Source organism: Chrysemys picta, chromosome 6 (assembly GCF_011386835.1).
Source record: "Chrysemys picta bellii isolate R12L10 chromosome 6, ASM1138683v2, whole genome shotgun sequence".
Lineage (NCBI taxonomy): Eukaryota > Metazoa > Chordata > Testudines > Emydidae > Chrysemys > Chrysemys picta.
Window position 1 is genome coordinate 21,474,070 of NC_088796.1, and position 144,179 is coordinate 21,618,248.

Below are 144,179 nucleotides of genomic sequence, written 5' to 3' on the forward strand. Positions count from 1 at the left end.
TTCATTGACGACTTAGATATTGGCATAGAAAGTACGCTTATTAAGTTTGCGGATGATACCAAACTGGGAGGGATTGCAACTGCTTTGGAGGACAGGGTCATAATTCAAAATGATCTGGACAAATTGGAGAAATGGTCTGAGGTAAACAGGATGAAGTTTAACAAAGTCAAATGCAAAGTGCTCCACTTAGGAAGGAAAAATCAGTTTCACACATACAGAATGGGAAGAGACTGTCTAGGAAGGAGTACAGCAGAAAGGGATCTAGGGGTTATAGTGAACCACAAGCTAAATATGAGTCAACAGTGTGATGCTGTTGCAAAAAAAGCAAACATGATTCTGGGATGTATTAACAGGTGTGTTGTGAGCAAGACACGAGAAGTCATTCTTCTGCTCTACTCTGCTCTGGTTAGGCCTCAGCTGAAGTATTGTGTCCAGTTCTGGGCACCGCATTTCAAGAAAGATGTGGAGAAATTGGAGAGGGTCCAGAGAAGAGCAACAAGAATGATTAAAGGTTTTGAAAACATGACCTATGAAGGAAGGCTGAAAGAATTGGGTTTGTTTAGTTTGGAAAAGAGAAGACTGAGAAGCATGGGACATGATAGCAGTTTTCAGGTATCTAAAAGGGTGTCATAAGGAGGAGGGAGAAAACTTGTTCACCTTAGCCTCTAAGGATAGAACAAGAAGCAATGGGCTTAAACTGCAGCAAGGGAGGTCTAGGTTGGACATTAGGAAAAAGTTCCTAACTGTCAGGGTGGTTAAACACTGGAATAAATTGCCTAGGGAGGTTGTGGAATCTCCATCTCTGGAGATATTTAAGAGTAGGTTAGATAAATGTCTATCAGGGATGGTCTAGACAGTATTTGGTCCTGCCATGCGGGCGGGGGACTGGACTCGATGACCTCTCGAGGTCCCTTCCAGTCCTAGAATCTATGAATCTATGATCTATGAATCTATGAATAATCAGATGCCACACAAGTTAACGAAGGCACTATCCAAGATATCTCTCAGCATGGCTCCTACAAATACCTTGGAATCCGGGAACTATCCGAGTTACAACATGAAGCGAAGAAAGAATATTGCACACAAAATAATAATTACTCTAAAGGACAAAACTCAACTCAAAGAATTGCCCATTTTCTTGTCAACAACACAAAACTGGTGATTAGATCTTTGTGTTCCATACTGATTTCTCTGCCAGGGAATTTATAAACAGTATCTGGTTCCATACTACTCTTCTGATTTTATTGCAAGTTTTATGATATTTGTTTTTGGAGGGGGTTTAAATTCCTAGCTTCTGGACTCATGTTCTTACCTGAAAAATATCAGCTTTTATTAAAAAAAAAAAAAACAGACAGACACACACACACATTTCTAGCCTTCATGATGGTGGAGGAAGCTTGAAAATGTGAATCCCAAAGCTGCAAAAATCAGAAAAAAATACCCTTTCCCCCAAATTATTTTAAAAATTCTCCTGATTTTTAAGCCAATCTTATGTTTTTCGGGTCCTGACACATGATTTTTGAATGCTTTTGGACGGCAGTACCACTACTAGCTGGCAGGTGGGGAAGCAATTGGTCTGGGTGGCCAGAGATCCAAGGAGTACATTCAGAGCAACCCAGGATTTGTGTTATTTTGTGTTCCTACAGGGCTCTATACTGTGCAGCCATTGTAGGTGAAGTACTGCTAGGCTCACCAGCAGATCTCTGGCTGGCATCTTGTTCTCCCCTTGTTTTTGCTTGGTCATATCTCTTTTTCCTAAAGCGTTAAGAGTCTGTACACACTGTCTGAGCAGAGAGGCACTGCTGAATGCAGGGGGATGATGAGACATGAACGCCTGGTGAGAAGTTTGATCTGTTTTGACTCACGTTAGCTAACACCGTGTCATACTGTCCAGTGAACAGGATGATTAGATGATCATCTCTCATCTTGCACATAAATCTACTGCCTTGCAATCTTGTGCAGTCATTTACACCTGTGCAAAATTAGTGTAACGTTGCCAGATCACAATGATAGTCACTGGGTCCCCTATTATAGGGCTGGAAGTTGAAGCTAGACAATTTCAGACTGGAAACAAGGTGCAAATTTTTAACAGTCAGGGTAAGTAACCATTAGAACAATTTACCAAGGGTTGTGGTGGATTTTCCATCACTGGTAATTTTAAAATCCTGCCTGGATGTTTTTCTAAAAGATAGGCTCTTGTCCTGGAGGGCAGGTGAACCCCCCCCCCCTTTGGGGAGGCTAGCTCCCCGTCTTCCCTTTTCCGCCCAAGGCCTCACCCCTATCCCAACCCTACCATCTTCCCTTGCTCACCAGAGCCCCAAGCCCCTCCCCCCACACTGCGGCTGGAGGAGCCCAGGCCAAACTGTCCTGGCTCTCGGGCCACCGGCTAGTCCAAGCACCTGCCCAACCCCTGAGCCGGCCTGACCCCCAGCCTGGGCCACCGGAGAGGAGGTACACAATGAGCAGCAGGAACCTCCAGAGAGGGTGTAGTGGAGGAGAGGAGGGACTCACCAGGCAGCAGTGGGGGCCTTGGGGAAGGGACAGAGCAGGGAGGGGAATAGGCAGACTCACCTAGGGTGACCAGATGTCCCGATTTTATAGGGACAGTCCCAATTTTGGGGTCTTTTTCTTATATAGATTCATATTACCCCCCACCCCATCTCAATTTTTCACATTTGCTGTCTGGTCACCCTAGACTCACCATGGCCCAGGTGTCCGACGGTGGGGCAGCGACTGAGCTAAGCGGTCCTATTATACCCACCATCCATGGCCCTTGGTCAAATAAGAATTAATTCTGTGTTATACAGAACGTCAGACTAGATTATCACAGTGGTCCCTTCTGGCCTTGGAATCTCTGACTGTAGTGACCATGAGCCCCATTTAGGCAGTGTTTTTGCATCAAGGGTTTTAATCCCTTTTCCAGCCCAGATTGCTGGAGTGGTGGCTGCAGACAGTTTGTCCCACACCCTGCCTGTAAGTTATAGGGAACAGAATCTTCCTAACCTCTACACATTCTCCACTTTACAAACCCTATTAGCTCAGGTATTGTGGTGAATGAAATTCACCCAGAGATAACAGATTACTAAACAGCTTCATTCATTTCCCAGAATCATAGAAATGTAGGGCTGGAAGGGACCTCAAGAGATCGTCGAGTCCATCCCTCCACACTGAGGCAGGATCAAGTATATCTAGACCATCCTGACAGGTATTTGTTTAACCTGTTCTTAAAAACCTCCAATGACAGAAATGCCACAAGCTCCCTAGGTAACTTGTTCCAGTGCTTCATTATCCTTATAGTTAGAAAGTTTTCCCTAATATCTAACCTAAATCCCCCTTGCCACAAATTAAACTGATTACTTCTTGTTCTACACTCGGGAGCCCAATTATCCATCATCCTCTTTATAACAACTTTTTACATTTTTTAAGACTGTTATGTCCCCCTTCAGCCTTCTTTTCTCTAGACTAAACATGTCCAATTCTTTCAAACTTTCCTCATAGGATGTATTTTCTAAACCTCTTATGTTTGTTGCTCACCTCTAGACTCTCCAATCTTTTTTAGCTTCTTTCTTATTGTATGATGCTCAAAACTGCACATGGTACTCCAGTGGAGGCCTCACTAGATCCAAGTAGAGTGGAACAATGACTCCAATTTCCTACATATGACACTTCTGTTAATACATCACAGAATGACATTTTCTTGTAATTGTGTCACATTGTTGACTCATATTCAATGTGTGTTCCATTATAACCCCCAGATCCTTTTGTGCAGTACTGCTGCCTGAACAGTTATTCCCATTTTGTATTTGTGGATTTGATTTTTCCTTCCTAACTGCAGTACTTTGCACTTGTCTTTATTGAATTTCATCTTATTGGTTTCAGATCAATTCTCCAGTTTATCAAGATCATTTTGAATTCTAATCCTGTCCTTCAAAGTGCTTTCAACTCCTCCCAGCTTGGAGTCATGTGTGCATACTCCCTATTCCATCATCCAAGTTGTTCATGAAAATTTTAAATAGTGCTGGTCCCAGGACAGACCCTACAGGACCTAAGTTCTCTCTAACCTGAGATCCTTCCAGTTGTTAATATTAATTGTGTTAAGCACCTGGTCACAGTTAACTTTCATAGTGAAGACTGAAGCAAAATAGTCATTAAACACTTCAGCCTTCTCTTTGTCATCTGTTATTTGCTCTCCTTCTTCGTTAACTAATGGACATACATTAGATTGGAAGTAAAAACAAGACAAAGAAAAGTGCATTTACAGAATATCTTCTTGCTGCCTTTTATCTCCCTTGCTAGTTGTAACATATTTTGTGCCTTAGCCTTTCTGGTATTGTCCACGATTTTTCCACATACAACTGAACAGTGATATCTTTCTAAATCATACATACGGTAGGTCTTTTTTTATCTACATAAAATGAGAAAGGCTTTTTTTTAATGTAATGCTAACATCCTCTAGGTGGATTGTCAGCAGTAGGAATCAAATCTGGGACCTTTTGAGCTTAATACATCAGCCACTGTTGCGTGAGCTAAAGGACACCTCTCATTTAACTAGTGCTGTAGCAGGCTTGTCAAGCTCTAGCTGGCCTAGCCACCACTAGAGGGGGACAGAGTGCCATACCTAGCAGGCATGAGTTACACTTCTCATATTACATCTGAGATATATTTATTAGATTAGTAGACATTGAAGATTATCAGATATTTCATAGGTAAGTCAGACATTGCCATTCTCTGGTACAGCCTGGGAAGTCAAAGTGAATAGAAAGTAAGGTGAGCTCTTCAGAAACAACTGAGTCCATCCTAATTTTGTGACACATGAACCTGAATGTAAAAAACCTGAAACTCCTTTGTCTCCTTTACTGTCCATTTTCCCTTTTTACTTGCTCCATAATTCCTTGAAATGATAGACATTTAAAAGTGACAATGCCAAATAATTTAGCCTAACACTTAGTTGCTTTGTTCCATCCATGCCTTTCTGCAGGTCAACAATAATGGCTCACTGAAACAGAGAATTTATACAGCAAATAGAGCTGTGTGGTTCCAGCGTGATGAATAACTTGAAATTATCACCTTAAATTAGGGTGACCAGATGTCCCGATTTTATAGGGACAGTCCCGATTTTTGGGTCTTTTTCTTATATAGGTGCCTATTACCCCCTACCCTCTGTCCTGATTTTTCACATTTGTTGTCTGGTCACCCTACCTTAAATATTTATTTTCAAGAGCTAGACTTATGTACCAACTCTTCTCAAAATTCATCCATCTACTAATTGTTGTAGCTATACAATGTTTTTAAAGGTACACTTTTATTATTAGTTGTATTACAGTAGAGCATAGAAGCCCTAACTGAGATCAGGGCCTCAGTGTATAAACATATAGTACAGTGGTTCTCAACCTGCGGCCCATGGGCTGCATGTGACCCAATTAGCACACAGCTGCAGCCCAGTTGTGTGCTAAAGGGCAGTGGGGTAAAGTGCTGCCACGCAGTGGGGTCTGGGTTGGGGCTGCTGGCTGGCCCCACACAACAGGGTCCGGGGTTGGGTTCAGGTCTGCTGCCCACCCCCTGCAGCAGGGTCCAGGGTCGGGGCTGCCACCCGGCCCCACACACCAAAGTCCAGAGTCGGGGCTGCTGCTTGGCCCTGCACAGCAGAGGTTGGAGTCGGGATTGGTGGTGCGGTTCAGTTAGAGCTGCCGCCCAGCCCCACACAACAGAGTCCAGCTTTGCGGTCGGGGCTGCTGCCTGGCCTAGCCCACACACAACAGGGTCTGAGATCGGGGCTGCTGCCTGGCCCCACACAGCAAGGTCTTGGGTTGGGGCTGCTGCCCGGACCCACACAGCAGGGATCAGGTTGGCGGTAGGGTTGGGTTGGGGTTGCCACCCGGCCCTGCACAACAGGGTCCGGGTCCCTGCCACCTGACCCCACCACCGGGACTCTGCTACTGGCCCAACTCTGTGGAGGGGTCTCTGGTTGGGAGGCCCTGGACATAGTGGTATGTGTGGTGTGCTGTGGTTCTCAACCTATGGCCCAGGTAACACATTGTGGGCCGCATATACGGCCCACAATGATTGATAGGCTAAGAACCACTGATATAGTAAGAGGCAATCTCTGCCCTGAACAGCTTACAAGCTAAATATACAAGTACGAGAGAATGGAAGTATTATTATCACCATTATACAGATTGGAAACTGAGGCACAGAAAGATTAAGTGACTTGTCCAAAGTTGTACAGGAAGTCGGTGACAGAGCTGGGAAATGAAATCATAGTGCCTCAGACCCAGTTTAGCATCTTAGCCACATGAATGACCTTCCTCTTAAAGGCAAACAAAAAAGACAGAAAATGGTGGGACTGTTGCAGGGGAATTTCAGCAACAAATCAACTTTATGGGGAAAAAAGCAAAGTATAATGGAAAATTCAAAGGGCACATAAACTTAATATGAAATATCACAGGCAGAGGGCTTTTTTGGCATATGTAAAGAAAAACAGTAATTTTATGTCACATCATAAAGCCCCTGCAGAATGCAACCTTAACTATGGACTCATGACCAGTACCTCCACACTATGATTTTTTTCAGTATTTTAGTATGATATGAATATGAATAGAATATATTACATACGAGTAATTTATCATTAGGGGAATACTTACTATTACTTAGTAATACTTATTCATTATATTTAGGAAAATACAAATCTAACTACAGTACCTACTATGCTATTTATCTTTGGTAGTTATCTTTCAACATGGCTTGGCCTCATCATAATAATCATATCAGACTAGATGATCATAATGGTCCCTTCTGACCTTAAAGTCTATGAGTCTATGAGTCTACATTGGTAGAAAATATGTTCAGGATGTGGGCTTCTTCTTACAAATGTTTGTTTATTATGTTTCAGGAACTACTGTTATTGTTGTGATAGCACCATCAGTGTGCATTGGCAGTTTATGGGTAAAATAAAAAAAGATAAAAGGCCTGATCTGGACCACTGACTCATAGATTCCAAGGCCAGAAGGGACCATTGTAATCATCTAGTCTGACCTCCTGTATAATACAGGCCATAGAACTTCCTCAAAGTGATTCCTACTGCAGATCTTTTAGAAAAACATCCAATCTTGATTTTAAAATTGCCAGTGATGGAGAATCCACCATGACCATTGGTAAATTGTTCCAATGGCTCATTATGCTCACTGTTAAAAATTTCTAGTCTGAATTTGTCTAGCTTCAACTTCCAGCCATTGGTTTGTGTTTGTAATGCCTTTCTCTACTAGACTGAACAACCCATTTTCAAATATTTGTTCCCCATGTAGGTACTTAGAGACTGTAATTAAATCAACTTCCATCTTCCTTTTTTAAGCTAAATAGGTTGAGCTCTTTGAGTCTATCAGTATAAGACATGTTTTCGAATCCTTTAATCATTCTCATGGCTCTTGTTTGAGCCCTCTCCAATTTATCCACATCCTTATTGAATTGTGGATACCAGAACTGGACACAGTATTCCAGCAGTGGTTGCAGCACGATTAAAGTCTCTCTTCCAAGGCTCTTCCAATCCTAAGGCCCTGATCCTAAGTGCACACTTAACTTAAGCACATTAGTTGCCCCACTGACTTCAAAGGGATGACTTGCATGTACGTGTTTGAAGGATCAGAGCCTAAATGTAGAGCAGAAGATAAAGCAGACAAGTTGAATGAAGATAGGACTGGGCTTTTAGTGCTGCTCTTTTTCTTGATGAGGTCTGGTAAGAAACCATCCTGCAAGGTACTGGGAATTGAGGGTGTTCAGTACCTTGCAGTAGGCTACAGCTCTGTGCCTGATCAGACTCTTGCAGTCAATTATTACTGCATTTTTAAAGTTACAATGAAAAAATAGAATGGATAGGACTGATGAAAGAAGTGAGTTTTAGGACAAGAATCGGATAAAGATAGAGTGGTTACAAGACCTACAATATAAGGGAAGTGTATCCAGTGATTTAGGCAGTATGGAAGAAGGTAAATTATACATGGGCAGAAGAATAAACATGCTATGTTGTTTTAGGTACACAGCACAGTTATTTTATACACAACCGAAGGTGCACATTTGCATTTCTCAAGGCCTGATCCAAACCCCATTAAAATCAATGGGAATCTTTTCATCAACTTTAATGGATCTTACATCAGGTCCTGAATCAGTTAAATGTCTCTTCTTGTGTTCTTAGAATGTGAAAATACCCAAGTGACACCAATGCATTTCTGTATATATGTTTATATTTTATAAATCCTTCCTTTGAAAAAAATTACATTTACAAAATGTATCATTTTAAGAATAGAACTTTGATTTAAATATATATGCCACAGTGCTAGAAGGCAATCTTAGCAGAAACAAAACATATGTTTCCTTATAGTGGGACAGATGCTGATTGTGCCATTCTATCAGAATGATTTATAATAAACAATAACATACAAATAACCAGCAAAATCAGCTAAGAGAAAAACCTTATTATTTATAGCCATATGATAACCTTATTTAAATTATTTTGAATTCTCCCCAGCATACTTTTCATAGCCAGGAATAAAGGACTAGGTAATTTAAATGTAAACCTGTTATTCTACTTTACATAAAGAAATATTTTTTACATAACCGCAAAAAAAAAAAAAAAAAAATTCACCCCAACCTGATTTTTGTCTCTTATCCTTCACAATGTACAAAAGTCAAGCAGAACCAATATTCCCATTTAAGGTGTCTTCCTGATTCCTTTTAGAAACATTTGAGTTGGTAGCTAATCTTTTAAAATAACTTACTTATAACTTTGTAAATTACATCAGGTTAGATCTATCAATCTATCTATCTAATCGGTGTTATATCACTTCCCATCACTGAATGGCTTATACGAAAAATTCATAGCAATAGCAAAGTTCTTACTTGATTTCATGGAATCTCTGACATGTCTCCCATTTGGGGGTTACAACTCTGCTTTTTTTTGTGGTGTTTTAAAATTAATTTCCTCCGCTTTTTTCACAAGGGTTTAGCATTAGAAGGGGCGAGGGTGTCAGTTTTCAAAGTGTCATTGTCATGGTGGAAGGCTTTGGTCTCTTCTGGTGATTTTGGTGAAAAGGTGGATGGTGCTTTTAATACACAGCTGGCCAGAAAATCACTTCCCAAAGGGAGGTTGGGGAGAGGTTATGTTATTGGGAGGCACAATCCTTCCACCTGTGTGTCTGAGGCCTGGTCTACACTACGGGTTTAGGTCGACTTTAGCGGCGTTAAACTGAATTAAGCCTGGACACGTCCACACAACGAAGCCCTTTCTTTCGACTTAAAGGGTCCTTTAAACCGGTTTCTTTACACCACCTCTGACGAGGGGATTAGCGATAAAACCGGTCTTTGCGGGTCGGAATTGGGGTAGTGTGGACGGAATTCGACGTTATTGGCCTCCGGGAGCTATCCCACAGTGCTTCATTGTGACCGCTCTGGACAGCACTCTCAACTCAGATGCACTGACCAGGTAGACAGGAAAAGACCCGCGAAGGTTTGAATTTCATTTCCTGTTTGCCCAGCGTGGAGAGCACAGGTGACCCCGCAGAGCTCATCAGCACAGGTAACCGTGATGGAGTCCTCCCAGGATCGCAAAAGAGCTCCAGCATGGACCGAACGGGAGGTACGAGATCTGCTCGCCATATGGGGAGATGAAGCAGTGATAGCTGAACTCCGTAGCAGTAAAAGAAATGGAAAAGTATTAGAAAAGATCTCCAAGGCCATGAAGGACCGAGGCCATAACAGGGACACACAGCAGTGCCGCGTGAAAATTAAGGAGCTACGGCAAGCTTACCACAAAGCCAGAGAAGCAAACGGAAGGTCCGGGGCAGAGCCGCAAACTTGCCGCTACTACGCGGAGCTGCATGCGATCCTAGGGGGTGCAGCCACCACTACCCCAACCGTGTGCTATGACTCTCTCACTGGAGAAACACACAGGGAAGACGGTTCAGGGAACGAGGAAGATGACGATGGAGGTACTGTAGGTAGCTCACAGCAGCAAGGAAGCGGAGAAACCGGTTTCCCCAACAGCCAGGATATGTTTGTGACCCTGGACCTGGAACCAGTACCCCCGAACTCACCCAAGACCCTCAGGGCACACAGGAGACCTCTGGTGAGTGTAACTTTGTAACTATTTGTAAACATTACAAAAAAAAAGCAAGCGTGTTTAATGATTACTTTGCCCTGGCAATCGCGGCCAGTACATCTACTGGAAAAGTCTGTTAACGTGTATGGGGATGGAGCGGAAATCCTCCAGGGACATCTCCAGAAAGCTCTCCTGGTTGAAATGGGGTGATTTTATTAAGGGGACATTCAGAGGCGCCCGTTCCTGCTCTTCTGACCAGAAATGTTCCCCGCTGTTAACCACGCAGTGGGGGGAGGGGTGAAGTGATCATCCCAGAGAATCGTGTGTGTGTGTGTGGGGGGGGGTTTACTTGTGTTTGTGCCGCATGTTAACCGGGAAACCGCAGCCCCCTCCTTTTACATTGAAACCCCATTTTAAATGGACAACCCAATTCATCCTTGATATGGGAAATGCGCTGCTGTTTGCAACCTTTCCCGCATGTTAAGAAGGTTAAAAAAGCCAAAACACTGTGGCCTACGATGGCTGCCTGCAAGCCGAAATATGCGACCTTGTAATGAAAGAGTGTACCCATTGTTCTCTAAAATGTGTCTTTTTTAACCACCTCTCCCTTCTCCTCCGCCAGCTGCAAATGTTTCTCCTTCGCAGAGGCTCGTGAACATTAGAAAGAGAAAACGTAGGACGAGGGACGAGATGTTCACGGAGCTCCAGATGTCCGCCCAGGCTGATAGAGCACAGCAGAATGCGTGGAGGCAGTCAATGACGGAGATGAGAAAAGCCCAATATGAACGAGAGGAGAGGTGGCGGGCTGAATCGCGGGAAGAACAGAGCAAGTGGCGGGCTGAAGACGATAGGTGGCGTCAGCTTGCAGACAGACGGCAAGAGGCAATGCTCCGTCTGCTGGAGCATCAAACTGATATGCTCGAGCGTATGGTTGAGTTGCAGGAAAGGCAGCAGGAGCAGAGACCGCCGCTACAGCCCCTGTGTAACCAACAGCCCTCCTCCCCAAGTTCCATAGCCTCCTCACCCAGACACCCAAGAACACGGTGGGGGGGCCTCCGTCCACCCAGTCACTCCACCCCAGATGATCGCCCAAGCATCAGAAGGCTGGCCTTCAATAAGAGTTAAAGTTTTAAAATGCAGTGTGTCCTTTTCCATCCCTCCTCCCCCACCCATCCCAGGCTACCTTGGCAATTATCCCCCTACCTCTGTAAGGAACTAATAAAGAATGCATGAATGTTAAAAAAAAATGACTTTATTGCCTCTGCAAGCGGGAGGGGAGGGTGGGGTGGGGTGGTTGGTTTACAGGGAAGTAGAGTGAACCGGGTCGGGGGGGGGGGTTTGGAGGGTTCATCAAGGAGAAACAAACAGAAGTTTCACACAGTAGCCTGGCCAGTCACAAAACTCGTTTTCAAAGCTTCTCTGATGCGCACCGCGCCCTGCTGTGCTCCTCTAACCGCCCTGGTGTCTGGCTGCGCGTAATCAGCGGCCAGGCGAGTTGCCTCAACCTCCCACCCCGCCATAAAGGTCTCCCCCTTACTCTCACAGATATTGTGGAGCGCACAGCAAGTAGCAATAACAATGGGGATATTCTTTTCGCTGAGGTCTGAGCGAGTCAGTAAGCTGCGCCAGCGCGCTTTTAAACTTCCAAATGCACATTCCACCACCATTCGGCACTTGCTCAGCCTGTAGTTGAACAGGTCCTGACTCCTGTCCAGGCTGCCTGTGTACGGCTTCATGAGCCATGGCATTAAGGGGTAGGCTGGGTCCCCAAGGATCACGATAGGCATTTCAACATCCCCAATGGTCACTTTCTGGTCCGGGAAGAAAGTCCCTTCCTCCAGCTTTCGAAACAGAGCAGAGTTCCTGAAGACGCGAGCATCATGTACCTTTCCCGGCCATCCCACGTTGATGTTGGTGAAACGTCCCTTGTGATCCACCAGGGCTTGCAGCAGCATTGAAAAGTACCCCTTGCGGTTTACGTAGTCGGTGGCTTGGTGCTCCGGTGACAAGATAGGGATATGGGTTCCGTCTATGGCCCCGCCACAGTTTGGGAATCCCATTTCAGCAAAACCATCCACTATTGACTGCACGTTGCCCAAAGTCACTACCCTTGCTATCACCAGGTCTTTCATTGCCCTGGCAAATTGGATCACAGCAGCCCCCACCGTAGATTTGCCCACTCCAAATTGATTCCCGACTGACCGGTAGCTGTCTGGCGTTGCAAGCTTCCACAGGGCTATCGCCACTCGCTTCTCAACTGTGAGGGCTGCTCTCATCTTGGTATCCTGGCGTTTCAGGGCAGGGGACAGCAAGTCACAAAGTTCCATGAAAGTGCCCTTACGCATGCGAAAGTTTCGCAGCCACTGGGAATCGTCCCATACCTGCAGCACGATGCGGTCCCACCAGTCTGTGCTTGTTTCCCGGGCCCAGAATCGGCGTTCCACGGCATCAACCTGCCCCAGTGACACCATGATTTCCACATTGCTGGTGCCTGTGCCTTGTGAGAGGTCTATGTCCATGTCAATTTCCTCATCACTCTCGTCGCCGCGCTGCAATCGCCTCCTCGCCTGGTCCGGGTTTCGCCTTGGCATGTCCTGGCTCTGCATATACTCCAGGACAATGCGCGTGGTGTTCATAGTGCTCATAATTGCTGCGGTGATCTGAGCGGGCTCCATGATCCCAGTGCTAGCTATGGCGCCTGGTCAGAAAAAAGGCGCGAAAGTAGTATCTGATGGACCAGGAGAAGGAGGGAGGGCGGGAGGGAGGGAGGGCCGAGTGACGACATGGCGTACAGGTACAGGAACAGGGAGAAACACAAACAACTGTCACACAGAATGGTCCCCCCAAAGATTAAAATGAAAACCCTGGGCTTAGCAGGCCATTGATTTCACGGAGGAAGGGGAAGCATATGAATACAGAACAAATCTATTTTTACATCTTAAGGTGGCAGCCGACGGTGCAGCATGAGTGACAGCCATACCCATACCAGTATGACGATGACGGATACCAATCATAAAATACCATCATCTGCCAAAAGGCAAGGGGCTGCTGCTGTGTAGCAATGCAGCCCCACGTCTGCCAGCCCCACGTCCGCCAGCACCCAGCATCGCCCTCGGCCTCTTCTGGGTGCTTAGCAGACAATACTGGGCAATTGGCAGAAAATAGTATATTACGACTGGTAGCCATCATCATCGAAACAGTAGCATGTCTGCCCAGGTGGCCATGATTGACAGCCACACCAATACGATGACGATGGGTACCAGTCATAATATACCATCACCTGGCAAGGGGCTGGTGCAATGCAGCCCTACGGCTGCCAGCCCCATGGCTATCACTCATGCTACACCGTCTACCGCCAAAAGGCAGTTAGCAGCTGCTGCTGTGTAGCAATGCAGTCCCACGTCTGCCAGCACCCAGAGGACATATGGTGACGGTGAGCTCAGCTGAGCTGAGCGGGCTCCATGCTTGCCGTGATATGTTGTCTGCACAGGTAACCCAGGTAAAAAGGCGCAAATCTATTGTCTGCGTTGCTGTGACGAGGGGGGAGGGGCCTGACAACATGTACCCAGAACCGCCCGCGACACTGTTTTGCATCATCCGGGCATTGGAATCTCAACCCAGAATTCAAAGAAAAGGCGCGAACCGCTTCTCGGCTCTCTGAGCTGTGGCGCAAACATAGTATCTGACGGACTAGGGGAAGGAGGGAGGGGGGCCGAGTGACGACATGGCGTACAGGCACAGGGAATTAAAATCAAGAACGGTGGCTGTGCATCAGGGAGAAACACAAACAACTGTCACACAGAATGTTCCCCCCAAAGATTAAACTGAAAACCCTGGGCTTAGCAGGCCGTTGATTTGACGGAGGGAGGGGGAAGCAAATGAATACAGAGCAAATCTATTTTTTACATCTTAAGACGACGGTGCAGCGTGACTGATAGCCCTCGGCATCTTTCTGGGTGCTTGGCAGCAAATACGGGGCGGCGTATGACGATGGTCTTCAGGCCTATTGCACAATCGGCTGCTCGGGGAAGACTCTGCTAACGTGCGATGACCCGACTTGTAATAGGACGGCTAATAGTCGTAATACACCATTTACTGCCAAAAGGCAAGCCCCACGGCTGCCAGCACCCAGATCGCCGATGAAGGCTACCAGTCTACTGCACCGTCTACCGCCAAAAGGCAGTTAGCAGCTGCTGCTGTGTAGCAATGCAGTCCCACGTCTGCCGACACCCAGAGGACATATGGTGACGGTGAGCTGAGCTGAGCGGGCTCCATGTTGTCTGCACAGGTAACCCAGGTAACCCAGGTAAAGAGGCGCGAATCTATTGTCTGCCGTTGCTGTGACGGGGGAGGGAGGGGCCTGACGACATGTACCCAGAACCGCCCGCGACACTGTTTTGCATCATCCGGGCATTGGGATCTCAACCCAGAATTCAAAGGGGCGGCGGAGACTGCGGGAACTGTGGGATAGCTGTGGGATAGCTACCCATAGTGCAATGCTCTGGAAGTCGACGCTAGCCTTGTACTATGGACGCGGTCCGCCGACTAGAGCACCTAGAGCATTTTATTGTGTGGACACACACAATCGGCTGTATACAACCGATTTCAATAAAACCGGCTTCTATAAATTCGAACTAATTTCGTAGTGTAGACGTACCCTGAGAGAGTGACGGAGAAAGAGAGAGAGAGGGAGAAAGATACATCTTGCTCCCCCATTGTGCCTTCTGCACTCCACTGGCTAAAACCCATGCTCAGGGGCAATATAACTGGGTGCTCCATTGTTTGCCCCTAAATTGAGAGGCTATGATTCCATCTTCTTCAACTCCCTGCATAATTCCCTTTCATTCCATCCATTTCCTCAGGTTGTGCACAGAAAACAAAATTTGGCTGTATGAAAATAGGAGGAAACTCTACAGTTTACTACTAGATCCTCGCTTGTAACAACTGAATGTTCTCCAATCAGCTGGCCATGCTTAGAGGTGTTATGCTGGGAACTGAAATAAACCTTATTGAAACATAACCACCACTCTTCATTCAGATAAATGTAAAAACAAAACAAAACAATTACGCTCCTTTATGGAATAGATAGGAGCCACCACCCAAAATACAGGTTATGCAGGGGCAGTCAGCAATGTGAGCACTGGGGGCTGGGTATTATTTAGAGTGCTGTGTGTGAGAGACAGAAGCAGAAAAATATGACAGAAGTACACAGAGCAAGCATTAAGGGAGCCCAGCAATAACCTAAGAAACATTAGTAGTGTGACTCTGAGAAAAGCTAAAAGGGAGTGCTGACTAGAAAGAGGCTTGGAACTGTGAGCAAAAAAAAAAAAAAAAAAAAGTTCCCTGCTGTTTGATTCCTAATATGTTCAGGGAAGCATGACTTTATGTACATTCTTCATAAATAGAGAAATACCTGACTCCATCATCAATTTCTACTTCTATCAGAAACAACTCACAACCCCCCAAATTTCTCTAACCACTTGGGCCAAAAGGGGTAACAAAAGATAAAATAATTTTTTTTTTTGCTGCCACCAAATTTACTCTTCTTTTTATGATTTTGACTCACTATGGCTAATGGTTGTCTCCTTAGCTATCTCTTTGAAAATCAAGTAGCATTCTTTAAGGGTGGTAACTTTAAACTACGTCTCCCCTTTATTATATTACTACAGGTGTTTAAAACTAAGCAGTCTTCACAAGGTGTGGGAACAAGAGATGTAAAGTAAACTTATTTCCAAAGATTAATGTACTCCTGAGATATAAGGTGTCAAAATGGAAGAGACAACTTGAAACCAACTCTCCTCCTCAGGTGCAGCTTTCAACAGTAGAACTGCAGGAGAAATTGATTTTTCATTTTGTAGGAAATGCCACAATTTTGAAATTTGTTCTCATTCTGAAATGGAGCAAAAGCAAAATGCTTTGAAATTCCCCACAAAACAAAATTCTGAAAAAACATTAGTTTGGGATCAATCAAAATATTTTGTTTCAATAAACTCAAAAAGTTTCATTCCGATTAGAACTTGTTTTATATAACATAATCTTATAATATATGTATAATTGAAATGCAAAGTCATTTTGAAACTGAACATTAAAAAGTTCCATTGAAAAAAGGTTGAAACAGAATGTTTTGACATTATCAAAATGCTTTCTGCTGATCAGTATTTTCCAACAGAAAAATGTTCCATTGGAAAATTTCCTACCAGCTGTACTCATCAGTACAGGAAGATTTTACCCCCAGAATGCAGTAGGGTTCCTGCATTCCTCAGAGTATCACCTTTTAAATGGTAAATAAGATCTCCCAGGCAACAAAAACTAGACTCTTGTGGGATCTGTCAGGATTGAGCACCTTCAGCTGAACCTGAGAACTAGCCAAGTCAGTCACCAGGCTGATTAATGAGCTCATCTGGGTTGGCTGAAGGGAGCCAGCAGGCCTGCTTTTAAGATTAGCGGCAGCGGTGGGTTGCTAGCTCCTTGATACTTCTGCGTGCAACTGCAGTCATCCTCTGCTTGCACTCAGACTCCTGACAGGATGCACCAAATTTTGTCCTGAATGCTGAATTCAGATAAACAGCATGAAAAATACTTTTATTAAACCAAAGATTATATGGCAGTTTGCAAAGTCTGATCTTAGATGGGTTAAATTAAAAGTTTAGATAGTTCCTGCCCCTAGGAGTTTACACTCTTATGGTTTTATGTGTGTATACTGTCTAGCACGATGGGTCCTGGCCTACAATTGGGGTCCCTAGGCACTACTGTAATACAAATACTAAACCACAATATTATCTTAATGGGATTGTGATCAAACTAAAAATCCAAGGTAGTATATTTTTAGAATGCTTAATACTCACCATACTAACATTTTATTAAGTCAATGAAATGTGTTCCAGACAGCTGTTTTTAAATCACTAACATTTCACCAAATGTTCTCCATAATCATGTTAATTTTATATATGCATAGCACTTTGCTTCCCAATAGACAATTATTCCTGTATGGTAATTAGTAATGCTTGTGGCATATAAATCATTTCCCAGCAAACCCTTCCTGCAGTGTCTATATTCAACACAATGCCTAGTACAAAGGAATCACCAGAACTAGGATTAATCGCTTAGTCGTGACAGGAATAAATGATTGTCTATGCTTTAATTAAAGAAGACTAATGTAAAGTAAGCAATCACAGCAGCGGCCCTCAATGCTGATCCTGTCTTAATCTATTTTTAAATGTTTATCAAGTAACAGTATCTGACACTCTCAACACATGCAATTTCTTGAGTCTAGTTTCATAGATATATGCTAACAAAATGATCATATTATTTTCTCAGAGTTTTCACGCAGTGAGTAGGAATAATGCAATAGGCAAAGAATGCAATATTTACTTAGAAAAGAAGTATTGAATATCTCTACCCATCTAGTATAGATAATAAGCTTTTCAGGGAATGAACCTTGTCTTTTTATGCATTTTGGAAAGCTCCTTTGTCCCACTGAAATCAAAGGGAATTTTACTTGGGTCAGGACTTTGGGAGTTGGCCCCAAATATTGGGAAAAATAAAAAATGCTAACAAAATTTAACAAGCTAAACAGAAATGATTAAACATTACCACAAGCAAACAACAAACAACAGTTCCTGTATTTAAGCAATATAAATTACTGTACAAATGGATTCCACAAAGAATAAATATGCTCCACTTTTCTGTTTTTTTTATGACCACACGCTCTATTTTAGCAACTTCAAGTAAACAACCTAATGTCTGAAACTGTAAATGCATGTACTTACACTTGGGGTTCTATTACAGGGCCAGGCTGGTGGCTTGATCCTATGGTATAAGAAAATTTGACAAATAGAGTATCTGTTTGATCCACAGTGCTGCGGGTAGTTGAAAATTTCAGTGTTGGTTGGCTGGGTCTGATCATAATGCAGTGTGACTTTTTAAGAGAGTCTATTTCATCACACTGCAGCAGGTGCCTCTTCCCAGGGTAATTTTGGAAGGAGAGTAGTGGCAAGGCAAGGAATTTCCCCATGGACTTCAGTGGAAGCAGGACTTGATCTTAAGTTTTCATACTAAGATACTGGCTTGCTTTTAGAGTCTCTTAAGCATGTCCTTAAGTGCTTTGCTAAGTATGGATGCTTAAAAGTTAAGCACATACGTAGAGGCTTTGCTGAACCATGAAAACGTCCCTAGTCTGTGATGAGTCCATAGAGGTTTTTATGTGATGTAGGTGGCACTGATGTCAAAGAGCTCACTCAGAAACTGTGGTAGATTAAATTGGAGTTGTTAGTAAATTGAGAAAACTCCAGGGACTTGCTGTTTCAAGTTACAAAGGACAAAACAGTTGCTGCAAGTGTTCACATTCATATAAAACGGAACATCTATACATTTACCCGTAACAGGTGGGCTGAAGAAAGCACAGGGGGTCTGGTGAATTTTAACAACCACAAAAAATTCAGACCCTTCAAACAAAATGATTAACTGATACATTATTTTATGAATCTGGCCCCAATCCTGCGATGAGTGCCACAAAGGCAGACCCTGTCCCTAAGAGGAGCCCAGTGGAATTTGATGAAGCTCCACATTGCCTTTGTGCTCTGCACAGAGTTGAGAGGCTTGTTTCTGTGCCCATTTTATTCTTGACTATTCTGCTGAGGCCTGGTCTACACTACGAGTTTAGGTCGACTTTAGCAGCGTTAAATCGAATTAAGCCTGGACACGTCCACACGACGAAGCCCTTTCTTTCGACTTAAAGGGCCCTTTAAACCGGGTTTCTTTACTCCACCTCCGACGAGGGGATTAGCACTAAAATCGGCCTTTGCGGGTCGGATTTGGGGCAATGTGGATGGAATTCGACGTTATTGGCCTCCAGGAGCTGTCCCACAGTGCTTCATTGTGACCGCTCTGGACAGCACTCTCAACTCAGATGCACTGACCAGGTAGACAGGAAAAGCCCCGCGAACTTCTGAATTTCATTTCCTGTTTGCCCAGCGTGGAGAGCACAGGTGACCACGCAGAGCTCATCAGCACAGGTAACCATGATGGAGTCCCAGGATCAAAAAAGAGCTCCAGCATGGACAGAACGGGAGGTACAGGATCTGCTCGCCATATGGGGAGACGAATCAGTGCTAGCTGAACTCCGTAACAGTAAACGAAATGGCAAAATATTAGAAAAGGTCTCAAAGGCCATGAAGGACAGAGGCCATAACAGGGACACACAGCAGTGCCGCGTGAAAATTAAGGAGCTAAGGCAAGCCTACCACAAAGCCAGAGAGGCAAACGGAAGGTCTGGGGCAGAGCCGCAAACATGCCGCTTCTACGCGGAGCTTCATGCCATTCTAGGGGGTGCAGCCACCACTACCCCAACCGTGTGCTTTGACTCCGTCAATGGAGAAACACGCAACAGGGAAGCGGGTTCGGGGTATGCGGAAGATGATGATGATGAAGACAATGAAGATAGCTCACAGCAAGGAAGCGGGGAAACCAGTTTCCCCAACAGCCAGGATATGTTTATCACCCTGGACCTGGAACCAGTAACCCCCGAACTCACCCAAGGCTTGCTCCCAGACCCTGAGGGCACACAAGGGACCTCTGGTGAGTGTACCTTTGTAAATATTACACATGGTTTAAAAGCAAGCGTGTTTAATGATTAATGATTAATTTGCCCTGGCAATCGAGGCCAGTACAGCTACTGGAAAAGTCTGTTAACGTGTATGGGGATGGAGCGGAAATCCTCCAGGGACATCTCCAGAAAGCTTTCCTTCATGTACTCCCAAAGCCTTTGCAAAAGGTTTCTGGGGAGGGCTGCCTTATCCCGTCCACCATGGTAGGACACTTTACCACGCCAGGCCAGTAGCACATAGTCTGGAATCATTGCATAACAAAGCATGGCAGCGTACTGTCCCGGTGTTTGCTGGCATGCAGACAACATCCATTCCTTATCTCTCTTTGTTATCCTCAGGAGAGTGATAACATTCACGGTCACCTGGTTGAAATGGGGTGATTTTATTAAGGGGACATTCAGAGGTGCCCGTTCCTGCTCGGCTGAACAGAAATGTTCCCCGCTGTTAGCCACGCAGTGGGGGGAGGGGTGACGTGATCATCCCAGAGAATTGTGTGTGTGTGTGGGGGGGGAGGGCGGAGGGTAGTTGGGTTTGTGCTGCATGTTAACCCGGAAACCCCAGCCCCTCCTTTTACATTGCAAACCCATTTTAAATGGCCAACCCAATGGGTTCTTGGTATGGGAAATGAGGGCGCTACTGTTTGAAACCATTCCCACATGTTATGAAGGTTAAAAAAGCCAAAAGACTGTGGCTTACCATGGCTGCCTGCAAGCCGAATTCTGTTGCCTGGCACTGCGTGAGTGATCTCTCACACCAAACCGGCAGGCCCTCAATATAAGAGGAAAAATGCAACCTTGTAACGAAAGCACATGTGCTGTGTAATGTGAACAGCAAAATTCAACGTGAAAGAGTGTACCCATTGTTCTCTAAAATGTGTCTTTTTTAACCATCTCTCCCTTCTCCTCCACCAGCTGCAAATGTTTCTCCTTCGCAGACGCTAGTGAAGATTAGAAGGAGAAAATGGCGGACTCGGGATGATATGTTCACGGAGCTCCAGATGTCCTCCCATGCTGAAAGAGCACAGCAGAATGCGTGGAGGCAGTCAATGTCAGAGTGCAAAAAAGCACAATTTGAACGAGAGGAGAGGTGGCGGGATGAATTGCGGGCTGAACAGAGCAAGTGGCGGGCTGAAGATGATAGCTTCTTTGATGCACCACGCCCTGCTGTACTCTTCTAACCGCCCTGGCATCAGCTTGCTGACAGAAGGCAAGAGTCAATGCTCTGCCTGCTGGAGCATCAAACTGATATGCTCGAGCGTATGGTTGAGCTGCAGGAAAGACAGCAGGAGCAGAGACCGCCGCTACAGCCCCTGTGTAACCAACACCCCTCCTCCCCAAGTTCCATTGCCTCCTCACCCAGACGCCCAAGAACACGGTGGGGGGGGGGCCTCCGGCCACCCAATCACTCCACCCCAGATGACTGCCCGAGCATCGGAAGGCTGGCCTTCAATAAGTGTTAAAGTTTTAAACTGCAGTGTGTCCTTTTCCTTCCCTCCTCCCCCACTCATCCCGTGCTACCTTGGCAATTATCCCCCTAGTTGTGTGATTAATTAATAAAGAATGCATGAATTAGAAGTAACAATGACTTTATTGCCTTTGCAAGCGGTGCTCGAAGGGGGAAGGGGAGGGTGGGGTGGTTTGTTTACAGGGAAGTAGAGTGAACCGGAGGCGGGGGGCGGAGGGTTCATCAATGAGAAACAAACAGAAGTTTCACACCGTAGCCTGGCCAGTCACAAAACTGGTTTTCAAAGCTTCTCTGATGCGCAACATACCCTGCTGTACTCTTCTAACCGCCCTGGTGTCTGGCTGCGCGTAATCAGCGGCCTGGCGATTTGCCTCAACCTCCCACCCCACCATAAATGTCTCCCCCTTACTCTCACAGATATTGTGTAGCGCACAGCAAGCAGCAATAACAATGGGGATATTGGTTTCGCTGAGGTCTATCCGAGTCAGTAAGCTGCGCCAGCGTGCTTTTAAACGTCCAAAATGCACATTCCACCACCATTCGGCACTTGCTCAGCCTATAGTTGAACAGGTCCTGACTACTGTCCAGGCTGCCTGTGTACGGCTTTATGAGCCATGGCATTAAGGGGTAGACTGGGTCCCCAAGGATAATGATAGGCATTTCAATATCCCCAATGGTTATTTTCTGGTCTGGGAAGAAAGTCCTTTCCTCCAGCTTTCGAAACAGACCAGAGTGCCTGAAGACGCAAGCATCATGTACCTTTCCCGGCCATCCCGCGTTGATGTTGGTGAAACGTCCCTTGTGATCCACCAGAGCTTCCTCATCACTCTCGTCGCCATGCTGCAATCGCCTCATCGGCTGGTCCTGGTTTTGCTTTGGCATGTCCTGGCTCTGCATATACTTCAGGACAATGCGCGTGGTGTTCATAGTGCTCATCATTGCCGCAGTGATCTGAGTGGGCTCCATGATCCCAGTGCTATGGCGTCTGGGCTGAAAAAAGGCGCGAAACTGACGGAGGAAGGGAGGGAGGGAGGGGCGACTGATGACATGGCGTACAGGTACAGGGAATTAAAATCAACAAAGGTGGCTGTGCATCAGGGAGAAACACAAACAACTATCACACAGAATGGCCCACCCCAAAGATTGAACTCAAAACCCTGGGTTTAGCAGGCCGTTGATTTCATGGAGGGAGGGGGAAGCAAATGAATACATCTATTTTTTACATCTTAAGCTGGCAGCAGACGGTGCAGCATGACTGATAGCCATCGGCATCTTCTGGGTGCTTGGCAGAAGATACTGTACTACGACTGCTAGCCATCATCGTCAAGACGGTTCAATAGGACTGCTGGCATGACTGAGTCTCCAGGAGACAAAGCATGACTGCCCAGGTGTCTCTGATTGAACTGGAATACGACGATGACGGATACCAGTCGTAATACACATCTACTGCCAAAAGGCAAGGGGCTGCTGCTGTGTAGCAATGCCGTACCACATCTGCCGGCACCAAGATGACATATGGTGATGCTGAGTGAGCTGAGTGGGCTCCATGCTTGCCATGGTATGTTGTCTGCACAGGGTAACCCAGGTAAAAAGGCGCGAATCGATTGTCTGCCGTTGCTCTGACGGAGGGGGAGGGGCCTGACGACAAGTACCCAGAACCCCCCGCAACACTGTTTTGCATCATCAAGCACTGGGATCTCAACCCAGAATTCCAATGGATGGTGGAGACTGCGGGAACTGTGGGATAGCTACCCACAGTGCAACGCTCCGGAAGTCGACGCTAGCCTCGGTACTGTGGACGCGGTCCGCCGACTTCATGCACTTAGAGTATTTTATGTGGGGACGCACACAACCGACTGTATAAAACCAATAGCTATAAAACTGGCTTCTATAAATTCAACCTAATTTCATAGTGTAGACATACCCTGAGGCTACTGCTGTGACTCTGACTACAGAGTGCTCTCTAAAGTCTTCTCTACACTACAGAGTTTTGTCAACAAAAGGCAGCTTTTGTCGACGAAACAGGGAATGTGTACACACTGCGATGCGACTTTCGTTGGCAAAAATGCCATTTCGCCAACAAAATACGAGAGACATGGGACTTTCTGTGCAAAATTGTTGTCGACAAAGTGCTAGTGTAGACACCATGCTTGATATTTATTGCTCTAACTGGCCTCCAGGAGGTGACCCACAATGCCCAATCTGACCACTCTGGACAGCAGTTTGAACTCCACTTCCCTACAGCTAGGTAAATAACCATCTGTCCCTCCCCCTTAGAAGGCCTGGGAATTTTTGAAATTCCTCAGCGTGGAGAGGTCTCATCGCATCTTTCCAGGTGACCATGACAGGTTATCGCAGCAAACGCTGTCCCACTTGGACCAGTGTGGAGTTGCTGGATCTGATGAGTATATGGAGAGAGGAGGCTGTGCAGTCTCAGCTGTGCTTGAGCCATAGGAATTTTGATACCTACAGACAGATCTCTAGGCTTGTGCGAAAAGGGCTATCATCAACAAATGCTGCAGTGCAGAGTGAAGATAAAGGAGCTAAGGCAGGCATACCATAAGGTGAGGAAGGCAAGCCGTCGCTCTGGTGCTGCACCTAAGACCTGCTGGTTCTATAAGGAGCTGGACGCTATCCTCTGTGGCTGTCCCAGTTCCACTGCCAAGAGCCCAGTGGATACTTAGGCGGGCCTGGAGATGGTGGAAAGAGGACCTTACCCAGAGGACGAAGTCATTGATGAAGAGGTGGAGTTAGACGACAATGTGGAGCTCCTGGTGGGGCAGGTAGCCAGGAACTGTTCAGCACTCTGGAAGTGTCTAGCCAGTCTCAGCAGTTGCTCTCTGCCAAGCAAGAAGCAGGAGAGGAGACATCTGGTAAGTGGCTGTGGATTGTGTAGTGCAGAAGTGGGTTCAGGGTATAGAAATGTACAAGGCTGGCTGTGTTTCTGTATGCTAGACATTTGCCCATGGAGCTAATCATTACGGTGGAACAGGGTGTTGATGCATACCAAGATCCTCCTGAGAGATCTCTAGGAAAGTTTCCTGGAAGTACTTGGCAATCCTCTGCCGAAAAATTCCTTGGCAGAGCTGCTTTGTTCCCTCACCCAATGTAGGAAACTTTCCTGCGACATTCGGCAATGACTTGTGTAGGGACCAAAGCAGCACACATGTGAGCAGCACAGGGACCAGGGTGGAAGCCACAAGTGTGTAGTAGATGTATCCTTGCTTCCTTGCTTACCCTCAGCAGTGAGATATCTGTTACAATGACATCCGCCTGTGGGATCATTGTAACAGTGCAGGAGAATTTTAGAAATTTTCCCCTAGTCGGTTGCACCGCAACTCTTGCAGAGTGCTCTTTTCCCCATGTAGAGCACCCACCCCCCATCCAACACTCAGCATGCTCTGGGTGTTGGCCGAGATGTGTGCTTGCCAAGGGTCCATGAGAAAGTGATTGTTATGTTACCAGAGGTGTATTTTACTGAAATGTTTCAATGCTATGCGTGAACTTAACAATCATGTTTCTGTGCATTGTTCCTTGTGCTTCAGCAGATGTAGCCTCCAGGAACATCCCACACACACTGGCTGAGCATTGCTGCCAGATAAGAAAGTGCCCTAGATGGAGCAAAGAAGACATGTTCCGGGAGGTGCTGCACTTCTCCAATGCAGAGAAAAGGAGTGGAGGGAAGTAGAAAGGCAGGAGTGGAGGGAAGTAGAAAGGCAGGAAAAGAAAATCAGGAGTTTGTAAAGGACACTACTGAGAAGATGATTAAAGTCATGGAGGAGCAAACGCAGATGCTGAAGTCCTTAATAATGCTACAGACTGAGCAGATGCGTGCCCGCCCTCCCTTGCAGCACATTCAGAACTCTTTTAAATGCCTGCCCCCAAATTCCACCCTCACAGTCCTTTCTGCTTTCCGGGACTTCTTCGTTTCCCCTTCAGACCACCCCCTCGGACAACTTTCAAAATGACTGCTGGACCTACACACAGCTCTGAAAGTCTGCCCTTCCCTGGTACCTCATTTCCCACCAAGCGCCTTTGTGTGTGTGTGTTTGTGTGTTGTTTCTTGTTTAATAAAAGCAAAGTTTTTGAACAGTAATTCATCTTTATTTGTTTTCTACAAATTAAGATAGCAGGCACTACCAATTCATACACAGTATAATCATTATCTTCCTGGAATGTAAGGCCCCAAATGTCACCATTGTTTCCTAGGAAAACTACATGTAATTTAACATTGCAACACCAATCAGAGATATGCATTATTAGTTCTCATTTTCAAAGCATTGCCTCAAAGCCTCCCTGATTTGAATTGACCCCCCCGCCCCGCCCCCGGGACCCTCTGATTACCCTAGTATCTGGTTACTCAAAATCAGCAGCCAAGTGGTCTGCCTCAACACTCCACCTCTGAGCAAACCTTTCACCCTTAGCTTCACAAAGATTATTCAATGTACAACATGTGGCTATGACCCTGGGAATATTATCCCCATTGAGGTCTAACATGCCATAAAGGCATTGTCAGCACTCCTTTAATCTGCCAAAGGCACATTCCACTGTCATCTGGCATTTACTCAGCCTGTTGTAGAACCACTCCTTACTGCTGTCCAGGTTTTCCGTGTAAGGTTTCATGAACCACGGCTATAAGGGATACGCCGGGTCTCCCAGGATCACTGTGGGCATTTTAACATCCCTCACTTTAATCTTCTGGTCTGGAAAGAAAGTCCCCGCTTGTAGCTTTCTATACAGGCCAGTGTCCGTGAAGATGCCTATGTCATGCACCTTCCCAGACCAGCCCACGTTGATGTCAGTGAAACACCCATGGTGTTCCATAAGCGCCTGCAACACCATAGAGGAGTACACCTTCCTATTGATGTACTCCATCGCAAGGTGGTCTGGTGCCAAAACTGGAATATGTGTGCCATCTATTGCCCCTCTATTGTTAGGGAAACCCATTTCTCAAAAGCCATCCACAACTTCATGCGCATTTCCCAGAGTCACGGTCCTTCGTAGCAAGATGTGATTAATTGCCCTGCACACTTGCATTAACACAGCCCCAATGGTCGACTTCACAACTCCAAATTGATTCATGACTGACCGGTAGCAGTCTGGAGTCACCCGCTTCCACACAGCGATTGCCAAGCGCTTCTTTACTGATAGGGTATGTCTCATTCTGGTGTCCTTGCGCCGTAGTGCTGGGGCGAGCTCCACACATAGTTTGGAAGGTGGCTTTCCGCATCCAAAAGTTCTGTAGCCACTGCTCACCATCCCAGACGTGCATGACTATATGATCCCACCATTCAGTGTGACGGTCCCTTCAACTGTTCCATGAATGCCAAAAGCAATCTAAAGTTGTTTCTATCCATGTCACACAGCATATCAGGCAATTGGGAGTCTTCTTCAGTTAGGAACTTTGTGATTAACTGCACTGCCATCCGCGATGTCTTCATGACAGTTATCAGAGCATAGGAGAGCAGTGTGAAATCCATTCCTTCTCACAAAGATGCTGGCATGCACAGCAAACAAGGGCCGTTGAAAAATGTAGCGAAAGAAAGCCAGAAGCCCATGGAGTGCTGGGACAGAAAGCAATGCATCATAGCACATTGAGCCCAGTCCTGAGATGCGCTGCAATCTGCTCCACCTTTCCACAACACCTAGCAGCAGAAGGTGTTGAGCTGGACTGTGGGATAGGTACCCACCGTGCATTTCTCACACGGTCAATGATAGTGCCCCAACTGTGGATGCACTCTGCCAACAGAGGGAGCAAGCGTGAACATGACATGCCAATTATTATTATAGCATAGGGTTACCATATTTCAACAATCAAAAAAGAGGACACGTGGGGGGAGCCCCACCCTAGCCCTGCCCCCACCCTGCCCCCATCCACTCCCTCCCACTTCCCGCCCCCTGACTGCCTCCCTCAGAATCCCCAACCCCCCCCCCCCGACTCCTTGTCCCCTGACTGCCCCCCTAGGACCTTACCCCCTACCTGTCCCCTGACTGCCCCGACCCTTATCCACACCCCCGCCCCCAGACAGACCTCCGGGACTCCCACGCCCATCCAACCACTTCCTGTGCCCTGACTGCCCTTCCCAGAACCCCCAACCCATCTACCCCCCTGCTCCCTGACTGCTCCGACCACTCTCCACATCCCTGCCCCCTGACAGTCCCCCCCAGAACCTCCAACCCATCCAACCCCCGCTACTCCCTGTCCCTTCACTCCCCCCTCCAGAACCCCCCTGCCCCTTCTCCAACCCCCTGGCTCCCTTACCATGCCTCTCCGCAGCACACTCCCGGGGGCATCTGGACACAGCCACAACTGGCTCAGAGGGCCTGGGGGTGGGGAGACTTCAGAAGACATTAATGGGGGGGACCCCCCAAGGCCTCTAACCATCATCTGTCTGGGGCTTTGTTTTTTTAAATCTTCCCCAAAATCTATTTTTAACCTAAAAAGCCAGACATGTCCGGGAGAATCCGGATGAATGGTAACCCTATTATAGCAATTTTTGAGTGTCAACATCTGTAGTGTAAACAAGGCCTAAATCAGACACTTAGGTAAGTTAGGTAGCTAAGTATGTAGCTAGTTCTGTCTCAGGATGCCTCAGCTTTGTGTAAAACCTAGGCTGGAGTCTCTGATAATCTTTCTCATGGTTGTTCCATAAGCATTGTCTAAAGGGAATGTTCACTGGAACTTACAACTGCCATCAAGGGTGTCAATAAGCATCAACTGGGGCAGTTGTTTTTGTGATCAGGTCAATCATTGCTCAATAGAAACTGGACTGAGACATATCAAACTCACTTCAAGGCCACCAAGGAGCTGTCAGGTAGTAAAGACTTTCATATGCTGCTCCTCATTAACTATATTTTACAGCATGGTGTCTGAAGATAGACAATTTAGAAAAAATAACTTTCAGTTGAAGGGGTAACACAATAAAAACTTTGAAAGTAACCTACTGCAAATATTAATCATACAGAATGTAATTAACCACAACGTATAATGAAGTCCTCCTCCTCCTAAGCAGATATTTGCATATGAATGTACCTTAATATCATGGATGAAATCCAGGCTACATTAACTTTAATAGGGTCAGGATTTCATCTCATGGTGTCTTTACTAGAAGAGGGGAAAAGGGCTCTAAAAACTGGAGGTTCTGCTAAGCTTCTTTTGCAGGGGAAGAATACTGGGGGAACAAAGGGCACAGCTGGAAGTGATAAAGCACTGAAACCAACAAAAACCTAAAGTGCTAGCATTATACATCCTATAACAGCCAGCCACAGGAATAGACACACTGCCCCTGCTTATGAAAGGTGCTCTATTATAATGCTCACCCTTTCTCAGAGTGGTCATTGCTGCACATGCTATTGCTAAAGAGAACACAAACACCATCAAATAGGAGAGAAATGCCAATATTCAGTAAAACAACATGCAGGAAAAATTCCCACAATCTTACATAAATCTGGAGGTTAACAAAGGGGGTTTTAAAGGGTCAGTTTTAATTATTTATTGGTTAAGTGTCTGCAATGATCTTGGCATGGTACAAGACACACAGATGGAGGCATTTGGATATCCAGATGATAGGGTTAGCTTGGAAATTAAAAAGAAAAATTTTAACTGAGGACACCTTATGCAAAAAATTCCCAGTGTTGGCGCCTGAAATTAGACATCCTAAGGGGAGGTTTTCAAAGGAACAAATGGCAATTAGGGCCCTATCTCCCATTGACAGTAATTGGGAGTTAGCCACTTAGTTGCCATTTGTGCCTTTGAGAATCTCTGTAGACATATATTTAGGCATCTAAGTAAAAGTGGCTTGGTTTTCAGGGGAGTAAAGGTGCTGGGTATACTCAACTGTCTCTCTTGGTTACAGCACATGACTGGGAAGGCTCCTGTGCTCTATTCCAGACTTTACCGGTAGATCATTACATGTCACCAGCAAGTCAAGCCACTTGTCATGTCTTTGCCTCAGTTTAACATGTCACATTGGTTTAAAAAGAGGTGCCATGTGGCTTATAAACCACATTGCGCTCCTGAGATAGAAAGTTATATTGAAGAATAAAGTATTGCTATTTAACAATTCAATTATCTTGCTTTCAGGTTAGTAGTGTTTCAAGGAAAACAAAATGTGAACAAATAAGAATCAGAGTACACGGCGTTGGCTAAAATCATCCAATTTGGGTGCCTACAGTTAGCGATCTAACTACACATTTAGGCACCTCATAGGTGGCCTGATTTTCATAGATGCTGAATACCCATTAAAGTCAATGGGAGCTTCAGGTGCTGCTAGGGATCTTTGAAAATCAGGCTACTTATTTAGGTGACTAACTTTAGGCACCCAAGTTTGAACACTTGGTGATTGATTGAAATAGATGGTAAAATACAGAGAATTTATTTTTAAGTGATTGAAACAAATGACAGGCAATCTGTATTGATACGAGCAACAGAGAGTCCTGTGGCACCTTTAAGACTAACAGATGTATTGGAGCATAAGCTTTCGTGGGTGAATACCCACTTCGTCAGATGCATGTAATGGAAATTTCCAGAGGCAGGTATAAATATGCAGGCAAGAATCAGTCTGAAGATAACGAGGTTAGTTCAATCAGGGAGGGTGAAGTCCTCTGCTAGCAGTTGAGGTGTGAACACCAAGGGAGGAGAAACTGCTTCTGTAGTTGGAAAGCCATTCACAGTCTCTGTTTAATCCTGATCTGATGGTGTCACATTTGCATATGAACTGAAGCTCAGCAGTTTCTCTTTGGAGTCTGGTCCTGAAGTTTTTGTGCTGTAAGATGGCTACCTTTATATCTGCTATTGTGTGGCCAGGGAGGTTGAAGTGTTCTCCTACAGGTTTTTGTATATTGCCATTCCTGATATCTGACTTGTGTCCATTTATTCTTTTATGTAGTGACTGTCCAGTTTGGCCAATATACATAGCAGAGGGGCATTGTTGGCACATGATGGCATATATAACATTGATATATATTGATACGCATCCTCTGGGCAGCCTCTGCCAGTGGGTCTCCCCTGGCATCCAGAATTCAACTTAAAGTGTGGCTAAACTCATGTTTAACTGCTAGTCACCTGTCATAAAAGTGAGGCCCAAGTAGTGTAAATGGTTTATTGTCTGAAATATAAAGCTAATTTTTGCCTGTTTTAAAGACCAGGTTGACTCTCCCCTTTCTGTTTTGTTTTTCATACCAAAGCCTTGCCCCATGTCTAGGTACCGTCAACTTCATCATGACAAAGGGCAGGGCCAGTAGCTGCTTCTATTTGCAGCAAGCCTAAGCAGAGCAGGAAGGGGGACATAGATGCATCTGTGCCTGCCTCCCACCCCCAACATTTGCTTCTAGGCTTTTGTTGTTTCCTAATGAGCATAACAAAAACCTTGATGGTTTCATTACTTCCCTTTAACTTGTTAGAACAGCTGAAGTTTTCATTTTCAGATTGAAATTACAGCCTAATGTTTCTAGAATCAAAAAACTTACAAATACATATTTATGTATGTTTCACCCAGATGTTCCCTGTTGGTAGAGTATGGGAGTTTCAAAGCTCTCCCTTGAGCTTCACCGGAGGGATGCCAGGCCTTCCCAACTATCAGTCTAATGATCCATAAGCCATCAGGGAGGGTTTCTGACTACTAATTAGCTACTACAACAATTTAGCAACTTGCTGGCCTGTGTAGTACTGAGAGGGGTTGGAATATGGAGCCGTGAGCAAGGCCCTATGGCAGGCTCAGGCTGAGGTGAAATGGACTGGTACAGGGAGTGGGGAGCCATTCTAGGGTCTGGCTGAACTGAGGCGAGTGGCTGTGAGGGAGCCATAGCAGGGTGATGCTTTAGTAAGGGACAGGCCAGGACAGGTTGAAAGAGTGGGGCAGTCATGGCATGGTTAGACTGAGGGAGGGGCTGTGGGGAGCTGGCCCAGTATATGTGGGAGGCACAGCCGGGTGAGGATCACATAAGGGGGCTTGAGGGGCTAGCACAGAGACCAGGTAGTCATGCAGGGAAAGGGAGATGAGGGCAAGTGCTGAGGCAGGGCTGGCATAGGGAGTGGAAGGAACAGCACAGTCAAGCTGAGGTGAGATGAAGGGGGACACCAGGGAGAACCATGGTAGGATCAGACTCTCATAGGGGCGGCATTGGGAAGGGCTGGCACAGACATGGGGGCGCCAAGGTCTGTGGGAGTCTGGTTAGGCTGGGGCACAGAGCCGAAGGGGGTGGGACGGAGAGAGTAAAGAGGAGCTCAGCCCGGGCAGGTTTAAGTGAGGAGAGGGGCTGGCCCAGGGAACGGGGGCGTCGCTGCGGGCGGGGACAGAGGAGACCCAGCCACTCCCTGCCCGCCCGGCGGGTTGTTGCTGGGGCGGGAATCCCCAGCTCGCTCCTTCCGGGTGCAGGCGCCGCCTCCGCTCCGTTCCCGGAGCGTGAGGCGCGGGGGAGGTTTCAAAGCGCTCCCGGGGCCGCTCGCAGGAGTCTCTGCTCCCCACTATGTCGGTCTCGCCCGCGGCCCCGCCGGGGTCGCTGCCCATTAACCGGCTCGGAGAGCCGCTGCTCCGGCGGCTCAGTGGCGTGCTGGACCGCGCAGCTCCGGGCAGGGGCTGGAGAGACTTGGCGCAGCGAGCCGGGAGCCACGGCAGAGTCAAGCTGAGGTGAGGGCAGCCCCGGGGGCAGGAGCGGTGGGGTGCCTGGCGCGGGGGAGCCCGGGCGAGTCGGGACAGTGGGTCTGGCGCCGGGCGGGGGAGAGGCACATGGGGCAGGCTCAGGTGAAACGAGCAGCGGGGGGAGCCGGGCACAGGGAGGGGGAGGGGGTCAGGTGAGGCTGTGGCTGGGGGTCATAGAATCACAGAATATCAGGGTTGGAAGGGACCTCAAGAGGTCATCTAGTCCAACCCCCTGCTCAAAGCAGGACCAATCCCCAACTAAATCATCCCAGCCAGGGCTTTGTCAAGCCTGACCTTAAAAACCTCTAAGGACGGAGATTCCACCACCTCCCTAGGTAACCCATTCCAGTGCTTCACCACCCTACTAGTGAAATAGTTTTTCCTAATATCCAACCTAAACCTCCCCCACTGCAACTTGAGACTATTACTCCTTGTTCTGTCATCTGGTACCACTGAGAACAGTTTAGATCCATACTCTTTGGAAACCCCTTTTAGGTAGTTGAAAGCAGCTATCAAATCCCCCCTCATTCTTCTCTTCTGCAGACTAAACAATCCCAGTTCCCTCAGCCTCTCCTCATAAGTCATGTGCTCCAGCCCCCTAATCATTTTTGTTGCCCTCCGCTGGACTCTTTCCAATTTTTCCACATCCTTCTTATAGTGTGGGGCCCCAAACTGGACACAGTACTTCAGATGAGGCCTCACCAGTGTCAAATAGAGGGGAACGATCACGTCCCTTGATCTGCTGGCAATGCCCCTACTTATACAGCCCAAAATGCCATTAGCCTTCTTGGCAACAAGGGCACACTGTTAACTTGTATCCAGCTTCTCGTCCACTGTAACTCCTAGGTCCTTTTCTGCAGAACTGCTTCCTAGCCATTCGGTCCCTAGTCTGTAACGGTGAATGGGATTCTTCCGTCCTAAGTGCAGGACTCTGCACAGGAAGGGGAGCGCCCACGGGGGTCAGGTGAGAGTGTGTGTCAGGGTTCCTTCCCCACTCTGAGCTCAGATGTGGGGACCCTCATGAAAGACCCCCTAAGCTTATTTTTACCAGCTTAGGTTAAAACTTCCCCAAGGCACAAATTTGCTTCCTTGTCTTAGCATCGCTGCCACCACCACCAAGTGATTTAAACAAACAGTCAGGGAGGGCCACTTGGAGCCCTACCTTCCCCAAATATCTCCCCAAGCCCCTACACCCCCTTTCCTGGGGAGGCTTGAGAATAATATCCTCACCAATTGGTACAGGTGAACACAGACCCAAACCCTTGGATCTTAAGAACAATGAAAAATCAATCAGATTCTTAAAAGAAGAATTTTAATTAAAGCAAAAGGTAAAAGAATCACCTCTGTAAAATCAGGATGGTAAGTACTTTACAGAATAACAAAAGACTCAAGAACACAGGGGATTTTCCCTCTAGGCAAAACCTTAAATTTACAAAAACAGGGATAAATCTCCCTCTTAGCACAGGGAAAATTCACAAGCTAAAACAAAAGATAATCTAACGCATTTCTTTTCTGCTATTACTTACTATTTCTGCAAGACTAGATGCTTAGTTCATATATAGTTTAGGGAGATGTATTTTTCCCTGCCCTGTTTCCTGGCTGGTTCTGAGAGAGACAGACCAAAACCTTCCCCCACAGATTTGAAAGTATCTTCTCCCCCTATTGGTCCTTTTGGTCAGGAGTCAACCAGGTTATCTGAGCTTTTTAACCCTTTACAGGTAAAAAAGGAATTAACCCTTTACAGGGTAAAGAGGGATTTTATGCTACCCTTAGCTGTATGTTTATGACAGGTGGCTGGGGGTCCTGGCACAGGCAGTGGGAGAGCCCTGGGGGGGTCAGGTGAGGGGGTGGCTGGGAGCCTGGCACAGGGAGGGGAGAGCCATGGGGGAAAGGGGTCAGGTGAGGCTGTGGCTGGGGGTCCTGGTACAGGGAGGGGAGAGCCCACGGGGGTTAGGTGAGAGTGTGGCTGGGGACCCTGGCATAAGCAGTGGGAAAGCCCTGGGGTGTCAGGTGAGGGTGTGGCTGGGGGCCCTAGCACAGGCAGTGGGAAAGCCACAGGAGGGTCAGGTGAGGGTATGGCTGGGGGCCCTGGCACAAGCAGTGGGAGAGCTGTTGCTGGGGCAATGTCACCTCAAGGAAGAGACTTTGGAGCATGTAGTGAGGAAGCCACAATATGCTCTGGTGAATGCTCAGGCAAGGAGTGCATGACATGCACACTTGGGGTGCTTTAGCAGTGACAGGTGCAGATTCTCAGTAGATTCCTAGCTGAGTGCAGGGGTGGGCACCTGCTACAGGGAACAAATTAAGGATCCATGCAAGGCTTGACACAGAGACATAAGCCACTTGGGGCAAGCGGACCACGTGAGCAACAGATTTGCTGTATGCAACATGTGGTGATGATCTGTTGTGATGGGATGCACTGTCTTATTGGTTTCATGCTTGTGGCTAAAATGCCCACTGTTCTTATTCTGTAAGGTAGATGAATTATTCTCTTGGCTGGCACCCTTTGCAGTTTGGCAAAGAAGTTTAATGATGTAACTGCTTTGCAGAATAAGTAACCTACAGTCTTAAGTTGTATATCTCCTGTTCTTACTGAGACAACAGGAAGACAAACATGAAAACTGTTGCAAGTGAAAAAATATACTGGTACAAATTGGTCTGCTTTGTATTCTTCCTGCCAGGATGTCTTCACGCTCCTCTGCTGCTGAAGTTTATTGAATCTTACATTACATTAGTGTCCTTTTTTCCCCAAGAGTATAAAAACCCTTTCCCATCACAACCTTATCAATTATTCTGTAGCAAGTACACGGTAATTAAATAAAGGGGTTCTAAACAGACCTTTCTTGTGGTGACATATGACTTCATGTATTTCCAAAACTTTGATCCTCTCCTAATTCTTCACATTTTGAGACTATCCAGAAAAGGTTAGAATACTCACTTCTGTGATTAGAAGTGGCTCTGAAAGCTTAAGACTGAAGTTTTAATGCATGGATCTCTACATCTGGAATTACAGATAGGCAATGAAGTGTAGATTCATCGAGTTTAAGAGCAGAAGGGACCTTCGTGATCATCTAGTCTGACCTTCTGCACATTGCAGGCCACAGAACCGTATTCACTCCTGAAATAGACCCCTAACCTCTGGTTGAGTGACTAAAGTCCTCAAATCATGGTTTAAAAACTTAGTTACAGAGCATTCACCATTTGCACTAGTTTAAACCTCCAAGTGACCCATGCTGCAGAGGAAGGCAAACCCTCAGACCCCCCCCCCACCCCAATGGTCTCTGCCAATCTGACCTGGGGGAAAATTCCTTCTGACCCAAATATGGTGATCAGTTAGATCCTGAGCATGTGGGCAAGACCCGCTAGGCAAGTGTCTAATATTTAATCTTTCTTAAACTAGAGCAGTAAATCAGTGATGAAAGCATCACATCTGAAATAGTGTCTTCCTGGAACCATAGTTTAAATCCTGCTATTGGTGACTCATTGTTTATTGCTTCTGAAGGAGGCATACTGTAAATGGAAAGGTTTTTGCAAAGGTATTTGGTTTTTCAGAAGAGATTGTGAAAAGAGAAGTCCTGCCTACAAGTGTAGGAGTCTACCCAGTGTATTGGGTAGAATTGCCATTCACACAAATATCCTTTGTGTGGCATTCAGTTCACCTTCATTTCAGGTAGCTTAATTAAAGTGGTGGTGTATGATTTGTATACAGTTGTCATGTGTTTAGAAATCCTTTTGACCTGAGATGCTGCATATGTGTAAGATACTTTAAATACTTCCAGGAAACAATATAATATAGAACTGGGAACATACCTCACATTAGTGGAATAATCTCTGCTAGATTCATATATGTAAATCCACCGCTTAATGGGAGTCAGAAGTGTACATTAGGAAGATCTTGTATTTGTAGTAATGAACACCAGATTCCTATCAGTAACTTCCCCTGAAAAAATTAATATTTACTTTCATATATTCAGTTTTATCAATATTTCCTTACAAGGCCATCTCATTGGGGGCAAAATTAGGTAGGAGTATAGTACAGAGATCAGGTTTCTCTTTCTCCATTTTTAATTGATCACTTGGCATGCATACAAATGCACTTAACATATTTGTTTTATTTTAATTTTTGCAGTTCTCTGGAGTTGGAACAATGTTCTCTCAAAGTACTGGAGCCAGAAGGAAGCCCCAGTTGGAGTCTCCTGAGGCTACTGGGTGAAAGGGGTTGCACTGTGGTGGAACTGATGGAATTCTTACAGGCCCTGGAACACACAGAGGCTCTTCAGTATCTCAGTCCTCCAGGTTAATTTTCATTCTTAAATTCACCATCTATATGCATTATGCTGGATACTCACTGGGGTGAAGGGTCCTATAGTGGGTAGAAGAATTTATAGGTAAAAGCTAGCAATGCTATTTAAGAATCCAGAATAGATAAAGTGTTAGGAACAGGTGGGCAGAACAGAAGAGTCTGTTGTGAAGACAATAGGTATATTTGGGAGGGAAGGTAGATTGTTTGCTTACTTAGTTATTTAAAAAGTAAGGTTTTTTTGTTTGTTGTTTTATTTTTACTACTGTAAGCCCTGCAGCCAGGACCACACAGAAGTCTGGAAGAGTGGATTCTTTTCTCTCTCGTGTATCAACAGAACTGTCACTGGTCTACATTTAAAATTTGGATCAACCTAACTGGGTTGCTCAGGGGTGTGAAAAATTCACACTCCTGAGTGCCTTAGTTAAGCCGAGTTAAGCCCCACATTGTAGACCTGGCTAGGTCAATGGAAAAATTCTTCACTCAACCAAACTGCTGCATGGGAAGGTGGATTACCTATATCAATGGAAAAACCCTTCTGTCGATGTAGGAAGCATCGATGCAATAGAGGCATAGTGCCCATACAGGTCTGCCTACGGGGGGGCAATTGCCCAGGGGCCCCCGGCCACCGCTGCTGTCGCAGTAGCAGCGGCCGGGACCCCTGGGCCCTTTTAAATCGCCTGAGCAAGCCGCAGGGCTCCTAGGCATGTCCGACCACTCCAGGCCCTGTGCTTGGGAGGCCCCGTGGGCTGGCGCGATTGGCCAGTGCAGTCTGTCCTGTAAGTGACAGGCAGTCCCAGAAGTGATGGATTTGTCACTTCCGCCCCAGGCTCTCCACCCTCTTTCCCCCCAGGATGGCCCTGGCCCTGGGGCCCGGAATTGCTGTTGGCGGGCCTGTGCCCATAGTATAGGTATGGCCTAAGACTTCTGTTGACCTAGCTATTGCCTTTCGGAGATGTGGATTAACTGCATTGTTAGAAAAAACCCTTCCGTTGATGTAGGAAGCATTTAAACTATGGCACTACAGCAGCATGGCTGCCATGCTGTAACTGTGCAGCTGAAGTGTAGACATAACCTGAGTAAACTTATTACTGAGGTTGGAGCCCTTATTATTTGCAGCTGTCCTTTATTACACAAAACAAGGCTAACAAAAAAAAGGGGGAGGGATAGCTCAGTGGTTTGAGCATTGGCCTGCTAAACCCAGGGTGGTGAGTTCAATCCTTGAGGGGGCCATTTAGGGATCTGGGGCAAAAATCTGTCTGGGGATTGGTCCTGCTTTGAGCAGGGGGGGTTGGACTAGATGACCTCCTGAGGTCCCTTCCAACCCTGATATTCTGTGATTCTATGAAAATGGGGTGCTGAGCCTTAATTTGGATTCCTAGATGCTATGCAAATGATAAATTTCAACAGAATTCTTGTGTGTTAAAATAGCAAATCTATGAGGGAGACCACAATTGAGCAGTCATCTTGCTGAATCTAGTCTTTTACTGTGTTTTGATGATATCTCGTTATGAATTCTAGATAGTAACTAATGAGATATTTCACAAACAGAAAAAGTTAATGTGTATACAAGAGCAATAGTCAGAATCATAGGTGAGTTTTGTACTCCTTGTCCCTCATTTATGAGAATAAATGTGTTTTTCATTACTACCTATAATGTATGCCAAAAACACATGGCCAAATTCTGTTTTGTTATATAAATTGGACTCCTAACATTAGCTTTTATAGTTTGAAACCTTAAATCTGTGTAGAATTCATACAGCAATTGTTGTTTTAAGAGACATTAATCTAGTTAATTAGTTATCCTGTTCTGTTTCTTAAATCGGCTATGTGGGAATAAGTGTTTTAGACTCACTGTGCCTACGTTTTTACAATTGAATTATTGCTTTTGCCAAGATCAGTATTAGAACTGCAATGTGTTGCTTTGTGTAAAAGGAGGGTAATGTGAAGAATTCAAAGGTATAATGAACTTTTGTGACAGTCTAAATGAACGTGAATCTGCGTAAACCTACTAAGGCCAGGTCGACACTCAAGACTTTTGCAAGTATAGCAATGTCCGGTACGGAAGTGATTTGGGGAGATGGGGCCACATTTCTATACTGGGAAAATTCCTAGTGTAAGTGGAGAAATGTGGGCTTGACAGAAGTACCATTAAGTGGATACATAATTGGTTAAACAACCACAAACAAAGAGTAACTATTAATGGAATGATGTCAGATTGAGAGAGGTCTCAAGTGGGGTTTCACAGGGATCTGTTTTGGGCCCGGTGTTGTTTAACACCTTTATTGGTTATCTGGATATAGGTATAGAGAGCATGCTGATCAAGTTTGCAGATGACACAAAACTGGGGGGTGATTTGCCAATAGTTTGGACGATAGAGCTAAAAATCAGAGGGATCTTGATAAATTGGAGAACTGGGCTATAGACAACAAAATGAAATTCAACAAAGACAAATGTAAAGTGCTACACTTAGGGACGAAAAACCAAATGCACAAATACAGAATGGGGGAAAACTGGCTTGGCAGCAACACTGTTGAGAAGGATCTGGGAGTTGTGGTGGATCACAACCTCAACGTGAGTCAGCAATGTAATACTGTTGCAAAATAAGCAAATGCAATTTTAGGTTGCATTAATAGACGCATAGCATGCAAGTCATGGCAGGTGATAGTACTGTACCACTCTACTCTGCACTGGTTAGGCCTCAGCTGGAGTACGGTGTCCAATGTTGGTCACCAGTGTATAGAAAGGATGTAGAGAAACTGGGAAGGATCCGGAGGCCAGCGATAAAGATGATTAAAGGGATGAAATGCAAGGCATATGAGCAAAGGCTGAAGGCTAGTTTGGAAAAGAGGAGATTAAGGGGGATATGATAGTAGTCTTCAGATACTTGAAAGGCTGCCATCAAAAAGATGGAGAAAAGTTGTTCTCTTTTGCCACAGAGGGCAGGACAAGAGGCAATGGGTTCAAACTACAGCATAGCAGATTTAGATAAAATCTCAGGAAAAACTTCCTAAGTGTAAGAACAGTAAGACAATGGAACAGACTGCCTCAGAAGGCTGTGGAAGCTGCTTCACTGGAGATTTTCAAAAGGATGTCTTGGATGGTGTAGACACAATAAATCCTGCATTTTGGCAAGGGGTTAGACTAGATGACTCTTGCAATCCCTTCTATCCCTATGATTCTAAGTGTAGTTAGACCAACATAAAGTGCTTTTGCCAGTATACCTTACTGAATCTGTAAAAGTTATATTGGCAAAATCACATTTTTGATGGTATAAGCTGCATCTACACTAGGAGGGTTTGCCAGTATAGCTATAGCAGCAAACTCTTTCTAGTGTAGACCTGGTCTGAGTAAAAGAAAGTGTAAAGTAATGAACAGGTGAAAACATGGGGGTTTTTGCTTTTGTTTTGGGTGCACAAGGAAGGAAGGAGAAATCTCATCCCCTAGGTTATGCTTGTGGGAACATAAACAATGATCTGGTCATGCTCTGCAATAACAGTAGCCAGGGAAACAATTCAGTGTGTGTGTGTGTGTGTAAGGAATAAGTATGCCTGAAGAGGAGAATGTTAAAGAAATTAAGATGGTCCATACATTCCTTTCTCTAGATTACTTACTGTACGCCCTAAAATGTGCAGTCATGTGCAGACAAGAATTGAAATCTTAATGTGCTCTATCTTGTTAGGGATATGCACTTAAGATACAATCAGGCAATTTAGTAAGCTATATGCTTGTTGGAGTTAGACCTTCTTATGGTCTAGGACCAGTACTTCCTTTGATATTGTGCCTCCTTTGAGCAGGACGCAAAGAAGCTGGGTCTGTTTGTAATGTCCAGGAGATCTGATTAGACTTGAGGTACATTTACAGTGCAATAAAAGATCCACAGCATAGCCATGGTTGGCCTAGGTCAGCTGGCTCAGGCTGCGGGGCTAAAAATTGCAGTGTTGTAGATGTTTAGGGTTGAGTTAGAGCCTGGACTCTGAAACCCCATGAAGGGGGCAGGTCTCAGAGCCTGGATTCTAGCTTGACCCCAGACATCTGCGTTGTATATTTTAGCCCCACAGTCTGGCCTCTGAGTGTTAGTGCCACAGATTTTTTTATTGCTGCGTAGATATTCTAAAAGAGTTCCTGGGAAGATAACTTCATTGATAGAAGAGCTTTATAATGGAACAGAAAGCTGCATTTGAGTCAGTTGGGTTTCCTATCCCCATAGGAGTGTGGCAAGGCTTTGTTTTGTCATCATTGTTCAATATTAGTGTTGATGGATTGATGGATAGGTTTTGAGGGGGCAGCTGGAAGTGAGCTGAATGCCAGTTTGCTTTGAGATCATGAATGACCTTGTCTTTTTGGCTCAGTTTGGTAAATTGCTGCAGTTTATGGCCAGTCTGGTCAGGCAAGAAGCAGCATGCATTGGTTTGGTTATTAATCCAGATAAAACTAAGTCCCTGGCCATTATCAGGCAGCCTCTTCCATATTACAACCAGCTCAATATTAACCTTTCTGGACAGAACATCAAGCAGGTGGCAGCTGTCTGATATTTGGGCACAGTGTCATAGATAGTGCTGGAGGATGCTTGAAAGATATAGATGCTTGTATAGCAGCAGCAGTTGCTGCTCTGTTTCGGCCCTTCAGGGGCCTCTATTGAGACATTGTGATGTCAAGCTTGCTGCAAAGCTGTGGGTCTGTAGAACCACAGTTACACCAACTCTGTTTTACGGCAATGAAATATGGGTGATGAGGAAAGCTGGAAGAACATCAGATTAATGTTTTTGATTCATGTCTTTGTCCACTGCTTTATATTGAGTGGTAGGACAAGATTAGAAATGAGGATGTTCCAAGCCAAAGCTAGCAACCACGTCTATCAGCATTGGCTTTTTTGTTAGGGACATATTAGAATGGAAGATCAACAAATTCCAAGGAGTGTGTCAAGGAATGCTGCTACACAGGTGATGATCGTAGGTGTCAAAAGCTTAGTTGGTGTGACAAGATAGCCAGTGATGGACATGAACTGAATATACAACCACACCACTTTAAATGCTTTGCCAGAGATCAATTTGGGTGGTGCTCAGTTTGCAAGAATGCCAGGTCCCTTTGGGATTTCCCCTGATGATGACTGAGATCCTTTTTTGTAGTGGATAAGATCAAGAGTCTATTCCTAGTATTGAAACAAATAAGCAATAAAGAAAAGTTGTCTTATCCTGTTCCAAAAGATGTCACACCTGGACAACTTGATAAATGACTAAAGGGGACTCTTTGGATAGGGTGACAACAGTTCCTGTTCATCAGCTTCCTTTATCACATAAAACCTTAATACAATTTATTTTAATAAAGTCATCATTAGACATTTGCAGCAATGTCATCTAGGTGATACTGATATACTGTTCTCAGCCAGCCCTGCGTTGGTCTCCGTCCGGGTATGTCTTCACTAAAGAGATAACTCAAGTTACCTACGTTAAGAGTTACAGCTCTTGAGTTAACCTAGCTTGAGTGAGAGTGGCTGCTCTGCAAAATAACACTTAAGTTGCTGTGTCCACACTAGCACTGCACATACTTGTGGGTGGCACTAAGATTTCTGGGGACATATCCAATGGATCTTAGCGCTGTAGTAATCTGAGCTGCACTATGAATTGGTCTGCAGTATAATGTGCGAGAACATCTGTCCTTTCTGGGCCAGCTGGGGGGGGGGGGGGGGAACTCATGGGAAGTCACTGGAGGACTAATGGCACTCAAGTGCTGCTAGCCTGTATCCACTCTTCAGAGTGGTCATGACAGCAGCTGAGGCGCTGTGCTCACTTGAGCTTTTGCCTGTGTCTCCTCTTGGGCGAGTCAACTCAAGTTAAATGCACCACCACATTCAGGCCATTGTCTACACCAGTGGTTCTCAACCAGGAGTACACAGAGGTCTTCCAGGGGGTACATCAACTCATTTAGATAGCTGCCTAGTTTTACAAAAGGCTACATAAAAAGTACTAGCGAAGTCAGTACAAACTAAAATTTCATACAGACAAAATGAGAAAGTAACCAATTTTTCAGCAATAGTGTGCTAACACACTTTATATGTCTGATTTTTGTAAGCAAGTAGTTTTTTAAGTGAGGTGAAACTTCGGGTACACAAGACAAATCAGACTCCTGAAAGGGGTACAGTAGTCTGGAAAGGTTGAGAACCACTGGTCCACACTACAGATCCCTTGCTGGTATGGCTGTGCCAGCATAGCAGTTCTGGCAGACCTTGCTAGTAGAGATGTGGCATAAGCTGGAAGAACTTCATCTGCTGACATAGCTACACCTTTGCCCCAATGACATTGCTGACAGAACAGTGCTTCTGACAACACAGCTATAGTTGCATCTACATTGGGGTTTTGCTGGTGTAGCTGGCTGAAGTGTGTGGGTTGTTGTCCCCTGCTACGCGCCCACCCCTTCTCTCACACCGTCCCTCACCCCCCAATGTTCCTAGCCCACATCTGTGCTGGCAAAACTTTGTAGTGTAGACCAGGCCTTAAAGCAGGGATGTTGGGTATGTACACAAGTCAAAATGGGGCAACACTCTAGTTAAGTATGCAGTGAAGACAAGCTCTCGGAATCTGGGAAGAGCAGTTACAGCTTTAGCAACCTGATCCCTGTTGCATCTCATAGCTGTAAATCACTTCCTATCAGTGGTGGCGTTGGACCTGAGTCAGACGAAGCCAGAGTGAATGTATCCCTATGTTGGTGACTCAGCAGGACACCCAAATTGGTATGACTTTCCAGGACCCACTCTCAGATCTGCTGATAGGCTAGCCTATGACAATATGTAGTTCATTCTAGAATGAGGACAGTACAATCCATCAAAAAGGTGTAACCTCATCTATCTTATTTAACTAAGGGTTATTTGGCTAGATCTGCTGGCTTAGAGTGACCCTGATAATTCAGACCCCAAGGTTGTGATAAAGACAAAGCAAATGTTAAGACTGATTCTAACAAACAGCTTTTATAAATAGTAGAATTTTCCTGGGTTTGGGTTCTGTAACTCCTGATAATTATCCAGGTTTTTACTCCTAGAAACTTGGATTGGCCCTGAACTTTAGGTCAAAATGTACTGGTAATTCGCTCAGTTTGATCTGATGATCCAAGCAAGATTGATTGCACAAATTTACTTGAATGTTGTGTATGTTTCTTTTTTTAAAATTGGTGGCTGGATCATTTTAATGTCACAATTGAGTAGCTGTCTTTGTTAATTATCATGGGTGTTGCTATAGACTTTTCTTTCTAAGCTTAGTTTCACCCTAAGCAAATTTTTCCTGAACCTACACATCAACTGAATAACCTGTTAACTATTCATGCTATAGGGTAGTCTCTTTGAAAGTGATGCACCTGTGCAATGAAGACAATGGAGTTGCACAGGTATAACTGAGGGTACAATTTTGCTGGAAGAATCTTCTTACTGGTGGTGATGCCCAAGAAAATAGACAAATTTATCCATCATCTTCACATGTGTAGAATATTGCTACGTGTGCCTCCAGCAATGGCTTACCTGCCTGCTGTCTCAGTTTTCCCCCAGCTAAACTAAAAAAAAATGAACCTTCCCCTTTTGGGATAACAAAAATCCAAACAATATCTTCCTTCCCTGTGTCATTCATTTGCCCGTTCTGTGGTAAAATCAACAAACCAAATCCAAAGAAGAAACTTCCTTCCCAATCTCCCCTTGGTTTACTGGCTCCCTATTCAGGAAGGACAAGGGCTCAACTGGCAGACTGTGTGCAATAATACTGCCCAGTCTTCTGTAACCTCAGTGAGTCATACTGGTTGAAACTCAGGCAGAGGTATTTGCTGCCTCAAGTTTTCTTCCCATGACAACGCAGGCAAGTCAATCTGAATTTGTTCAATGTTGAGGTTGAATTTATTCAGAACTGACACTTAGGGTCAAATTTTTTACTTGTAAACTATGTAGAAATCGGTGAAAGATGACAAACAGAAATCATGACACAGCAGTTTTAGCCACTTTTCATGGTAAAACCACACTTTGACTTCTGTATTTCATCTTTCAGAGGAAGTTCATGAAGCAGTAAAACCCATTTGCAATCTCCTACAAAGTAGTGCAAAAATTATGTATCTTAAATATTCTTATAGTAAGAGGTAATTGTATTATGCTAAAAATTCTGAATCAGTTTTCTCAGAACTTGCTAGTGTTACTGTAATATCTCCACAGAATTTGGTTTTCTTACATATTAAAATGTTAGTGACAACTGGAGCTAATTTAAAAGAAATTTCTGGAAATTTTTGAAAATTCAGAACTTTTTTTTTTTTAATGCTTGAGTTTGTTCCAGTTTTTCTGTAGAAGTATTGACTTTTAAAAAAAATCTTTTTCAAAAATTATGTTTGAAAAATGATTTACTTAAGTAATTATAAGGTTCCCATCACCGCTGTATCTGAGTGTCTCACAAACCTTTAATGTGTCTACCTTGTAATCACCTAGAGGATAATAGAGTTGTAAGGAATAGCCAGCATAGATTTGTAAAAAACAAATCATACCAAACAAATCTCAGTTCCTTTTTTGACAGGTTACTGGTTTACTGGATGGGAGGAAGCAGTAGATGTGATTATATCTTGATTTTAGTAAGGCTTTTGATACAGTCCCATGTAACAGCCTCAGAAGGAAACTAGGAAAATGTGGTCTAGATGAAATTACTATAAAGTGGATCATAGAATATCAGGGTTGGAAGGGACCTCAGGAGGTCATCTAGTCCAATCCCCTGCTCAAAGCAGGACCAATCCCCAACTAAATCATCCCAGCCAGGGCTTTGCCAAGCCTGACCTTAAAAACCTCTAAGGAAGGAGGTTCCACCACCTCCCGAGGTAACCCATTCCAGTGCTTCACCACCCTACTAGTGAAAAAGTTTTTCCTAATATCCAACCTAAACCTCCCCCACTGCAACTTGAGACCATTACTCCTTGTTCTGTCATCTGGTACCACTGAGAACAGTCTAGATCCATCCTCTTTGGAACCCCCTTTCAGGTAGTTGAAAGCAGCTATCAAATCCCCCCTCATTCTTCTCTTCTGCAGATTAAACAATCCCAGTTCCCTCAGCCTCTCCTCATAAGTCATGTGCTCCAGCCCACTAATCATTTTTGTTGCCCTCCACTGGACTCTTTCCAATTTTTCCACATTCTTCTTGTAGTGTGGGGCCCCAAACTGGACACAGTACTCCAGATGAGGCCTCACCAGTGTCGAATAGAGGGGAACGATCACGTCCCTAGATCTGCTGGCAATGCCCCTACTTTTACAGCCCAAAATGCCGTTAGCCTTCTTGGCAACAAGAGCACACTGTCGACTCCTATCCAGCTTCTCTTCCACTGTAACACCTAGGTCCTTTTCTACAGAACTGCTTCCTAGGCATTCGGTCCCTAGTCTGTAGCAGTGCATGGGATTCTTCCGTCCTAAGTGCAGAACTCTGCACTTGTCCTTGTTGAACCTCATCAGGTTTCTTTTGGCCCAATCCACTAATTTGTCTAGGTCCCTCTGTATCTTATCCCTACCCTCCAGCGTATCTACCACTCCTCCCAGTTTAGTGTCATCTGCAAACTTGCTGAGAGTGCAGTCCACGCCATCCTCCAGATCATTAATGAAGATATTGAACAAAATCGACCTTTGGGGCACTCCGCTTGATACCGGCTGCCAACTAGACATGGAGCCATTGATCACTACCCGTTGAGCCCGACGTTCTAGCCAGCTTTCTATTCACCTTATAGTCCATTCGTCCAGCCCATACTTCTTTAACTTGCCGGCAAGAATACTGTGGGAAACCGTATCAAAAGCTTTGCTAAAGTCAAGGAATAACACATCCACTGCTTTCCCCTCATCCACAGAGCCAGTTATCTCCTCATAGAAGAATGTGCAACTGGTTGAAAGACCATGCTTAAAGAGTAGTTATTAACTGTTTCCTGTCAAACTTGGATCCTGCAGGGGTCCATCCTTGGTCCGGTACTATTCAGCATTTTCATTAATGGCTTGGATAATGGAGTGAAGAGTGAGAGTGTGCTTATAAAATTTGCAGATGACACCAAGTTGAGAGAGGTCACAAGCACTTTGGAGAACAGGATTAGAATTCAATATGACCTTGACAAATTGGAGAATTGGTCTGAAATCAACACAAGTGCAAAGTATTTCACTTAGGAAGGACAAATCAAGTGCACAGCTACAAAATGGGGAATAACTGCTAGGTAGTAGTACTGCTGAAAAGGATCTGGGGTTATAGTGGATCACAATTTGATGCAGTTGTGAAAAGGCTAACATCATTTTGGGGTGTATTAACAAAAGTGGTGTAAGTAAAACATGGCAAGTAATAGTCCTGCTCTACTCAGCACTGGTGAGGCCTCAGCTGGAGTCCTGTGACCAATTCTGGGTGCCACACTTTTAGGAAAGATGTGGACAAATTGGAGAGAGTCCAGAGAGCAACAGAAATGATAAAAAGGTTAGAAAACCTAACCTATGAGGAAAGATTAAAATAATGGATATATTTAGTCTTTAGAAAAGACTGAGTGGGAACCTGATGTGTTTTCAAATATGTTAAGGGTTGTTGTAAAGAACAGAGGGATCAATTGTTTTTCAGATCCACTGAAGATAGATCAAGAAGTAATCAGCAGAAGGGAGATCTAGATTAAATATTAAGAAAAACTTTCTAATTATAAGGTTAATTAAGCTCTGGAATAGGTTTCCAAGGGAGGTTGTACAATACCCATCATTGGTGGTTTCTTAAAAACAGGTTAGACAAACACTTGTCAAGGATGATCTAGGTTTACTTGGTTCTGCCTCAGTGCTGGGGTTGGACTTGGTGATTTATCGAGGTCCCTTCCAGCCTGACATGTCTATGATTCTGTGATTCACAATACTCCTTTATGGTAGGAAAGTGCTATTATCCCCATTTTTACAGATGGGAAACTGAGGGACAGAGACTGAGGGCTTGTCTACATGGGGAAGCTATTTTAGGGTAAGTTAGTGTGAATTTAAAGTGTTATTGTTTTCCACAATGAGTATCCAGATGGGAAGCTTATTCCTTACTAACTATTCTGGTCAATTTCCCCATGCAGACAAGCTCTGAGTGACTTGCCCAAGATCACAGTAAGTCTGTGGTACAGCAGGAAACTGAACGCTGGTCTCCCAAATCTGAGGCTAATGCCCTAAGCACTGGACCTTCCTTCATGTCTACTTTCCTCATCTTGAAAAAATTCCCAGCATGTGACTAGACTGATCAATCAAAATAGGGGAAAAAGGCCCTCCACACACACATACACTTTCACCAAAAAGCCAACAGGTGAATGCATTTATGTACACTTAAAATTTTTGTCAAAAATGCAAAAACCATTTTGGGGGAAAAAGGTCTTCATGAAAATTCAGTTTAGAAATGTCCCTTTTTGACTAAAATAATTTTTGTTTGATAAATTCAACCATAGATGATGATGATGAGGTATCACAGTAACATATCAAGAACATAACAAAACATTTAAAGGGCCTGGTTCTCATTCATACTGAGTCCCCTACATTCCACTATGGCAGTGTATTGGGGCCCAATAGTGCGTGTAAGTGTAATTTGTGAATTCCTTTATATTTAATACATATTTTAAAAGAACTTGCCTAATGTACAAAAAGTTAAATCTTTTCTCTGGCAACAGACTCTCAACCTCAAGTTTGTTAAATTGTGGCAGTAAAAATGTTAAATAAGGTAATAATTTTTAATATTAAAAAAACCTGATTTATTCATCCATGTACCACTTACAACTAAACTTCATCACTGTATTTAAAATAAACAATTGACAATTGTAAAGTACCTGCAGTAGGTAGACTGCAAAAATACTGCAGCGCAGTTCTAATCGTACAACAATGTTTAACTTACAAAAGACAAATGGAAGCAAATTCATTGTTGTTGCAATGTCTTAACTTCTCCCTTTTTTTTTTTTTTTAAGGTATAAAGATCGTTGTACAGCCAGACCCTAAGTCAGTATTATCTGGACAAACAGTCAAGCTATGTTGTTGGGCAACCGGACATCCATTTCTGCATTATCAGTGGTTCAAAGAGGAAAAAGAGGTAATAACCAAATATAGGAAATCTCAAGGACTGGATGGAGGTATTGCATAAAAGTCAGTCTGCCGAATATAAATCCTTACAAAAAACTGGAATCCATCTTCCCTCCTCCTCCAACTGGCTCAAAGATATTTTTAAGAACATTTATGGTGAAAGTTTCCAGATTGGCAACCCTCCAATAATCAGTGGGGTCACAGAGCGGAGTTCCTCTGGCTCTGGGACTGCAGCGAGGTCACAGAGCGGAGTTCTTCCGGCCCCAGGACCACCGCGGCTGGAGGAGGTATTAGCTCCTGCTGGAGGCGCTCTGCTGTGGCACCCCCCCCACCTTTTGTTTTGTTTTGTTTTGCTATACTGAACCTCTGTCTATAATGGTCAAATGGCTTGGATCCCCAGGGGTTTGTTATAGTGAGGGTGTGCTGTCTTTCCTCATAACATCATGTGCTTAACGTGCCCTTCCAAAAGCGGTCAAATTTTAAATTCCTGCATCCGCCCCATATTCCTATAGCCTGAATAGCATTCCCCAGTTAAAAAGGAACACAACTTTTCTCCAACACCTCCCCTCCTTTTATCCAGGCATATCTTCCTGTAAGAGGAATGCCTATTGATGAACCCTTATATTAGCAATGATATTAAAGTTCATTTTTAAGATGTAATGTTAGATCACTTTTAGGCCTTAAGCAACATGTTAAATTAGTTTGATCCAGATAGAGATTGTCTCCATGTTACTGAAATGTGTATAATCAAGGCAATATTTACTGTACAGTTTTGATTCTTATCTGGTAAAGGTACATTTATTTTCATGTATAGTCTTTTGCATCCCCAAAAAAGAGTTTTAACAGTTTCCAGTTCAGAGTTGGATATGTCTGCTTATGACAATACTGATATAACATGAGTGCTGACTGGGATAATGCTTTGGGAATCCTATCCAGCTATTTGTGGAAGGATAAAGATTCAGAATTGAAGTTCCTGAAACAATGTGCACTCTAAGAAAATGTCTAATGTCTCTTTATTTAATAGCAGCAACATCAATCTGTCCTTGAATCAGTATTTTGTCTTTAAGATGTTAAAGGCTGAGGACAAGATTTGTCTCTTCTGACAGTTTGAAATAGGCTTTAAGTAGTCAGGAGTACTGTCCTTGCTAGATACAAATATTCTAATGTTTACTCCAAACCAGCACCAGTCAGTTAAGTTTTTCTGTGGCTCTTATGTAACACAGGTTCCACATGGGAATTCCCCAGAGTTGATTTTTAACCCAGTGAGTGTAAATGATTCTGGGTTTTACATCTGTCGAGTGAACAGCGATTCTTCCTTTGTATTCAGTCGGTGGGCACAACTGGACGTTTGTGATCTCCAGGGCGTGTCTTATGGTGAGTTGCAAATGCCTTTCACAATGGGTCCCCTCTGTTCGGATCTGGGGGTGGGAAAGATGAACCAGATCATAATTCAGTAGGCTTAAAGTAAATATGCATCTGACAAATTCAATCTGCTGTGAAAGTGTCTTTGAGTTGCCGTAACAACTTAATTAGCTAAAGCCCAGATTATGGTCCAGCACTCATGATTACACAAGTTAGTGAAGGGGCTGTTTTATGCCTCACTGCCTTGTGCTGGCTACCCATATCGCAGCATAAAGAGAGGGAGGGGAAGAGAGGGAGGTTCTGCAGAGCTTGCTATGAATTGTTGTCCTCCTCCCCCAATCCTCCAAGTAGGTGGGAATGGATGTAGCCTTGACTCCATCCCTCCCAATGTGCCTGCCAGGCTTCAGCATAGTGTGCTGGCACATCAGCAGCCATGTGCTGCACCAAACATAGACCCAGCACAGTCTCTACACCCTCTCCAGAGCAGTAGAGAAATTGAAAGGGAGATTAACTTGTGAACTAGTCCTAACACACAGCGCTTAGAGAATATAAACCACTATATATGTGTGGAGTGGTAAGTCAAAAAAAGTGACTTAATGTAGACAAATATTTTTTGCTTCCAGTGTTTGTCTATTTTATAAACTGAGTAAAATAAAGAGTTAGTGTTTTCCATGTGACTAAAATTCTTGTATGTTTACAACTAAACAGTTAAATAATCTAATGATAGATATCCAGGTAAGTAAAAGATATGGTTCAAGTTTACCTGTAGTAGGAAAATCATGTATAAAGTATGTAATGTTAATGTGGAAAATGAGAATGCAGGAAGAAAGGAATGAATAAAGGGGAAGAGAAAATTAAGATGTGAAGATTAAAATCTGCTCACTTGTATCCATTTAGTTGGTACCAAAGTTGGGGAGAGTGTACAGTATTTTTTATTTGTAGTCCACTTCATATTGTGCTAACACCATTCATTGCTCCCAGTTTCAGAGGCTGTGTGGTTTTGGTGGTTATTGTGGTAGGGTAATCCACGGAACTTTTGTAATGAATGTTACAGATGAACAACTAATAGCAACATTTTTACTGTTTGTTAACTGCCTTGCTTAGAAGTTTTGGCATTTCGCTGAGCTACTGATATGAGGTGAAATGTGCTAAGTTAAAAAAGAAAGTAAACCGTCTTCAATCTGTAAAGAGAACTTATTTTACTGTATTATGCAACTCATAGGTGATGCTTTGCTATAGGCTTTTTGAACTACAGTAGTGTTCTGCTTATAATGTTACTCCAGGCAAGAGAAGAATGTAGGGAACACTGATCAAACTTTCACTAATGTTGCAAGGATTAATGCTAAAACAGACACCTTTTTAACATCTGAAATTTAAAGAATTACTCAATTTGATATTATCTGAACAATTGTCTTCTCCCTCCTCACCAAAAGTGCAGCTATTTTTTAACAGTCTTAAATCATGCTGATTGTAACATTGGCTCCCGTAGTGGACTGGGTCATGGCTATTTAGTAAAACTGCAGAGAGAAACTAACCCCCCCCCCCAAAAAGTGTTTCACCTAAGTAACACAAGTTCTGATGATTAAAGGGGTGTGTGTGTGTGTGTGTGTATATATATATATATATATAACACACACCTCTACCCCGATATAACACAAATTTGGATATAACGCGGTAAAGCAGTGCTCCGGGGGGGCGGGGCTGCGCACTCCGGTGGATCAAAGCAAGTTCAATATAACGCGGTAAGATTTTTTGGCTCCCAAGGACAGCGTTAAATTGAGGTAGAGGTGTACGTCAGAGGGATAAATACCAGGGAGGGAGAGGAATTATTTAAGCTCAGTACCAATGTGGACACAAGAACAAATGGATATAAACTGGCCATCAGGAAGTTTAGACTTGAAATTAGAAGAAGGTCTCTAACCATCAGAGGAGTGAAGTTCTGGAACAGTGTGCCAAGGGGAGCAATGGAGGCAAAAGACATATCTGGCTTCAAGACTAAGCTTGATAAGTTTATGGAGGGGATGGTATGATGGGATAGCCTAATTTTAGAAATTAATTGATCTTTGACTATTAGCGGTAAATATGCCCAATGGCTTGTGATGGGATGTTAGATGGGCTGGGATCTGAGTTACTACAGAGAATTCTTTCCTGGGTGTCTTGTCTGGTGAGTCTTGCCCACATGCTTAGGGTTTAGCTGATCTCCATATTTGGGGTCGGGAAGGAATTTTCCCCCAGGGCAGATTGGCAGAGGCCCTGGGTTTTTTTGCCTTCCTCTGCAGCGTGGGGCACGGGTCACTTGCTGGAGGATTCTCTGCACCTTGAAGTCTTTAAACCATGATTTGAGGACTTCAGTGTCTCAGATATGGGTTAAGGGTTTGTTTCAGGAGTGAGTGGGTGAGATTCTGTGGCCTGCGTTATGCAGGAGGTTGGACTAGATGATCATAATGGTCCCTTCTGACCTTAAAGTCTATGATTCTATGACAGAATTCTGCAATCAGTGTCTGAAGCAACAAACTGCTGCAAGCTGATATAAAGTATTAAATTGTCAGTGTGACTTCCTCACATAGGCGTGTGTTTCTGCAGTTCAATAACACTAGCAATAGTCTTAGCAAGTGTCTGCATAGGTTTTTAAGTTGACCAGTGTTGAAAGCTGGATGTTAGGCCTGCCAACCTTTATAGTAGCTCATTTCCTTCCCCAACAACGAACTTTGCATGGGGAGATCACATTCTATTACTTTTTATGCTGAATAAGAGGAAACCAGTCATCCTCCACAGCCATTGAGAGTCCCTTAACAATGGTCCTGAATGTTATGGAGTTGTGGGGTTTTTTTGTTTTTGTTTTTTTTCTACACAAAGGGGAGATTGGCTGTGAGGTTCCATGTAGGGGTTGCTCACAACCTGTGTAATGGAGAACCCTCAGTGATAGTCACTCTGGTCTTCAAAGGTAATCTGAAAAAGAGAAACCCTACTTTGTATCTCTTTCCTTTTGGCATATAAAGAAGGCCTGAAGGTCTGTATGGCTTTTATGGGGTAAAATGATGTGATTGGAATAACAGAGACTTGGTGGGATAACTCACATGACTGGAGTACTGTCATGGATGGATATAAACTGTTCAGGAAGGACAGGCAGGGCAGAAAAGGTGGGGGAGTTGCATTGTATGTAAGAGAGGAGTATGACTGCTCAGAGCTCCGGTATGATACTGCAGAAAAACCTGAGTGTCTCTGGATAAAGTTGAGAAGTGGGAGCAACAAGGGTGATGTCGTGGTTGGAGTCTGCTATAGACCACCAGACCAGGGGGATGAGGTGGACGAGGCTTTCTTCTGGCAACTAGCAGAAGTTGCTAGATCGCAGGCCCTGGTTCTCATGGGAGACTTTAATCACCCTGATATCTGCTGGGAGAGCAATACAGCGGTGCACAGAGAATCCAGGAAATTTTTGGAAAGCGTAGGGGACAATTTCCTGGTGCAAGTGCTAGAGGAACCAACTAGGGGCAAAGCTTTTCTTGACCTGCTGCTCACAAACAGGGAAGAACTAGTAGGGGAAGCAAAAGTGGATGGGAACCTGGGAGGCAGTGACCATGAGATGGTCAAGTTCAGGATCCTGACACAAGGAAGAAAGGAGAGCAGCAGAATATGGACCCTGGACTTCAGAAAAGCAGACTTTGACTCCCTCAGGGAACAGATGGGCAGGATCCCCTGGGAGAATAACATGAAGGGCAAAGGGGTCCAGGAGAGCTGGCTGTATTTTAAAGAATCCTTATTGAGGTTGCAGGAACAAACCATCCCGATGTGTAGAAAGAATAGTAAATATGGCAGGCGACCAGCTTGGCTAAACAGTGAAATCCTTGCTGATCTTAAACGCAAAAAAGAGGCTTATAAGAAGTGGAAGATTGGACAAATGACCAGGGAGGAGTATAAAAATATTGCTCAGGCGTGCAGGAGTGAAATCAGGAAGGCCAAATCACACTTGGAGTTGCAGTTGGCAAGAGATGTTAAGAGTAACAAGAAGGGTTTCTTCAGGTATGTTAGCAACAAGAAGAAAATCAAGGAAAGTGTGGGCCCCTTACTGAATGAGGGAGGCAACCTAGTGACCGAGGATGTGGAAAAAGCTAATGTACTCAATGATTTTTTTGCCTCTGTCTTCACGCACAAGGTCAGCTCCCAGATTGCTGCACTGGGCAGTACAGCATGGGGAGAAGGTGACCAGCCCTCTGTGGAGAAAGAAGTGGTTCGGGACTATTTAGAAAAACTGGACGTGCACAAGTCCATGGGGCCGGATGCGCTGCATCCGAGGGTGCTAAAGGAGTTGGCGGGTGAGATTGCAGAGCCATTAGCCATTATTTTTGAAAACTCATGGCGATCGGGGGAGGTCCCAGATGACTGGAAAAAGGCTAATGTAGTGCCCATCTTTAAAAAAGGGAAGAAGGAGGATCCGGGGAACTACAGGCCAGTCAGCCTCACCTCAGTCCCTGGAAAAATTATGGAGCAGGTCCTCAAGGAATCAATTATGAAACATTTAGAGGAAAGGAAAGTGATCAGGAACAGTCAGCATGGATTCACGAAGGGGAAGTCGTGCCTGACTAACCTAATTGCCTTCTATGATGAGATAACTGGCTCTGTGGATGAGGGGAAAGCAGTGGATGTGTTATTTCTTGACTTTAGCAAAGCTTTTGATACTGTCTCCCACAGTATTCTTGCCACCAAGTTAAAGAAGTATGGGCTGGATGAATGGACTGTAAGGTGGATAGAAAGCTGGCTAGATCGTCGGGCTCAACGGGTAGTGATCAATGGCTCCATGTCTAGTTGGCAGCCGGTTTCAAGTGGAGTGCCCCAAGGGTCGGTCCTGGGGCCGGTTTTGTTTAATATCTTTATTAATGATCTGGAGGATGGTGTGGACTGCACTCTCAGCAAGTTTGCAGATGACACTAAACTAGGAGGCGTGGTAGATACACTAGAGGGTAGGGATCGGATACAGAGGGACCTAGACAAATTAGAGGATTGGGCAGAAAAAAACCTGATGAGGTTCAACAAGGACAAGTGCAGAGTCCTGCACTTAGGACGGAAGAATCCCATGCACTGCTACAGACTAGGGACCGAATGGCTAGGTAGCAGTTCTGCTGAAAAGGACTTAGGGGTCACAGTGGACGAGAAGCTGGATTTGAGTCAACAGTGTGCTCTTGTTGCCAAGAAGGCTAACGGCATTTTGGGCTGTATAAGTAGGGGCATTGCCAGCAGATCGAGGAACGTGATCGTTCCCCTTTATTCGACATTGGTGAGGCCTCATCTGGAATACTGTGTCCAGTTTTGGGCCCCACACTACAAGAAGGATGTGGAAAAATTGGAAAGAGTCCAGCGGAGGGCAACAAAAATGATTAGGGGTCTGGAGCATATGACTTATGAGGAGAGGCTGAGAGAACTGGGATTGTTTAGTCTCCAGAAGAGAAGAATGAGGGGGGATTTGATAGCAGCCTTCAACTACCTGAAGGGGGGTTCCAAAGAGGATGGAGCTCGGCTGTTCTCAGTGGTGGCAGATGACAGAACAAGGAGCAATGGTCTCAAGTTGCGGTGGGGGAAGTCCAGGTTGGATATCAGGAAAAACTATTTCACTAGGAGGGTGGTGAAACACTGGAATGCGTTACCTAGGGAGGTGGTGGAGTCTCCTTCCTTGGAGGTTTTTAAGACCCGGCTTGACAAAGCCCTGGCTGGGATGATTTAGCTGGGAATTGGTCCTGCTTTGAGCAGGGGGTTGGACTAGATGACCTCTTGAGGTCCCTTCCAACTCTGATATTCTATGATTCTATGATTCTATGATTGAAATGCTTGCTTTTTTTTTTTTTTTTAATCGTGTTTCAGGAATAGGTAGTCCTACCTTCCCTTTTTACTGGAGTTCTAAAAGCAATAGGGGGAGCTTTCTAAGCTGATTGTTTGTCAGGCATCTGAGGAGTTAATAAAAACAATTTGCCTAAAAATCCCTTCCTATCACAATTGTTCGAGTGTCACCTCCTTTCAGAGCTCCTCAATCTGGAATTTCTGTCCTGCAGGAAATTCTGAGGTTTTTAAACTTTGGTTTTGTCCCAAATCAGGACAAAGTCAATATTAGAATTTATTGTGGAATTAAATATTACAAAAATATTTCATTTTCACTGTATCAAAGGAAACATGTTGATCTTTTGTTTATATTATGTCAAAAGAGTAAGTTTAAAAAAAAAAAGGTTTTGATAATTTCATCAAAATTTTCACAGGAAGTTAATACATTTCTGTGGAGGTTGGGAATTCCCTGAGTCCAGACCAGATCCTGATCCAAGTTATTTATAATGCTTTCCCCCTGTTTGTACCACATGAGGTGTTCTCCAAACAAAAAGAGAGGTCCATTTCTCTCTCTCTCTCTCTTTCCCTTGCATGAGAGAGGGAAATCAGAGGAAAAGAAAGCAAAGCTTGCTTGTCTCTCTAGTCAGGCAGTCTTTCTGGGATCAGCCCTTTGGGGCTTGGCTTATTAGCTGGTCTACTGTCTTTAAGTAGGGTCTACTTCCAGCATCTCCTCTTGTGGCATCTTGCTTGAGAGCTGGTCCATGCAGTTTCAAGGGTGGCTGAGGCCTGCAAGTATCTCTCCTGGCTGATCTGTGTCTGTGGTCAGCAGTCTCTGAGGTATAGCAGCCTTCTTGCAGCAGGTTTTCTCTTTTTAAGCTCTTTCCCCCTGCACCCCCCAATACATGCAGAGCAAGCCTTACAGGTGTGCCTTGTTAAGGTTGAACTAGGCTCGTTAGTCTCCTCTCCACCAAAGCGAGTGTGCCCCTTCACAGTTCCCAGAAATGTTTTTGTCAAATTGACACTTTCTGATGGAAAACAGTTCTGTCAGTAAATTTTCAGCCAGCGCTTCCTCCTTTGTACCCAGGAAGCCATAATCTTGCTTACTCTCTAGTTATTCATCAGCTTCCTGGAAAATCAGAGTAGAGGAGATCTAACTTTCTAATACAGAATACTAGGACTTGAGCCTTTCTTTCAATCTTGTCTCTGGGATGCCCTTAAGAGATTTCAATGGAGTACTCAATCGCTAGTCCAAGAGGGCAATTTTTGTTTTCCTTTGCAGATAACCTTAAGGAAAGAAATTAGAGGTTCTGACTTAATTCCTCCAAAAATGTGAAAATTAGTTGAAGCTTCCAGTTAGTCTGTAACTCTCTTATCTCTGGCTCGAGCATATGTTAGTTGTAGGATCCCTGAACTACACTGTGCTGTACATGCTGTGTTGCTCAGACATTGTCGAATGGGACAAAGGGAGACCAAAGGGAGTCAATGCATACAATACATATTGTTATGAGCCCTTAATCCACAAGTGATTGACGGGTTAGATGCCAACATGTGTCTGCATATTCTGGACCTTTAATCTATACACATTGACATGAGTGACCACAACAGCTGAACCAAAAGCTTCATGATATATTCTTTCTGGGAAAGTCTGAACTTGCTATCGTTGTGTTTTTTTTTAAATGTTACCAGACATCCCATGCATATTTGAATTCCTCACAGTGAAGTTGCTTCTGTATGTACAGTAGAAATATATTTAATCTCAATATTTTAGCAGTTTCTATATTAATACATTTGTGAACACAGTTTTGTTTAAGAAGAAACTTTATCTAGGAGTTAGAACAAAGAGGAGGGGTGTTTATGAAGCACTTCTAGTACTATAGAACGGCCCGTTAATAGATTCACTGTCAAACTTGACTATTTGAATTAAAGAGATATTGACACACTAAACTTGGTGACAATATTGCTGTTTCATTGTAACCCCCTAACATTTTCACTACTAGCCATCTGCAGCAAAGTTAGCTGGTGGTGAGAGGAATTTAGTTCATGTATGCACATCCCTGCGGGCAGGTCATGGGGGCTGCAATGCAACTCTTCACAATCACCATTCTTAGTAGCTACTGCTGTGTAGTGAGTCCCTCTGCAGGAGTTTTGGACCATTTTGAATTTTGTATCTGGTGTAAAGGAAGTGGGCTACCTCTGTAATTTCACTGTGGGTACATAACTGATACACAAAGGGCCTTGACTGTGCTCTCTTCTGGGTTAACTTTGCTGTGTTTGTGCTTGTACACCTTAATTAAACAACTAGAAAAGGGTTGCTGGACATTTTTATGAGACACTAAGGAATTTAATTTTCATGAAAAGCTGATGCTAATGTAATATGGCAATTCTGGTGAAGTGGTAAAATGATTACCTTGAAGCGTACCGACCATTGGGTTGATTTTTGCTGCACGTGTGCAGAGCTCCCTGTAACTTGAATGGCAAGCCTACATTGAGAAGGTGAAGGGGGTATAAGTAAATAGTTCAAAAGTGTAACTTCTGTTGCTTTACAGTTAAACCTCTAATCGTGAAATCTACAGAATGCATTTCTTGTGTAGCCACAGTGTTAACCATTTAGTTTTGAAATCCCTCTCTTCAGTTTTAAATGTCTTTCAGATTATAGTTTTGTGCTAAGAAGCATCTAATATATAAATATTATGTCAAATAAGTATTGAAGGTGAAACAGGAAGACTTGGTTTTGGTTATACAAAACCATGTCAGCTAGGTTTTGGGGTCTTGTAAAAATAATCAAAGAGTTGTTTGAATCTGGATTTCATTTTATCTGAACCACAAGAATGTAGGCAAGCAGGCAAGTTGTGTCCTGGATTAGAGTTTTTTGTTTTTGTGTTTTTTAACAAGCAAAACCAAAATCCTATGTTTGGTTTATCTGTAGTCAAAATATTTTACGCTGGTAATGCTTACTCTTGTTTCATTGAAAGTCAAAACCAGCAAATAACGACAACCATAGTATACCCTTAAAGGATAATATACTCCACTGCACTGAAAATATACTTTGGGGGCACCAAAAAGGGTCAGAATCTGAACTGCAGCTGATTTCTGTAGCAAACGGTTGTAATTCTGGTTCAGTAACAGCAGCTGTCAAATTTTCAGAGTTAAGATGCTGATTCCTGCATGTTGTGGTGGCAGTACATCATGAGCATTCAATTCATAACACTGGAGGAGCTTCCTACAGAAGAGCATTCAGCCTTGAATATTCTGTGGTTTGGATTACTGTCCTATAATAAATCACAAAATGGCACTGGGGCTTATAACATTATTGGGAATAGTCAACTAACGCTATTAAATATAGTGTTATGTGTTCAGGTAAACCGAGGAACTTGTAGGAGACATTTCAGTGGTGGTACGCTTATTTTAGATGCTCAGGATAGCCTCAGAGTGAGATTTAGGTAGAAGATTTCACTAAGAATCTTTTATCAGGTCTAGCTGCAGCAGATAGAATATATACATAAAAGCATACAGAAAGTGATATGTTGGCAACATATACTACTGATCCCAATTGTGGGAGATGCAGAGCTGCATCTGCAATGTACTAAGGGCCTTAAACCTCCTAATGACTTCAACAGGAGCTAAGGGTGCTTAGAAGCTTGCAGAAATCAAGTCCTTAACAGTATTATTTCCAATATGAATTGCCAAGAAAAATCTGGATAAAAGGAGGATTGGTTTTCCAATCCTCCAGCCATGCATGCTAGTCCCTAGAGAAAAGAATGACTGTTATAAATTAAATTAAATTAATGGAGATATCCTATCTCCTAGAACTGGAAGGGACCTTGCAAGGTCATCAAGTCCAGCCCCCTGCCTTCACTAGCAGCTAGCAGGACCAAGTACTGATTTTGCCCCAGATTCCTAAGTGGCCCCCTCAAGGATTGAACTCTCAACCCTGGGTTTAGCAGGCCAATGCTCAAACCACTGAGCTATCCCTCACCCTATCTATTGTTTGTAATCTTAACTTTTCTGTCTTTTTTTTTTTCTCTATGTATGTATATATTTATTAACACAGAGAGCGTGCGAGAGAGAGAGTTCAGTTTGGACTGCTATGAATAATGGATCAGATCCTCAGCTGGTGTAAAGTGATGCAGCTTTATTGACTTTGGTGGTGATACACCAAGTGAGAATCTGGCCCATAAATTGAATAAATCAATTTTGTTACATATGGAGCTAAAATAATACTTTCCTGCCTCACTTATGAAGGAATTGATAACTGACCAAGATATATCAACCATTTTCTAGTATGAAGAGCATGATCACAATTGTATTAAATGGAACTCTGTGATGTTACCCCTCTTTTCCCATCTGGATTGTAACCTAATGATTTTGTTGCTTTTTGCTTATGTCATTCTTTCTTTGTTGGCAAAGGCAATTGGACGTATGGTGTTGAGGGTTGTTCCAACATGTTCATTTTTCTGGCAATGTTGCTAACCAGTTTGTGTAGTGATATTGTAGTTTTGCCTACTGTTGTTTAGATGAGGGGTACATCAAAAAGTGAGTGAGACAGGAAATACAGTGAAGCTGGAAAATATGTAATCACTAAGGGCCAAGACTTTAAAAACTGACTAGTAATTTTTGGGTGCCTCAATTTTGGATGCCTCCAACTTTAAATGCCTTAAAGAGGCCTGGTTTTCAAAGGGTGGAGACTTGGCACATTCTGGAAATCAGACCCTGTCAACCAAATATAAAGGGACCCAAAATCACAAGTCATTTTTTAAAACATTTGTTTAAATTGGATAGTGTATAGACTGGTAACAGTCTTCATTGGTGCTATGTAGACAGAATAGCAGTAAACCTACTATAGTGTAAGGGCCCAGTCTTTCAAGTCCTTTGTGCAAAACTCACACTAAAATCAGTGGAATTTTATTCATGAAAGGGTTGCTGCATTTGGCCCTATGTGTGACGAACAGCGAGGTATTAAAATTGGCTTTGAAAGTAAGCCTACTTGTGTGTGTTCACCTTCCACTATCTTACTGATGACTAAATTTAGGAATGTAAAACATGAAGAATTAATTTTTTGAACCATGTTTTTTCAAAGAGAAAATATTTTCAAATATGCCTTCCATGTTTACTCATTGTTGAAAATGAGGGGATCTCATTTCAGCTGAGGCTGGAGTAATATATTTGGGATATAATATAGTTAGCCAGAAAGATTTTTCAAGTTGCCTGAAGGATTGAAAGGTTAAGTCTCATTCAACCCCTATCTACTGTTACACATCTTACAAGAGTAGTGTCCAGGATGGCTTTTCATTTTAGTCCAATCTAGAGATGTTGTCCCCTTCACTAGGATGCAGCTCTCACTATTGTTATCCCCACACCTGTCACTTTAAGATTAGATTACTGCAGTGTACGTGGATTACACTTTACATCTCTTTGGAAACAGAAACTGACACAGAATACAGTGGTTCAGTGGTGCATCTTGCTGTGAGGACATGATGTTGGTGTTCTGGAAGCCTCACTGGCTGCCTTTGAGTTTTGGATGGATGTCCGAATTTTGGTTTTGACTTACCAAGCCCTAAATATCTTGAGTCCTCCCTACCTGAAAGAGGCAGTTTCTTCCCGTGCCATACTGCTGTACTAGAGGTACTACAGTCCTTGGTTTTATTAGAGTCAGCTGCTCTCAGTTGTGAGGGTCCCTAATTTGCTCTTCCTCCTTTCTCCATTCCAAAATAGTCTGAATTTGCTATTGTTTAGGTCATGCTGCAAAGCCCTTCTGTTTGAGCAGAAGTCTGGAACAGGCTGGGGGGGGGCAGCAGTATTTTTATTGTAGGTGTTTAGGATGATGTGGGAGCAGAGTTGGGGCAAGTCTGGTTGTTGCTGATCTGATTTGTATGGAGAAAGGCTAATGGTTTGTTTTTACTGTATTTTTAAGGTCCTTAGGCACTAATGTAATAAACATTATTAATAATAATAGTTTGTCATGGTTTAGAGACTAGGAGAGACACCTCCTTATGTTGAAATTGAAGTAAGTAAAATGCAAACTAATCATTCTCTATCTCTTTGTCTCCGACTCCCCCCTTATTTAAGACAGAACAGTAAAAAAGCGTGGGCTTGCTTCTCAATGAATTCTTTTTGTATGTGTGTTTTTTTTCTTTTCTTGTTTTTTAAATTTAAGGAAGCTTGGTTGGTTTGCCTGAAAACAAGATACATGTCTGCATTCAGCCCCAATCACAAAACCTGATGGTAGGGGACACATTGGTTCTAGAGTGTGGTGCTATTGGAAACCCAGTTCCTCATTACCAGTGGTTCAGAAATGGATTTCCATTGACAAATGGGAATAGAAAGGTATATATGGTAAGTTATTGAGGAGTGCTGAGTTCTGAAACTAATTTAACCACTTTTATCATAGTTATTTGCCTCAGAGACTAAATTATTAGAATCATTGAGCTGTGAGATAGCATAAAGAACACTTTCAGTTTTCTGGTGTCCCATTGCTAGTATTTCCATAGTGGTTTTGAGTCCCTTTGGAGTGCAGAGTTCTAAAATAAGTTTAATTAGGGGAACCATGTCTCTGGTGGTATTAATTGGTTGGAGGCAGTGGAAGATACTTTTGTATCCCAGGCTAGAGTGACCTCAATTTAACAGAAGGCTACAAAGAGATGTAGGATACATTTATTGATTATGTTTTGGACTAAATGTTTGCAGCACCTTTTCTCTACGCCATACCTGAGAATGTTGTATGTGGCAAATATTTTTCTAAACTCATCTGAGCTGTAGTATTCCATGCTTAATTCATCTCAAATCAGCAAGATAGATTTGTAGTAGGGTTGTCAAGCGATTAAACAATAATAGAATACCATTTATTTAAATATTTGTGGATGTTGTCTGCATTTTCAAATATATTGATTTCAATTACAACAAAGAATAGAAAGTGTACAGTGCTCACTTTATATTTGTTTTTGATTACAAGTATTTGCACTGTTAAAAAAAAAAACAAAAGAAATAATATTTTCAACTCACCGAATACAAGTACTGTAGTGCAATCTCTTTATCATGAAAGTTGAACTTACAAATGTAGAATTATGTACAAAAAATAACTGCATTCAAAAAGAAAACAATGCAACATTTTAGAGCCTGCAAGTCCACTCAGTCCTACTTCTTTTCAGTCAGTCACTCAGACAAACAAGTTTGTTTACATTTACAAGAGATAATGCTGCCCTCTTCTTATTTACAATGTCACCAGAAAGTGAGAACAGGTATTTGCATTGCACTTTTTGTAGTGATTGGCTGAACAAGAAGTAGGACTAAGTGGACTTGTAGGTGCTGAAGTTTTACATTGTTTTCTTTTTTGAGTGCAGACAGATCCCTATGCTGCAGGATCAGGGCCTTTGTATTTGAAATCGTGTGAAGGAAGTTTAGTCTTAATTTTTGACTTTTTCCTTTTTATTGGTTTAACTGAAAATGCATTTTATATATTTTAAGATGTGTGGTTCTCATGCTTATATAGGTGTCTTATGTGGACATGGAACATCAGGGGACCTATTGGTGTCGTGTGTTTAATGACCAAGACAATCAAGAAAGCAAGAAGATAGAAGTCATGATAGGTAATGCTTCTGTTAATTTGACACATAATAAAAGCTGGTAAATAAAACCTGATGACTTGGCATTAGAATTCCTATTTGAAGCTCCCAGTGCATGACCATGGACAAGTCACTTAACCTTTCTGTAACTCCAGTTTGCACAACACACAGGGATTTTTAGAAACTTAACATTTTTAAAGTGCTTAGAGATCCTCTGCTAGTATCTCTGTGCAATTTATCAAGTTTCTGAACATGCTAGTATATAGTGAAAAGTCATTCAGTTCATGTAGTTTGTGGACAAAATTGAGAGCATGAATTATACCTAGATTTTTCTCTTAAAATACAAGGAAGAAAAGCTATGGCAGTGGAATGCACTGAAGGTAAAGTAAATCTTTGGTTGTGGGTGGCTTTAAAAATAATCCTGGATGCTGGGAATTATGGAGATTGCTGGATCTATCACTACAATAGTATGTGAAGTTGAAGGCTTTAATGTGCTGTAGCATATTGATTTGCAAAATAATTTTATACTTATGCATGTGCTTCCCATTTCTCCTTTGCATCTGGTGCTATCATTTTAAACAAAATTATGAGCTACTTTCTTCATCTGTGCATCAAAAATATTTTGGTTCTGCACTGTCGCCATGTGCAAAGCTTGAAAAATTTACCAGATTCTTATGAAACATGAGGGTGCTGAGAAAGAAAGAAAGAAAGAAATATATGGAGATATCCCATCTCCTAGAACTGGAAGGGACCCTGAAAGGTCATCGAGTCCAGCCCCCTGCCTTCACTAGCAGGACCAAGTACTGATTTTGCCCCAGATCCCTAAGTGGCCCCCTCAAGAATTGAACTCACAACCCTGGGTTTAGCAGGCCAATGCTCAAACCACTGAGCTATCCCTCCTACCACCAGGTGTCTTCAGCTAGGCAAAGGGGTAACATCCTTTGGAAAAGCACAGCTCCCTAGGCACCAGTGTCTGCTGATTCAGACCTAGTGTAAGTTTGAGCAGCGGCAGTGCTCCCATAACTTACGATGGCTGGCAATCGCCTGTGCAAGCAGGGACTGCTCGAGTGTGTCTTCTGTGTTGGGGGTGGCATTGGGATGGTTCTGCCAGTTCTACACCCGCTTTATACCTACACAAGGGGTTTCTCCCAGCTGTTCTATTAGGGCAGCTTTACTTCCTCTTTGCATTGCTCCATGGTACAGAGGGGATGTTCTGAGAGCCAAGGATCAGGCCCATAATGTCTATCTCCTACCTTGACTATTTAAACTATACATTATGTATGGTATGCTTCTGTACAAAAGGAAATTTACTTAGAGATTTTAGGGAGATTTTATTTAACCTTTTCCAGTCAAACCAGGCATAGCCTTAGTTACTACATAGCATAATTTTTAAAATATGTATATCAGTTAATTGCAGTTAACTCAAGCGATTACTGCACAACAAATTAACTAGATTTTAAAAAATCATAATTAATCAGTTTTAATCATACTGTTAAACAACAACAGAATACCAATTTAAATTTATTATAAATATTTTTGGTTGGAGGCAGTGGAAGATACTTTTGTATCCCAGGCTAGAGTGACCTCAATTTAACAGAATGCTACAAAGAGATGTAGGATGCATTTATTGATTATATTTTGGACTAAATGTTTGAAGCACCTTTTCTCTACGCAATACCTAAGAATGTTGTATGTGGCAAATATTTTTCTAAACTCACCTGAGTTGTAGTATTCCATGCTTAATTCATCTCAAATCAGCAAGATAGATTTGTAGTAGGGTTGTCAAGCGATTAAACAATAATAGAATACCATTTATTTAAATATTTGTAGATGTTGTCTGCATTTTCAAATATATTGATTTCAATTACAACACAGAATACAAAGTGTGCAGTGTTCACTTTATATTTGTTTTTGATTACAAGTATTTGCACTGTTAAAAAAACAAAAGAAATAGTATTGTTAAATTCACCGAATACAAATACTGTAGTGCAATCTCTTTATCATGAATGTGCAACTTACAAGTGTAGAATTTTTTTTACGTAACTGCACTCAAACAAAACAATGTAAAACTTCAGAGCCTACAAGTCCACTCAGTCCTACTTCTTGTTCAGCCAATCGCTAAGACAAACAAGTTTGCTTACATTTACGGGAGATAATGCTGCCTGCTTCTTATTTACAGTGTCACCTGAAAGTGAGAACAGGCATTCGCATGGCACTTTTGTAGCTGGTGTTGCAAGGTATTTACGTGCCAGATATGTGAAACATTTGTATGCTCCTTCATGCTTTGACCCGCCATTCCAGAGGACATACTTCCATGCTGAATTTAAATTTAGTATGTTGTTATTGTTTAACTGCGATTAAAACTGCAATTGTGACTTTTTTTTTAAACCGTTTGACAGCCCTAACATTAACAGATACATTGGAAGAAACCGGGAAGAGCGCAATGTTAAGCTATTATGAAGCATTTTTTCACCAGTATACAGAGCTTTATATGAGGCCCAATGAACTAGCTCAGCCTCTGTGAGGGCCCAAGTACCAAAAGTAAATGGAACATGTAGGTGCCTTGCAGTATTGAGCTCTTTACACAAAATACTTTCCATGTCAGATTGGTCTTGTGTGGGCCCTCTGCTTTGGTGTGAGTTTCACCCAACTAACTAGAAGATTTTTGTCTCCTGGCACTGGAAATAAATTTTCCCTTAGCTCCCATTAAAATCCCTGAAATGAAAAATCAGAGAGTCCTGTGAATGTTTGATATTTCTGAAAATCATCCTAGAAATGTCTTTAATTTCTTTTTTTTTAAATAAATACATTCTTGTTTAGTATGTTGCCATTTTAGAATGTTCATAAAAACATATATCTTCATATGTGTGATTCCGTTTGTTTTCTCACTTGTCATTAAAGCTGCTTGAATGTCTGTGGACTAATTGGATGAAGTATATTCTATATATTTTTCCCATTAGTGCGTCTGTTGTGTCTATTCCCTGATATAGACACTATAATGAAATCTGAGTACCGTAGCTAATCATATTTCATATTTTGATGTAAATCAACTAGTAGTTTTTTGTTTTGTGTGTGTGGGGTGTGGTGGAAGCTTGCGAAGGGATAAATATACTAAACTATAAAAATACATACATATATATGTATATATTTTTAAATAATTTGTCCAGGTTTTAGAGCTTTCTTTTCTAGCCTTCAGCTTCTGTTTAATACAGAATACAATAGTTAATCCCTTTTATGACCAATGTTTATTTTCCTTCTTGTTTATCAAAACTGTAATTTCATTATTTTTATGTATTTCTCTACAGAAGAGTTTAGTAGTCTTGGAAAGCCTGGTAAGTAGCACATACTTTGAAATAAACAGCTTTAATTTCAGATTTGAAATGTACATTAAAAACTGAATAGATCAGAGCTGCAAAATTTAAGTTTCATTTGCATAGTCCAGGTGTATTAGATCTGGGGTTTTGATTCAGTCACACTGTCAAGCTGTCTGGCAGTCACTCAAGAGCATGAGTACCAACCTCTGGGCAGACTGATAAGAAGCAGGGCACAAATCCCAAATTGGTTGTGAGTTCTATAATTAATCTATAATTAAATTGGCAAAATTTAAGTATCAAGCGTAAACTCCTCAAGCATAACAACAGCCTTAACGTGAAGTCACAGACAGTCCTCTTGGACAGTGGTACTCAAAGCCGGTCCACCACTCGTTCAGGGAAAGCCCCTGGCGGGCTGGGCCGGTTTGTTTACCTGCCACGTCTGAAGGTTCAGCCGATTGCGGCTCTCACTGGCCGCGGTTCGCTGCTCCAGGCCAATGGGGGCTGCGGGAAGTGGCACAGGCCAAGGGATGTGCTGGCCGCCCTTCCTGCAGCCCCCTTTGGCCTGGAGCAGTGAACTGCGGCCAGTGGGAGCCACAATCGGCCGAACCTGCGGACGTGGCAGGTAAACAAACTGGCCCGGCCCGCCAGGGGCTTTTCCTGAACAAGCGGTGGACTGGCTTTGAGAACCACTGCTCTTGGGGACTTTGAACTATCTTTCCACCCAGGTAAGATTGCCTTTGTGATAGATGGTCCCTTACATTAGGTATCACAATAATATTTAGGTTACTCCCAGTCCCAAAGGACAAGTCACTTATCCAGGTCAGTTGCACTTTAGATCTCACACCAAAGACAACACTTGTAGCCAATCCTATAATGAACTATCTAAAGCTTTACTAACTGGTAAAAGGAAATAAGCGTTATTTACAAGTTTAAAGCAGGTAAACATAAATACCAAAATGAGTTCCTATCTTAAGTTTCAAAAGGTAATAGAAGCTTTTATAATAAGCAAGATCATTGTGTCCCTTAGGGCTAACCCAGACTAAGCAGCTGGGGATGCCTTGCTTATGCCTAGAAATCTTGCACCCCTAGAGTCCGAGCAGCAAAAAGAGAGTTTCTCCTCCATTAGGGCTTTTTTTATTCTTCCCCACCCCCCCTTCTGATTGGAGTTGCAAACTTAGCTGGTGAAAGGAATTCACTTGCACCTCTTCTTTTCATGGGGAATGGGGAGTGGGCGTGAAGGGGAGCAGAGCAATCAACAGTCCTTTGTCCTCTGATGTTCCGCAATAATTCGTATGGTGTTGGTGGACCTTCTTTGTCAGGTGGGAGATAACATGTCCTATTGGAGACTAGTTTTTCACACTAGTTAATGTTTCTCTCCTGTCTGATGACTTGCACAGTTACAGATGCTTACAATGCAAATGCTCAAATATCTTACTAATATCATCATCTGTATCCCATATTGTAAGATTAACGCATGCAGCAATTTACAAGAATTCAATAAAATCTAAACACTACTCATATTTTTATAACTCTAATACCTATTTCATCAGTACTAACACACAGGTGAACCAGACTGATTCCCGCTATATGTTTGTTAGTATCCAAGTGAGGCAGGGGACCTTGGCATAAACAGGCATCTGGTTTGCCAGCGTTACACATATATCTATTGAAAATGTTAACTGTCATGTCGAGGGCACTAAAATAAATTAGTATAATTTGAAGATAACCCAGCAAATCAGTTTATATAGTTGCAAAACTACGGCAAATCACTTAATCGTAAAAAATCTTTTTTTTTTTTTTGGTTGGCTTTCTGTATGTGATCTTTGTACTTGAGATGTTTCAACGTAATACTGTTTTTAGCAGATTATCTGCTGCTAGAATGAAGTCTTATTGAGTTAAGGTATCTGGCTGCCAAACATAAAAATGGTTGTGATGATATAGTGTCAATCAGATTGGAGATCAAACTAATCTAATTTGATTCACATTTGTTGTTTGTGTTGGAGATTCAAATATTACTCCATTAGGGATTATCCCAGACACTGGGTTCCCAAAAAGGTCACATCGTAAAGGCCATGTAATTCCTGTGCTGGACATAGAAGACATGTTTACTTTTGCCAAGAGTTAATTTACGTTCCAAGAGAATCTATTGACAGGGTTGTCATGATATATGCATGTTAACAAAAGGGGTAGGCATTTCACCCAGCTGTTGTTCAGCACTGAATGTCGTTGTTAGCTCTTCCATGCCACTGCGAATGGTGAAATAAAAATTAAAGAATTTCTAGCAACGCAAATTCTCAACCTTGCTGAATATAGAACATAGCCCAACTCATGATCTGTTTGATTCCCTGCAATACATCTGATCAGAGAGGATATACTGTACAGTATTTCAGATTATATTGAAAATACTAACGTAGTTTGTAAGATCAAAATCCACATTTTCTTGCCATCTCAGATTCAGGGTATAAAACCCCCCACCATGCATATCCTACTAGAGCAAATGTGCTGTAGGGTGGGAAATTAGGATAACAGCAAATAACTCATATTGCTAGGCATGAAGAATGAAAACTTGTGCTGCAAAGTTAGAAAGGAAATAAAGACCACGCCAAGCTATAGAAAAGAACTAGCTGCAATAGGGAGCTGTCTTAAATTAAACAAATGCACCACTTGTTTCTCTAATGTACACAACTACATTTGAAACTACTGATGATCCATGGTTTTTCCTCCTTTTTAAATAGACCTTCAAGAGCAATCAGCTGACAGGCCTTCTGGTGAGTAGTTTCATATCCATGATAAATAATGTATATCTTGAACAAGAAATGTGCATCTGAATCTAAATCAGTTATTGTGGCCTTTTTCTACCATTGCTAGGGCAATAGGTCTGCCATATACTTAAAAGCTATATTGAGAGGCATAAAAATCTCTGCAGCTTATTGGTGTTTTGGTTAGTAAACTTTAAGTATTTAAAATTAATTGGTATTGAATTGCCTTTCAGTTCTCATAATTTCTAGCTCCTTGTGTCTGTGGTCTCAACATGTATGTTGGTGAAGTATTTGAATGGCTTGACAATCTCAGATGTAGAATTAGAATTGTTTCACACAAAAGGTGGTTGTAGTTTGTCTGATAAGTGAAAACTTTTGTCTTCCACTATTTTTTTTCTTAGCATGGGACACCTGAGTTATAAATCTGTTTATGAGCACCAAATAGCTTACTGTATGAATCTCTCTTGTATTCCATCACGCCTGCCTTTGTGCTACATGATCACCTATGCCTTCAGATTAAGATGGAACAAGGTTTTTTTTAATTAAATAAAAATAAACAGCACAGTAGTAATAGGTGTTCTTCGGTCAGTACATGAACACCTTGGCTGCAACAAATGCCTTCTGCTGGAAATATGTGCACTGACTGCATGCACATAGTGTTTGAGTGTCGTGGTAAGTGTTTCAATACACTTATTAGATGAGTTTTGCCATACTTTATTAAAGGTTAGGGTTGCCAACTTTCTAATTGCACAAAACCTAACATCCCTACCTGGCCCCTGGCCCTTCTCCAATGCTTTGCCCCTGCTCACTCTATCCCTCCTCCCTCCATCGCTCACTCTCCCTGACCCTCACTCGCTTTCACCGGGCTGGGGTAGGGGGCTGGGGTGTGGGAGGGGGATGAGGGCTCTGGCTGGGGGTGCGGGCTCTGGGGTGGGCCTGGGGATGAGCGGTTTGGGGTGTGGGAGAGGGGGTGGGGCTGGGGCTGGGGCTGGAGCAGGGGGTTGGAGTGCAGTGGGGGTATGGGCTCTGGACTGGGGGTGTGGGCTCTAGGTCCCTGCTGCCCCTAGGCACATGGGCAGCCAGGGAGGTGCCACATGCTGCCCTCGCGCCTGCAGGCAATGCCCCTGTAGCTCCCATTGGTCGCGGTTCCTGGCCAGTGGGAGGTGCGGAGCCAGCACTGGGGCAGAGGTAGTCTGGGGAGCCTCCCAGGGGCCATAAGGACCTGGCAGCCTGTTCTGGGAGCTGTGCGGAGCTAGGGCAGGCACGTAGCCTGCCTTAGCCGGAGACCCCCGCTGCACCGGCAAACGGATGCCTGGCAACCCTACTAAAGATATAATATAATATGTTTCCTACCTTTATTGTGTGATTTTAATCTTGTAAGTAGAGATTGTTCTTCAAAGAAAAAATAAGTGATGGGGAGAGAGAAGGTGAAAGGGGGTCTCTACATGTTACAAGGGGCCTATCTAATTGGGACATGTCTTTTTATTAACTTGAAACCACTCTGTTAGCACATCTGAACTTCCATCTTCTTGTAAAATCTGTCTTGCTTGACCTTCTTGTGAAATATAACCATATCATTCGGCCTTATTCAGTACTCTCTCTTGTGTGTAGGTTCGTTGCATTTGGGCTGGAAATCTCTGATCAGCCAAAAAAAGGCCATGTTACCTCTTCATTGCAAACATTCTAAGTTACGTATTTTTGACAGTCTGATTGCCTTAGTAGTCTATCTTTGATTGTTATGTGTCCTGAATGGCAGATACAAAATATATGCCTATGTTCAACCTGATTCGAGCATTTGATTCTCAGAAATCATAAAGTCTATAAATAAACAATTAAAAGAACCTCATAGCTTACAGGCATAGACACATCATAGCACCTTTGGTGCCATGTTTGTTACAGTCCTAGAATTCCTAATGTCTAAGTTAAGCAACAACTTTGATGCTCAGTTTCTTTTAGACAAGGGGAATTTCTTACTCCATTGTCCATTTTATGGGATTTGGCTTTGAGGTAGCTTGAAAACGTCCAATGGAATTGGATTCTTTGGCTAAGAACCTTCCTTGTGAAAGAGAATAAACATAGACTTTAACAATAAAAGGTCAAAGCATTTTGTTGAAACAGCAAGATACAAGCTGTGTGCATAATGACAGGCTTCCATGCCATGATAAGTCACTACAGAGAGAGATTGATTGCTGTTTTTGCCTGAGCCAATTCAGTTGTGTTTATACAGAAGAATCCACACGGTAGAAATAAAATGGATCTGATACCTCTTGACATCCAGCACAAGTTGAAACTCAGTACCTCATTAAAAATGTTGTGATTTTCCCTGTTACCAGTACCTCTCCCAGTATCACAGTCAGTTATTGGGCAGAAGTTATGTGTTGAATCATGCAATTTCAGTCTCTCTCAAATCTTTATCAACAGTTTTGAATGATCACTGACTAGCGTCAATAAGCTTGCTACCAAAGTTTAACGTGGTGTGATTTCAGATATTAAATTGTGTATGATAGGATCTAATTCTGGTAGCCAGTTTACTAGCAACTAATACACAAATTCCAGGTACAACCTCCTCTTCTATTAAAATCATAGTTGAGAGTTAGTGCTTCCATGACCTTAATTAGAAGCTCTTTACATGGATTTATTCAAACATCCTTGCACTAAACCCTTTCTAGAAAAAGCACTGAGTTCATATCCAAGATATTCATGAACTCTACTGGCATAATAGACCAGTACCTTTCAATATCTTACCATGAGAATAGCAAATGGAAATTGAACTTGTGTATGTTTAAGCAATTTAATTAGACTTGATGGCATGCAAATTGTTTTATTAATTTATAGCTCCTAATTTGTAGTGTTAAGTAAGAATAGCCTATTTATGCTGACAACACTGCATTTTTTTGGACAACATTGACACAACATGGTACAAAACATCTAAATAGGTGGTTATTGAAGCCTTGAAAGTGTATAATTTTTTAAGTCTAAAATGACTTTCATTATATTGTAGCATAGCTAGTTATAGCACCTCCTATAAATGACCCGTTTATCTCTTTCACTCAAACTGTGAACAGCCCAAACAGTAAATAGACTTTGAAGCAAATTTTTTCTGCCACTTGAACAGGTATCCACGGAGCCTTGGTTGTTTTTTATTCACACATCTGAAAACTTTAAATTTGTCTTATCGCTATGCTGAACAAATGTTGTAAAATGTGGATCCAAACGAATACTTTTCTCTGTTTTGGAGGCTCCAAGGGTATCCTGCTAGGCAGATTGAGTGACTGCAAGTCTGTGGCTTTAGAATAGGTCAAGCTTATTCAAGGCCTTGGAGGCTTTTCAGCTGCAAAAAAAGTTTTAATGATAAAGATGCTATGAATCTTTTTGGGGAGGTTAAAGGGTACAGGTTAATAAGCAGTAGGCAGACAAAACCAGATAGTTGCTTCCAAAGCGGTTTTGAAGGAGTGCACTTTCCCAAGCTGCACATGCATGCACACTGAATCATTGGCCTTTAAGGTAATGGAAATTAGAGTCTGATCCTGCAAGTGACTTTTCATGCATGCTGGGGGAGTCCAGTTGACGTCAGTGTGTGTATTTGGGGGAGCGGAAGAGGGAATTTGTCATGCAATTCTCAGTGCAAGATCTGGGTCTTAATGAGAGAATCTGTTCGTGGTCAGCACAAAAATGCTTTAAACTTTTGGAAAATACATTAGTTTTGATTGAATAATCAGATAAAGGCATCAGTCCTCAATAAGTACTGTCCACTTCTACATTAAACTCTCAAACCTCAGCTATTTTTAATGTAGTTCTGGTCTAAACAATATAGCAAGTTATTAATGGGGAGGAAGGGGTTCTCTTCTCACTTAGGGCTTGTCTATACTTACGCGCTGGTTCGGCTGCAGGCAATCGAACTTCTGGGTTCGATTTATCGCGTCTTGTCTGGACGCGATAAATCGAACCCAGAAGTGGTCCCCATCGACTCTGGTAATCCTGCTCGGCGCGAGAAGTACATGGAGTTGACGGGGGAGCCTGCCTGCCGCGTCTGGACCGCGGTAAGTTCGAACTAAGGTACGTCGACTTCGACTACGTTGCGTACCTTAGTTCGAATTGGGGGGTGAGTGTAGACCAGGCCTTAGAGGCTCTCCAATGCTCTAAAAACGCTATCGCAATTCTTGCTCAGGCCTCCAAATTTCACATTTTGGGAGAGATCTAGCATGGAAGATTTATGATGGGAACGTTTTGGAAAGTTACGTGCCTATGAATATAGGGTTGCATAGGAAACTTGGGTATAGTATTTGCATACTGGCACAGGCAATATAATACTGATTCAGATACATTTCAATACTGTTATGGAGGGTGAACTACTTTCTTGCACTTCAAGAGAAATGCTAACTCGAGGCAGGCAGAGAATCATAGGTACAGTAGTGACTGACTTATTGACAGAACATCCAGTTAAGAAGCTTTGGATGCATTTGTTCACCTTCAGGACACACTGCAAGACTTATTTGGTTTCCCAGGCTTTGTCAGAGCAAGTGATTGGAAATTAATGAAATTTTAAACCAGGCACCTAGGAGAGTTCTTTGCTGGCACAGAGCCAATTTTTTTACTTTTTTTTTTTTAATGTACTAAATATTGTACATGCACTTAGATTTGAGAATAGCTCATCTTTTAAAAAAAAAAATTTGACTCAATGTATAAAAATGTTTTCATTTCTTTGCAGCAATTGACAAGGTAGCTTTGTTAATAGGAAACATGAGCTACTGGAATCACCCTCAGCTGAAAGCTCCAATGGTGGATGTCTATGAATTAACCAACTTGCTGAGACAGCTGGATTTCAAAGTTGTTTCTCTTCTGGATCTTACTGAATCTGAGATGCGGAATGCAGTGGATGAATTTTTACTTCTTTTGGACAAAGGAGTGTATGGTAAGAAAGTCACGATATGTCCAACTAATTTAGTAAAACATTTTTGAGTCGGAATACTCAGACATTAACTTACACCTCTCTGCCAGATCACTAAGTCCTACTTGATTGTAAAGCAGACTTCACTGTAAATAGCATGTATATGGGGGGAAGGAGGAAGTGAGTTAAACACCCGCCAGCACATCCTGTGGCTTTGAGTAAAAGGTATTGTTGCTTTTATTAGTGAAGAGATAAAATCTTTGAGCCTCTTTTAACCACACCTAAATGTATAGTATTCTGCTAAATACTGCTACATACTTTCACATTAAAAAGGTTTGTTATTTGCTAAAGATTGCTGCATTTGTGTGGCTTGTTTTCGTAGTGGGACATGCATAATTTTTGTGATCTAGGGAAAAAAACACGAAGCAAGAGTCAGCGCTGCGTAGTGTTTCCCAGAATGCACCAATACAGTTAGGCAGTGTAGCAGATGTAAATGCACAAACCTACTTGCAATGGCAGAAAAGAAGCTGTGAGGAAACAATGTTACTTGTAACCAGTTATCTGCCACTAACTGGTTACAAAATCACAAATGAGCCCTTTGAGTCATTGTGCTGCATGCATTTGCAACTTTACACTCACTATATTTTGTTAACTTTGTACTCCTACAACTTAAAGATGATGTGCAAATGAGGAAAAAGTTGTCTTGCTTCTTCAAGACACACAAATAAGTTCCTTTTCTGCTTGTTTGTTTACCTTGGGACTATCAGGTCCTGTCCTTCCTTTTTTTGCTGGAGGTCTCGCTGGAAAACCAGGAAACTGGAGGGGGGAAGCTTTCTCAGCCTTAAATTACATGGGTAGTAATAATAATAGTTTATTTGTATTACAATAATGTCTAGAAACCTAAACCCAACTTGAAACCCTGTTTAAGCTCAGCGCTGTACATACATAGACTAAGAAACAATCCCTGCCCTGAAGACCTTGCAATCTAAATAAACAAGATGAAGACTGGGGAAAAAAATAAATGTTATCCACATTTTTATAAATGGAGCAGTGTATTGAATCTTTAACAAAGATTTTTCCTCTCAACTTTGTCAAGCTTTTAGGTCAAATAGACGATAAAATTTTTCCCTCCCTCCCCAGTTGTGGTGGTTTTCACTTCCTTGGTACTTGTGATATTGTCCTGCTAGTTCCGCAGTAATTCTCTATGGGGGGAAGGGTAGACAAACCTGAATTTCTAATATTGAAAAACAAGCTGAGAAAGCTTTTAAAAAACGGTAACACCACTATTTTAGGCCTTCTGTATACATCGTGAAGAAACAAAAAAGACTCTAACTAAATTTGTTTGTCTTTATAGATTCATAGATTATAGGACTGGAAGGGACCTCGAGAGGTCATCGAGTCCAGTCCCCTGCCCGCATGGCAGGACCAAATACTGTCTAGACCATCCCTGATAGACATTTATCTAACCTACTCTTAAATATCTCCAGAGACGGAGATTCCACAACCTCCCTAGGCAATTTGTTCCAGTGTTTAACCACCCTGACAGTTAGGAACTTTTTCCTAATGTCCAACCTAGACCTCCCTTGCTGCAGTTTAAACCCATTGTTTCTGGTTCTATCCTTAGAGGCTAAGGTGAACAAGTTCTCTCCCTCCTCCTTATGACACCCTTTTAGATACCTGTAAACTGCTATCATGTCCCCTCTCAGTCTTCTCTTTTCCAAACTAAACAAACCCAATTCTTTCAGCCTTCCTTCATAGGTCATGTTCTCAAGACCTTTAATCATTCTTGTTGCTCTTCTTTGGACCCTTTCCAATTTCTCCACATCTTTTTTAAAATGCGGCGCCCAGAACTGGACACAATACTCCAGCTGAGGCCTAACCAGAGCAGAGTAGAGCGGAAGAATGACTTCTCGTGTCTTGCTCACAACACACCTGTTAATACATCCCAGAATCATGTTTGCTTTTTTTGCAACAGCATCACACTGTTGACTCATATTTAGCTTGTGGTCCACTATAACCCCTAGATCCCTTTCTGCCGTACTCCTACCTAGACAGTCTTTTCCCATTCTGTATGTGTGAAATTGATTTTTCCTTCCTAAGTGGAGCACTTTGCATTTGTCTTTGTTAAACTTCATCCTGTTTACCTCAGACCATTTCTCCAATTTGTCCAGATCATTTTGAATTATGACCCTGTCCTCCAAAGTAGTTGCAATCCCTCCCAGTTTGGTATCATCCGCAAACTTAATAAGCGTACTTTCTATGCCAATATCTAAGTCGTTGATGAAGATATTGAACAGAGCCGGTCCCAAAACAGACCCCTGCGGTACCCCACTCGTTACGCCTTTCCAGCAGGATTGGGAACCATTAATAACAACTCTCTGAGTACGGTTATCCAGCCAGTTATGCACCCACCTTATAGTAGCCCCATCTAAATTGTATTTGCCTAGTTTATCGATAAGAATATCATGCGAGACCATATCAAATGCCTTACTAAAGTCTAGGTATACCACATCCACCGCTTCACCCTTATCCACAAGGCTCGTTATCCTATCAAAGAAAGCTATCAGATTGGTTTGACATGATTTGTTCTTCACAAATCCATGCTGGCTGTTCCCTATCACCTTACCACCTTCCAAGTGTTTGCAGATGATTTCCTTAATTACTTGCTCCATTATCTTCCCTGGCACAGAAGTTAAACTAACTGGTCTGTAGTTTCCTGGGTTGTTTTTATTTCCCTTTTTATAGATGGGCACTATATTTGCCCTTTTCCAGTCTTCTGGAATCTCTCCCGTCTCCCATGACTTTCCAAAGATAATAGCTAGAGGCTCAGATACCTCCTCTATTAGCTCCTTGAGTATTCTAGGATGCATTTCATCAGGCCCGGGTGACTTGCAGGCATCTAACTTTTCTAAGTGATTTTTAACTTGTTCTTTTTTTATTTTATCCGCTAAACCTACCCCCTTATAAGTCTACCTTTAGTAGAGAAAGAAGCTGGGAACTCTAGTGAAAGAAATGCTATGAACTTCTGATGCTGTTGCTTGTCTGCAACGTCAAGTGGCCAAAGGTTCATCAAATAGTGTTAAATCCGAAGGTCCCTGTGATGTTGCACTCAATGTTTTATGGAAATATTCCAGTTACATCATATTCACACTCATAAGCATATCTTTATGTGAAAGGTCTCTTGTAAGGTATAGTAACAAAGGTTATAACCTACTGAATATATTCCTCCTATTTGTATGTATGTATCATTCTTGTATCTGAAGCTAGAAATATGAAGTATAACTCTGAGGTCCTATTGTAATTATGCAAAGTGTGGGCCATTAATGGTGGTTTAGAATCTTGATGGTTCCATTGACTAGGACAATTGGTTGTGGATGGTTTATTTACCTGCAAGCCTTCCTGTGTACATGTGGGCCAACCTGTGGGTAATGAAGAATGAGGTCTTACAGTGACATGTGACCATGTCACCAGGTAACGAAATCCATCTTAAATCTGGTAGTTTTCCATTTAGAAGGAGGGGTGGGGATCCAGAGAGACAAAAGATTCCTGCCTTGTGCCAAAGCTATACAAGGGAGGGGGGGGACAGAACAAATGGGACTGCCAGTCATGAGAACACCCCTGCTTTCCACCTAAGATGTCTGTTGGAACTAACAAAGACTGTACGAGGGGAAAGGATTGGGCCCAGATTAGGAAGGAGTCTAGTCTGTGAAAGAAGCTTATTGGAACATCTCTGAGGGTGAGATTTTATCTGTAATCGGTTTCTTAGGCTTAGACTTGAGTGTTTTTGCTTTATTTTGCTTTAGTGACTTACGTTGTTCTGTCTGTTACTTGAAACCACTCCAATCCTACTTTTTATACTTCTGTTTATTAATGAACCCAGAGTAAGTGATTAATACCTGGGGGAGCAAACAGCTGTGCATATCTCTCTATCAGTGTTGTAGAGGGCGGACAATTTATGAGTTTATCCTGTATCAGCTTATTCAGAGTAAAACGGATTTATTTGGGGCTTGGATCCCATTGGGAGCTGAGCGTCTGGGTGCTGGAGGCAAGTAAACTGTTGAACAGTTTTTGGTTAAAGTCTGCAGCTTTGGGGGCGTGGAGCAGACCTGGGTCTGTGTTTCAGCAGGCTAGTGTCTGCTCAACAAGGCAGGGTTCTGGAGTCCCAAGCTGGCAGGGAAGACGGGCTCAGAGGTCATTTCAGCACGTCGGGTGACAGTCTCAAGGGGTCTCTGTGACCGAACCCATCACAGTCCCAATTCTGGCAGAACTCAAACAGAACTGTTAGTGAACACCTCTGTTGGAACCTCTCCCTGAATAAATACTGCAGGATTTGCTCCTTCATATATCTTCACATATTGTGTCAGGAGCTCAATATGTGGTTAATGACAGGGAGAAATAAGTTAGAAAATGGCAACTATAAGCTATTTCAGGATTGAGATAAAAGTGTACTTTGCAACACAGGGCTAACTTTAATAAGTTTAAATTTATTATGATATCCCCTAGATATTGACAAATTTATGGATGTGCAAACTAGTTTACAGGATGAATATTGCACATCTGGTGTCACATTGAGCTTAAACTTCCCCTTTCCCCCTGGACAGGTTTATGATTTAAGTCACAAATTAACTGTATGCTAGTTTCTGGTGGAGTTTTTTGTCATTAAAAACTTGCCTTACAAGTGAGTCATTGCTCAGTACTGTGATTGAGCTATATTGGCAAAATGTATCAACAATTTTCTCAAGAGAGTGTGCCATGGAAAATGGATCTGTCTTTCCTAAGTCTCATCTTGAAGGGGGAAGTTGAGTCACTGTCTCTGCTATCTTGGAAGTGGAATAGATCAATTCAGACAAAACTTTACTGCTTTATTAGGGAGCAGGCCACCCTGAATTATCTGATGCAGAGTGTGAAGAGAGGTCTGTTGCTGACTAGCTAGATTTGATTTTTTTAAAAAGCTGTTTTTGTGTACATTACTTTTAAAATAAGGATTTAGGACAGAGGCTAGAATGCTAAACTTGTGTCATATACAAATGGCTCTAGAGTTCCACCCCTACCTAAATTCAGCCACGAAATTGCTTAATCTGGTATTTTACTCAAATAGGTGCCAGGCCCACATGAAGTTATTTCTTTGTGTGGCTTTTACACTCATGTGATACCTGATGCTTGATGCATGTAGGACTGGCTGACCTGACATTCAAAATATCTTTCACCATTTATATATCAGAACAAAGACTCACAATCATATGGAAATCTATTATGACTGTAAAGTTCACTAGACTTTCTGATGGTATGACTTCCATTTGCCACTTATGTTGTTTCTTGTGTGTTGGGGGGAGCTATGGACTCCTATTCTGTTTAAGGCTCTCTGTTTACCTTAGCTGTTCACATGAATTTAAAAAAATAAGTGACCAGAGGCTTTGAAGTAGTTCATACTGGCTCCATGTGAGAGCATTTGCAAAGTGCATTTATATAGTTTAACCTTTGTTTTTCCACCTAGCTGATATCTGTGAAAGCCAAGCATGGCCTCTCCCAGTAAAATTTAGCATTAAACATTCATAAATTACTTTATCATTTAAATGATCATTCTGGATAGTGACTATTAGTGTCTCAGAAGCAATATAAAATATGCTGTCAGGGTATAAATTGCTGGTGATTTATTGCATGTTAGTGGGCACAGCTCCAAACATAAGAGGCACAGCTGCTACCCCCATTTAGACCTTGTTTCAGATATTCATGATATTTACCATGACATTGTGTAATTAGTATTTGCTGCCAGGAATGTGGCATTTCAAATACTGTTCCCTAAAAATAGAACTGATAAACAAATTGGTGATGGTGGTCCTGGTACTTTAGTTCCTCAATATATTTGATATTAAATGCAATGCAGAATTATTGTGCTCATCATATATAAATGAGATGAGAGATGTAACAGCATAAATTTTAAAGATTGAAAGTAATCTGGCTGTTTTCTTAGTAAAAACTCTGGAGATCACTTAAAATGTTGATTTCTGTGCTGAACTTCACTTCTGATCCTGATGTTAGTACAATAACTGTTTGTGACCATTGCATCTTAAATACTTTTGCTGGCTGCTCATCAGATATCCTTAACCCAGTTACTTATCCCATGACAGGAAAGAAATCCAGTTACCATTTTAAAATCTGTGATCCTGTCACCCCTCCTTTAGTACTGATCGCTCCAGTTCTTGGCAGGATTAATCTACATAAAGAGCTCTGTCTTGTTCTGTGTCAGGGTTAGAATACAAGCCCATGTTAATGATGATTTGTACAATATTAATAAATGGCTGACTGCCTTTAAACAGAATAGGGCCTAAATTTGGCCCAGAAATACCAAGGACCAAGATGTTAATACTGTCTTATCAGTGGCTGTTGTAAGCACTGACTTCACTGGGATTATTTACGTGCTGAAAGTTGGGTAAATATGTTTTAATACCATATGGCATCCAGGTTATGGCTAAGTAGTACAAATTAAATGCTAACTCTTCAGTTATTTCAAACCTTTCTACCATGACTGGTAATTGATACCAGCTCTCTAATGGAGCAAAGTGAAGAAACTTCATAAACCTAGGGACTCATTCTGATCTCTTTCTCTCTGACTTCATTGACATCAGTGAAGATACTCTTCATGTACTCTGATGTAAATAAGAGCAGAATTTGGCCCCTAATCTTTTTACATTGACCCTGTGATCCTTAAAGCAGGAATATAATTGGAGACACACATGCTGCAACAAGTATCCAGGTGTTCACCTTCATTGTAAAAGCAATGTCAAGCATTCAATTTCCAGCATTTCAACTAGCGTATACGTAATAGTGATTTGTTAAAATAGGACCATTCAAAATAAACTGGCCAAGTCTATTGAGCAAACAAACATAATCAAGTGGTTTTAAGTTCTGCCTTAGAAGCCAGTTTGTAGATAATGCCTATGATTGGTGATCAGTTACTAAACTAGATAGTTTAGCAATAGGGTACCAGCCATATACAGGGAGAGCATTTGCAGAATGATATAACTAGCTAAAACAAGGAAGGCATTAATTTAGACATAAGTTTATTTGTATCCCACTCTTGAGTAAAATACTTCTGTGTATTTAAAACAATCACAAGAGAATGAATTTTACTTAAAATTACACCTACGCAACAGTTATTCTGTTGTGGTTTTGATATGTACGCATGCACAGCCACAACTGAATTATTCACTCTAGTATGTTCATTTGCATAGTTAAAAAAAAATCTTTTAAATAGCTAAGTTAGTGTGTTGCAGCAGAGATCATTTCATCGTTCTGATGTGTTAATTCAAGTGGAAGATCAAAGGTTGAATGCCAGATGTGGTCTTATACTCTCTAAGACTGATGTGGTCCATTACTCTTCAAGCTAATGAAGGCTGAAACCTCCTGTATCTTAGAATCACAGAATATCAGGGTTGGAAAGGACCTCAGGAGATCATCTAGTCCAACCCCCTGCTCAAAGCAGGACCAATTCCCAACTAAATCATCCCGGCCAGGGCTTTGTGAAGCCTGATCTTAAAAACCTCTAAGGAAGGAGATTCCACCACCTCCCTAGGTAACCCATTCCAGTGTTTCACCACCGTCCTAGTGAAAACGTTTTCCCTAATATCCAACCTAAACCTCCCCCACTGCAACTTGAGACCATTACTCCTTGTTCTGTCATCTGGTACCACTGAGAACAGTCTAGATCCATCCTCTTTGGAACCCCCTTTTAGGTAATTGAAAGTAGCTATCAACCCCCCCCTCATTCTTCTCTTCTGTAGACTAAACAATCCCAGTTCCCTCAGCCTCTCCTCATAAGTCATGTGCTCCAGCTCCCTAATGATTTTTGTTGCCCTCCGCTGGACTCTTTCCAATTTTTCCACATCCTTCTTGTAGTGTGGGGCCCAAAACTGGACACAGAACTCCAGATGAGGCCTCACCAATGTTGAATAGAGGGGAACGATCACGTCCCTCGATCTGCTGGCAATGCCCCTACTTATACAGCCCAAAATGCCGTTAGCCTTCTTGGCAACAAGGGCACACTGTTGACTTGTATCCAGCTTCTCGTCCACTGTAACCCCTAGGTCCTTTTCTGCAGAACTGCTGCTTAGCCATTCGGTCCCTAGTCTGTAGCAGTGCATGGGATTCTTCTGTCCTAAGTGCAGGACTTTGCACTTGTCCTTGTTGAACCTCATCAGGTTTCTTTTGGCCCAATCCTCTAATTTGTCTAGGTCCCTCTGTATCCGATCCCTACCCTCCAGCATATCTACCACACCTCCCAGTTTAGTGTCATCTGCAAACTTGCTGAGGGTGCAGTCCACGCCATCCTCCAGATCATTAATGAAGATTTTGAACAAAACCGACCGTTGGGGCACTCTGCTTGATACCGGCTCCCAACTAGACATGGAGCCATTGATCACTACCTATTGAGCCCGACGATCTAGCCAGCTTTTTATCCACCTTATAGTCCATTCATCCAGCCCATTCTACTTTAACTTGCTGGCAAGAATACTGTGGGAGACCGTATCAAAAGCTTTGCTAAAGCTCAGGAATAACCCATCCACTGCTTTCCCCTCATCCACAGACCCAGTTATCTCCTCATAGAAGGCAATTAGGTTAGTCAGGCATGACTTGCCCTTGGTGAATCCATGCTGACTGTTTCTGATCACTTTCCTCTAAGTGCTTCAGAATTGATTCCTTGAGGAGCTGCTCCATGATTTTTCCAGGGACTGAGGTGAGGCTGACTGGGCTGTAGTTCCCCGGATTTTTCTCCTTCCCTTTTTTAAAGATGGGCACTACATTAGCCTTTTTCCAGTCATCCGTGACCTCCCCCGATCGCCATGAGTTTTCAAAGATAATTGCCAATGGCTCTGCAATCACATCCACCAACTCCTTTAGCACCCTCCAATGCAGCGCATCCGGCCCCATGAACTTGTGCTTGTCCAGTTTTTCTAAGTAGTCCTGAACCACTTCTTTCTCCACAGAGGGCTGGTCACCTTCTCCCCATACTGTGCTGCCCAGTGCAGCAGTCTGGGAGCTGACCTTGTTTGTGAAGACAGAGGCAAAAAAAGCATCGAGTACATTAGCTTTTTCCACATCCTCTGTCACTAGGTTGCCTCCCTCATTCAGTAGGGGGCCCACACTTTCCTTGACTTTCTTCTTGTTGTTAACATACCTGAAGAAACCCTTCTTGTTACTCTTAACATCTCTTGCTAGCTGCAACTCCAAGTGTGATTTGGCTTTCCTGATTTCACTCCTGCATGCCTGAGCTATATTTTTATACTTCTCCCTGGTCATTTGTCCAATCTTCCACTTGTAAGCTTCTTTTTTGTGTTTAAGATCAGCAAGGATTTCACTGTTAAGCCAAGGTGGTTGCCTGTCATATTTACTATTCTTTCTACACATCAGGATGGTTTTTTTCCTGCAACCTCAATAAGGATTCTTTAAAATACAGCCAGCTCTCCTGGACTCCTTTCCCCCTCATGTTATTCTCCCAGGGGATCCTGCCCATCAGTTCCCTGAGGGAGTCAGAGTCCATTTTTCTGAAGTCCAGGGTCCGTATTCTATTGCTCTCCTTTCTTTCTTGTGTCAGGATCCTGAACTCAACCATCTCATGGTCACTGCCTCCCAGGTTCCCATCCACTTTTGCTTCCCCTACTAATTCTTCCCTGTTTGTGAGCAGCAGGTCTAGAAGAGCTCTGCCCCTAGTTGGTTCCTCCAGCACTTGCACCAGGAAATTGTCCCCTACACTTTCCAAAAACTTCCTGGATCTTCTCTTCCCACCTTCCATCCAGGCTCTGAATTTCTTGTGGGTTTGGTGGGGGAGGTGATAACTTTTCAGTTACCAGAGAATGTGAAATAGGCAAGTGCTCACGTTTGTAGGGATTGATGCTTGTAATCTAGCTGGTGTCCAGAAAAATCTATTAAAGATTCTTTTATATTGAATTGAACCTAGATGAGTAGATGCCAAGAATTGTGATTTATGGGCTTGGCTACACTTGCGAGTTACAGCGAATTAAAGGAGCCACGGGCGCACTAGCTCACTACCCGTCCACATTGGCAAGGCATGTGGAGTGCTCTGACTCCACGGCTACAGCGCTCCTGGTACGCCATCTCAGAGAGTAGAATAACGTTGATGCGCCCCCACTGGAGCGCCCCAGCGTCAGTGTGAACAAAGTGTTGCATTACTGCACTCTGATCAGCCTCCGGAAACGTCCCATAATCCCCTTAAGTCAAGTGGCCACTCTTGTCATTGTTTTGGATATGCCCTTTGAAATCTCCGTTTGACCGCCGGCTGCTTATCTGCTCTGAGACAAAGCAACCGTTACTGTGGAATGCTGTCTGTGAGAGAGAGGCGGGGGGAAGGGGGAGGTCTGCTGCTGTATGAACTTACAAGACAGCATGCTGACATGCTCTCAGCCCCCCCAAAACCCACTCTCTCTCCCCCCACATATACACAACACACTCCCTGTCACACTCCCACCCCACCCCACCCCCATTTGAAAAGCACATTGCAGCCACTTGCATGCTGGGATAGCTACCACAATGCACTGCTCTCTGTGGCCGTTGTAAGAGCTGCTAATGGGGCCACACCAGTGTGCTGTCAGATGTCAGTGTGGACAGACTACAGCGCTTTCCCTACTGCACTCTACGAAGGCTGGTTTAACTCAAACCTCTCCACATCTGCAAGTGTAGCCATGCCCTATATTGCACAATAGCTACTTCCATGGGTTGTTCTACAAGGAAATTTTTTCAGCTTTCCATTTGGTCTTGGGTAGGAATGGGCGGACTGTGAGAAGGTGCTTCTAAATCACTGGTAACATTGGCTAGACAAAGGAGAATAATTATGAGTTCAGGTGAGTAAACAATGTAAGGCCATGATTCAGGAAAACATCCCTATTCAGGAAAGCATCTAAGCATGTGCTTCAGTCCCAGTGAAGTCAATAGGCTAATGAATGGGGGTAAGTAAAATGTGAAGGCATCCTGAACTGGTATCTGATTAGGAAGTTGATTAGGCTCAGGAGTGTGTCTGTATGACAGTAGTAGTATTTTCAATATTGAAGTAAAATATGTCTTGACCCTGGGAGGCTATTTAGAGTTGAGGGATGAAATGCTGTATTGTTTCCATCCCCAGTTACATATGATATGCTCTTAGTGTTGTTGGGTGACTACCAAAGGTCATTACTAAAGCTGTTTTCTTCTGCTTACAGGCATGGGTTGTGTAAGCTGTGGAATGGTTTGGCCACTATAACAGTGGTACTAGATGGATACAATAGGGCAGAAAAGTCTGCGGCAACATTATTTTTAAGGGGGTTTGACTCTGAGACTGTTTGTTAGACACATGGGCTGTTTTAACTTGTATTTCAGCGGTTGTTGTTTTCTGGTTTGGGGTGAGTGGATCGCTAGGTACATTATTGCATATTTAGACCTGGATAAATAAATAGTCTTACTAATTTAGGGTCAGATCCAAAGCATTTTAAAGGATCCCTTTGAATACAGCATGCTTTGAATGAGGTACTTTAGGATCATGCCCAAATTGCCTATTAAGCAGATGCTTGGCGCACAAGTTGCTTTCTAACTTCTCAAAAGTCACCAGTCAGCTGTAACCACGGGAATCTTATCATTGTCTTACTTTTAATTTAATTTATATTGTAAATTGTTTTAACTAGATGTTATATCAACTGTAAACACTTTAGAATTGTACCTTTTTAATCAAGTGATGCTATTGTGAGTCTCTGAGCTTCTGCCAGGTTTGAATGGCATCACAATTCAAGTGGCGTTTAAACAGTTTTTAGGCTCTAAATTGGATTGTATTTGCTTTCTGTGCACTTATCTTTTCTCTGAATCTAGGTTTACAGTTTTCCATTGAGTTGTGAGCTGTGCTCATTACATATAGCAACTTTCAAGGTCTCTCTGTGGTTGTTAATGATTTGGAAGCTTATAAAGAATTGAAATTGTTGGTTTAGCTTAGAAGTGCCAGGTCAATATCATGGTATTTCTGAAACACAAAGGACTGTAGTTGAGTTGAAGTTGCTTTTCTTTTATTACAATAACTAAAATGTACATCTAGCTATCCAAATATAAAAGCTGACTTTGATATAGGTGATTTCAGTGTTTTAAATGTACTTATGCTATTTGAGCACTCAGAATGTGAAAATCTTATGGTGCTGGGTGCTTCATAATTCCATTCATTTATTTTATTTGTATAGAGCCCCAGTCATAGGGGCTTTGAGGAAGATCCATAGCTGGCATATATTGTCATAACTCTTCAATTGACTGATAATAACTTTCAGCAACTCAGGATCTGGCTTGGCAACTAGAGTGTACTGCTGACTAAAGTTCTTTTTAAAACCAGATCCTGCAATAGAGAAGTTAAGGAATACCAGGAAGAGGCAATGGGGAAATTCCGACATTATATAAGCCTGTGAGTTATATAAAGAATTAATATACCATAAAAATTTACAAGAGGCAGAAATCATATTCACAGTCATAATTTTTGTCTTTGATACTGAGATTAGATAGTTTTATTGCAAATTTGATTTAACTGGTTGTCTTATCAAGGCAAGATATCAAGTATTTGTATACATAATAGGCTAAATCTAAGGTTTGGGCTAAAGTTAACCTTTTGCAGTAAGAAAATACTTAACTGTGTAGTAAAATTTTCTGTTAAATGTTTATAGAATATTTTGAAGACTTAAAGTACTATAAGTGCATATTTATGACAGGTTTGATTCAAAAATTATTTTAAGGTGTTACCCTAACCAGTCTAGTAAGACTTTAACTTGAAAAAAAGGTTTTTTTGTTAATTATCCAGGAGAGAGAGAGAGAGAGACACCCACCCACCCACCAGTCATGGATTCTGAACCTGTAAACAAACTTAGTGACCAGATCTGTTTTAAAAAGAGTTAAAATAGTTTAATAATAGATACCTAATCCTGTGTCCTGCCAATTTTTATGATGTAACAATTGTTTAGAAAAAAACTTCAAAATATTTCTCTCTCCTTGCTGCATTTAAAAAACCTCACAAATACAAATGGAGAAGCTGGCTATATGGTGGAAACAATGAAAATGACAATACACAAAGTAATGCCAAATGCAAAGAGTAAGCAAGCTGGAAAAATAGAAATACGTCTTCTCTAATCGTTTAGTTAGAGTAATTTTGGTTACTCATGATAGTAGTGGGGGAAAGTTTTCAGACAAATGTGTCTTTTGAAGTTGACAGTATCCCTTTAACGTTAAATATGTTTGTAACTTTTAGCTATATAATTCGGTATTATCCCTTTCAGTGTAATATGAAATCTGAACTTACTCACAGATATGCAGCTGTGCATATGCAGGAGCTGATTATACAAGTTAGTACAGCTGCTCACTCACCTATGTACAATTTAACCCTTTGTATAGATCAGTGGTTCTCAAACTGTGGGTCGGGACCCCAAAGTATGTCATGACCCTGTTTTAATGGGGTCACCAGGGCTGCTGTTAGACTTGCTGGGGTCTGGGGCTGAAGTCTGAGCCCCACTGCCTGGGGCCTAAGCTGAAGCCTGAGGGCTTCAGCTCTGGGTGGCAGGGCTCAGTTAAAGGATCCCTGCTTGGGGCTGCAGCCCTTGAGCTTCAGCTTTGATACCCTCTTCCCCCATCCCAACACTCCCCTGCCCTCGGGGTGATTAGGCTCGGGTGGGCTCAGGCTTCGGTCCCTCTCCTGGGGTCATGTAGTCATTTTTGTTGTCAGAAGGAGGTCATGGTACAATGAAGTTTTGAGAACTTATGCACTATATTCTCACAACAGGCCGTAATTGTAGTTGCTAAATGGATTTTTACAAATGGTTATATTCAGACTTCAAGGGCATCTTGTTTATACTAGTCAGTAGAATGACAGAATCATAGAAGTCATCAAGTCCAGCCCTCTGCGCTGAAGCTGGACCAAGTAAACCTAAATTATCCCTAACAGATATTTGTCCAACCTGTTCTCAAAAACCTCGAATAAAGGTAATTCCATAGCCGCCTCTGGAAACCTATTCCAGACCTTAACTAACCTTATAGTTAGAAAGTTTTTCCTAATATCTAACCTAAATCTCCCTTGCTGCATATTAAGCCGAGTACTTCTCCTCCAATCTTTCATGGACGTGGAGAATAATAGATCACAGTCTTCTTTAAATAAGCCCTTGACACATTTGAAGACTATCAGGTCCCCAATTGGTTGTTTTTTCTCAAGACTTAACATGCTCCGTTTTTTAACTTTTTCGCATAGATCAGGTTTTCTAAACCTTTTGCCATTTCTGTTGCTCTTCTCTAGACTCAATTCAGTTTGTCCACATCTTTCCTAAAGTATGGCACACAGAATTGGATGCAGTACTCCAACTGAGGCACCAGTGCCTAGTGGAGTGGGACAATTACCTCCCAGATCTTATGTATGACACATCTGTTAATATGAAGCTTTTTCACAGCTGAATCATATATTGTTCACCATTCACAATTTGTGAATCACTACAACCCCAACCCCCAGATCTTTTTCACCATTACTGTGACCTAGCTAGTTATTCCCCATTTTGTAGTTGTGTATTTGATTTTTTTTTCCTTTCTACTTGTAGTAATTTACACTTGTCTTTATTGAATTTCATTTTGTTGATTTCAGAGCAGTTCTCTAATTTGTCAAGATCATTTTGAATTCTACTTCTGTCCTCCAAAATTCTTATGACCCCTCCCAGTTTGGTGTCTGCATATTTTCTAAATATATTCTCCACTCTATTGCCTAAATCATTAATGAAAATATTGAATAGTATCGGACACAGGACTGACCCCCTCTGGTACCCCACTAGATATATCCTCCCAGTTTGACATTGATAAGTACAGTAGAACCTCAGTTACAAACTGACCAATCAACCACAGGCCTCATTTGGAACTGGAAGTACACAATCAGGCAAAAGAGGCCAAAACAAAAACGAAAAACCCCACAAATAATGTATAGTACAATGCTGTGTTAAACATAAACTACTAAAAAAAAAAAAAAAAAAAAAGTGGGAAAGTGGTTGTTTTTTTTGTTTGTTTTGTTTTTTTTTAAAGATGACTTGATAAGGTAAAGAAACTGTTTCTGTGCTTGTTTCATTTAAATTTAAGATGGTTAAAAACACCATTTTTCTTCTGCAGTGAAGTTTCAAAGCTGTATTAAGCCAATGTTCTGTTGTAAACTTTTGAAAGAACAACCATAATGTTTTGTTCAGAGTTACGAACGTTTCAGAGTTAAGAACAACCTTCATCCCTAGGAGTTTGTACTAATGAGGTTCTACTGTACTCTTCGAGTATTGTTTTTAAACCAGATGTACATCCACCTTATAGTAATTTCATCTAGATCATATTTCCCTAGTACATTGTTAATCTAAAGCAATGTTATTTCATAAGTACCTACTGTCTTGTGTTAAAACAATTTTACTTACCCAAACTCTTCATGTTATGTTTGCACATAGTAGGGTTGATAATTGCCTATTTTTATTTTGGCTTTCTGCCCAATCATTGATGATAATAATTGAAAACTCTACTTGGATTAGCAAAAATGTTTAATTTCTCCCAAACACATACTGTAGATGTAATGGGTAAAATTCTGGCCCCAGTGCAGTCAGTGATGGCTTTTCAATGTGTGCGTATACCATATAATCATTTCTGCTTTTTCCTTACAGGTTTATTATATTATGCTGGCCATGGCTATGAAAACTATGGGAACAGTTTCATGGTTCCGATTGATGCCCCAAATCCCTATCGGTCTGCAAACTGTTTGTGCGTGCAGAATATACTCAAACTGATGCAGGAAAAAGAGACTGGGCTCAATGTGTTTTTACTGGATATGTGTAGAAAAAGGTAGGATTTCTAGTCTTGAAATGCTTACTGTAAATTGTAACTGTGGATTAATCAGTTTCCTTTTCGTGGGAGGGTGAAGAAGGCTAGAGTGACTACAGATCTCATTACTTTCAGACACAAAGTGTGAAACTCCTATTTTCTTTAGCTTTCGCACAGCAACAGCAAATTACTATTGGAGAAGTGGGGAGCATACTTAAAAAAACAAAAAACAAACAAAACCCAGCCAAACAAAAAAACAAACCAAAACCAAATAATCAGCTGCCTCCAGGGAATAGGGAGGAAGCTAGAACCATACGTGGAACTTCATGCTATAAATGTTTTTGTAAGTAATTAGGTGGATGGAGGTTGGAGAGAATTTCTAGCTCCAGTGGGTTCTGAGAGATCTTAGAGACTGCTCCAAAGCCTATTGAAGTCATTTGGAATCTTTCAGTTGACTTAATTGCAGTTTGGATCAGGCCCCATGTGAAAACATGAAGGTGGTAATTCAGCCTATTATGTATTTTTGCATACAAATACAACCTATCCACTCAACAGGATAAAGAGAAATGTACTAAAGCATCAAACTAGCTAGATAAAACTGATAAGAGCTTTAAGTCAGCAGAGATTTATGATGCAGCAGACCGCAGCAGACTGCTGTGGCTGGAAGATTTTGTGTTGAGTCACTTCAGTTAATATGTAGAAACCTTTGATAATATGGAACTGATGCAAAGTCCTTCATTTCAGACATTTTTGAAGACAAATAGATTTTTGTTGACTCCTTTTATGCTGGTGATACTGGATGATGCTTTCTCCTGCCACCTGAAAAATATACACCTCTACCCCGATATAACGCTGTCCTTGGGAGCCAAAAAATCTTACTGCGTTATAGGTGAAACCACGTTATATCGAACTTGCTTTGATCCGCCAGAGTGCGCAGCCGTGCCCCCCTCGCCCCCCGAGTACTGCTTTACCGCGTTATATCCGAATTCTTGTTATATTGGGCCGCATTTAAAAGTTTTAAAAAATTGAAAGGTTTAGCAGATTTATTTTAATTTAAAGAATCTTAGTTGACTTTCTCCACATCATTTCATGTATATAGTTGGGATTATGTTTTCCAATATGCATTACTGTTTATCAACATTGAATTTCATCTGCCTCTTTGCGGCCCAGTAACCCAGTTCTGTGAAACAGTGAGGTGGCAAAGTTTGTTTTGGACTTAACTGTCTTGAGTAATTTTGTATCCCCTGCAAACTTTTCCACCTCACTATTTACCCTCTTTTCCAGATCATTTATGAATATGGTGAACAGCACTAGTCCCAGTATGGATCCTTGGGGGACCCAGCCATTTACCTTTCTCCATTGTGAAAACTGACCTATTTATTCCCACCATGGGTTAAAAGATAGAAAACAAGTTACCTTTTATCCCATGACTGCATAGTTAGCTTAAGAGCCTTTGATGAGGAACCTTGTCAAAGGCTTTCAGAAAAAGTCCTACACCACAGCCACTGGATCACTCTTGTCCACATATTTTTTGACACCCTCAAAGAATTCTAATAGATCGGTGAGGCATAATTTACCTTTACAAAGGCTGTGTTGATTCTTCCCCAACATATTGGATTCATCTGTCTGTTTGATAATTCTGTTCTTTACTATATTTCAACCAATTTGCCTGGTATTGAAGTTAGGTTTACTGGCCTGTAACTGCAGGATCACCTTTGGAGCCTTTTTCAAAAATTGGTGTTACTTAGCTATCCTCCAGTCATCTGGTTACATACCACGGTTAGTAGATCTGGATTTCACATTTGAGTGCCTTCAGAACTCTTGAGTGAATATCATCTAGTCCTGGTGACTTATTACCAGAGAGATTATTCCTCATGACTGCTACAGTGTTTCCAGAGCCTGTGAACTTCATTGCTAATGTAACATTAATAACTCAATTAAACGTCACATTCCAATGGCCAAAACAAAAATGTCTAAGAAATATGGCAGATTTTCACATCTCAACCTTGCTGATGTTCCATTTTGAAAGGAAAAACCATCCAGTTTTCATTAGCCTAAAATGACTGACAGTTTCCAGTGGTTTCAAAGACTTCTTGCTAGGACAATGGCCAAATTCAACAGCTGTTAGTATGAGGTGCTCTCATCTAGTCAATGCATAATCTTAGTTTAACTATTGTTTTCATGAAAATGTTGATGCAGCTAATTTTGTTTACCATCAGTGGATTCATTCCTAATTAAAGAAAGAAAAGAGAGAGAAATTATCTGTTTTCTATGATGTACACTGTAACACTTGCATGATTGGATTGTCAGAGTCACATTCTATATTTTCGTTTCCATTTCTTATAGAAATGAGTATGATGATACCATTCTAATCTTGGATGCCCTGAAGGTTACCGCTAACATCGTTTTTGGATATGCAACGTAAGGAAACTTCCTCCAGCCCCACCTGATTTCAAGGCCAGAAGGGATCACTGTGGTCATTTAGTTGACTTTTTAAAAAAAAATAGTCCATTCAGTAGTGTAAGAGCACCAGTAACTCATCTCTAATATATGTTCCTATCCCTGGTCTATTTATATGAATTATTAAAATTGCCCTTAATTCTGTCTTGATATTTTAGAGATGTACTGGCTATAGCCAGGTCTACACTAAACAGTTAGATTGACCCAAGTGAATCGCTCAGGGGTATGAAAAATCCACACCCCTGAGTGACTGTTGTTAAGCCGACCTAACCCACGGTTAGATGTTGCTAGATCAAAGGACAGATGCTTCTGTCAACCTAGCTATTGTCTCTTGGGGAGGTGGATTAACTACAGAAATGGGAGAACCCCTCCTGTTGCTGTAGTGTGGATCTACACTGAAGTGCTATAGCAGCTCAGGTGCAGCTGTAGCGTTTTAAGTGTAGACATAGCCTGAGTGTAGACATATCAAATGTATATTTTAATAGGTTTATTTGCTGTTCCCCATTCAAATGTGAGCTACTGCCCTCAAAAGCAGTAGATGCTACAGCTCATCTCCCTAACTTGCTGAATGACTCACCTGCAATTATTTTAATAGTCAACTTCAGGGATGCTCCCGCTCATTTTTAATAAACATTAGTTTGATATTAAAAACTATGGAGAAATAAAAAATGTTATTCCATATGCCCATAATGATTGAAATATGTTTATTTGTGACAGATGGCAATTTCCTACAGTATCCTGAATATGAATTTTATTGAATTAGGTTTAATATCTGTGGAGTCATTATATTAAAAATGCGATTGTTTGAGTTGTAGGATTGTATGTAATTTTTCTAGGGACGTGACCAATTTAAATGCTAGGAACTTCAAAGAACTGTTTGGGACAACACATGAGAAGTGGGTTTTCTAGGAAGTATAGGGAGACCTTTTGGAGCCACTCCCTAGGGAGAAAAACCCACTGTCTACTGTTTCTGTTCCTGAAAACTCCAGCTCAAAGACCCCCTGAATGATATGAGGGATGGAATAAACTTTTCATGAGGGTGCTAGTTTTGAGCTAAGGCTGTTATGAACTTGTAACCACAAAAGAGACCCTTTGGGAAGGTGTAGGGGGCTTCAAGGACTCACCTTTCAGAGCCCATCTTGGGTGAGATCCAGTAACCTTATTAGCATGCATGTGGGTTCTTTTACTGTATTGAATGTTTTCTCTAAAGATTATACCTAAGAATAAAATAGGCTTGCATAGGAAGTGCTGTATGGTAACTAATAACTGTGGCAATTGCACTGTTCACCATCTCTGAGGAGAAAGACAAAGCAGATATGCTTAGGCAATCTGACTTTTTGGGGGAATTCTCAGTATAATCAGAGAGCTAGGCAACCTGGAAATAGCCTGGTCAGGAGGAATTGAGATGCATATCTCTACCCAAGAGAGGTGACAGCCAGGGGAACCTTCCTTGGAAGTTTTTAAGGCCCGGCTTGACAAAGCCCTGGCTGGGATGATTTAGTTGGGAATTGGTCCTGCTTTGAGCAGGGGGTTGGACTAGATGACCTCCTGAGGTCCCCTCCAACCCTGATATTCTATGATTCTATGAGGGCCCTTGCTGGACTATAGAGGGGGAATACAGATGCAGTTGCCCTGAACTATGACATGTCATGTCTTACCATAGCCATGTTGGTCCCAGGACATGAAAGAACAACAGAAACCCAAAGGAATTGATGGCTTTACCCATATCACTGCCACCTTACACAAAGACTACAAGTTCAGTGTCTGAGGGGACAGAGAAGTGCAGTTTAACTTTTTTTACTGAGTGTCAGAACACATTTTAAATTTATTTATATGTGTGTATGTGTTTTACAATAACAATAAATGGGTTTCGTTATCTGAGCTACAGCACTTAGAATGGTTGCAAATTCTTTTTCCTGGGGTTGCAAAGATCAAAGTTAATTCTGTAATTCCAGTATTTTGAAGTGGTTGTATAAAGTTTAGATTAACAGTTTCAGGATAGCATCCAATTATTGTGGATTTAATATGGCAAATACAAAAGCATTCAGCTGGTAAGTGGTCAAGAGTTTTACCAAACTAGGAGGTATTAATGGAATTTGTACCGGCACATTTTTCAGACACTGCTTTGGGACTGTCCTCCAAGATAATTTGTTCAAGGAGCAATAATACTTTAGGCTGATCTTGCCTCATTCCTGTGATTTGGTAGTAAATATGAACTCTTCACAAATGAATTGTTTGTAAATGTATTTTGCATTTCTGTGAAGACCAGATTAACTAGGTTCTAAATACAATTTAGTATTCATACAGCAGTTCCTTATTTCATGCAGCATTCTTTTCACATTCATACATGTCTTGTAAAATATTACTCATTTATCACTGTCAATCTCTTTTTTTGCCCTTATATTTATTATTTATTATACTTTAAAGATGCCAAGGAGCAGAAGCTTTTGAAATTCAGCACTCTGGGTTAGCCAATGGGATTTTCATGAAGTTCTTGAAGGAACGCATGTTGGAGGACAAGAAGATTACTGTGTTACTTGATGAAGTTGCGGAAGGTGAAAGCAACCTACATTTTAACTTCCCATAGCATTCAGTTTACCAAAAAAATCTTTTTTTTTTTTTAATCTAAAACGCCTCTTCTACACTGAGTGTTCTTCACTTCCTTCTCTAAATTCTTATTTCTGCACTGTGTAAACCCACCATCAAATGCAGCTACCTCTTGTGTAAAAACTGAAACATCTTAATAAAAACCCCTGTCTCTAAACTGATTTTTGCTCCTGTGGGATGCAGGGTGCTATACGTTCAAATGTACTTTGTTGTGTGATGGAATTTGTATTTCATTTGTTGCTTCAAAAGCTCGGTATTGAAGCATGTTTAAGGCTTTCCTTACAGGAAAATCTTCAAGTGCATGAAGGAAAAAGCATGTTTAATATCTAATATTTCTGAACATGGCTAGGGTTGAAAAAAGTGCTTTCATTTTCACTTACTATTTCAAGTGAGACAGAATTGGGATATATATTTGTTTATCTTTGAAGCATTTCAGAAGCATCCCTTACCATAATAGCCCTGCTGTTGATGAGCCACTATAATATGGCGTTCATACTGCTTATTCAAAGTTTTTGTGAGTATGCAACTCTCCTCAGAGTTTACAGATGATTATATGGTCACGAAAATCACTCTCCTTTGTCATGTGGTCTCTGGATGTGACTGCTAGCCCAATTGACTTGTCTGGAGACAGACTAATTAGGGTTGAATTCTGTGTGTGTCATACAGTATTAATACCACATCTGTTGGCATAACCATTATTTACTGACTAGACTACAATGCAGGAGCCTATTCATCACTTGTCACTCAGGCAAAACTCCCTGTGGTGTTGATGGGAGTATTGCCTGAGTGAAGAGTGCTGAAGAGAATGTCTTGGTTGAGAGTGAGCATTCTTTCAAAGCATAGAAAGGTAGACAAGAGCATTTACATGATCAATTATATATACAAAAACAAAAAACGGACATCTGTGCATAAGTCCACTGGCTTTTCAATAAAAATATTGTCCAGGTCTCCCACCAGCTGGAGACTTAAAATCTGTATAATGGGCCACATTCTTCTGTCAATTCCACTCAGTGAGGCTACAGGGTTGTAAGTGAAGACAGAATTTGGCTCAGTGTGCATATCTGACAAGGATTCCTAAATCAGAAATGTCCAAACCAGATATTAAATATGCAACCAAATTGGTTTGCTGTTGACAAGACAGACTGTAGAAAATGTGTAACAAAAGTTAAAACAATTCAGTTTTAACATGCCAGCGCAATCGGGAGAAAAAGGAAATGATGATGATTGTGTGACTAGCTGGAGCGTAAACACATGCAGTGCACATGTGCTGCATGATTAACAATTTTGCCACCACCAATTGAGGTATGACTTGCCCATGCCACTAGAGTGTGGATCTATAGATGATAGTCACTTTTCAGTTGCTACTTCCTTGCCTCTCTTGCATTTTTCCCCACCTGGCTTATCTTCTGTTTAACTAGATACGAAAATATGGAATGAGAGGTCATTGTTTTAATATTTTTATTAAGTTTCATGAGAAGCTTTGTACATACACAGGACTATTATAAGAAAATCTTGATTACTATTCAAGACAAACAAGAGTTTTAGCTATTAAAACTAAAAATGATCACAAACTTCAAGATTTCAGCTGATTGTGTGTGTGTGAGGGAATATGTAGGAATCTTTTCTTAATGTACAGCATTTCACAACTGACTAGGCGCTATCATAGTGTCTTTCCCTGACATCAGAAATTTTATTATTATTACTACTTTAACACTTACATAGCTGCAATGGAGAATACAGTGCACAGAATGAAGATACAGGGTCTGTTTCTCCTCTCACGCTGGTTGGAATTTTAAAATGACTATACTGAAGTTAATGGGTTCACACCCATGTAAGTGAGAAGAGAATGAGGCACATCTTTTCTCCTTGAGGATGTTAAAGTCCAGGTTATGTATGGGTCATGACCCTGTGAAGGATAGGATCAGATAGAGCTATTAATTATTGCCAGAAACCACACATTGGACTAGATGTATTGATGTACTGATCAGGTATGGCAAATGTTACATTCCAAAGGAAAATACATTGACCACTGTTCAATAGTGTATATAATGTTTAATCCCAAACTTGAATAGTCCACCTATATGAATTCACGATTTGTAAACCTTGATTTTAATTCAAATTACTCTTTAGCTATTGGTCTTAATCTTATGCACACCAAAAACAGCTGGAGGGAAAAAAAGCAGCCTTAGAGTTGTTTCATTTTAATGTATAGGCCTGCATTCAGCAAAGTACTGAAGAATGTGACTGAATAAGCTTAATGTTAGTCATGTTCTTCAGTACCCTGCTGAATCAGGGTCATACTGACTTTTTTTTTTTTTAATGTGGAGGCATGTTGAAAATAGACACCGAAAAAATTGTTCTCTTCAGACATCTTGCACGCATTCCTTTGAGTGAATTTGAATAGCCAATCACTAAACCTCCCTGAAAGTGAGGTCATCATAGAAATGCGGGCACAACCATAACACCAATGATGTAGCTGCTTTAATTATAATTTCAGGAGCTTTGATTCCTACAAAACTATTTGCATCTTATCTTTAGATATGGGTAAGTGTCACCTTACCAAAGGCAAGCAGGCTTTGGAGATTCGCAGCAGTTTATCTGAGAAAAGAGCATTAACTGATCCCATTCAGCAAACAGGATCATCTGCAGAGTCCCTGGCACGGAACTTACAGTGGGCCAAAGCTCACGGTACAGTAAACGCTCTCTTCCAAAAGATCACCCTTTCAAGATGTTAATTTCATTATTAATTCTTTATCTCACTTGATATGCATAAATAATTCAATTGAAAATATATGTGGGCATAGTGTCTACTCCTTACTGTTGCTTTTTTCACTGGCTATAATATACTGAGTAGAAATGTGCCCAAGGAACATTATCCCTGACTTTTTTTTTTTTTTAAAGCAAGAATAGTCTTATTTTTTTCCTGATAGGTTTGAATGTGGTATTGAATGGTCTATAATGTATTTGAGCAGAAGATTAGTAGTCTGATAAGCTTTTGTTTCCTCTCTAATCCCTTTGCCACTTTTACAAGTTTATAGATTGGATAGGTGTCCAGTTTTATTTGAGCACCTAACTCCTATTTGTGTTTTTACAATTTTCTCCCTTAGATATCTGTGGTTTAGGGATTTCATCCTTGGGCCTTTTTTTTAAATTACTGCACAGGATAGAGAAACGTACTGGTTCTGCTATCAGAGCCAGGGGTTTCAGGTTTTTTCATAGTCACTGTGCAGATTCCTAGTCAGGTCACTTCATTTTTTCCTTTTTATTTTTGGCCTTGTTCCATGCATAGGAAAATATCCACAAAGCCTTGTGGGCCACCAAAGAATTAGGCCTGCTCTAAACAGGCTTTTTTTTTCTCTCTCTCTCTCTCCTCTCCTCCTCCGCCCCCCTCCTCCCCCCCCCCCCCCCCCCCGGTACTGACATAAACAACCGTAACTGAAATAGTTTTTTTTTAACTGATATATAAATAAAAAAGTTTATTCCCCTTCCTGTGTGCTAAGGATGCTTATACCAGTTTAATGATAGTAATAGGAAGGGAGGAGAACGTCCTTTTAGATCGCTGAAACAATTGCAGAAGCATGTTAGGCTTTCATTAGAATATTTTAAATCGGTTTATCCAAAATATTTATTTGCAGAACTTCCAGAAAGTATGTATCTTGACTTTAAGTGCGGTGTTCAGATTCAGCTGGGATTCGCAGCAGAGTTTTCCAACGTCCTGATCATCTACACAAGGATAGTAAAGAAACCTCCTGAAATACTAGTTTGCAAAGCGTATGTTACAGACTTCCCACTTGTAAGTGTTTCCTATTTGTGTTTCATGATTGCTCTGTATTTAAGTTAGTGGTTGTCTGCTTGTGCCAGACTACAGCTTTGGGGGGGAAACATTCAAATTTGAATTCTGAACCAAGCAGAGGATGCATATATAAAACAAATCCTATGATTTTGTTGAAACACTCTTCTTCCCCTTCCCTTCACATCCTGATTTCTGTTACTTGTTAGATCTAAATTAGGCCTGATCCTGCGAGGTGCTAAATGCCTTCAGTTCCTATTGAAAGGATCCGTCACTTAGGCCACGCTCCTATGAGTCACCACATACAGGTGCACTACTACCCTTATGGATCCCCACTGAAGTCGTCATAGCTAGAGAGCAGTGAATTGCAGGATTGGAACCTTAAATTCTAAACTCCCTAGGGAAGGAGCCTTATTTTCTTATTCCTTTAAAGTGCCTAGCATGCTTTTGGTGCTGTCTAAATAGTGATTGTAAAGAGAATTATGTATTTGTGAATTAACATATTAAATAAGTGTCTTTCTCTCCTACAGTGCTATTACTATAGTACCACCATATACTATATTGTGAAGTGTTCAGACCACCTGGTATTACAAAAGTATGAAGACAAGTTTCTTGCCCCTAAATAGCTTACACTCTAAGGCCTTGATCCTGCAATAAGAAGTGCATGATTGGAGCCCCATGGAGATCAATGGCTCTGCATGGGCATTGGGCGTCTGCCTGTATAGATCCAAAGACCGATGAGGGCTTTAACAGGCAAAGTACAGAAGAAAGTGAGGGAGTGGGATGCAATTGAAAGCCAAGATTCTAAGTAATAAAGTTTAGTGTGTATCTTATTGGGTTCCACCTTTTTCGTTTTGACTTGTTTATTTCATTATGTCAATATTATTACTTCCCTGAGAGGGGCACAAGGGCACCTGGGTATCTTGGAAGAAATAGTGTTTTAATTTGAATTTATCAAAATGTACTAATTGTATAGCAGCTTTAGAACAATTGTACTCTGAAAATGACACATTTAAGAGAAACTAATCAATTGTTCTAATGCTACCTTAGTATACTCAAATCTAGAAGAGGAAAGCTCTATTTTTTTTATACTATTAGCTGTAGTAATAGGCAGCAGTCCAGATGAAAAGGGGGGGGGGGGGAATGAAACTTGCACATTTTTATTTTTTTTTAAGTTGTAAGAAATGGGCAAGGAATCCTCCTTGAGTTGCGTTTTAGGAAGGCAAGAGATAAAACACGAACAACTACTCCTACATGTGACTGATGATGAATTAGGTGACCTAGGTGACTCTCTCTAATATTAGTTGAATCTTGTATTAGGAATTTTTTTGTTAAGAAAAGGAAAACACTATTTTAATAAATTATGTCGAAATAAGTTGTAAATTGAACTCAAATCTTAAGCTACTTCACATAAAATACAAATGTTCCTTTTTATTTTCCTTTTCACATTGTTCTACTAGTTTTTTATACCTACAATTTAATTCTCACTTTTTTTTTTTTTTTTTGCAACAGGACTTGGATATAGATCCTAAAGAGGCAAATAAAGGGACTCCTGAGGAAACTGGCAGCTATTTAGTATCAAAGGATCTTCCCAAACACTGTCTCTACACTAGACTAAGTTCACTGCAGAAACTAAAGGTGGTTAATGTTATTTTTTGTCTCGCCCATTTGTTTATACAGTACAGGTTAATCATGTTGCTTCACAACTCCAGTAAAAGAGCTGGATTCTACATGTAATTGATATCATGAATACTGAATATTTTCAGTAATTGCCCAAAGCATACTCACTCATTTAAACATTTATTCTAGCTGCTTAGAGAGAGAATGGCTAAGAGCACACTTCAGTGACTTGGCTCTGTAGCTGGCAGACTGAAAATATGTTCCAAAGAGAGAGCCAAAGGATATGAAATCATATTATTCCACAAGTCCCTTTTAAACACGGCTCTGGAAAATGTGCCTTGTAGGTTGAAAAGATTGATTGACTTCTCTGGAGGAATCACAGCACCTTGTACATATCATGTTTCCATGTCTATTTGCTCACTAAGCATGATGCCTTAAAGCAGAGCCATAAGTTGAGGTCATTAGTAAAAAGTGGAAATGTTATAAATCTCTTTACAATCCAGCCTGTGCCCTTGAACCCATCGTGTTTTAAAGCACTCTCACTTTGCATAGTTAAAATGTTGCTGTTAAAGGATCAGAAGTGGACTATAGGATTTTCAGGACTTTAGCATCTCTGTTGTATATGATCTACTGTATTTGCTTTCCAACACATTATGCCAGAGGGTAGCACGAACACTTCTAGAAATTGCAAAAACTTGGAGTGTTTGTGGAGGTGGGTGGGATGAAGAGTGCCATACTGATAAGTGCCTTCTTATCCTGCTGCCAGCAGGTTTATAAATCAGGATCACCCATGAGTTAGTGTTACCCCAAAACCCCATATTCATTCAAGCAAGGTGCAAGTGGCACCTTTATACTCTTATTTCTTTTGTAGTGGAAAGATGTTGCTGAATTTGGTTACCTAAAATTCAAATGAAATTTGGAGGGGAAGAGAGAAATCATCCCATGACTATACCTGCAGTACTCCTCCCAGTGCTTTTGTAGTTGTTTCATTAACAGAATTTCACCCATGGAGTGACAGGGGAAAGTCTTTTCTGTTAAAGAAACAGCTAGTGCTCTGACACATGGTTGAGGGGAAAAGATCTGGGGACAAGAGGTCTCTGGGTGTTAAGCTTAGCTATATTTAAACACAGTATGAAGTAAGTGTGCAAAATTTTGCAGTGAGTTTACATCTTTTGCAGCCTCATTGATTCTAGTGAGAGTGTAGTGAGTATAAATCAGTGCAGAATTTGGCCCTGTGTGTGTGGTATACATTTAACTGCAAGGCTTATGGCACTTCAGCAATTATGCTATTATAGGTCTATTTGTTATTGTACTTTAAATGTGTTCACTGCTCCCTCAGACAAATAATCACTGTGTAAACATTTTGTTTTACCGTGTTTTTGAGGGAAGAAGTAATTTTATTGTCTGTCATTCACAGGAGCACTTGATCTTCACAGTTTGTCTGCATTATGAATATCCAGGAATAGATGATTCCCTGGATGAAAGGAAGGAGGTTAATGTTGGGAAGCCTCTTATTGCTAAATTAGGCATTCATCATGGATTTGAGGAAAATTGTTGCATGTCTAACAGACCTTTCCATACTCAAGCATCCACTCCTGTGGCAGCTGAATACTACCTCTCTCCTAATCACTGTCAACCAAATTCCTACCCAGGTGTTCACCATCCAAACTCTGCTCATTCAGACCATTTCAGGCAGCCAGAAGCATGCCATTGCAATGCGACTTTGAATGTGCGAACTTCAAGACAAGAAGTATGGACTTGCTCATCCCACATAAGAAAGAATAATATACCAGTAGAGACAACTGATGACACTGTTGACCTGGGATTCAGCTTCTCCAACAGCCTCAGATTATCTAAAAAGCAGTAGCTATCATCTCTGCAGAATGTACAGGAGCATCAATCCTGGGCTAAGGCACTCCAGCACTGATTGTACATTCTCTGTGGTGTGTTCATGTTTTGAGAGAAGGCAGTACTGGGAATTGTGGGTTGGGTATGGATTAGTATAATCTCTCCTTGGAAACTTCTCAGATCCAAAGAGACAAGAATGGAATATAAACTAATTCTTCACTCCTGAATTTTTTTCTGCAGTGAAAATGGGTGTGGGGTAATCATGGGAAGCAGGTGGCAGGAGAGATGGGGTGGAGAGAAGCTTGAGCTGGGTACATGGGAGCCCCACAGGAACTAACCAGCAGGCACCCTGTTGTTGGCTGCAACTGTGCCAGCCAGCAAAAGAACAGAGCATCAAGCATGTAGCATTGAGATGAAGTTGCATGTTTGTGGTGGGGAGGAGATGCACAGCAGAGGCCTTGTTCTTGTATCACAGGCTCTCTAGGAATACTGAATCCTTGATCTCCTCAGCTGTTGCTGACATGTTTCTATAATGACACATCCGTCTTAAAAGGCATGCATAATTGACCTGTTTCTAATCTTGATTTTTAGTTTACAAAGGGATCAGTTTTCCTGTGCAAAAACAAAATGGAAAAAATAGAGGAGAAGAGAGGGAGAGGGAAAGCAGTAAAAAGAATGTCCACATTAATGAAACTAAGCCATACATATACTTTATAAATGTAATTAAAATAGCATAGTAATCACTAAATGATAAATAGATTTTTAGACTTTCCTGTTCTAACCTGCACCATCAGTTGAGTTTAACATTCTAATTTTCCTTTGATTTAAAAAATGGGAACTTCCAATTTCTTTAAAAGTGATAGATTCTAGGACTGGAAGGGACTTCGAGAGGTTATAGAGTCCAGTCCCCTGCCCTTATGGCAGGACCAAAATGTTTGTGTGCAAGCAGAGCATGTCATACCATTCATAGATTCCAAGAGTAGTAGGTACCATTGTGATCTAGTCTGACCTTCTTTATAATACACGACATAGAATGTCCCCAAAATAATTCCTCTTTGAACTGGAATATGTCTTAAAAAAATAATCCATTTTTTATCTTAAATTTGTCCATGATGGAGAATCTACCTTAACCTTTGATAAATTGTTTCAGTGGTTAATTGCCCTCACTGTTTAAATTTTTGCACCTTATTTCCAGTCTGAATTTGTCTAGCTTTAACTTCCAAATGTTAGATCTTGTTATGACTACTAGGCTGAAGAGCCCATTATCAAATATCTGTTCCCCAGGTAGATACTTATAGACTGTGATGAAGTCATCCCTTAACCTTCTTTTTGCTCAACTAAACAGATTGAGCTCCTTGAGTCTATCACTGTAAGGCTCATTTTGTAATGCTTTAATCATTCTCATGTTCTTTTGTGAGCCCTCTCCAATTTATCAACATCCTTCTGTGGAACCTTGATGTCCAGTGCTTGGAAGAAATCAACAGATGACTGAAGAGCAGTGGGCTCAAGCTCAATGCAGGAAAGACAAAAGCAATGGTGGCAGGAAGGGGGAAAATGTTTTCAAGAATGGGCAACTAAAGTAATATCGCCAATTATTAAGGACACTATACCACAAATCACTGAGGTGGAATGAAGCTACAGAATCATGCTGGATGCCTCACGACAGATTGTTCGAGTGGTGAGAAACTCCTTTTTGCACCTTTTGGATCAAATATTTGGAAGCTCTTCCAAAGTGTTACAGCTTTGTTGCTAACTGACTTCTGAAGAGATGACCGTTTCCTCTCCAGTACTACCACTAGGTTTACATTTTTAAAATAAGCGTTACCCCATTTGTTGTTTTGAAATAGAGATATGAGGCTAAATTTAAGCCCTAAGTTTGTTTAGCATTAATATAAGCACACATATAACATAGAGGCCTATATTCAGTCTGGCAAGACCTCGTAAAAGCAGGAGTAATTTGTGCCTGATGTATGATGGCTGGGTGAGGATTTGAGCTAAAATATGTGAATGATGCTCCTGCACACCAGGCTCTGCTCTGGAATCATACACACGCCTGCTGTTGTGTTACAAAAATAGCCCTGCACGTTCCCCTCAAGACCAAAACTAGTTCCTTTCTTATTTTCCAAATAAAAACCTTACCCACTCCCCAGCTACCTAATGCAAACTCATCCAAGTGATATGAAGGATAAGAATCTCATCCAAGTCAGGCTGCAAAAGGTGTGAGAGACATATGCAGAGGCACTGTTGCACAAACATTCCATGTTAGGCACCAATCTTGACATTTACAGTGCACCAGCACACCTGTGTGTAGCTTTTGTTGATGTCAACAAGATTCTGTCCTGCCTCAGTGAATTATAGGATCAGGGCCATAGGTTTCATGCTCATTACTAGAACTAAAGCTGCAGGGATTTACCCTTAATTTGATGTATGGCTGGAAACTAGTTTCAAAGCAATAGGAGATATTTTGTGATATCTTTAGAAACCTATCTTGGTGCTCTGAAAGTATATTAAAAAAGCATGAGATCGCTGTTCAAGTGGATTCTTATCTGTGGTCATAAATCAGCCTCATTCCTCTCTAGTAATGTTGCTAACAGGTTGAGTAGCTGTGCATTTCATTTTTTCCTTTGTACAGTATATGCAATTATTAAATAACTTCTGTGTTAGTAAAATTTTTGCAGAACTTCACAATAAATGAAAAGGTATGAAAAAATAAAGGATGAATCATTGCTTAAGAATAAATGCTTATTGGTCTTGATAAGCTACATCAGGGGTAGGCAACCTACGGCACGCGTGCCGAAGACAGCACACAAGCTGATTTTCAGTGGCACTCACACTGCCCGGGTCCTGGCCACCGGTCCAGGGGGCTCTGCATTTTAATTTAATTTTAAATGAAGCTTCTTAAACATCTTGAAAACCTTATTTACTTACATACAACAATAGTTTAGTTATATATTATAGACTTTTAGAAAGAGACCTTCTAAAAACTTGAAAATGTATGACTGGCACGCAAAACCTTAAATTAGAGTGAATAAATGAAGACTCAGCACACCACTTCTGAAAGGTTGCCGATCCCTGAGCTACATGAAAGATTCCATTTAAAATGCTGCACAGGTTTAGGTGGAACACATCCAAGCTTTTCAGATAGGTGGTCATTGAACAAAGATATAGTTTAGAGGGGAGCAGTTAGTCTTGTAATTCTATGGTCCTATTATAAAACAAATTCTGTTATCTGATATTTTTGCTGGAAGATTGAGTAGACTCTACGTATGGTAATTCTACATAGTGATGGAAATAATGAATGTCTCTAATCCCACTTGGAAATGGTTAATAGCATTATTGTATGTAGGTGTTTAATGAAAATCTAAATTCATCTGTGTTGAAAGATGGCTATTCCCTAGTGTCAGTTACCTCTATGTTAATGTATTATTTATTTACTAAATGACAAACAACTTAACATAAATGCAAATAGACTGTAGCTTTTAGTCTTCTCTGGAAGAGTATAAAATAGTGAAACGTTTTCTGATTTTTGAAATATACCTGTGCATTTATTATTGTACAAACTGATTTTTACATGAAAATTATAGCTTGAGATACAATGTAGTACAATAGGATACTTATCTAAAAGTTTGTCATAGTTTTATTGTTCATATTACAATTTTTAATTTTTTCTACTGTTGCAATAAAATGTAATTCACAAAAAGATTTATACAGTAGCTTGTGTCCCTTTTCTCTTCCTTTCAAACTTCAGTTAAAGACAGTGCAAATCATAGAAATAGTGACTAAAAAAGCGAACTTAAAGTCAAGAATGGCACCTATATCTTCTGGTGACTGTCACAGAAATAGGAAGAGTTCTATTCCTGCATGGCACAGCTCATTGCATAGCCAATTCTGCAAAATTAGCCAGTGTTTTTGGATGCCTGGTTTTGACCAACTTTAGAGACAGGTTGAGCCTGAGTATCTGAATGAAATTCCCCTTAGCTTCAGCTGGAGTTGTATGTGATCAGTACCTCCTGAAAATCTGGCCCCTGTAGGTATCTCAAGTTGGACACCCAAAACTGGAGTCCCTGTTTGCACACTTAGAGTTTATCATCTTTGTATCTCAGTTTCCCCAGCTACAAATAGAATAGATAGTTCTTGACCACCTTTTAGGGGTGTCCAGGCTTAATTGATTGATACATGTAAAGCTTTTTGAGATATTTCAATAAAAGGTGCTAAAGAAGTTAAAATTATTATTTAATAAGACTTACGAAATTGGCGGGAGCCAGACAAGACTCTTGTGTGTGCGTGTGCGCATGCTCGTGCACACACATTTACAGGGTATGCTAGTTCATTGAACAGGAAGGGTTTCCAGAGGCAGATCTATCTGAGTGAAGTGGAACTGACCCTGGGCAAGCAGCCACAAGTGGAAGATGGGGAGTGGAAGGTCGTGATTTTAAATTTGTTCATGATGGAGTATCTACCATAACCTTTGATAAATTATTTCAATAGTTAATTACCCTCACCGTTTAAAAATTTACACCTTTTTCCAGTCTTACTTTGTCTAGCTTTAAATGTTGAACCTTGTTATACCTTATGTGAATTTTGGATTTGCTACTTCCACTTTAGAGGGTGTACCAGTTGGGGGTTAAAAGGTAGTGTGATGTTATTGACTACGTAACAATTACAACTGTGTGTACACATGGGGAAACACCCACCAGACAGTATGCAATCAGTCTGGATGGGCCATTAGGAAGGACAATAAGACTTTGAAGATACTAATCTTCCTCCTTCCTGAGAAGTTTCCTGAGATGCTGCTTTTGACACTGCAGGGTCAGGTGATCATGTCACCTGGTACTACACCCATCTTGGACTTCGTGTTTTTCCGTTAAGAGGGAGTGCGGGGCAAACTGGGAAACAAAGGATTCCCACCATATGCCAATCCTATTTAAGGCTGGGGAGTGAGTTAATCTTGGTTCTTCTCCACTGGCTCCCTACCCAGGACGGCTGAAAACACCTGGAGAAACAAAGGAACTAAGCTGGGGGAGGGCAGGGGCTGAACCCAAATGAGAAAGATCTAGCCTGTAAAAGCAATACTTTGGAGATTTCAGCTGCAAGCAGTGCAGTTTACTTTCAAGAAATTCTGCAACCTGCATAAAACAACTTTTCAGGTGAGAATTTGCTAATATTAACCAGTTAATTTAGTGTAATAAGCTTAGTTTGTGTGTTTTATTTAGTTGCTCAGTGATCTGCTCTGTTCTGTTTGCTATCCCTTATAATCACTTTAAATCTACCTTTTGTAGTTAATAAACTTTTTTTTATTCTAAAACCCAGTTTGTGCAATTCATAACTGGGGGAGGGGGCAAAAGGCTGTGCATATTTTCCTCCACATTGAGGGAGGGAGCGAATTTCATGAACTTCCGCTGTATAGATCTCTATACAGTGCAAGACAATATAATTTTGGGTTTACACTCCAGAGGGTGTGTGCACTTGAGTGATGAGCAATCCCTGAGCTGAGTCTTCTGCCACAGCTGATTGCAGACTGTGAGATTCTACAGCTGGATGTGTCCCTACCTGTGTGTGTGCGTGCCTGGCACAGCAGGACCGGGTGAGGGAGCTCAGGCTGGTGAAATGGGCGGGCTCAGTGGTACCCCAGAAGGTGGTCCAACCCGTCACTGGTAGAACTAGTAGTAAAGTTCTGGGTTCTATTCCCAGCTCTGCCTGGGCATTGTATGACTTCAGACAGGTGAGTTAACTTCCCTGAGCTTCAGTTTCACATCTGTAAAACAAGGGTAGTAACTACGGGAGGTGAACAGAAACCTGGAATTTTGACTCAATTAAAATATTGGAGGAAAATGTCAGCTTTCCATGGAAATTTGATTTTTTTCATTCAAAAAACCTGAAAGATTGTTTTTCAGGTTTTCAACAAAAAGTCTAAATTCTCCACAGGAAATGCCTCATTTTCTGACACTTAACTACATCATGGAAATGTGGTGAGTAAAAGCTGTATATTAGAGCTGGCTGGGAAACTGTATTTCACTTCTGTTTTAAAAAAAAAATCCTGTGATGTTTTGGAAAGCATTTTGTCCTAAATCAGGACAAAGAGTAAAAACCCTGGGGGGTGGGGGGGTGATATTTCAGAAGTGAGATTCTGCAATATTTTGTTTTGAAAATACTGAAATGCTCCTGCAGGGGGGATGATTTTTGTTGTTTCTGAAATGAAATCTGCTATCCCAAGCACCCTGGACGCCTCCCAAGCTTCCCTACCAGAAGGGCTGTGCTATGGGTGTTGGGGAGTGCAGTGAACAGGTGGGTGAGCTCAATGGAAACCTGCCAGGAATTCATCAGAAAGTTAATTGAATTCAAATTGTTCCCACAGAATGTTTGGGACTTCGAATGGGCATTATCTAAAGGAAAAATGTTTCATTAGGAAACCTCCGACCGGATCTAGTGTATATTACCGTTTATTACATGAGTACCCATTCAAGGACTCTGTTCAGCACTTGTTCCTCAGGCAAAACTGCTGTTGACTTAATTCAGCATTTTGCCTGAGTGAAACATACTGAGTGTCCCCTTTAATGACACTAAATTATCAGCAGTAGAATTTTTTTTTTTAAACTTAAGACTGAAACCCACCTACTAGGATTTCTGTAAGTTTGTATTTTATATGCAGAATGAGGGCAAACTTTTTTTAAGTGATGTTTTCTGTTTAGGATAATCAGCTAAGGAACAAATGAGTTTCTTACATTAATGCAGTGGTGCAATGTGACTGTAGAATGTTACGTAACGAGATGGTGGAAACGTTAAACACAAACTAAAAGTAGTCTGTAAAGAAGGAAAACTGCTCTGGTGCTGCTTGGACATACTGGTGAGGAAGGACAGTTCCCGTGTGTGAATTTCTTCTCCAGCTCTCCCACGCTGGAGTGGACTGAGACTACAGGCAAAATCGTGGCCCTATTGACACCATTGGCAAACCCCCCATTGATTTCAATTCGGCCAAGATTTCACTGTGTGTTTTAAGTGGCATGGCCTAGAGAAATGATCATGCAACAGGGTGTGATGTTATCTGATTAAAATATGACTATATAGAGCATGGTTGTAATCCCTATTCTATATTTGCAGGAAATCTTGTACAAAGGTTGTCAAGTGAGGTGTTTATGAAAAGGGTATGATTTGCTGGTTATGATTATGCTCTCTGCATATATCATTTTTGTATTGGATGTTATATAAGTATTGGCTCTATACCTGGATTTCAAGTGTTTGTTCATGGGGTCCAGCTCACAAGATAGCTAGCTAGCACATCTTGGAAGGACTATTCAAATTGAGTGACCCATCAAAAGAACATTTAACTGACAATGGACCATGGGAGACGCCCATCTACACTTGATGGAATTTCCTGCTGTAACTACGTGAAATGCATGGACATGGGACTTGTTCATATGACTCCAAACTCCATCTTGTTGCTGTAACTTTCCACAATAAGAACAATGGAATCCCATCCAAATGGCAAAAGCTATAAGAGGCCCTGGAAACACCTCCATTTTGTCTTCAGTCCTGCTTCTTACCTCTGGAGGAACTTTGCTACAAACTGAAGCTCTGAACAAAGGACTGGCAGCCAGTATCAAGCAGAGTGCCCCAGGGGTCGGTCCTGGGGCCGGTTTTGTTCAACATCTTCATTAACGATCTGAATGATGGGATGAATTGCACCCTCAGCAAGTTTGTGAATGACACTAAGCTGGGGGGGAGAGGTAGATATGCTGGAGGGTAGGGATAGGGTGCAATTTAGCCTCAGCCTTTGCTCATAATGATGGCCATGTTCCTGTCTGATGGCAGTGCTGGTGCTTAGTTCTGCCTCTGCTTTGATAGGTAAATGTTCTCCTCCTGTATATCTTAATACAGGAAAGAAATTGCCAATGGGGCCCATAACTTAGAACACAAGCAATGAATTAACCAGTCAGCTAGTCCTATATACACCGCTTTCTCTGTTACTCTGCTTAATGCTCTCTATTTCTCTAATTTAGACATGTGTTCTGGGGCAGGGGTAGGGGATGTGCCTCTTTGAAACCTCCATAGAGTGGCATCTAAGGTTATGGTACTATAGCAGGGGTGGGCAAACTTTTTGGGCCGAGGGTTACATCTGGGTGAGGAAATTGCAGGGCCGAGGTTTGGGGTGTGGGAGGGACTGTGGTGTGCAGGAAGGGGCTCGGGGCCCGGGATTGAGGCAGAGGAGGGGTGTAGGGCATACGAGGGGGATCAGGGAAGGGGGTTGGTAGGTGAGGTGCAGGAGGGGTTGAAGCTCCGGCACCACTTACCTAAAGTGGTTCCAGTGTGGCAACAGTGTTCACTGGGGTCAGGGCAGGCAGGGAGCCTGCCCTGTCCCCGGCCCCGTGCCGCTCCAGGAAGTGCTGCGGCCCCTGGGGGAGGTCGGAGGGCTCTGCGTGTGCTGCCCTTGCTGTGCCACCAGGTACTTCCCCCGAAGCTGTCATTGGCCGCAGTTCCCCATTCCCGGCCAATGGGAGCTGCAGGGGGAGGTGCCTGGAGGCAAGGGCAATGCACATGGAGCCTTCTGCCCCCGGCCCAGGGGCCGCTTCTGAGAGCAGCACCAGCCCGCGGTGCCACGGGGGGCAATCCCGCGGGCCGGATCCAAAGCCCTGAGGGGCCGGATCCAGCCCACGGGCTGTAATTTGCCCACCCCTGTACTATAGGAAGATTTAACAGGAAGGATTCTTTCTGCCATTAACAAATCTCTTCTCCCATGCTTTTAAGCATTTAACATGTGCAGTAGAGATGTCATAACAATTGTCACACTGCAAATCCATTGAATGTCCAGAATGTTTGATTGGAGCTCAAAACAAGTTGAGTCTGGTTGCAGGGACAGATTAAGGAACTGTTTTAATCTCGCCTTTGGCCTAATTCAGACCAGGAAGCTTCTTATATAAGATTTTCAGTCTCGGGCACTACATTTACCTCTAAAAGCTGGAGTGTAGGACACAGCCGCAGACCCATTGAGTATGAATTAATATTGGAGTTACTGGAATACAGAAAATAGCAACATATATTGGGACAAATTCTGTCTTCAATTAAGCCTGTGTAGCTCATTGACCTTGTAAGTTTTTAATGGCCTCAGGTGATCCGAGATCCATTTTATGTCTCATTCAAAAGATGACATTTCCAGCAGCATGGGGCATTGGTACTGCACTGAGTCAGAGGGCAGAGTACCACCTTCTGAATCATTGATACTATTTCCTGCAGCACCCAGGTGTTACCACGCAATCCAAGTGTTCTTCCTACTTAACCTGAGATCCATCTGAATCTCTGCAAAAAGTGGTTCAGCTCCATGTACGTTTCACGTTTACTCTATGCGTATTTCTGCAAGTGACACCTGCTATTAATCAGCTGCCTTCCTTTAGAGACTGCCCCAAAATAGCCTCAGACACGAGCACAATTTTGTCTTACCTTTCAGTAGGCTGTCTCCATTAAGCAATCCCTCAGTGGTTGCTTGAGCCAAGTTCCACTGTATTGATGATGCTGTTTTTGTTCATCTTGTGGCAGCCAATTAACTGTTGTAACAATTTCCCTGCATTAAGCATCAGAACTACTTTTATATTATCGTTAATTACTGAACACTATGGGCATATTGTCTTTCAATGTAAACCCAGTTTTAAATAGTACAAAGTAAAATCTTTCCAATTCCTAGAATACATTATGAAGATGTACCGGATTGAGGAGATTATAAAGGAGATTTTGGAACAAATTGATAAACTAAACAGTAATAAGTCACCATGACCAGATGGTATTCACCCAAGAGTTCTGAAGGAACTCCAATGTGAAATTGCAGAACTACTAACTGTAGTGTGTAACCTATCATTTAAATCAGCTTCTGTACCAGATGACTGGAGGATAGCTAATGTGATGTCAATTTTTAAAAAGGGCTCCAGAGGTGAACCCAGCAATTACAGCCCAGTAAGCCTGACTTCGGTACCAGGCAAACTGGTTGAAACTATAGTAAAGAACAAAATTGTCAGACACATAGATGAATATCATTTGTTGAGGAAGAGTCAACTTGATTTTATAAAGGGAAATTATGTCTCACCAATCTGCTAGAATTCTTTGAGGGGGTCAACAAGCAGGGGTGGCGAGTTGTATAGGCCTGTGGTGCCCGAACTCCAAGACTATTCAGGGCCTGGGGACCTGGTTCCACCAGTGTTCAGAGCCGGGTCTCTCCCCCGGCCCTGCCTGCTGCCCCTGCATGCCTCTCCCAGAGCGGCCCCCGCCTGCCGCCGCTGCACACCTCCCCTGGGCCCCGGAACATCCCTGTCGGAAGCAGGCGGACGGCAGCCTGCCACTCTGCGCTATGCTCCCTCGCCGCCGCTGGCCACAGCTGCTTAAGGCTACAACACAAGAGCGGTGCCGGCGGCAGGCTGAGGCGGCTGCTGCACTTGAGGAGGGGAGGAGGTGCACACATGATTGGTACCCCACCTCTCCCCTGGTACCCACTGGGAGGCGATGCTGAGGGAGCTTCCAGGAGACAGAGTCTGGACCTCACCTGAGAAGCTGCTGAGGCTTGGGCGAGTTTCCAACCCTGTGATCCGCATCCGTTTCTCCCCCCCCCTCCTGCCCCACGATGGGCAAGGGGCAGCCCCATCCCCCGTGAGGCTATGGTGAGGGGCAGCAGGCTGCAGCAGGGCCACGTGTGAGGGCAGCCCCTTCCCCTGCGGCACCACCCACCACAGGGGAGGCGAGGGGGCTTCCTGGACCTGAGCAGCTGGGGCTTGGGTGAGTGTCATGACCCTCTGTGCCGCCGCCCCCACAGTCACCGCTCCTGCGCCACGCTGGCAAGGGGCAGTCCCATCCCCCACCCCCAATGAGGCTACAGTGAGGGGCAGCAGCAGGGGAGGAGATGCACATGTGATGGCAGCCTCCCCCCCCCCCCCGGCACCCACCATAGGGGAGGCGAGGGGGCTTCCTGGATCTGAGAGGGGCTCTAGGAGCACATGCCGTGATGGTGGTGCAGGATGAGTGTGCTGCCAGGGGGGAAGAGGGCGACCCCTCCCCTGGAGCTTGCTGCTGCCAGTGGGGAGAGGGTTGGGGGGAGTCGTCCTCTTTGGCCCTAGCCCTGGGGCAGCCTGTCTGCACCCCAAACTCCTCCCCAGCCCTGCCCCACCCCAGAGCTCTCACCCCCCTGCACCCCAACTCTCAGCCCCAACCCTGAGCCCCCTCCTGCATTGTGAATCCTTCAACCCCAACCCCCCAGAGCCCTCGCCTGAGGGGAAAAGACACGCAACTTAAATTCAGTGGTCAGTTTGGGGTATGATCGTGTTTAGCACAATACTTGATTATTTTACACCCTTTAATGTATATAATTGGTTGTATAAGGGTACAACAAAATAAAATGTATTGAAGCAGGTGAGCGTTGCTTCTGACTTTCCACTTTTAATCCCTTGTAATCTTGTAGCACCGGCGCATTGCAGTTTCATTTTATCCCAGCAACAAACTCTTGATTTGTAGGACCAGTAATAATCAACAATGGATAAATTCTTAATCAAGTTACCCAGAGAAAAAGGAAGAAAAGGGTAATTCATCAAGTGACGGCCTGAGTTCGACACCCAGCTTTCAAACTGAAAGTTATAGAAAAGAAGGATGTGGCAAATCTACAAGATAAGAAAAGGAGTTTTCAGCAATCTTGGCTATCAAGATTTATGTGGTTGGAGTACAATAGCGAATTAGACAGAGCTTTTTGCTCAGTCTGCAAAAACTGTTCTAAAAAGAAGATCTTAATATTTTCTATGAAGGCCGAACCAACGTTTATTTCAAGTTTGGAGACACGCATTGCATGGTTTTACATCACATGAAAAATCCTCCTGTCACAAGGAAGCGGTAATGAAGTACGCTGCTCTGCAATCACAGGTACATGGTTCTGCACTAATGTTGGCCAGTTACAGAAAAGAATCACAATCCGCTAGGAATGCACTGCACAAAACTTTTATCAGTGTTCAGTACCTAGCTCAATAAGGAATAGCATTACATGGACATAATGAGTGATTCAAATTTGAAGCCGCTCTTGTTGCTATGCAGTACGCATTCAGAGGAACTGAGGCAGTGGCTTAGTTGCACAAAATACAAGTGGCTGTCGCATGAGGTTATTAATGAAATAATTGAAATGATGGCGTTAAGACCAATTGCGCAAAAGATAAAGGCTTCAAAGTTTTCCACCATTGTAATGGATGAGACTACTGATTTGTCAAAAGAACAAGTAAGTTTTTCTTTAAGGTTCTTCTCTAGTGAAGACTGGGAGATTTATGAGGAGTTTATTAGGTTTTACCAAACTGACGCAATAGCTGCTGCTTCTCTTTTCAAAATTGTGGAAGACACGCTTCTCAGGTGCGGTTTGCCCTTTTCTGATTGCTGGGGGCAGTGTTCCAACGGAGCCAGTAATGTGTCCGGCAAATGTACTGGGGTCCTAGCCAGAGTGGAGGATCAAGAGCCGAGAGCGGAATTTGTGGACTGTGCTGCACGTTCCCTTAACCTTGCCACACAGGATGCCCTGCATAATATTCTAGAATGTCGTGATATGTTTTCGATGGTGAAAGATCTCATCAGTGCCTTCAGGGAGTCACCAAAGTGTGTGGCGGCATTCAGAGAGTTTCAGAATGAAGGGGAGCCTTCTTTACAACATTGTGCCCAACAAGATGGACGCTAAGGATCAGTAGCATTTAATCATTGTGCCACAATTCCGAGGCCCTGATGAACTGCCTAGATGAATTTAGGTACTCTTCTGATGAATTTGGCTCAAAATGTAGTGGATTCTCGAAGCAACTTCAATCTTTTTCAACGTACTTTACGCTAACAGTTCATGGGGCCTGTAGAAGAAGCTAATGCAAAAATTCAAAGCCCAAACATGTCATTGAGAAGCGTTATGGAGAAAGTTGGCCTGTTGCAAGAGGTGTTGAGCGGGATGCGCACAGACTCGTCATACAATCACTTCTGGGAAACAACAGTAGAGAAGGCAAGAAATCTTTAGATTATCTTACACTCCCGAGAAAATGCAAGCCACCGAGATGGCTCGACCATGGAAGCCTTCCTCACACCTTCAGTGACCCCCGAAGAGTATTTTCGTCAAATATATGTCGGGATCATTGATGCTTGCAAAGTTGCCATTGAACAGAGGTTTTCAACAGAAAGCTTTACATTCGCAGCAAAATTGGAGAAGCATATAACTGATGCAGCAAATGGCTCAAAACAGGACATTGTCCCAATAAGTGAAGCATTCCATGGTGACATTAACATGGAGAGGCTCTCTTCATTTAAAAATGTTGTGATATTTGCAGATTGAGAAATTGCCAGCTTAATTCAGTGAGCGAAGTGAAGCAATTTCTGAAACAAAATGAAGGCTTGAGTGACATTGTCAGAAGTTACAATTCTCCTGAAATTATTCTATACAATTCTGACTACAACCTGCACCATAGAGTGAGCATTCAGTTGCCTGCACAGACTGAAAAATTATTTGCGAACAACAATGGGCCAAAAATGTCTAAATCACTTGGCATTTCTGCACACTCATAATAACTCAACCTCTAAATTGGACATTGCAAGTCTCCTGGATGACTTCATTTCAAGAACTGAACAACAACGGAAAGTGTTTGCTGCCTCCCGAAGAACATCACAAAAGAAGGGGCTATATTTGTTTTAATTTTAGAAAGTATTTGCTTTTGAGGGTTATTGATCCAAGAATGCTTTGTTGTGTCCGTATTCAAAGTATTAATAAAGTTAATATTCTTAATTAAATAAATGTCTTACGATAGTGATATTGTGCAATATAGGGAAACTTAAACGCTTACTGTTTTGAAACCATTTTTACAGTATTTTAAAAATATTTATTGGCTTACGAGGTGGTGGGGGACTTAAACCCATTCTGGACACCACCAAAAATTATAGAAATCTGCCGCCCCTGTCAAAAAAGCATGTGAACAAGGGGGATCCAGTGGATATAGTGTACTTAGATTTTCAGAAAGCCTTTGACAAGGTCCCTCACCAAAGGCTCTTAAGCAAAGTAAGCTGTCATCGGATAAGGTCCTCTCATGGACTGGTAACTGGTTAAAAGATAGGAAACAAAGGGTAGGAATAAATGGTCAGTTTTCGGAATGGAGAGAGGTAAATAATGGTGTCCCCCAGGGGTTTGTACTGGGACCAGTCCTATTCAACATATTCATAAATGATCTGGGAAAAGGGGTAAATAGTGAGGTGGCAAAATTTGCAGATGCTACAAAACTACTCACGATAGTTAAGTCCCAGGCAGACTGCAAAGAACTACAAAAGGATCTCTCAAAACTGGATGACTGGGCAACAAAATGGCAGATGAAATTCAATGTTGATAAATGCAAAGTAATGCACATTGGAAAACATAATCCCAACTATACATATAAAATGATGGGTTCTGAATTAGCTGTTACCACTCAAGAAAGAGATCTTGGAGTCATTGTGGATAGTTCTGCACTCAATGTGCAGGGGCAGTAAAAAACAAACAAACGAGCAAACTGAATGTTGGGCATCATTAAGTAAGGGAAAGATAATAAGACAGAAAATATCATATTGCATCTATATAAATCTATGGTACACCCACATCTTGAGTACTGCGTGCAGATGTGGCTGCCCCATCTTGAAAAAGATATATTGGACTTGAAAAAGGTTCAGAAAAGGGCAACAAAAATGATTACGGGTATGGAACAGCTTCTGTATAAGGAGAGATTAAGAAGACTTGGGACTATTCAGCTTGGAAAAGAGACAACTAAGGGGGGGGGAGATATAATTGAGGTTTATAAAATCATGACTGGTGTGGAGAAAGTAAATAAGGAAGTGTTATTTACTCCTTATAACACAAGAACGAAGGGTCACCAAATGAAATTAACGGACAGCAGGTTTAAAACAAACAAAAGGAAGTATTTCTTCACAGAATGCAGAGTCAACCTGTGGAATTCTTTGTGAAGGCCAAGACTATAACAGGGTTCAAAAAAGATGAATTCATGGAGGATAGCTCCATCAATGGCTATTAGCCAGGATGGGTAGGGATGGTGTCCCTAACCTCTGTTTGCTAGAGGCTGAGAATGGGAGACAGAGGATGGATCACCAATGATAACCTGTTCTGTTCATTCCTTCTAGGGCACCCGGCACTGGCCACTGTCGGAAGACAGGATACTGGGCTAGATGGACCTTTGGTCTGACCCAGTATGGCCGTTCTTATGTTTTTAATGGTGATAGGTTTGTTTGTTTATTTTTGGTGGTCTGTTTTTTACTTAATTTACTAGCTATTTTAGTTTTAAGTGCAGTTGACTATGGATACAGCGAGCATGTTTCTACATTAGTTGTATTAAATGGCTTTTATTTATATTGTATCACTGTTGCAGTTTATCTGTACCAGGTTTATTTTAAAAGCCATTAAAAAAACCCACAACCCTTTCCCCTCACTTCTGTTTCCATGCACACCCAACACAGGAGATGGCAATTACTGTGAGGTTTGTGTTACCACAGCAACCATTCTCCACACATATTTTTGTCACTCGGAGGAGTTACAACACGGGAGGAAATGACTATGACTTCCTCCTCTGATCTTACTTAGAAATAATTTTAATCATTGTGTTGGCAACTTTGCGATTTTCTCATCAATTGAAACAAGTATGACAAGTCACTAATCCAGTATTTAATTTACTATACTGTACATACCACATGATATTAAGCTGCCTTATAAAATGTGCTTCCAGACACTAAGTATTTAACTACTCTAAATATACTATTTAATATATGTATTAATGAAGCACCAACAATAGTGATATAGTTTTGAGATCCAGTGTCAAAACTCCTTTTGACTTCACTGTGAAAGTCACCATTGTATCTTAACTGCATGTGGTTTGTGGAAGAAGAGGCATGTTATGATCCAGTGATCATTTCTGGTACAAAGAAGAACAGGAGGACTTGTGGCACCTTAGAGACTAACAAATTTATTAGAGCATAAGCTTTCGTGGACTACAGCCCACTTCTTCGGATGCATATAGAATGGCCATTCTATATGCATCCGAAGAAGTGGGCTGTAGTCCACGAAAGCTTATGCTCTAATAAATTTGTTAGTCTCTAAGGTGCCACAAGTCCTCCTGTTCTTCTTTTTGCGGATACAGACTAACACGGCTGCTACTCTGAAACATTTCTGGTACAGCGGGTGTCAGGATTCTGGGTTCTGTCCCCAGCTATGGCACTGATTTCATTCCCAGGGGCAATTTACTTACTCCCTCTCCCACGAGTATCTGTAAATATTTCTTTCCCCCACAGGGTTGTGTGAAGTGCCTGAGATGCTCAGACAAAAGATGCTGTAATAGAGCAAATTATCATTAGTATTGCTTATTGTTATGCAGAATTATAACAGAGCTGCGCCCACTGCACTGAGGGGGAGATCCTCAGCTGGTAAAAATGCTCGTTGTTCAAATAAACAGATTTTGCTGAGTCAGTCCACTCTCGAATGGACTGATTTTGTACTTGATTCTGGGAAATGGGCCAAAACGTAAATGTAGGTGGGAAAGACATGCATGAAATGCAAAGCCAGGTGGAGTTACCTGTAAGCTCTAAACTGATCCCTGATGAGAAGTGACACCCTTTATACAAGATTGCCCTCATCCTTGTCCCTTCCTTCAAGGTCCCGAATCACAGTGGACCTTACTCTAGCCAAGCAGAACCTACATTAACTTGGAGGCCAGAAACATTTGCCAGCTTAGTTATGTTGGTTAGGGGGTGATTTTTTTGGAGACGTTTCTATACTGCCAAAAGCTCTGATGTGGATGCAGTTATAGCAGCATAAGTCTCTTTCTGGTACAGCTTATTTTGCTTGGGGAACAGGTATAAGCTATGCTCACCTAAGCACCTTATTGCCAGGGGGGAAAGTAACTTAAGGGACTTACTGGTGCACAGGGCCAGGGTCCGGTGTGTGTATGTATGGGGGGGCGTGTGTGTGTGGCTCAGGCAGAAGGGGTGGGGCCTCAGGTGGAAGGGGCAGGACCTTTACATTTCTGGGGCCTTTAAATCACCGCCACTACCCCGGGGGCTCCAGCTGTGGTAGCAGCGGCCAGGAGCCCTGGGCCCTTTAAATCACTGCCGGAGCCCCATGGTAGCAGTAGCTGCAGCGGCAGCCAGGAGCCCTGGGATTCTGGTGGTGATTTAAAAGGCCTGGGGCTCTGGCCGCTGCTGGGAGCCCAGGGCCCTTTTAAATTTCTGGCCTGGGGAAGCTGTCCCCTGCTGGTATGGTCGGCTGTGTACCGGCTCTTGCTGGTATGCCGGACTGGACTGCTTACTCGCAGCTCTGCTTTTCTCTAGCTTTTCCCCAACACAGTACAAGCATGCTTCAGTCACTCCCACCTCACAAAACCCACCATCAACCCTACCTGCCTCTTCAACTACCATCCCATATGTTTTCTCCCTTTCATCTCTAAGCTCATTGAAAGCTGTCTAGTGTGCCTCTCCTCCAGTTAATTTTAGACCCTCTCCAATACAACTTCTGCCCCTTGCTTTCCACTGAAACCATTCTCAGCAAAGTCTCTAATAACCTTTCCTAGACAAATCTCAGAACCAGTGTTCCATTCTCATCCTCCTTCAGCTAGCAGCCACCTTTGACACCATCAGCTATGCACTTAATCTTATCCTCCATTGGCTTCCAGGTCTCTGGCCTCTTCTAGTTCTCCTCCTGCCCCCCCTAACTGATCCTTCAGCGTTTCCTTCAGAGGATCCTCCTCATTTTCCACTCCCCCGGCCCGGCAGCTTTCTGTGAGGGTTCTATAGGGCACTGTCCTTAGTTCCCTTCACTTCTCCCTCTATAAATTAGCTCTAGATAATCTCATTCATAAACACAAATTTAACAGCCATCTGTCGGTCTCTCTATGGATATTATCCAAGGTGGTCAGGGATGCAAGCCCAGGCTCTGGACGTCCCTAAGCCTCTGATTGCCAGATGCTGGGATTGGACAACAAGGGATGAATCACTTGATAATTGCTCTGTTCTGTTCATTCCCTCTGAAGCATCTGGTACTGGCCACTGTCAGAAGACAGGATATTGGACCAGATGGACCATTGTTCTGACCCAGTATGGCCATTTTTATGTTCTATTTGGATTCTTCACAAATCTATCTCTCTGCTCCAAACCTTTCTTCTTCTGTCTTGCAGATGGTTTCACATAATCATTTCTAAGATATGGCCTTTCTCATCCATACACACAACTAAGACACTCCTCCATGATCTCATCTCCCATCTCAATTACTGCAACATCCTTCTCTCTAGCCCTGAAAAATGCATTTGTGCCCCACTCCTATCCATTTAGAATGCTTCTGCAAAGATCATTTTGCTAGCCTGTCTCTTTAACTATGTCACCCTCTTTGTATCTCTCCAAGGACTGCCCTCTTCTCTATCACATCACATGTAAGCTATTTGTCTTCACTTTCAAGGCCCCTCACAGCCTATCCCCCACTCTACTTATCTCTTATTCAGTACTGAAATATCAACTTCCTCAGATTGGCCTGTAACTCTCCTGTTAAATTTTCAAATAAACACCTGTAACATTGCCTGCAGTGAGTCAAGAGCACGAATACCAACCTCAGAGCAGACTGTTAGGAACCTGGGCACAAACCCCAAATTGCTTGTGAGTTCTATATTTAGATTTCACCAACCAGTTATCAAGTGTGAACTCCTCAGGTACTACAACAACCTTAACATGGAATCACAGACAGTCCCCTTGGGTACTCCAATTTATCTCACCACACAGGTGAGCATAGCTTTGTGATAGCTGGTCCCTTACACCAAGAATCACAGCAATATTCAGGTTACTTCCAGTCCCAAAGGGCCAATCACTTACCCCAGGCCAATTGCACTTTAGATCTCACACCAAAGCCAATCCTTGTAGCCAATCCTACAATGAACTATGTAATTTATTAAATAGAAAAAGGAAACAGTTATTTACAAGGTTAAAGCTGGTAAATGTTGTTACTCATTTGTGTATATTAAGTTTCAAATGAAAATAGAAGTGTCTATATCAGCAAGCTCTATATGTCCTTTAGGGTTAACCCGTGCTAAGCAGCCAGGGATCTCTTGCTCATGCCTAGAAACACCTTGCTCCCCAGGGTCCAAGCAACATAATCAGTTCCTTATTGTTAGGGGTTTTATTCCCCTCCTGCCATGTGCTCTGACCTGCAAGCTCAGTTGGTGGAAGGAGTCCACTTGCATGATTCATCTGCACAGGGAGGAGAGCAGAGCAACAGAAGTTTTTTGTCCTCTTGTTGATTGTCCATAAGGAAATTCCAGTTGCAATATCCCACAAAAATCCACCTGATATCAATGGATCTTTTCTTTTGGGCAGGGTCTAATGTCTTCTGTTGAAGATCTGTCACCTGTCTGGTGACATACATAGACACAGAGGCTCACAATATAACCACTCAAATACTATCTTTCAATATGGGATACAGATATTATAAGTGAGATTAATGCATGCAGCAACTCACAAGCATTCAGTATAGTCATATTCAGCTTTCATATAATTCTAATGCCTATTTTAACAATACTAACCCCGGTTAACCATACTGAGTCCATTTATGTATTTGTCAGTGTTCAGTTGAGATATGGGGATCATGGCATGAGCTGGAACCGGTCTGCCAGCACCACAGAACTTTTGTGGTTTCTCCCTTGCTGGCCCTCAGGCTTTGGAAGCGCTCCCCATCAACAACTGCAAAGTTACCTTGTTATCTTCCTCCAGACAACTCCTCAAGACTTTTCTTTTCTGTTCTGCCTACAAAACACTTGACGGTTGCTAGGCTGCTGTTGTGCCAGGATCACGGCTGGACATGCTAACCAGTATTGTCTCATTGTTTGCTTGTACTTCCCCATTGGTCTGTCGGTATCCGTTGTCTGTCTCGTCTTATACGTAGATTGTCGGCTCTTTGGGGCGGGGGCCCTCTTTTTGTTATGTGTTTGTACAGAGCCTAGCACAATGGGGTCTTGGTCTGTGACTAGGGCTCCTTGGTGCTATGGTAATACACACAACACTAACAACTAAAGTTGAAGTTAAAGTGCACTAAATCCCTTCTGAGGAAGGATTGAACTAAGGCCTCTTTATTTCTGAATGAAAACACCTACGTGGAGGTTTAACGCGCGTCAAATGATGCGCATTAACCTCACACCTTTAGTTAGTTCATCGTAACTTTCCAGAGTGTTCCCATGTAGACATGTCTTCGTTATCTGTTCGGTTGTAAACAAAAGGTTACTATTTTCACATGTAATATAATGTATCTGTGTAATATTAAGCCACAGTTATATAACACTTTGCAGTCTACACAAGTCCAAAGTATTAGCATTATTTCATTATCAGATTTTCTATTTGCAGGGCTTCATTCTGAGTCGTCCACTGTAGCTGCACACCCTAACCAGCAAGCCGAAGTGCTGTGAAAAAGATTACCATCACTGCCACAAGTTGTGTGCGTGCTAAGTAGTTTATTCTCCAGGTGTCAATCTCTGCTGCTCAGTAGAACGGAAGGCTGCATGGTGATAATGGCAGTGGTAAGGATGATCCAGTGGCTAGTACGTATTGAACCTGGGTCTCCCAATTCCTGCTCTGCCACAGGCTTCCTTTGTGATCTTGGAGTATGTCTACACTGGAAATGCTACAGTGACACAGCTGCAGCACTGCAGTGCAGCTGGAAGGGGTTCTCCCATCACTGTAGTAAATCCACCCCTCCGAGGCAGTAGCTAGCATTCTTCCATTGACCTAGCACTGGGGCATAACTGCAGCTCTCAAGGGTGTGAATTTGTCACACCCCTGAGTGACATAGGTAAGTCGATCTAACTTTCTAGTGTAGACCAGCCCTTAGTCAAGTCACTTCATCTCTCTGTGCCTGGGCTCCCTATCTGTAAAATGGGGATAATAGCATTTACCCACCTCAAAGGGTGGCTGTGAGTTTAATTATTAAAGATTGTGAGGCACTCAAGTACTAGGGTGACAGGGACCATATAAGTACCTAAGATACCTAGATGGACTGTGCCTTGGAGATGCAAAACTGAACATCTCCATGGAGAAATTTCTATAGGGAATGTATTCGCAAATTGTAAAGCAGACTTTCTAAGGGCTGGTCTACACTGTAAAATTAGATCGGACCAGCTATGTTGCTCTGGAGTGTGAAAAATCCACACACCTGAACAATGTAGTTATGGCAACCTAAGTCCCTGGGTAGACAGCACTAGGTTGACAGAAAAATTCTTCCATCAAACTAGCTATCGTTTCTCAGGGAGGTGGATTAACTATATCGACAAGAGAAACCCCTCCCGTTGGCATAGGTAGTGTCTCCATCTGAGAGCTATGCTGGCACAACTGCAGTATTTCAAGTTTACACAAGCCCTAAGGTACAAAGCAAGATCATCAGGCAGAATAGGCTGAAGGAAAATAATTACTTTAAAAATAAAGAACAATTAAAAAAAAATGATCTTCAAGACATTTAACTCCAGCTGAGTTCAAGATGAGGCATCTGAATGATACAATCTTCTTCTGCTTTTTTCCTTATCTATATTTGATGATTATATTGGTGTTTGAACCTAACTTCTTTATACTGTTTCCTTAGCTGAATTTTGATGAACTGCATATTATCTGCATTCACCCCTGGGGTTTGCTAATGTTTCACTAGAGTATTATTCTTGAAACAACAAATAGTTCAATATGTGGAAGGACTGCACTACTTCAATGGAGTTACCCCAGCATAAAATGGGGTAACAGAAGTGAATTAGGCCCAGTATCTCATGGTGTTGAGCACATCTTGCCCAGCTATATTTCCCAGAATCCTAATTCCTGTTTGGGGGTGGTGTGTGTAACCATGTCACTATGATATAGTTGCTTTTCTGTGCACTGCACCTTTTAATCTCCATGAGGCTGCTGTCTGCAAGTCAGCTCCCACTTTGTGTGCGATTTGGATGCAACCTCATACAGAGGAGATGTGCGTAAAGGACTCCCTCATGAGACTTTGAATTTCTCTTTTGTTATTGTTTTCCCTTAGTCTAAAATAATTTATTTAGACTGAAACTATATGGTTGCTATTTGAGTGTGTAAAATGTAACACCAGGCATACTGGGACCAGGTCCCTTGTTAACCAATGAAAGTGATATCTGAAGCAGGGCCGGGTCTGGCTTTTTTGCCGCCCCAAGCAAAAAAAACGAACAAAACAAAAAAACAAAAAAACACAACAACCCTGCAGGGTGTCCGGAGCAGCAAAGCAAAACAAAAAAAACCCAGGGTGCAAAACTGCAGTGCTACTTCCTTGGTGGCTCATGGCTGCCTCCCCTGGCCGCGCTGGCGAGCCTCTGGATGAGCGGCAACTGCACTCCTGCTAGCAGGACTCCCTGCGCTGCAGACGTGCCCCGGGCAGCGGAGTGCATGCCCCAGCTAGGGGAGGGGAGGGAGCGGGGGTAAGAGAGAGAGAAGGGGGGCTGCCAGAGCTTCCTTCAGCCAGGGCGCTCGCCACTCGACCCCTCCCACTGCGCCGTCTGCCGGGAGGGCTCCGCACTGCTCCCACCTGCAGGTGAATTGAAGGTCGGCGGGGAGGGAAGGACGTGGGCTGCCAGGCTTGCTGCAGACCTGGCACCGGCTGGGGCAGACGGAGCAAGCAGGGTGCTCCCCTCCTCTGCGCCGCCGCCCCCTACAGGGCAGCCAGAGCGGCAAACCAAAAAAAAAAAAAAAAAAAAAGGGCGTCTGTGCCACCCTAGGATTGGACGGAATGCTGCCCTTTAGAATCTGCCGCCCCAAGCACGAGCTTGCTTGGCTGGTGCCTGGAGCCGGCCCTGATCTGAAGTTATGGCGTCTTTCAAGATTGCCCTGAGATATAGTGTCTGCTTTTGAGCCCAAAGGGGAGGGAAGCCTGCCAGAGGAAGGAAGAGTCTCTTAAGCAGTATGCGCTTCTACTTGGTTTCATTGAGTAATCCAAGGAGTTCTGCACTTATTCCAGGTATGTGGTCTGTCTGTATTTAATTGGGTGCAGGGAACATCCAATAGTGTTGATTGAGTTTCAACAGACATTCTTCCTTTCCCCCGACGTAGTAAATAATGTTCTTAGCTTATGTATTATTGTTTTATTAAAATGGAACAATATATATGGCTGTGCTGCATGGCAGAACCCACGTTGCAAGCGGGGCCAGATTTAGGGGCCCGTGACCCATGCGACTGCCTGAGATGCCAGGCTTGGTGGGCGCAAGGTGCTGTTTTTGTTGTTAGTGACAAAAGGGAAAATAGAATGTTTGAAGTAAAATGTTTCAGGTATTCTGTATATGGATTCATTTTATCAATTGAAAATGCCATTGGCCAGTCTTTGGATCTCTCTGATGCTTCAGTGCGTGAAGGCAAAGGCGAGAAAAGTGATCTGTTGAACTAAAGGACTAGGCTTAACATTCTAAGGCTGTCACCTACTGTAATGCTATTTAATTCTAGTCCACCCAATGCTGGTGCACAGTTCAATTTCTTGATGTTAATACATTTGTTATTCTTAAAAATTAAAACTTTTCTATAATCTTAGAAGAAACTATTTTTATCTGCTTATATATGGCATGAATAAATACAGATGTACAGATCCTAGCATGCAAATTTATCATCCTGTATGATAGGGATAAATCGTGCATCAAAGTCGTGAAATGGGCTACAAATGCAATTAAAAATAAGATATTCAAAAGCTTAACAAATGGGGGGGGGGGCGCCAAAGACACGTCTCGCCTGGGGTGCCATTTGGTCTAGGGCCGGCCCTGATTGCAAGAGCAGTTTAAGTAATCTGTAGTATTTTTTAGAGCTTCATTTTCAAACATTAATGCTTCTGTTTCTGGAACACATTCTGCATGGACTTGAACTTCATGCAGCCCCATTGAGTTACCCAGAGTGTCACTAAGTGAAATTGGGTGCAGAATTTGGCCGCATCTCAGCATGGGTAATTTTTTAGCCTCACTCAAGTGACTGTGCCTTTACATGAGCTAAGTGTTGGAAGGTACTGTCCAGGCTCCTCTCAATGATCCAGATTAATCTCTGTTGGGAAACTCCTGACTTCAGTTGTGATGCATCAGGAACGAGTCTGGACCCAGTAACTTCAATGCCCAGGCCCACTACAATTATGGCAGAAGAAATGAAGACAAAATTATGGGTTCCTGATGACATGCAGAGTGTCTGGCAGACTCCGATAATCTTGTTATTTTAGCAACAGTTCTGAATAAAAATTCAACATGATCTGTCTGGAGCATAGACTCACTCTTCAATTAAGGAACTCTCAAATTCCGTATTTGCACCATTTGTAACGGTGATAATGCTAGTTGTCGTTTGGCTTATGTTCTTATACAATGTGTTATGTTTCCAAGGGAATAGAAGCATCTGCTTATTAGAGGCAGACCAATGTCTAGGAGAAACATCATGGGAGTTGGAGCCAGGAACTTTGTTATTGAGTTAATGAGTGACTTTGGGCAAGTCACTTAGGGCAAAATCTTCAAAAGTGGCCACAGTTTTTGGATGATCAACTTGCGACATCCAGGGCTGGATTTTCAGAAGTGCTGAACCACCTCTATTTCCAGCTGAAGTCAGTGGCAGCTGTGAGTTCTTCGCACCTCTGAAAATCAGCCCTCTAAAGTTGGCACCAAGACATCAAGGCATCCAAAATCAGAGGCCACTTGGGAAAATGTTGATCTTCGTTTTTCATGCTTTGGTTTCCTCTCTGTTAAATGTGAGAAATACCCACAATATCTACCTCACAGGGCTTAGTCCGGTACTATTTGGAGAGTGCTTTGAGATTATCAGCAAGTGCTAAATCTGTTTTATAAGGACTGTTAATTACAGCCCCTTCAACAGTACACGATAGCCTATTAAATATGGCCTTGCTGACCCTCCGAGCCTGGTGGATTTTGCTTTATACCCATCTGTGAGATATATGGAGGACCATTGTATGCTCTGCTTCAACACTGCATCTACAAAGAAAACATTTTGCTCAAAAGAGCTCTTTGATTATCAGACTTGGTCTGAGTGGAAATAATGGGATCATTTTGATTAGAAAATAGCAGTGCTTCATGCCAAGCCATTTGTCTGTGCCAGCAGGTAGAGTACAGCAGGTGACTGATCCACTGAGTTGTAATCATAGCAGTAGTTGTTGATTAAGGGGGTGGGGGCAGGGGAAAGAGACTTTTGTAACACAAAAATAAATTATAGGGCTCCTATTGTACATTAGAGAGAAACCTCTCTGCTGTGCTCAAAGGGCTGCCTTCACCACTGTGTCCTGGTTACGACATGGTGGTGCTCTGACATGTTAACACAGTCTGGTCTGATGGTGTAAACAGGTGCAAACCACATGGTAACCATGTTTCTGGATCATTAGCATTGGCTTTTAGCAAGTCTATAGCATGATTTGGGAACATGATTAAAACACGATTTGATCCCCCTCTACGCCCCAAGATAGGACTGTCTGAAATATTGTGGGGTGACGGCAAGGTAAATGTATCCGTCAGGATGGTGTTAGTTTCAGCATAATTATGTCCAGACATACTGCGTGATTGCTGCTATAGAATCCTAAGTGCAGATGGGATCTTAGTTATTACAGCATATAGGGTGGGGTAAGAGGAAGAATATAACCTATCATAAGACACCCATCATGTATTCAGTGAGTCTCAACCAAAATACAGTGAGTGCTCCAGAGCATGCTGAGGAATGGGAAACCTTTAAGTTGAGTTGTGTTATAGTGCCCCTATTGGTCTAAGAGCAAATTGTTGTATATGCTACACTTGCTATTGTTAAAGCACATTCTTCCTCTGCTTTACAAGAGAAAGCCCAAGAGATAGCAATGTTGGCCTCTTATTTTCAAGGACACTGTGCTGCCCTAATGAGTGTGACATTGGCTTTGCCAGTGAACGGTAGAGGATAGAGAGTTGTCAGAACTTCCAGGAGTGCAAATCTAAAAAGATCTTTCAAATTAAGGTTATTTGCTGCTCTCTGAGCTATTGCTTGCCCTGACATTCCAGCATTTGAAGTTGCATCAAATATATATGTTGGAGTGTCAACTAAAAACCATCCCAAGATTTCTTCTGAAAATGTGTTGCTGAACTTCCTATATTGGAATGAGCTAGGCAGTGTGTATGGATGGAATCGGCACTGCTAATCTGTGTCTTATAGTCCCCACACTGCTAATGGGAGATTCTCCTTTAGCTAGTCGTAAGGGCCTGTGTTCTTAGAACAGGAGGACGTAAGTTCCAGCCTCACTGCTGCTGTGCGTTCCCTGGTGTGCAGCAGTAAGCCAAGGATGAAGTTCTAGGTAGCCACACATTTATTACAATATTATATGCTATTGCTTAGGATCTTTGGAAGCGTGCGAGTTCATTTAGAAGTGAATGTAAATGAGCCACCTGTAAGCATTTAAAAAAATTAAGATGTGATGCATTCATGAGGTTGACAGAAATTAATAAGAGGAAAAGCATGCAGCAGTAATGTGCAGAGTGTATGTGCCCAGCAACTTGTTCTGTCAAAGGATGTGTCATGGTCTGAGGTTAACACTATGTGTTTAAAATTATATTTCAAACTCAACAGGAACAACTGCCAGCTAACTAGTCTTGATCCAGGATCACAACTGCTGGAGGATGTCAACAACATGGTATTCAATTACACGGGCAGGACATTTTAACCTTTTATATCCTGGCTACAATCCTATGTTTGCAATGAATACGTCCTTTAACTTCCATCACTTCTGTGTTTGTTCTTAGTGTGCTTCATTTCTGAACTGCCAGGAGGCCAATAGTTTCTTACCTCCAAGGGATCTGCTGTAGATTAAATTAATCCCTTTGTTCTCTATGTAACAGAGATGTTGGCAGTCCATTTTCTTTCCTCAGTGGATAATAATGGAAGGGAACTTAAATCCTTAACAACATGAAGTATCAATATTCCCCCTCTGCTCGATTAAATTTGTTGACTAATTCATATAATTATATATGCTGTTTGTCCTTTATTTGATGAGCAGTTGTTTCTTGTGTGTTCAGGTAAGTTACAGGTGATAGTCACCTCTTGAGCACCTCTTGCTGCTGCATGCAGTTCTGCAGGCCTCTTCCAGCTCCTGGCGCCCCCTTTAAGTTGTCAGCCTTGCTTGGCAGGCCTTCAGTGATTCAGCCCTCCAGCTAGGTTACTCAACCAAAAAGAACTCCTTCTGGGATAGCAAAGAGTCCTACAAAACTGTCTGTCTGCCCCCACCAGGATCTATATCTCCAGCTCTGGGCCTTTAAATTCAGCCCTTGGCTTAGGCCTCCAAACTAGCCTTGTCCCCATCTTGAGTTTTACACCACTTTGCTGAGGGGGAGACCCAGGCCTGCCTGCTTCTCCAGGTTCCAACCCAGGAACCCTATACCCAGCAGCCATGTACCACTCACTCAAATTCATTGCTACGAATTCTCTGGACTTCTTCCTACCTTGCCCTTATATCTTCATCCCTTACCTTAGGGTTAAAGTTCTCAGGTACTCTATCTCCCAGCTTCAGCAAATGCAGCCAGAACCAATCTCGTGTTGTCTCTCAAGTCCCTTTGGCCAGACAGGCACACCATTCCTCACTCCTCTGGTCCCAGACAGAAACTGACCTATCATAGCCCTGCAGCTCCTTTTATCTGAGCCTACTGGACTCTTCTGTGCAGCCTCTCTAGGCAGGCCTGGAGGACTCATCTTTACTGATCCTTTCCTGAAGCAGAATGTAGTTTGACTGTGGGGCCTCCAGCAGGGGGCCACAAAGGGCCTCGTACACCCTGTTACAAGGTAGCTCAGTGATGAGGTCAACATAGGTATTTTTTTAAATGCAATTGAAATGTTTATTAAAATTCACTAAGAATACTCAAAATAATCCATTGCAATAGAGGGATTTATATCCTCCAATGTATAAGAGAGAGAGGGAGAGGAATCTACATCTCTGTAGTGCTCCAGAAGTAATGGAAATGGATGGGATGGGATGGAGAGAGAGCTCAGCATATAAAACCCTGATAAATTCCAAGCATAAAGCCGATGGCCATGGAGCGGACTTAAGAAAACCCAGTGGTGCTTATCAAAGCTCTGCCCACATGAACTGCACTGGATTGGACACTCAAAAGATTATGCAGATATCAAAAATAGGATCATACCTATTCTGTTGGGCTCTTTGGGATTGGCTTCCACTCAGTTGGACTTAGATATGCACCCTAGGCTCCAGTAGTCAACTGGGGCTCTGCTCCCTCATGGTGAGCCTTTACTGCTTCCCTGGCTTGGCTGGGCTCTTTGAGTTTGATTATCCAATAGTGAGTTTAGATGGCCTCCAAGGGGGTCTATTCCTCTCTGACTTGCTGCCTCCATTGGACAGTTTGGAGGGTGGGAGGGCAGGAGGTTGTGGTGCTCTCACAAGGGCTCTATTCATAACACAAGCTCCACCCACTTGTGGCACCAAGTGAGATACAGTGCTCAGTAAATTAGGCAGATCTTCATAATATGATCTTTCCTCTTGTTTCTTGTGCTTCAGTCAGCACTGAAATAGTTAACAATGTTGCAGTTTAAATGACTTTTATTGGCCTTTACTGGGACCCTAATGAGATGACGCTACAAGTTGTTACTACATCAGTTACACGCAGCGCAAGTTTGTTTGCAACTCTATAGACTGAAGGCTTAGGGCCGGATTTTCCAGTCTGCTACAGGCGCTTGCATAGTACAGACAGTGCTAAGTAGTATTGTGGCCAGCAGAGAATTCTCCTTGTGGAGGAAACTCTCAGCTGGAGTAAAACCAGCGGAGGACCCACCATCCGCTTCCTGCACCAGCTGCATTTCCCCTATGTCTGGCGTAGGGGAACTCCACAGTGCCTCGTCCAATGACTGCTCTGACTTACCGCTGGGCCAGCCAATGCAGGATCGGTGAGCCACAACTAGCTCCTTGCAGTCCCCTTGTGCTCCAGCTTGGGCATGGTGGAGAACCTAGTACTTAACATTTGCCCTCCTCCCCAATGAATGCTGAGATTCTGGAGAACAAGTTGGCAGCTTCCCAAAAAAGTACTGGCTCCCCAAGCTACAGAGAGGCAGCCTGTGATTGCTGAAGAAAAACACATGTAATGATTCTATCAATCTGACATACAAAGGTGCATAGGTAATATAGCAACTTGGGTAAAACATACACTGTCCTAGTGCACTAAGCTATTTAGGCTGTAAATGCTTTAGGGCAAGGATCATGTCTTCCTGAGTGTCTGTACAGCCTAATGCATAATGAGGCATTGATGCTGATGGGGGCTTGTGAGCATACTGCACTGTAAGGAATAGAAAGAACATGAGAACTACCATACCTGAATCCTCTACATTTTCTGAGGACTGGCACTGGTGCATATACACAGAGCTTTTGGCCTCTAGTTCATGTTGTTAGCCATCAGAAGTTATTATCTAACAGCTCTAATGGTGGGTTGTTTGAAATGTCAGTGACCTCTCTTCAGTTGAGTGGCTTCTACATCACATAAGTATTGGAGCATAAACTTTCATGGGTGACCACAAAAGCTTGTGCTCCAATACATCTGTTAGTCTATAAGGTGGCACAGGACTCTTTGTCGCTTTTTACAGAACCAGACTAACACGGCTACCCCTCTGATACTTCTACATCGCAGAATTCACAATTGGTACTCCAGAAAAGAGAAAAGAATTGAATGGAAGTGGAGACCAAGTCCATTCAGGTCAGAGTTCAGGGCAAATCAGCATGGGGGAGCTCATGCTGCTCTCTAATCTGCAGAGAGTTTAAACGGAGCACCTTCTTTTCCTTCTGCCAATCTGACACACTTCACGAGCACTAAAAAACTCCCTATAAAGGATTTGTTTTGTTCCATATTGTCTAATGTATAATTTAACAGCCCATCCTCTTCTTTGGCATTTGCCATCTTAAAAAACCTAATTTTCACCTACTGCTATTGCTTTTAATGTCAGTGAAAGCTGCATATTTTATATGCATATATGCAAATTAAAAGGAAATTAGATGCAAATAGTGTAGATATTATACACAGCAAATTTAGATACATATTGACTTTAGATTTTGCTATTCCACCTCAGTGTGTTGCAAGCCACCAAAGCATAATTTTGGCACAACACTGCCTCCCATTGTGATTTGCCCAATTATTCCAATATCAAGATTATACATTAAAAGCTAGGCTTTTCTAGCCTCATTGTTTGAAGCAGATCTTCAGCAAAAGAACTCTATGATGTCCAATATTAAATTTGAGAATTTAAACACCCAGGCCAAGACTAGGAAAAGAATAATCATGCAGTTAAAACATAGAGCTGGGAGTCAAGTGGCCTGAATTTGGTTCTTATTTCTAACAGATTTCCTGTATAACCTTGGAAAAATCTGTAAACACCCTGTAAAATAATAGCCACTTTTGGTTTGTGTGTGTAGGACAGAGACTAAAACAGGTTTGTGCATTCATGCTCCCTCTAGTGTCTAAACAGAAGCAGTTTTACTAACAAAGGGCCTGATCCTGTAAGGAGCCCCTATGAAGATGTCAGCGCTGGTTGATGAGGGCATTCAGCATCTCACAAGAGGCGCTTGATACTTTGCAGAGTTGGGCTATGACCTAGACTGGACTATTGACATCACTGATGATTCCAAGCTTCCAAGGAGGAGGAGGAGGTACTGATAGAAAATCTCTGAATGGAAACTGGGAAAATGATAAAAGTGATAGTAAGTCTGCCTTCACCTACCCCATAGAACTCAATAGTTACATCGGTGTGAGCACACAGCTAGGTGCTCTACCTCCTGAAAAACAATGGCAAGAAAACAGCAGTATTCAAAGCTGTCTTAAAAAGCACAGTAGGTGGATATTCACTCCAGCAGCACATGCATTTTGACACCACAGGCTGAGTTGGCAACTTGCCAGAGCTGAGGGTTGTCTAATTTTCACATAAATTTACATATACTTTGGGACCAATTCAGTGGCATATAAATGAAACACTGGTTTGCGCCTGACTCTTCCTTGACAGATGAATAAGAATTACCTCAAAATCCCTGCAGTTCATGAGTTTTCTTCTTTCTTTGATAGTTAAAGGCATGATAACCAAAGGCTAATCAGTGGGAGTAGCCCAGGCTTCTAGGTTGACCCTCTGAGATCTACAGAGGTTCTCAAAGGTCCCTCACCCACCATTAATTATTGAAAGAAATGTGCTTCACTATCCATTTTATAAATTCTATTGAAACTATTACACAAGCAAAGATAAAATCAAGAAAAACACATCACGAAAGCTAAGCTACTATTAATAATATTAAACTAAACTAAGAATAAAGCAATACAACTATCAAATCAGAATCAAATCAATAAATCAGCAAGTTTGTTTCAGCACTGGATTGGAATTAAATAATCAAATTAGTTACATCTTCAGATTAATTTAAAAACAAACAATCCTTAGAATTTAAAAGAAGGGAATCTAAGGAAGTGGTTGTCCGTTGGGCTATAAATCCCTATTAAAGAATTTTAGTAAGGCAATCAAGCCTATAAAATGGAAGTGATTAAAATACTGAAGCCAAATTATTGTCTACTGTCTGAATCATAGCCTCAGAGCCAATAATAAGCTTCCTCTTTAGTTTTCAATTCTTTTCTGGTAGGTAACCCTCTCCCCTCCTCCCAGAACAGAGATGTTCAAATCCAGACTTCAACAAAATGCATTTAATAAGCAGAAGTCTGACAACTTTTGTGAATTTTAAACATAGGACACCGAACATGCTTTAATGACTATCTTGATGAGGCAATGTTTGGGGCTAGTTAAAAGTGGGGAACTTTCTTTCTGACACCTTCCCTGTGTGGACTTTATGGGTGCTCCTACACACATGGATAGACACAGCCACAATTTCACACCCTAAATTTAAAGAATATAAAAAGGCTGGGACATCTCTCAGCTAATGAAAACAAAAGACAAAAAAAGGGAAAACAAGATACTTAAGAATGATGAGGTGAGGTGGGGCTTTCAAACTCTTCAGCTCTCTCAGTCTTCTGAACTTGTAGAGCAGGAGCAGGGATCATAGTTAGGAAGACAGATGATGATCTGCTGGCACAGCTCTTCTCACTAGTGGGCCTCCTTCAGGTACAGGGAGACTGGTCAAAGGTAGGTGTAGCCTGTTTTTTGATGTCTTGACTTTCCCTCCTCAAGGCCCACCTGGCCTTGGAGATTCTGGAACATCATTCTTCCCTCAGGTAACTTGTTTACCCACAAGGTGAGGTCTTCAAACAAATGAGGTGTGAGGCCTAGCGTGCAGCCCTGCAACTTGGTCCAGTCAGGTTTGAATGGGATCATCCTTAGCTCGCATTAACTTGGAAAAGTCCCCCTTAAGCCTGCAATTTTTAAAATATGTGCTGTGAATATCACAGAGACTAAATTCGTGACCCTCCCCTCCTACTAGGATTGCCAAGTTTGGTTGAATGTGTTCCTGGAGGTTTCATCACGACATAATCTTTAATTAAAGATTAATCTTTAATTCCTGGAGACTCCAGGGCAATCCTGGAGGGATGGCAACCCTACCTCTTATCCCTCCCCTCATAATAACTAACTAAATAAATAAATCCAGTGCCAGAGACCATTTCTGAGGAAGCTGTCATGGTCCTATCTGGCTGTAAAGTTTGTGAGATGACATTATGTCACCAGTTTCTGGAGAGTTTCCCACACAAATCCTATAAAAATAGCTGATTGCTATGGTTCTTTTCAACAACTAGTCACTCAACACTCATCAATCAGCAGCATTAAAAATCATTTGGATAATTTATGACGAGTGTTATTTTCACAAACAAGACAATTTACAATAATCTTTCTAATCTGAAACCGGGCTGTAAATCAAACAGCTTATTTTTGGTAATCTTCACATTGATAGAGAAAAGTTACTCTTAAGATTAAAGCCATTTAAGAAAAAAAAAATAAAAGTTTATATAAGGTCTGTATTCCCATATATACTATTTTTCTCATGCAGGGCTGCTGAGGGAAGATTTGAGATAAGATTTTAAAAGCTGGATGCCTAAAGTTAGGCTCCTAAATAAGTGGTCTGATTTTTCAAAAGTACTGAGTATACAAGTTCCCATTCAATTCAAAGAACATTTGAAAATCAGACCAGGTATCTGAATATAGACTAAGGAACCTAGCTTTATATATTCACTGGTGCAACCAGTTTTAGTGGTTAGAAGAATGAATTTCCTTTTCTCAAAACCAAAGGAACAAAATAACAACCCATGTAGACAATGTGGTCTAATGTTTAGAGCACAGGACTGGGAGACAGAAGATTTGGGTTCTATTTCTTGGCTCTGCCACTGAGTTGCTGCATGTCCTCAATCAGTGTTTGATCCATGCCTCGTTATGAAAGGACTGTTGTAGAGAAGGCTATAAAATCCACTTTGAGTATTAAAGAGAATCTTTTTTTCTTTCAAAACTTTTTGCTAAAACTTAGAATTTTAAACTTGTAACTTCTTTAAAGTATTTGATATATTTTGTCACCCCACATACCTAAGGGAAGACTGGTGTTCCAGAATCTTCAGGGCCAGCTGGGCCTTGAAGAGGGAAAGTCAAGCAAATATCCAGTACTTTATTTAATGCTGCAGACTATTTTTGGATACAGCGTGTACGGAAGATGCTCCACAAAACATAATTGTTGAATTGTATTTCCTAGTTGTTCACAAGAGGGCAGTGCATTCATATAATTTGTTTAGCTGGGCTGAGAACCTCTTTCAGTGTGTCTCTGTAAAGTCTGTATGTCCTCTAAAAACCAGAGCTATCATACAAGTGTTATATTTTTGCATGCCACTTGGCTGATTGCAATTTAGTGTTACAACTGTAGTTAGTGTCAAATATTAAGCAGCTTCCGCCTGAAATGTGTTGAAGAAGATGATTATTGTTAACTAAGAGGATTCCTGAGAAAGAAGATTGCTCTAAACTCATAAGCCCCAATTGTCTACTACATCTGTGCTGTGCTCGGATGGATGGAGTGGAGAGTGGCGACCCCAGAGAGTCAGTGGCAGCTCATTGATCCTCTTTGAGCTCTTTATAGAATCTCAGTGACAACAGCCTTGGAAAGTTCTCCTTGGAAGACATGCACCTATTTTTTATTTATTATAGAGAGAGCTGGGTAGGAAATGGGTTTTCCCTCCTGTGAAAGTTTTGAAAGAGAGACTCCCCTCTTTCACCCCGGCCAAACATAGCCTGGTGGTTAGGCACTCACCTGGGATGTAGGAGAGCCAGGTTCACATCCCTGTATTTCCCACATCCTAGGTGAATACCCTAAGCTCTGGGCCATGAAGTCAGTTTCTCTCTCACCCACTGAATATTTAATACTCACACAAGTGGAACACTGACAGCATTAGAGATGGGGGGTATGTCCATACAGCCCATGGCAGCGAGCCTTCCAGCCAGTGTCGACAGACCCAGGCTAGGAGGGCTCGCTAGTGCTCTAAGAATAGCTGTGTAGGCAGTGCCTTGACATTCTACTTGGGCTCTAAAGCCTGGGACTTCAAAGCTTGAGCCCCAGCCCAAGTTGTAATGTCAGAGCACTGTCTACGCAGCTCATTTTAGAGTGCTAGTGCAAGCCCCACTAGCCCGAGCTGTTGACTTGGGCTGGGAGGCTCATTTCCATGGGCTGCATAGACATACCCTGAGAGAGACCCCCATTTCCACCCTAGAATAGCCAATAGCCTCCTGGTTAGGACAGTCACTTGGGCTGTGGGGAGACCCAGGTTCAAGTTCTTGGTCCAAATCAGGCATCTCCCACATCCACCAGGTTATTCTGGGTGTGGGTCTCTCCCTCTCTCTTTCAGTTTTGGCCACTTGGCATTTTCTGATGGAAAAATTCCTGACCAGCTCTAATTCCACGCAACTTGCACCGTTTGTTTTTCCGGCCACAATCTCTTCTTTAAAAACTAAAATGCTCTTCTCTTGCACCACAGTTAGTGTGGAAAGCAACAAGGCTGACTTCTGAGACTGGGGGAAAATGCATTTTGAATCTGAATGGCAAGTTTGTGCCCTGCAGTGTTTGATAAATATCACCCGGTTAATCCCTGGAAATGTCATTTGTGTTCGTTTAACTTCCCTGGGTCATTGCCCCAGGGACAGCTCACTTTTGCATGGGATATGACACTCACTTTGTTATTTTCCACCGGGCTGGAGATTTATCAGCCCATGCTCACAGGAAATAAACAGCCATTAGTTCCGTTCAATGACGGCCCTCTTCATTTGCTGTATGTATCATCACTCGATGACTACCATAGAATATGGAACCCATGGTTGCAGTCTCTGGCTATTGATTCATCTTCACTGCTTTTTAATGTGCCCTGTATCATTTCTTGTATTGTTTGTTTGTTCTCGTAATATAAATGTTGTGCAAACACTTTTTAATGAACTTGATCATTTGCACAAGGACATGCCATTTAAATTCACAGATTAAAACATTGACTTTTAAACCCACTATTCCAGTGGATACAGATCTAACATATAGCAAGCACTCTTACTCATGTCCAGACGAATAGCAGAATGCAAGAACCTGTCACTACCAGGGTTAGTGAATCTGTCCACGGCTTTCAATAATTAAAAGGCACATTTATCATTATGGGGACTGAAACCAAACCAACATTAGCTGACACAATCTACATTCTAGCCTGGTTTTCCATTGAACAATTTATCTTTCCTGCTTTTTAACCATTTGCAAGTGTACCCACATAGAGATAAAATGGAGGAGTATCAGTGACGTAACACAACAAATATTAAAATTAAAATTTCCGGTGAAAAATAATTGCTATTTTTCAACTAGTGATAGTTAAAATGTGTTTTATTTTAAAAACTGTTAGATGCAAATGTTTTAAACACTTACTATCTTCTTGATGATCATTTGATTCCAGTACTTATACAAAGATATATTAAGAATATTTGTCAATAGTATTTTTACCTATCTAAATGATACTGAGGCATCAATGAGTTATTCCTCACATTAGCAGATGGTGGCTCAGTAAGAAGATATGTTTTCATACCCTCACAATTTATTCCCAGACTAAACAAAGCCACTTAGATAATAGGGCTAATTTATTTTAATCTATGTTAATATATTTCTTATCAAACTCCATCAGCCTACTACATCTGAAGATGTCTAGACTTTGGATAAGAGTCTTCTTTATCATATATGAAAAGCGTCATTAGAATTTCAATACAACACAGCAATTTTTGTGTTAATTATGTAAGACCATTTAAAGTGCTAAAGTAATATTAAGCAGTTGTAGCAAGAAGCACCATAAAAATATGGTGATCAGAAATGTGGCACAGGGCAATTATAAAGACACACAATTCTTTTGTTACAGACATTATTGCTTGCACACAGGTGAGATAAGAGGGGCTGTAAAATTTGCATTATCTGAAACCAAGCTCTTTCTTGTATTCTGTGTCTTTCTCATAATTTTTATTGCCTGTTTTGAAAGGTGTTAGAGGAAGTTGATTTTATAAGGGGTCAATCCAATTTTTCTGCCAGCAAAAGCTTATATTATGGCATTTAAATGTGTTTCTGCAGGTATGATAAGCTAAATAGGATTTACGCCAATCCTCTGCATTTTATCATATTATTATAGCTGAATAACTCACTAATTCAATAATTCACCTATGTTTAATGGACAAAAATGCTAAAAATAAGGTGGTTGTTTTTAATAAATAAATATAAAGTTTCTAAACTTGGATTCATGCTTTTTAAATGTAATTGACATTTTTAAATGTTGGCAAACAAATGCTGTCTGTACCAAACAACAAGGTAATCGCTCTCCCATTACACCGTGCCAGTTCTGCACAGCTCCTTCCAGATTTTTTTTATACGACTTTACTATGAATCCTTAAATATTACATGTCAATAAGCAATTTGACCTTTAGGGGTGAATTTGACAGTTCATTTTATATTATATATTTATATATTCAAATAAAACTGATTAATATGAATTTAGAGAGACCAAGTGGGTGAGGTAATATATTTTATTGGACCAACTTCTGTTGGTGGGAAGTGCAAGTTTTTGAACTTTACAGGTTTTACATGATTTTAGTAAATCACATTTTCTCGCCTTTATTTTTAATCCAAAAAATGTAATCTGACATTAACAAAAACAAAGAATAAAAACACATATCAAAGTAAAACTATAGTGTAGGACCTTTTATTGTATTCTGTATCCCCTGCGTTTAGCCGCTGTATTTCTGGTAGCAAATGATATGCAGAGATGAGCTGGACTGCAAAGATCTCTGTCTTTTCAGAAGGACAGTGTGTTCTAGTGGATAAGCTATGGGTCTAGAATCTAGGAGATATTGTATTTCTGGCTCTGCCTCTGACCTGCTGTGTGATGTTGGAAAGCCACCCCAACACTTTCTTTTGTTTGTTTTTATATACAGTAGCACGCTGTCACCTGGGAGTGTATTGTTTCCTCTTCAGACTTCTTTCCTATCAGTGTGGGTACACTATGGACAAATTTATTAAAGGAAAACAGGAAGTTCAAAAAGGGTAAGAGGGACTCTTCACCAGGAAGAAATTCTGAAGTAACATTTTCAAAGGCAATTAGATCAGAGCTGGAGGGGCGGACACTTCAGGCCTGCGCCTTTGATGTCAGTGTGAGTTTTGTCTGCGAGAAACTGTATCTCCAACACTCCTCAAAGTATGTGTGTGCGCACACACAGCTAATGCTTAGACGTTCTAATTTTACAGGTTTTGTGCCAGTGACTATGTTCTTTAGATGCCATATCCTGAAATCCTTACCCAAGACTAAGTCAAGTAAAACTTCCTATGAAATGCAACCTGAGTCAGTCAGGAGCACAGCACTTGACCCTTTATGATTATTAGAAACTTCGGATTTTTTCTATCACCATCCAGTACTATTTTTAAGATGTCCAAAATCATCACATGTACAATGAGCGTAACTGGCCACTAGGTGTCACTGTTCTTCTGTAGAGATACAGGGGCAAGGTGTTCATGTAAAACTGTATAAAGCAATTTTGGATAACTGATATTTTTCTTTTCCTACACCTATATGGGTAGAAATTGAAGTTCTCCAATAGTCCAACGTTATGAGCTGTAGAGGTGTGTTGGTGGAGATTTCAAATCCACTCAAAAATTGAGGCTTCAATCAAGGGTGCTGGAACAATTTGGATAGTGGGGGTGCTGAGAGGCATTGAACCAAACTGTAAACTCTGTATATGATGGAGACCACTTCAAGCCAGGGGGTGCGGCAGTAACTCCAGCATCTATGGCTTCAACGTTTTCTAATGGAATCAAACTCTTGGAGGGCTAATTTGTGCTTAATAGTGTGGAGAAACAGAGAGAGATGGTGGCATTTGCCTGTCTGTTCCCTTGTTGCCTCAGCCAGGTAATAAAATTGTAGGGGGTCCTGCAAGTGAAAAATCAGGAGCAAGAGGGAAAGTAGTGGGATTTTTTAGGATCCAATGAAAACCAGGTAACTGAGCAGTGAAGTCTATTGAGGAGGTTGGGTAGTCAGGAAGCAATGGTTGAGAAGGGGAAAGAGCTTCTGATACAGAGGTTCTTGGGAGTAGAAAGGGGCAAGGCGACAAGAGACCTGTTGTGAGGAACAGGGGACTAGCTACCAACATGAAGTGTGTACATGTGCTGAAGGAACCAATCTCCACAGTATGCCAAAAGTTTCCCCAAGGCAGCCTGACATTATACACAATCTAATCACTAACACAGCAGACCTTCAGCTACAAATTTTGTCTTCACTGACGATAACGGTGTGCTTTTACCACAGGATAACTAATGCACATTAGCTATCCCTTTGTAAAAACACAGTGGAGGTAAGGCACGGTAGTTTTACTGTGAGGTAAACTAGTGAGATCAATCAAGGGTGGGGTGTATAGTGCTGACCTTGCCTACCTACCTCATGGTAAATGCTACCAGTACCTTGTCTCCACTAGGATTTTATAGCAAGGTAACTAGCCCATATTTGTTATCTCCTTGTAAAAAAAAAACCCAACACCTTTGTATCAGTGAAGACAAAAAGCCACAGAGTTCTAACACTGGCTGATAAAGCGCTAAAAGAACTGTAAGAAATGTTGTCTCTGGAAATTTTAAATTGTTCTAGGCTTGATTCTCCACTGGACCCCAGCATGCCCTCTTACTCACATTCCCTGCCCTTTCTGGTTTATTCCCCCCATCTCTGACACACCTTCTCCCTCCTCTCATGCTGACTGTGAGAGAAGAGGTGCAAGAGACGGAGTAGCTGGTGTAAGAGGTGGAGTAGCCACCTCACACCCATGGAAAGTCCCACTACATACGAGGAATTCTCAAATGCAAATCTTCAGCTGCTTTAGGCTTTCATTGTGTGATATAAGCAGCATAAAGTGAACGTGGCAAACTGGGGAATCCAATCGATTACATTGTGTATGTAGAACAGACCTGGCTATAGTGATGGCATAAAGAGAGAGTAGATGGTGGAAATGACCAGTATACATTTTCTTCATATGTATTCATATGGGATTGGAAAATTTAGGCACATTTTTGGTACAGAGTGATTCCCTTCCTTCCCATCACGCCAATATTGGCAAAGTTACTGACATCGCTTAGAACACGATTGAGCTTTTAGTAGCTCACTTTAAACTCCTTTCCAGACAAGGGAAGGCTTGTATCAAAAGCAGTAATGGTAGGGCTAACCAATAACCGTATTGAAATAAATATCTGAGAGGGGAACAGGCAGAGGGAGTTAAAAACCAATGCTCAGTAATGATGTGGGCTTATCGGGGAGGAGAGTAGATGCAGTTGAATTTGATGGGCCATTTATAGAAGCCAGTTGAAACTTTGTCTTTAAGACAGAGGCTCAGTGATACATAAATTCAATGAGACTTCCTTTGCTTTCCTCTACTAAATAGCCAAGCTGTGTAGGTAGCTGAATGACAGCCTCAGGTGGTTGCTCTTATCCAAAGAATTTATGGTGAGATTTTCAAAAGCATGTAAAATTAGGTGCCCAGCTCCCATTTATGTTCCGTGGATGTTGGGCATCAAACTCCCTTAAGCACTTTTGAAACTCCCACTTTGAATGTGTTTTGGAAGGATATAGAAATTGCTGACTGGGTTAGACACATAGATAAGCTACTCCAGTGTCATGTCTCCAATGGTGATCAACACCAGAGGCTTCAGAGAACGAGATGAAAAACTCCACAGCAGGCAGATAATCTTATCCTCTCCCCGAAAGAGTTAGAGATTGGTTTAAAACATGGTTATATTTCCCTTCCAAAAATTTTTATTTGGCATTTACCCTTATAAATCTGGCAATTCTTGTTATCCATATAAAAGTCCAGTCCTTCTTTGAATCTTGCTAGGAATTAAATTACAGCTGGCAGAGTATTTCTGTTACTGTACTAAGAATCTGATGGGGACCTTGAACGCAGCTGCTTGTTGGAGTGCAGCCAGTGTTGTGCTAAATCTAACACCTCTGCACAATATTGGGTCTCTCTTGCACCTTTCAGCAACTGTCAGTCCTGCTTCAAAAGGCATACTGGCTTCTTTAGCTGGTGCCCCCCTACGTGATATTACAGAAAAGTTGCAAGACTGACTATCTTTTTTGTAATTTGTACAGTGGCTCTGTGGATGATGTTGGCACAGCTATGGAGCTAAAACCACCAGTTTGGTGGGCAGTCTGATCGAGATGAATGTCAGCTGTTTATACCCCTAACTGTTAACTTGCTCATCTCTTTCAGAGCCATGGCAACACACCAAATATTAATGGAGTGATTATGCATCCACATGGGAAATTCAAAAACACTCTAATCAGTCTAAAATCAGTTTGAAAAAAAATTGGATTCGTTTGGTCAGGGAAAATAACCCACTTCCTCCCCTGACGAACCAAGGGGCGCACCCCACCCACGTACCTATTCGCTACAACAACACTGACTTAGACTCTAAATACATTCTCTGGGTGGCATACCCAAGGTCACTTATTCACTGACGCTTTAAAAATTCCCGCACCCCAATCGGGGTCTGTGCTGGTTATGAGCTATGTATGTATCTTGTGAACCTTGAAACCAATATTTATAACTTCTCATAACTCAAGCCTGACCCCAGATGTACAGTACCTTCCCTCTTGACTTGTGTAAACTTGATTTTAAATATTAGCTTTAATAAAAAAATTAAATTTGTTTTAGAGATTTTTGTTTTGTTTTGCTTAGTTCTCTTTTGAAATGTAATTCTATGTGTTGCTGTGGCACCAGCAGAGAGAGTACAACCCATTGCATGCTGGATTCTGCCCCTGGCTCCAGCCACTGTACACTGCTCTGGTGGTGTATAGAGGCTGTAAGGGAACCTCAGTGAGAGAATTCCCCTACCACAGGAAACAGCATAGGGCCCATGTAACCAGTCCAATCCTGCTCACCCTCACAGGACCTGTTGAGCTGGGAGGCATGGGCAGGTGCAGGTGGGTGAATCAGGGGTAGAAGGGAGCGTGCATGTAGCACTCATTGCTATAGGGAGTCTGGGCTGTCCATCAGCCTAGGTACCATAAACTGAGTGTAAAATTCATCTCCTTTGGCCACCTGATATAAGACATACCCCATTTTGAGCTCAAGGGCAATCTGCCCAACCAAGTTGAATTACTTCACTCGCTGAGGGATATTCCTTCTTTGTACACCCTACAGAGGAAGGCCTCACTTTGTTGCTCCACACTCAGAGGGACCCAGCAATTTATCTACATCTATGGGATCCTGTTCCCCACTTATCAATACAGTCGGGATGTCCAGGTGGGGTCAGGTCAGGTTGTCTTCCATCTATGTTGGACTAGCACTTTCTCCCACCCAAGAGCCAGTGTTTGCCCACTGCTGGTTCCTGTCTTCATGCCTGGTGACTCTTCTTTCCCACTTGGCTTTATGGGATTTTGTCTGAGCTATGAACAAGTCTTCATTTGTAAATGTAGAATGTTCTCCCAGGGTCTTCTCCACCTGGGTGGGAGTTTCCCTGATTTCTTCCATCAGTATTTGTACCAGGTGTCAGAAATCCAGCCAGTCTCGACCTGTCAGACCAAAATATGGTCCTTCTTGGCTATTGAACATAAGAACACAAGAATGTCCATACTGGGCCACACCAATGGTCCATCGAGCCCAGTATCCTGTCTTCCAACAGTGACAAATGCCAGATGCTTCCAAAGGAATGAACAAAACAGGGCAATCACTGAGCTATCCATCCCCTGTCATCCAGTCCCAGCATC

At 42.4% G+C, this 144,179-nt stretch overlaps 2 protein-coding genes across 3 annotated transcripts; both read left to right on the plus strand.

Annotated features, from left to right (window-relative positions):
• The first annotated feature begins 9,217 nt into the window (after positions 1-9,217).
• Positions 9,218-11,334, plus strand: LOC135984216 (myb/SANT-like DNA-binding domain-containing protein 2). Its single transcript, XM_065598820.1, has 2 exons — positions 9,218-10,114; positions 10,710-11,334. Exons 1-2 carry the CDS (start codon positions 9,575-9,577, stop codon positions 10,740-10,742), a joined length of 573 nt encoding a protein of 190 aa, XP_065454892.1. The 5' UTR covers positions 9,218-9,574; the 3' UTR covers positions 10,743-11,334.
• Positions 11,335-31,441: 20,107 nt separating this feature from the next.
• Positions 31,442-105,698, plus strand: MALT1 (MALT1 paracaspase). Of its 2 annotated transcripts, XM_005303875.5 has the most exons (17): positions 31,492-31,784; positions 35,926-36,092; positions 48,031-48,152; positions 49,366-49,516; positions 61,467-61,645; positions 62,799-62,895; positions 63,219-63,251; positions 66,177-66,203; positions 68,921-68,953; positions 73,653-73,856; positions 89,504-89,681; positions 92,007-92,081; positions 94,548-94,675; positions 97,266-97,415; positions 98,363-98,520; positions 100,030-100,155; positions 101,555-105,698. In XM_005303875.5, exons 1-17 carry the CDS (start codon positions 31,624-31,626, stop codon positions 102,002-102,004), a joined length of 2,439 nt encoding a protein of 812 aa, XP_005303932.2. In that variant the 5' UTR covers positions 31,492-31,623; the 3' UTR covers positions 102,005-105,698. The 2 variants fall into 2 exon arrangements, with proteins under 2 accessions (XP_023957090.2, XP_005303932.2); XM_024101322.3 differs by lacking the exon at positions 63,219-63,251 and having other exon boundaries at positions 31,442-31,784.
• The last annotated feature ends 38,481 nt before the right edge of the window (positions 105,699-144,179 follow it).

Bases quoted from the DNA above. Each gene is read 5' to 3' on its own strand.
- LOC135984216 (XM_065598820.1), top strand. From the start codon at position 9,575: ATGGAGTCCTCCCAGGATCGCAAAAGAGCTCCAGCATGGACCGAACGG. The intron at 10,115-10,709 runs GTGAGTGTAACT...CTCCTCCGCCAG, and splicing joins GGGCACACAGGAGACCTCTG to CTGCAAATGTTTCTCCTTCG.
- MALT1 (XM_005303875.5), top strand. From the start codon at position 31,624: ATGTCGGTCTCGCCCGCGGCCCCGCCGGGGTCGCTGCCCATTAACCGG. The intron at 62,896-63,218 runs GTAATGCTTCTG...TTAAAATACAAG, and splicing joins GAAGATAGAAGTCATGATAG to GAAGAAAAGCTATGGCAGTG. The intron at 100,156-101,554 runs GTGGTTAATGTT...TGTCATTCACAG, and splicing joins GTTCACTGCAGAAACTAAAG to GAGCACTTGATCTTCACAGT.